This window comes from Arachis stenosperma, chromosome 4, assembly GCF_014773155.1.
Source record: "Arachis stenosperma cultivar V10309 chromosome 4, arast.V10309.gnm1.PFL2, whole genome shotgun sequence".
NCBI lineage: Eukaryota > Viridiplantae > Streptophyta > Magnoliopsida > Fabales > Fabaceae > Arachis > Arachis stenosperma.
The window spans coordinates 12,896,962-13,007,956 of record NC_080380.1 but is presented as its reverse complement, the minus strand read 5'-3'; the positions used below and the strand labels follow the sequence as shown (position 1 = coordinate 13,007,956).

At 31.4% G+C, this 110,995-nt stretch overlaps 10 protein-coding genes and 2 long non-coding RNA genes across 17 annotated transcripts; 3 read left to right on the top strand and 9 right to left on the bottom strand.

Annotated features, from left to right (window-relative positions):
• Window positions 1-22,213: 22,213 nt before the first annotated feature.
• On the bottom strand, window positions 22,214-24,084 carry LOC130976563 (berberine bridge enzyme-like 8). The gene has a single exon (XM_057901451.1). The coding sequence runs from the start codon at window positions 23,991-23,993 to the stop codon at window positions 22,305-22,307; it is 1,689 nt and encodes a 562-aa protein (XP_057757434.1). The 5' UTR covers window positions 23,994-24,084; the 3' UTR covers window positions 22,214-22,304.
• Window positions 24,085-32,093: 8,009 nt separating this feature from the next.
• Window positions 32,094-38,663, top strand: LOC130973584 (uncharacterized). 3 transcript variants are annotated; one of them, XR_009084194.1, is made up of 6 exons: window positions 32,094-32,982; window positions 36,753-36,829; window positions 37,514-37,551; window positions 37,707-37,746; window positions 37,843-37,952; window positions 38,314-38,663. It is a non-coding gene; the product is annotated as an uncharacterized LOC130973584 (long non-coding RNA). The 3 variants fall into 3 exon arrangements; XR_009084192.1 differs by lacking the exon at window positions 37,514-37,551; XR_009084193.1 differs by having other exon boundaries at window positions 37,514-37,746.
• Window positions 38,664-43,413: 4,750 nt separating this feature from the next.
• Window positions 43,414-44,826, bottom strand: LOC130974637 (uncharacterized). Its single transcript, XM_057899498.1, has one exon. It carries the CDS (start codon window positions 44,824-44,826, stop codon window positions 43,414-43,416), a length of 1,413 nt encoding a protein of 470 aa, XP_057755481.1.
• Window positions 44,827-44,895: 69 nt separating this feature from the next.
• Window positions 44,896-48,795, bottom strand: LOC130974635 (uncharacterized). Its single transcript, XM_057899497.1, has 5 exons — window positions 48,668-48,795; window positions 46,679-47,172; window positions 46,023-46,571; window positions 45,410-45,566; window positions 44,896-44,932 (listed from the first exon to the last, which is right to left on the bottom strand). Exons 1-5 carry the CDS (start codon window positions 48,793-48,795, stop codon window positions 44,896-44,898), a joined length of 1,365 nt encoding a protein of 454 aa, XP_057755480.1.
• Window positions 48,796-59,239: 10,444 nt separating this feature from the next.
• On the bottom strand, window positions 59,240-65,209 carry LOC130974634 (uncharacterized). Its single transcript, XM_057899496.1, has 9 exons — window positions 65,048-65,209; window positions 64,664-64,813; window positions 64,304-64,495; window positions 64,140-64,220; window positions 62,375-62,431; window positions 61,029-61,109; window positions 60,315-60,374; window positions 59,769-60,207; window positions 59,240-59,648 (listed from the first exon to the last, which is right to left on the bottom strand). Exons 1-9 carry the CDS (start codon window positions 65,163-65,165, stop codon window positions 59,240-59,242), a joined length of 1,587 nt encoding a protein of 528 aa, XP_057755479.1. The 5' UTR covers window positions 65,166-65,209.
• Window positions 65,210-66,313: 1,104 nt separating this feature from the next.
• LOC130976606 (metal tolerance protein 11-like) lies at window positions 66,314-70,442 on the bottom strand. 2 transcript variants are annotated; one of them, XM_057901514.1, is made up of 6 exons: window positions 69,945-70,442; window positions 68,675-68,784; window positions 68,258-68,503; window positions 67,875-67,955; window positions 67,548-67,781; window positions 66,314-66,979 (listed from the first exon to the last, which is right to left on the bottom strand). In XM_057901514.1, exons 1-6 carry the CDS (start codon window positions 70,117-70,119, stop codon window positions 66,635-66,637), a joined length of 1,191 nt encoding a protein of 396 aa, XP_057757497.1. In that variant the 5' UTR covers window positions 70,120-70,442; the 3' UTR covers window positions 66,314-66,634. The 2 variants fall into 2 exon arrangements, with proteins under 2 accessions (XP_057757497.1, XP_057757498.1); XM_057901515.1 differs by lacking the exon at window positions 69,945-70,442 and adding an exon at window positions 69,421-69,545.
• Window positions 70,443-71,725: 1,283 nt separating this feature from the next.
• On the top strand, window positions 71,726-73,298 carry LOC130976109 (transcription initiation factor TFIID subunit 8-like). The gene has a single exon (XM_057900879.1). It carries the CDS (start codon window positions 71,997-71,999, stop codon window positions 73,149-73,151), a length of 1,155 nt encoding a protein of 384 aa, XP_057756862.1. The 5' UTR covers window positions 71,726-71,996; the 3' UTR covers window positions 73,152-73,298.
• Window positions 73,299-73,999: 701 nt separating this feature from the next.
• LOC130976110 (uncharacterized) lies at window positions 74,000-77,161 on the top strand. The gene is made up of 3 exons (XR_009084591.1): window positions 74,000-74,376; window positions 74,559-74,609; window positions 74,725-77,161. It is a non-coding gene; the product is annotated as an uncharacterized LOC130976110 (long non-coding RNA).
• A 3,924-nt stretch (window positions 77,162-81,085) lies between these two features.
• LOC130973263 (berberine bridge enzyme-like 8) lies at window positions 81,086-84,649 on the bottom strand. Its single transcript, XM_057897713.1, has 2 exons — window positions 83,893-84,649; window positions 81,086-82,221 (listed from the first exon to the last, which is right to left on the bottom strand). Exons 1-2 carry the CDS (start codon window positions 84,566-84,568, stop codon window positions 81,257-81,259), a joined length of 1,641 nt encoding a protein of 546 aa, XP_057753696.1. The 5' UTR covers window positions 84,569-84,649; the 3' UTR covers window positions 81,086-81,256.
• Window positions 84,650-92,808: 8,159 nt separating this feature from the next.
• LOC130976234 (patellin-4) lies at window positions 92,809-94,942 on the bottom strand. Its single transcript, XM_057901037.1, has 5 exons — window positions 94,759-94,942; window positions 93,719-94,672; window positions 93,509-93,633; window positions 93,280-93,424; window positions 92,809-93,202 (listed from the first exon to the last, which is right to left on the bottom strand). Exons 2-5 carry the CDS (start codon window positions 94,661-94,663, stop codon window positions 92,948-92,950), a joined length of 1,470 nt encoding a protein of 489 aa, XP_057757020.1. The 5' UTR covers window positions 94,664-94,672; window positions 94,759-94,942; the 3' UTR covers window positions 92,809-92,947.
• Window positions 94,943-95,780: 838 nt separating this feature from the next.
• Window positions 95,781-98,712, bottom strand: LOC130976551 (uncharacterized). 3 transcript variants are annotated; one of them, XM_057901442.1, is made up of 6 exons: window positions 98,332-98,712; window positions 98,117-98,228; window positions 97,408-97,493; window positions 96,752-97,330; window positions 96,540-96,620; window positions 95,781-96,063 (listed from the first exon to the last, which is right to left on the bottom strand). In XM_057901442.1, exons 1-6 carry the CDS (start codon window positions 98,578-98,580, stop codon window positions 96,055-96,057), a joined length of 1,116 nt encoding a protein of 371 aa, XP_057757425.1. In that variant the 5' UTR covers window positions 98,581-98,712; the 3' UTR covers window positions 95,781-96,054. The 3 variants fall into 3 exon arrangements, with proteins under 3 accessions (XP_057757425.1, XP_057757423.1, XP_057757424.1); XM_057901440.1 differs by lacking the exon at window positions 95,781-96,063 and having other exon boundaries at window positions 96,236-96,620; XM_057901441.1 differs by lacking the exon at window positions 95,781-96,063 and having other exon boundaries at window positions 96,236-96,620; window positions 97,420-97,493.
• Window positions 98,713-99,382: 670 nt separating this feature from the next.
• LOC130976540 (primase homolog protein-like) lies at window positions 99,383-103,319 on the bottom strand. The gene is made up of 14 exons (XM_057901426.1): window positions 103,279-103,319; window positions 102,972-103,180; window positions 102,637-102,776; window positions 102,462-102,517; window positions 102,315-102,366; window positions 102,142-102,222; window positions 101,864-101,944; window positions 101,318-101,398; window positions 101,063-101,128; window positions 100,854-100,967; window positions 100,592-100,639; window positions 100,420-100,505; window positions 99,849-99,909; window positions 99,383-99,671 (listed from the first exon to the last, which is right to left on the bottom strand). Exons 2-14 carry the CDS (start codon window positions 103,123-103,125, stop codon window positions 99,588-99,590), a joined length of 1,104 nt encoding a protein of 367 aa, XP_057757409.1. The 5' UTR covers window positions 103,126-103,180; window positions 103,279-103,319; the 3' UTR covers window positions 99,383-99,587.
• Between the last annotated feature and the right edge of the window lie 7,676 nt (window positions 103,320-110,995).

Genomic DNA, 110,995 nt, shown 5'->3' with positions numbered 1-110,995 from the left:
CGACCTCCTTAATTATACATATATTTACATATGAAGAGCTATTAATTTCATTGTGTAACAAAATTGAACTCACAATGAACTAAAAAAAAAATTCAAACAAAATAAATATATGTACACAAATTTAATTATGAATTAAAATTCATGCTATATCATATATTCATATTTGCAGTAACATTTATGTCACGAACAACCATTTAAACAAAAGGAGAAACTACTCGTAATTATACACACACGGTACATAAGCTTATTGATTGATTCATATTTATTATGAGGATTCATACTAAAAAAAAGTATTAATAGACTAATATAAAAAAAAATATTGATAAATTTTAATAAATACAGAATATTATAATACATAAATAATATTTTAAATAATAATAAAATTTTTATTTTTAAATAATTAAATATAAAATATATAAATACAAAAAATATAAGCATTTTTTATTCATTAAGATTTATTATTATGTAAGATTTTTTTTATTAAAATAATATTTTAAACTATAATATAAAAATATAAAATAATTAAAATTTTATTTTATATTATTTGACAAAAAAATTAGATTATTATATTCAAAATTTATTAATTAACTATTTTTGTTAAAGATATTACTATATAATATAATTTTTCATCAAAATATTTTAAAAATATAATTTTTTTAAAATATTATATATAATACATAAAAATATTAATTTTTTCATTTTTTATTTTTTTAAAAAATATAATAAATAATATAATTCTAAATATATGCCTATCATATTATATATTTACTTATATTAGTAAGAACTAAACTACTCAAATTTACAGAATAAAAATATTAAAATTGTATACAAAATCAGATTATTACAGAAATATAATCACATAAATATACTATTTTTTTATACCTTCTCCCAAAATAATATATACACTAATACCATCTGAATTTTAATTCAGATCAATTATTATATGTAACTACATCCGTATATATGAATTTGTCTAAAAAAATTAGAAAAATAAATTATATTATTTATTTAATTTTTCCAAAAAAATTTTGAACAAACAAAAAAGTTAATATTTTTATGTATTATATATAATTTTTTAAATAAATTATATTTTTATAAATATTTTGATAAAAAATTATATTATATAATAATATATTTAACAAAGTAATTAGTTAATATATTTTAAATATAATAATCTAATTATTTGTCAAATAATATAAAATATAATATAATTATTTTATATTTTTATATTATAGTTTAAAATATTATTTTAATATTATAAAAATTTTCTGGCATAATAATTGATGCTGATAGATAAAAAATACTTATATTTTTTTGTATTTATCTGTTTATAGTTTTAGAACCAAAAACTTGTACTTTTCTATAATAAAATAGATGATAATCTTATTAATATATATATTTATATAAATATATATAATTTTTTTATATATTAAATAATTATAATAATATAATAATATTAAAATCAGATAACAAATTAAATTTGTTACATTAAAACTCAAAAATCATATATTTTACTCTTAGGTTTAACAAAATATATTTTTTATAAATTATATATGATGAAAAATATTTTATAAAAGACATTTGTACACCAATTTCTCATCTATATATATATATATAATTTGGTCGAGATAGAGAATAAAAAATTTAACTAGAAAAATAAAAAAATATTTAAAAATAATAAAAAATAAAAAATGATCTTATTATAATATATATAATTATAAATATTATAAATATTATATATATGACACTATAAATGTTAAATTTAAAAAATAATTTTAAATTATTATCTACTTAATATTACCACAAAATAAATATAAATAAAAAAATTATAGGAGAGATCCATGATGTAACACCCTACCACACAAAACTTTACGCTTAAGTCGTAAAACAGAGGTGGTGTGGTATTACGACCTCTAAAATAAAATATGTACATATGATAGCAGAAAGATTATAGTATGCTAGGAGCCTTGAAAAATAGAGGTAGTAAAAAATCGCGAAATAAAAGCGCAAGGCTCAAGGAACAAGTTAACTTGCGTGTTAAGAAAGACTATAGCTGTTAAGTGTAAAGTAATCCAAAATAGGAACAAAGGGTCAAAGATACAAAATAAAAAGCTCCTGACTCAACCTGTGAAGCTAAGACTAGCCGGAGAGTATATACACATACAGATACATATATACATATCCAAAACCCCAATGTACATAAACAAAATTCTACCTCTCCATAAACCTCTAAGAGGATCAAAAGAATAAGTTATGCGGAGAGAAAGCTAAGTACATATATATACATCATAGCATAGCAAAATAACCCAGTAACCACTTCGCTTCAAGAGTCCAGACGCCTAACGAGATGCCTCTCGACCTGCATCTGAAAAACAACAACATAGTATAGATTGAGAACCGGAGGTTCTCAATATGGTAAAGGTGCCACACACATAAGATATAAGGTCGTCCTGGGAATGCCAGAGGCAATCCTAGAACGCCGACACTCAGTTTACAGAGCTTAAAGTATTAAACAGAAGTCATAGAAGGTGGTTTTCTAAGAGTATCTAAACTTAACTTAACTGAACCTTAAATCTAAGTCTCATACTGCCATTCCTCCATTCCTCCATCTCCGTCAGCATTTTATAGACAGATAAACAGATAAAGGCAAGTACAAGAAGGTTACAAATACTGCAGGTAACAGATATACTTTTAGGATGACAAGTACATTTAGGCACACTCAGTTAATGCACAGCAAGTAATTCAAGTAAAATGCATATGGTGCATGCCTGTCCTATGGCTGATGAGGCTCATCTGTCGGTTATCCAGCCAACCCGACAAGTCTGAAAATACTTAGACTGTCCCCCGACGTGCATCCCCATGAGTCTATGCATAGCTTTTTCTCAAATAATCGATATTGCTCAATGGGGGTTACATTCCCGGGAATTTATATAGTGCCCGATCACACTTATGTCGTAGGGTCAACAGAGTATCGAGTTTTCAACCTGGTACACGTGGTGGCAAGCCACGACACTTTATCCAGGGAACCTCGTATCTCAGATCATTAAATCATTTAAGCCAAATTTCATACATAATCTTTCATCAGAATATCCAGTCAAGTGTCACATACGACTTATCCATAATATCTCATAATCAATTCATCACTTGTCAACTTTACTTCACCTTCAAGCTATCCTCTTTTCCTAACTTCATCTGAGTATTAGGTTTAACACTATTATTTATGACCAATGGAATGAAAATAGAGGTTTAGAAGTATGAAACACCGTTTAAAACATTAAAAATCAAGTTTGCTGACATAGGGTCCACGCGTGCGCGTGGCTCACGCGTAAGCGTGGAAATACATAAGTGCAGCTCGCGCGCGCGGGTTTCCTTGTCACGCATACGCGTAGATGGATACCTCATGTCACGCGTACGCGTGGGCAGGCTTGCTGGTCCATCACGCGTACGCATAAAGCTACTCGCGTCGCGCAACCAAAATTTACATTCTACGCGCACACGTGGGCCACGCATACGCATGGACGTACGTCCTTTTTAAAACCAGCAGCAGATCACCAGAGAGCTGCAAACATTGAAAATTTCAGCAGCATAACCACATATTTATCATCCAAACTTCCGACGGGCATAACTCAATCCCTTCCGTTCTTCGAACGGCATAAACATCACGAACCAAATTTTCATTTTAAAACAAGTTGGGAACTAATTGAAGATCCGGAAGCCAAGTTATGCCTCGCCGAAATTCGGCTAAAAACCAACCTTTACAAAAATATTCAAACCTCAATTTTCAATCAAACTCCATTCCATTCCTTGTTAAATATGCCAAATCTAACACCATATATCAATAACACAACCCAACACAACATTACTCCATTTATCAACCACCAACCATCAATAATATATATATATATATCAACGAAACCATCAAGCCTTCAATCAATAAGCATATAACCTGTAAAATCATCAACTTAGCCATATCTCATTATTCATATCTCATTGAAAAGTCCACATAATAACCATCTCTATTATACAATCAAGCCACATCATAGATATCAAGTATACTAAGCATTATACCATTCCGTGCAATTCAGCTTATCCTATGGTCGTCTAGCCTAAGTTTTCACAGAACATTATATATTAAATGCAAGAAACCTAAACCATACTTTGGCCAATTTCCACGTAATGACCAAAGCTATTTATTCAAAACCAAGGCAGCCTCTCAAAACTCAACAAACTCTAAGCTTAACTTTCTCCAAGTTCTAATATTCACAATTCCAAGCACCAATTATTTATTTTCAACCTAATACACATTTATAACACATATATACAATTTAATATTCAAAGCTCAAATTATATGAAATTAAAATAGAATTATTGTATCCTCACCTTACCCAAGCTTCACATAAGCAAGAGTGAATGTTTTTCTCAAGTTAATTGGATCCTAAAATATCAGAAATCAAAGAAATTCAACATTCCACTCAAATTTTGAAAATTAGGGGAAGAGAAGGCTAAGAGTGATTAAACAAGTTACCTATAAAATTTTTCTAGTAGAAACGTAGAGCTCGATGCGGTGAATGCGTGGCCGCAAACAGTACGGCAATCGGAGCTCGGACGGAGAAGTTACGGGGGATTGAAGTTCACCGTAAGGGTTCGGTGTTTTCTCTCTTCCCTGGATGCATTTCACGTTGCTCCAGCTGAATGAGGAAGAGAAAGAAGCTTGGCTTCATTTAATAGGTTGGTCCGGTTGGACCGATGGCCCGGTTTTGACCCGGTTCAACTGGTTCAGCTCATTCGGTCCAATCTTGGACCGATTTTTTCGAAATTAGTGTCAAAATTTTCGTTTTGATGAGTTCTATTCTAATTTGATATAATATTCATATTTCTAATCTTTCTTATTAAAAACTAATTTATTGACTAATTATCTACTAATTTAACCGGGGTTTACATTCCTACCCACCTAATAAAGAATTTTGCCCTCAAAATTCTAATTCAGTTACCTGAAAAGAGATGTGGATAGTTCTTTCGCATATCTGATTTGAGCTCCCAAGTATGTTCCTCGATACCAGCTCGACTCCAAGCTACTTTCACCAATGATACTTCTTTCCCGCGTAATCGTTTAACACTGGTGTCATCAATTCTCACCGGAACTACTGGAAGTGTTAGATCTTCTCTTACTTGAATTGGTTCCGGTTCTAGGACATGACTCGCATCAGGAGTATACTTCCAAAGCTGTGATACATGAAACACGTTGTTCAAATTCAAAAGATACGGCGGTAAGGCAATTCTATAAGCCATTGGTCTAATTCTTTTCAGGATCTCAAACGGACCAATATAACGGGGATTCAGTTTTTTAGTCTTAATAGCTCTTCCTACTCCAGTGGTTGGTGTAACTTTCAGAAAAATATGTTCTCCTTCCTCAAACTCCAAAGGCTTTCGCCTCTGATCATCATAGCTCTTTTGACGGTTCTGGGCTATAAACATTCGACTACGAATCTTCTTTATCTGCTCAGTAGTTTCAGCTGTCATCTCAGGCCCTAATAAACTTCTTTCTCCAGTTCCATACTAACATAGCAGAGATTGACATTTCTTGCCATACAAAGCCTCATATGGAGCCGTTCCGATGCTCGCATGATAGCTATTATTATAAGCAAATTCCACTAATGGCATATACTGATCCCAGCTTGCCAGCTGGTCCAAAACACAAGCTCTTAGCATATCCTTCAAGGTCTGAATAGTTCTCTCTGACTGATCATCTATCTGGGGGTGATATGCAGTACTTAAATTCAACTAGGTCCCAAATGCGCGCTGAAAGGCTCCCCAGAACCTTGACGTGAAACGAGGATCTCTGTCAGATATAATGGTAGAAGGCACGCCGTGCAACATGACAATCTATTTGATATACATTCGAGCCAATTCTTTCATGGTGCAACTTATTCGAATAGGAAGAAAATGAGCTGATTTTGTCAGTCGATTCACAACCACCCAAATAGCATCACGACCAGACTGGGTTTTAAACAAACCTATCACAAAATCCATTGTGATACTCTCCCATTTTTACTATGGAATCTCCAAAGGCTGAAGAGTTCCTAACGGTCTCTGATGCTCAATCTTAACCTTCTAACACGTTAAACATTTTGATATATGCAATGCCACATCACTCTTCATCCTGGACACCAGAACATCGCTTTCAGATCCTGATACATTTTGGTTCTTCCCGGGTGAATTGAAAACCCGCTCTTATGAGCTTCTTTCAAATACTTGTCGCAGGTCTCCGACATCTGGCACAACAATCCGATTCTTGAACCTCCACAAACCATCCTGACCTTCTAACACTCTCCACTATTTTTCTTGTTCAACTACTAGTAATACCTTACGTAACGCTTCACTATCTCGATGTGCTTAATGTCTGCATACTGATCTCATACCAACTTCAGAGATTCAACTATTTAAACTTCAACATAACTTATCTTCACCATTCTCAACCGTAATTCATTGAACAATTCATCCGAAGGTTCTCAATTTTGTCAAACACTTTGCAAACCTTACTACTGGTCATAACTCCCACATCAACAGAACTCTTTCATGTAAGACAAGGTTTCACAACTCCCGGTGACATCGTACACTTACGAGTTTCACTTTTTGCGTTCACCAACATGTCTTAAAGGACAAATATGTCATTTACTAAGTCTAACGGTCGCACAAAAAGCCAAAATTAATCTCGAGTATACTCAAAAGGATAGTAGACCATAGAAAAGGAAGAAAAGCGACAAGAACCGCGTTCGTGAGAATTTGAAAGAATAAATGCAATTGCAGGTAAACAAGGATGCTTAAGCAATGAAGTTTGCTAGAAAGAAATCAATTGACAACTTCGAGGATAACCCTTGGATCAAAGAAATTTAATAGGATCAATAAGAAGAAGATCAACGCATTAGTTTGAAACATATCCAAGCTGAGTTGAAGAAGTATGAGATTTCATAGAAAATGATTGATTAAAGACTATAATGACACATTACTGCGGAACAACTTCAAATGATCACGGGGGTTTCATAGTTCATGGAGGAATATGGAATCAATAGCCGTGTTGCAAGAGTTTTAACATAGTCAGAAGTGTAAACAGTCAGGATATGCGTAAGGTACAAATGGCGAAGCAAGGAAATTTAAATTACATTCCAAGAAAAGAGAAGGAGGAACGACACATCAAATTGAACGACACAATTTAGAACACATAAGCCAATACAACATAATAAAAAGGGGCACTTTACATTTTCAAAGATTCAAGGGTCAGCATCGTACCCAAAACAATTCAAATGTTATGTCAAAGAGTACAAGATTTCATAAAGAGAAGTATAATGACAAGGATAGAAGTTCTTAAAGATTCAAATAGTAATTTACAAATAAGAGGCAAACATAGGGAGAGATTAAAGAACTTCAATGGAGACGATGAAAAGAAAACAATGCATTCGTTAGAATTGAATTTAAGCTGAATCAAAGTACAAGATTCACAAGAAAGTGACCAAAGTCAAGGACGTCATTTACAAAATCCAAGGAAATGTGTAGGAACGCAATCAAATGAAAGGTCCACAGGGAATAGATAAACTTAAGAGGAATATCATCTTACTTAATAAAAAGAGGAGATATGAAATAAATAATTGAGGGAACTGAACAAAGTATAGATGTTTGTATTACTTTGAAACTTCGCGACTCCTTATAACCTTGTACACTTACCAAATTCATTTTTCGTGAACACAATTCACATCACTAGGAGCTAAAATACAAGAAGTACGAAACTTGAGAAGAGAAGGACAAACGGCATAAATGGTATTTGCAAGAAATCAGAAGATTGCCCAGGTTCATAGTTAGACAAGGATGGTATTTCGCAAGGATTTTGAAAATACATGAGACTATCAACAAACAAGGATGTATATAAGCAATGAAGTGTAATGTGAAGGGAGTTAATTCGAAAGCTTAAAAAGGAATTCTAAATTCAAGAGCTTCAACATGGGCAATAATAGGAAAGAGAGTACAGCAATTTAGAACAACTTCAAATTGAACCTAAGGGAATTGGTTTATCTTTTTCTAAAAAAAGTATATAAATTCAATATTTTAAAAAAAAAACTAAACAATGGTAAATATTATGTTACACTAAATCAAATTCAAATTAAAATGATTTGTATGAAGTTTATTAAATTAAAATTAACTGGAATGAAAACAGAAATCTTGCTTTTGGAAGCTTGAAGAGTTCGTAGATACATATATATATATATGCATAAAAAATCGAATAATGTTGTAAAAAGATCAAGTTATGTTCAAATGAAAAAATCTAAGGTAAGGTACTCTTGTAAAAATAAATAAAGATTAAGTAGTACTTTTAGATAAAAGCATGTTGTGACTATATAAAGAAATTATTCATTTTTGTATGAAAGTACTTATAAAATCAAAGGTTGTCATATTCAGAATTCAAATAATGGTTACAATTAAAATCAAACAGAAAAAGGACCAAAATAGAACTATTTTTAAAAGAGATTCCAAAATAAGAGTTGTAGAAGAAAACTACTAGATTTGATACATTCTATCAAAACAAGGTTAGCTTTTATTATTTTTACGAAGAAACAAAAAACCAAAGATTGTAATTCGAACAGGATACACAATAATTGCAGAACACAAAACAGGAGAACTAAATCGCATAATCCAGTTTACTACGAATCGCGACTCTTAAGATTTCAAATGATTTAGGAATCAAGGATTATGCATTGCACCAAAACTAATTCGAGATCAAATCAATAAATTCCAAATTTATGAACAATGTTAAGGTTGAATGTTCCTTAAAGATTCAAGCAGCAATTAGGAACATAATCAAGTGAGGATATATATCAATGACAAGATATGGTAGAAAAAATATCCAAAACGCATTTTAAGAAGAAATTAAGAACTAGAGATTCCAAAACAATTAATAAAGAAAAAGATAGCGTCAAGCACGAATAAAGATTATACGTCGAAACGGAACTAAGCTTTAGAACTTTGTTTCTAACGTCCCCAAAACCTGCGTCTCGCGTTATTTGTGACTCGCATATCATCTATGATAACCCATTAATTCTTACGTATACATAACTCACTAGTGTTAAACCGGCCAAACTTAATATCAGAAATTATGCAATGCAAGACTAATGGCATTAATCAATAGACCGTCATGTGCATAAAGCTCTAATTCTTGTTATTCAAACAAGACCTACTACATGACAGACTCTCAAAGTATGCAATTGAAGCATATTCGGTCCATTCCTCAGGCTCTATAAGAAGGACCACTCTGATACCATAATGTAACACCCTATCACACAAAGCTTTAAGCTTAAGTCGTAAAACAGAGGTAGTGTGGTATTACGACCTCTAAAATAAAATATGTACATATGATAGTAGAAAGATTATAGTATACTAGGAGCCTTGAAAAATAGAGGGAGTAAAAAATCGCAAAATAAAAGCGCAACGCTCAAGGAACAAGTTAACTTGCGTGTTAAGAAAGACTATAGCTGTTAAGTGTAAAATAATCCAAAACAGGAACAGAGGGTCAAAGATACAAAATAACAAGCTCCTGACTCAGCCTGCGAAGCCAAGACTGGCCGGAGAGTATATACACATACAGATACATATATACATATCCAAAACCCCAATGTACATAAACAAAATTCTGTCTCTCCATAAACCTCTAAGAGGATCAAAAGAATAAGTTATGCAGATAGAAAGCTAAGTACATATATATACATCATAGCATAGCAAAATAACACAGTAACCACTTCGCTTCAAGAGTCCAGACGCCTAACGAGATGCCTCTCGACCTGCATCTGAAAAACAACAACATAGTATAGAATGAGAATCGGAGGTTCTCAGTATGGTAAAGGTGCCACACACATAAGATATAAGGTCTTGGGAATGTCAGAGGCAATCCTAGAACGCCGACACTCAGTTTACAGAGCTTAAAGTATGAAAAAGAAGCCATAGAAGGTGGTTTTCTAAGAGTATCTAAACCTAACTTAACTCAACCTTAAATCTAAATCCCATACTGCCATTCCTCCATTTCTCCATCTCCTTCAGCATTTCACAGACAGATAAACAGATAAAGACAAGCACAAGAAAGTTACAAATACTGCAAGTAACAGATATACATTTAGCATGACAAGTACATTTAGGCACACTCAGTTAATGCACAGCAAGTAATTCAAGTAAAATGCATATGGTGCATGCCTGTCCTATGGCTGATGAGGTTCATCTGTCGGTTATCCAGCCAACCCGACAAGTCTGAAAATACTTAGACTGTCCCCCGACGTGCATCCCCATGAGTCTATGCATAGCTTTTTCTCAAATAATCGATATTGCTCAATGGGGGTTACATTCCCGGGAATTTATATAGTGCCCGATCACACTTACGTCGTAGGGTCAACAGAGTATCGAGTTTTCAACCTGGTACACGTGGTGGCAAGCCACGACACTTTATCCAGGGAACCTCGTATCTCAGATCATTAAATCATTTAAGCCAAATTTCATACATAATCTTTCATAAGAATATCCAGTCAAGTGTCACATATGACTTATCCATAACATCTCATAATCAATTCATCACTTTTCAACTTTACTTCACCTTCAAACTATCCTCTTTTCCTAACTTCATCTGAGTACCAGGTTTGACACTATTATTTATGACCAATGGAATGAAAATAGAGGTTTAGAAGTTTGAAACACCGTTTAAAACATTAAAAATCAAGTTTGCTGACATAGGGTCCACGCGTGCGCGTGGTTCACGCGTAAGCGTGGAAATACATAAGTGCAGCTCGCGCGCGCAGGTTTCCTTGTCACGCGTACGCGTAGATGGATACCTCATGTCACGCATACGCGTGGGCAGGCTTGCTGGTCCATCACGCGTACGCATAAAGCTACTCGCGTCGCGCAACCAAAATTTACATTCTACGCGCACACGTGGGCCACGCATACGCATGGACGTACGTCCTTTTTAAAACCAGCAGCAGATCACCAGAGAGCTGCAAACATTGAAAATTTCAGCAGCATAACCACATATTTATCATCCAAACTTCCGACGGGCATAACTCAATCCCTTCCGTTCTTCGAACGGCATAAACATCACGAACCAAATTTTCATTTTAAAACAAGTTGGGAACTAATTGAAGATCCGGAAGCCAAGTTATGCCTCGCCGAAATTCGGCTAAAAACCAACCTTTACAAAAATATTCAAACCTCAATTTTCAATCAAACTCCATTCCATTCCTTGTTAAATATGCCAAATCTAACACCATATATCAATAACACAACCCAACACAACATTACTCCATTTATCAACCACCAACCATCAATATATATATATATATATATATATATATATATATATCAACGAAACCATCAAGCCTTCAATCAATAAGCATATAACCTGTAAAATCATCAACTTAGCCATATCTCATTATTCATATCTCATTGAAAAGTCCACATAATAACCATCTCTATTACACAATCAAGCCACATCATATATATCAAGTATACTAAGCATTATACCATTCCGTGCAATTTAGCTTATCCTATGGTCGTCTAGCCTAAGTTTTCACAGAACATTATATATTAAATGCAAGAAACCTAAACCATACTTTGGCCGATTTTCACGTAACGACCAAAGCTATTTATTCAAAACCAAGGCAGCCTCTCAAAACTCAACAAACTCTAAGCTTAACTTTCTCCAAGTTCCAATATTCACAATTCCAAGCTCCAATTATTTATTTTTCAACCTAATACACATTTATAACACCTATATATCCAATTTAATATTCAAAACTCAAATTCTATGAAATTAAAATAGAATTATTGTATTCTCACCTTACCCAAACTTCACATAAGCAAGAGTGAACGTTTTCCTCAAGTTAATTGGATCCTAAAACATCATAAATCAAAGAAATTCAACATTCCCACTCAAAATTCAAAAATTAGAGGAAGAGAAGGCTGAGAGTGATTAAACAAGTTACCTATGAAATTATTCCGGTAGAAACGTAGAATTCGACGCGGTGAACGCGTGGCCGCAAACAGTGCGGCGATCGGAGCTCAGACAGAAAAGTTACGGGGAATTGAAGTTCACTGTATGGGTTCGGTGTTTTCTCTCTTCCCTGGATGCATTTCACGTTGCTCCAGCTGAATGAGGAAGAGAAAGAAGCTTGGCTTCATTTAATAGGTTGGTCCCGTTGGACCGACGGCCCGATTTCGGCCCGTTCAACTGGTTCAGCCCATTCAGTCTAATTTTGGACCGATTTTTTTGAAATTAGTGTCAAAATTCTCGTTTTGATGAGTTCTATCCTAATTTGATATGATATTCGTATTTCTAATCTTCCTTATTAAAAACTAATTTATTGACTAATTATCTACTAATTTAATCGGGGTTTACACATGAAGTGGCATATATATTAAAGAATTTAAAGAATAAAAGAATATATACCAATTTTATATTAGTCACTGTTACATACACACATATGATACATATACGTAGTTGATACATATTATTTATTGAGTTTTTTTAAAAAAATTGAAAAAAATAATATTTTCATTATTATATGTAATATTTTAAATAAACTATATTTTGACAAATATTTGATAAAAAATTATATTATACAAATAATATTTTTAACAAAAGTAGTTAGTTAATAAGTATTGAATATAATAATCTAATATTAGTTAAAAATATTTCATATTTACTTCAAATCTAGGAAATGATTTATTATTATGTTTGGATTTGATATTTCGATTCTTTGCTTTTGGGATATATGTATTGAACACGATGAATCCAATAAACTATTTCAACATCCTAACTGGGTGCTGTCTTTGTCCCTTACTAGTTAAGCCTAATACTATCATATTACAAGAATCCTGGAGTACTTGGCAAGTTGGCCGTCTTATTTTTAATTTTCTAATATAGAAATAAGTAGAATTTTGTTCTTAGCAAGTTCAGTCTTATTTATTTAGCACTTCACTCGGTTATTTTTCATTCTTCTTTATATATATATATATATATATATATATATATATATATAACTTATAACTCTTTTGCATAGTCATTCTCATAAAATAGAAATGATGCTTATGCAAAAATTATAATGATATTTTGCCATTTTTTTTATAATTTTGTCATCTCCAAATTTATTATGCTTTTACATGATATAGTGTAGAAACTGGAGAAGGAAGGACAAAATGTAATTTTGAAGTCCCAACATAAGAAGCTTAAGCCAGAATGGGTGTGTTCATGTAGTCGTGTCTCAGATTTTGGTCTAATGAAGACAAACAATAAAGAAAGGGTGATTTCATTCAGTGAGAAGCCTAAAAAATAAGACCTGAAAGCAATGGTAAAAAGCACAACTCATGCTTGTTAATATCAGTTTTCAGAATTTGGTTCTTGCTAATGCTGCTACATAATTTAGCAAGTAGATACAACACTCTTGGAACTTTCACGGGAAGAGACTGAAAAGAAACCATACATTGCTTCCATGGGAGTGTCTGTGTTCAAGGACTTACTTCTTAATCTACAAAGATACTGCTAATTTTAACCTATATCTTGTAATGTGAAGTTCAATAATGACATATAACATGACAATAAATTGCTTGTTTCATAGATAGCAAGCTAATTAATTTTAACAAAATTTACTATTAGTAATAAAGTATTATGCACATGGTTCCCCTGTTTCTCCATCTATGTACCATGAACCTAATTGATTGAATTATCTCCAAATAAAATACTCGTAATCTAATCATAGAAAATAATAAATGCATATCAAAACCAACCGTGAACCTAACTTTTTAGTAATTATGATTAGACAACTCTTCATTAGATAGAACCAAAATGTGCATGTCTCTATTCTAATGTTACAAATCCTTGGTAGTATTTTATAACTAAGTATCAAAAGTCATATATATCTCTGGTTTAAGTGTGTGTTTGATTGTTTATTTAGACTAAAACATTGTTATTTATCCTTATGCAGATTATTGACTCAATAGTATCGCATGGATGAATTCCGTGGAAGAACAGAGTAAATAGAATCTTAGGATTGGACTTATTTCGGTTTAAGCAAACATTTTCTTGAATTTGACTATGTAATTCTTAACAAGAGATTTACTATGTTTATTTTCCAGTTAATTTTGTTATTTTTGCCATAAGTTTAGATTCAATAGATGAAAAATATTAAGATTTATAGTATTAAAAGGTCCAAAAGAGATATCTTTAAAATTAAACCCAGAAAAAAAAACAGCATTTTTTAAAAGGAAAATCTAATTTTTTTTAATTTGTATTGAAAATAGCGGCGGTTTTATAACCGCCACAAACAATCATAAGGAAAAAACGCAAAAACATTGTGGCGGTTCGTAACCACCGGTAAAGAAGGGACTAAATCCTAATACTTGTATATTGCGTCGGTTTAAAATCGCCGCTAAATTAATTGCCGCAAAATATTGATTCAGCGGACAAAACCTAATTCCGGCGCCCATATCCATGGCGGTCCGCTGAACCGCCGGCCTTTGATTTTGCGGCGGTTTAAAACCGCCGCTAATAGAGAAAAAAACCGCCGCTAAACAGCGCCTCTGTTGTAGTGAATTATTTATCAAGTAATATAAAATAAAATTTAATTATTTTATATTTTTATGTTGCAGTTTAAAATATCATTTTAATATAATTTTTTAATATTATAGAAAATTTTTTGCATTATAATTAATTTTAATGAATAAAAAATATTTATATTTTTTGTATTTATATATTTTATATTTTTAATTATATATGCTTGGTTAGATTAGGTCTTACTAATATAAGTAAATATATAATGTGATAGGCATGTATTTAGAATTATATTATTTATTCTATTTTTTTTAAAAATAGAAAAAAATAAAAAATTAATATTTCTATGTATTATATATAATAGTTTAAATAAATTATATTATATAATAATATCTTTAATAAAAGTAGTTAGTTAATAAATTTTAAATATAATAATCTAATTATTTATCAAATAATAAAAAATAAAATTTTAATTATTTTATATCTTTATATTACCGTTTAAAATATTATTTTAATATAATTTTTTAATATTATAAAAGTTTTTGTATAATAATTAATCTTAATGAATAAAAAATACTCATATATTTTATATTTATATATTTTATATTTAAGAATAAAAGATTATATTGCCGTTTAAAGTATTGTGTATTAAAGTATTATCATTTTAAGTATTTATTTATATACTAAAATATTCTGTATTTATTAGAGTTCATCAATATTTTTTTTATATTAACCTTTAATTTTTGTCTAATAAAATTTAATAATTTATATAAAATATAGCATATCCAATAAACACATAATTATTATATTTTTTAGACATACTTATAGTATTATATAATTCATTATCAAATTATTATCTCAATAAACACTTTTGCAAAGGCCTTTCAATCCATATCAATAATAATATTCTTTTATTATTATTATTCTTATTATAATATATCAATTCAAATTGTCCTGTACATCAAGGAATTGATTCTCGATCCATGAGCCTATAAGACAGGAAATGCCAAAAGTTTTTTTTTTTTCCAAACTCTCAACATTGAATTCAAATATAATAATAATAACCAAAATTTTGAATTCTTTATTAACGAATCAATATAAATGCTATTCTCACATTGGTTAATTTGGACAAAATATATATGAAAAGAAAAATTCTATAAATTTAATTTGAATCTAATTTCATAAACTTAATCAAGATTCAATTATAAATAAATAAATTTATAATTTCTTAATGATTCAATCATAAATATTTCTGATATCATTTGTTGGAAATTCTTAAAATTTTTTAACCCTAAAATCATTCATATTAAATTATTAAAAAAAATACTTGAATACAGAAGCGTATCTTAATTCATTAGCATGATTGAAAGAGTTTAATTTTTTTATCTTTTTCAACCAAGCCTTCTGTATCTCTAATAGGGTTGAATTATAACTCTTTGATGCAAAAAAAGCTACGGAGGCCGCTTTGGTATATTCGGGACCAAAATTCTGAAGCCACTATTTATATTTGAGTGTGACACCCATTAAACCCTAAAACCCAAATACAATAGTATCTCTAGTTTTATTCTCATTTAATTTCAAATCAAAAGTAATAATGACTTATTTTATTACATTTATAATAATAAATGAGGTCACTATTATATAAGTCATTTATAAAATAACTTAATTTGTGATTATAATTTATATATATATATATATATATATATTGTTCATAAATAAATTAGAATTTCCTACATATTGAAGTCCCAATAGAAAATGGAAAATAGTATTAAATGTGGGCAAATCACCTAAAGAAATAGAATGAGTTTTAAATTTTTAATATTACGTGAATGTCCTAAAATGAAAAGTTATTTGTGAGAGTCCTTATTTTATGTAAATCGAATTGATTAAAGTTAATTTTAAGTCTTCCCATATAAATCGAATTGAATGAATTTGATTTACCATAAACCATAGTAAACCGAATTAAGGGCTTCGAAGTAGGGCCATTTATGTAAATTTAAACCAATAACTTTGATTTAATAGTGATGTCACGTTGGGGAGTTGCATAGCTAGGTAAATCGAATGAGATTGTTTCGATTTATTGAAAATTAGTGAAACCATATAAATCGAGTATAAAGGATTTGATTTACCAGAAAACCATACTTAAATCGAATTCTATTAATTCGATTTAGTGTATTAGTCCAACCACACACACACACACATATATATATATATATATATATATATATATATATATATATATATATATATATATATATATATATATATATGAACAGAATATTAATATTAGAGTGACACTTACAATAACTAGTGAGAATAACTTTTTAGTAACGATTAAAAAAAAAACGAAAGAGAGAATAAGATTCACTGATAAAGATTTGTTGAGTGTCCTTATCAATCTTTCCACAAGTTTTGTTGAGTTTTAGAGAACTATAATCCAAAATCTAGGATGGCAAGGCATGAAACAAGTGGAGAAGTTATTTTATAGAATTTTGATTTATATTGTTCGAGATGGTGTGAAGTACGACCCCTTTGTAATAAACGGTGACGAAAATTTGCAAGTTTTGTTTTACTGTCGTCATCATTTTCCTGAGGTGATGACCTATGAGCTATTGGCCAAACGTGGAGATGTGGTTTGTAGTTTAGGAGGATCAAATTAAAATCCTCAATTTATAACAATGTCAGGAGCCTCAAGTTCAATACCTGTTGGTTCCTTGTCATTTGTGCATGTCATTGCACCTGAGCCTGGGTTAGTAGCATCTCCATCGTTCACAGCTAATCTAAACTACGTTGATGATGGAGAAATAGGTGACAATCGATCCTTCCGTCAATTTGCTATTGTGATGGTGGGTACTCCTGTCATGATCCCAGCTTCAGGGAAAAGTGGACAGCCAGATGCCGTCAAAGATATATTGCGGGATGACAATGATGTGGAATCCGTCATGATTGACGATGATAGCGATGACGATCTATGGAGGAGTATTCCAGTCCGGGATGCATGGTGGAGCATCGAGTTTGAGAAGTCAACAATACTCTCCGTACATTTCGATTTTAGACTTGGAGGCCATGACACAATAGAAATCTCCGGATGCAGAATCCAAATTTGGGACAAGAAAAACATCATACACAAGATATAGCAATATGGACAACTCCGTCCAAACGATATATACAATCCGGGTTGTTCTCTATATCTGGAGTTTTTAAGATTTTTTTAGAGAATTTGTATTTCTAGTGGAGTGGAGAATTGTAAATATAATTCGCATCTAACAAATTCGAACTCTTTTATATAGCTTGCCAACACTAAATCGAAATAAGTAGTATTAATTTACCTTAGACAACACCTTATTTAAATCGAAACAATTGGCTTTGATTTATCATGAGCTAACAAAACTATTAAATCAAAACACTCTCATTTGATTTATCTAACCATGCAACTCCCCAACGTGACATTACTACTAAATTGAAACTATTGGTTTTGATTTATTATGGGTGGTCCTAATTTGACTTAATTCGATTTACTATAATTTGTGTTTATTTGGGCGCCATTATTTTGATAAAAAAAAATATTTTTTAATAAAAAAATATATATTTTTTTTAGTGCGCTTGTTTTAGGACATTTTCGTAATATTAAAACTCATCTCATTTCTTTAGGTAATTTGTCCTGAAAAATAAATAGCATTTAGTGCCAATTAAAATCTATTAACTTTTCGCCAAGATCTTTTTACATATTTTTTATTTTGAGATTTTATTTTTAAGAAATCAATTTTTTAATAAATAATTATTTAATTAATTAGTAGATGATGAACAAAAGGTTAAAGAAATTTATAAAAAAAAGATTGTTCACTGAAAAAGTAATAATCCTTTTAAATAATAATTAATTAATATTTTTTATTATTTTTATTGACAAATAATGTTTGCTTAAATAATTTTCATTTTATTATTTTTCTTTTTAGCAAAAAGACAAGATCTAATAAAATATAAAAATACATCGAATTAGGGATACTTCAGCATCAGCATGCCTGCCAAAAGATGTGCAACTACAACCACTCGGTTGTTATCACTGCACTGTACTCTTGAAATCACTCACCAATAAAAACAGAACAATAATTGGTGTGAACCTCAACTTTTAAGTGGATATCATATTTTCTAATAATTGAGATGTTGTATTTACATGTATGGCTCAAAAATTTAATTATTAAGATATGACCAATGATTAGAGATAAGGTAATATGTAAAGGGAGAGACTCCGATAAAGATACTTAAAACGTCTTCTTTTAAAGATGTTTATTTTTAACTAAAATTTAATATATATAATTGATTAAATTATATTATTTTTATCAAAATTAGATCAGACAAATTGATTTGGTCAAAAAATCGACAAACCAAACCTTAAAACCGATTTAAATTAATATTCTTTTTTATAGAAAATGACTATAATAACCTTATTATAAAAAATGAATAAAATATTTTTATTATATATATTTTTTTTTAATTTTAAAAATCCTAAATTCTAACCCTATAACGGCACAAAGAAAAGAAAATGGTTAGAATTTAGGGTTCTTAATATATATATATAAGAATATTTTAGTTATTTTTTATAATAGAAATATTGTAATTATTTTTTATAAAAAATATTAATTTAGACCGATTCAAAGTATAGTTCATCGATTTTTTTGCCAAATCAATTTATCTAATCTAATTTTGATAAAAATAATATAATTTAATCAATTATATGTATTAAATTTTAATTACTTAAAAATATCTTTAAAAAAAGACGTTTTAAACATCTTTATCTAAATAACTTCCATATACAAAATAGTTGAACAGAGTGAACCCATTTTTCTTTAACTAAGCGATAGAAGTTTGTTCATTACCTTAGGTATAAAGTTTTAAAATTCTGAGTCAATTATTTTAATTATTTAACAATGTGTTTATAAGCAAGCAAAATATTATTCATTAATTATAATTAAAGTGAATATTCGACTTCTAACTATTTGTTTGTAGAATATGTCGCACTCTGATTATTCTAAAATTTCCTCCAAATTTTCATCTATCAATAAAAATGGACAAATCGATTCTTACAACTGGATGACCATTAATTATTCATCTAACGTATCAAGTTAAGTATAATATGTCAATTGTAAGTGTCATGTGTCAATTTTAAATAATTGTAAAAATTAAAAAATTCCTGTCTATTTTTTCTTTTTTTTTTTCTCCTTTCCTCTTCTTATTTTTTTACTTCATAGTCATTATCAATAACTACCCACAAACAATAACTTAGAACCGAAAATATAACAAATACAAATTATTATTGTAATTTAAAATATTTGTGTGTTCGATCTATATCTCTACTATACCCCAAAATAGTATGAGACATGATGCTTCGAAGACCTTCATGGTCTTAACGTGGATATCACAGTTTCCATACAAACTAAACCATTTAGCTGAGGTTTTTTAGTTATTTAATAACAAATGACTTTTAAATAATTCATCCACAAAAAATTCAATAAATTAATTCTCTTTATTTTGAGTATGGCGGTGAGACAGAAGCTCAAAAAATAAAAATGAATTTAAAGTAAAAGATCTGATTTTTCTACCATTCGTATGAGACTTTTATGATATTGTTTATGAAAGAAATATACTACCCACAAACAATAGGCGAACCTTATGCCTCTGGTGGTACTATGGGTGGTAATGGGTAGAGTAAGATAGAGTTTAGATTCAATCTTAACTTTATTTGCGGGTTGAGATTTTTATATAAATTCAATCATATCCTATTCGTGGATTAAGAATATTCCAACTCTAATTCTACCCATTTTTAACCTGCAGATTATTAAAAAGATGCAATATTATTATATAACTTGATGATAATTTAAAATAAAATTGACTTTTGTGTAAAAAAAAAAACGTATTAAATTATTAATTAACAATATTCTTTTGGTGGCTAACGATTTTTTGCGTTTAGTAAGAAGTCTTTGCTTCAACATCCACTTGAAACATATTTTTATATAAATATATAATATATACATATATAAGATGCGGGTTGGTCGGATAGGATTGAGACTACTCAACCCACACCCTATCTGTCCGCACGAGAACCCTACCTGCAACCCTATCCTACCCGATGTGGATCAGGTTGGCAACCCCACCCGACCGAGTTAGATCGAGTTGAGTACTCGTAGGTAGGGTACATATTACCATCCCTAGGTGGTACCCCTTTAGCTTCGTGATATCAACCTCACAGCCAGGAACTTGCCAACAAACCGTCAAGGGTGAGCCGAAAAAAGTGGTGCGCACGCGCTTCTTGCTAGGGAGATCGTCGTTCTCAAGCTGAGCATCGATCTCGGGGCACGCGCATAGAACCCGGCCCGCGAAGAGGAGAAGGAATATTGTGTGGATCAGGAGGAGCTGAAGGATCGAAATCCAACAGTTGAGATGATTGATGAGGGTTAAAGGGTAGACGAATTCGGTCATCGTCGAAGTTGAAATCGAGAAGGTAAGTAAAGTCCCAAATTGAAGAAGAATCGTCCATGTTGTTTAAAGGGGAAGGGAGAGAAGGGAGGGCTCCATTGACAAAGGAACTGAACCTTAATTGAATTGTTGAGAGTGAAGAAGTGATTTTGGTTTGCAGAGAAGGTAATATATGGTGGTGGCGGTTGGGTTTGGTTTGTGTTTATTTTATTCTCTGTTCTAAGTCATTGTTTGTGAGTAGCCATTGATAATGGCTTTGAAGTAGAGAAAGAAGAATAGGGGGAGGAAGAAGAAGAGATAGACAGGAGCTTTCTAGTCCTTGCAGCCATTTAGAATTGACACGCGGCACTGACAATTGACACGTCGGACTTAATCTAATATATCAGACGGGCAATCGGTTGCCATTCGATTGTAGAGGTCGATTTGTCCATTTTCATTGATGAATGGGGATCTGAATGAGATTTAAGGATGATCGTCAAAGTACGACATGTTCCACAAACAAAATGGTTAGGGACCGGAAAGGGTATTCACTCTTATAATTAATAGTAAATTATTCTTTTGGACGAGCATTCACGCGATCAAAATAAAAAAGTTATTTTTACTAACGTAATATTACGTAATAATCGTCTAATCACATACATTCTTTTAGATGAGCATTCACGCAATCAAAATAAAAAATAGTTATTTTTACTAACATAACATTACGTAATTAAATGCACGTGTAAAATTATTTTACACTGATAATGCATTAAAATTAAATTCTATTTTTATTACTATAACAAACAAATTCAAGTTCAAAGAAAAAAAAATAAAGAGGAAAAGAGGAAAAGACTTGGTGTGGTTTTTGTTTCTCAAACCAATCTAGCAACTAACATACCTATAATAAAAGTTTAATTACTCTATTGACCCCTATAGTTTTATCAAATTTTTAATTAGGTCCTTATACTTGTTTTCTTTTCAATTTAGTCCCTACACTGCTTTTAATTTTGTAATTACATCTTTTTTATGTTAAAAATGTTAAAATTAACATAATATTTTTACCAAAATACATGCAGTCGAACATTTAATTAAGTTTTTAATTATAAATACCTTCAATTTACGAAGAATATTCAGTTAACTCTAATAATTTTTACACTAAAAAGGACTTAATTACAAAATTAAAGCAGTGTAGAGATTCAATTAAAAAACAATATATAAAGAACTAATTAAAAATTTTATAAAATTATAGGACCAACAGAGTCATTAAACCTATAATAAAAAACTACAAATCAATGAATAATTTTGAGTAAGCATCATTGAATAATATCATCTCATAAGGTAGAGTAGGGATGCTCTGTTCATTCCTAAAGAAGTTGGAAGGATCAACCTTGTTCTTAATTTGAACCAACCTATTGAAGTTATCCATGAAATACTCATAACCATAAACCCTACCTTCAACATAGCTGTTCTCACCATTATGGTTAATTCCCAAATCAAGATCCTTGTAATTGAAGAAAGCCTCTCTAGGGTTCTTGGACACAAAAGGAGTCATGTACTTGTGAAGTTTCCTGGTCAAGTCTATGTAGTAATCAGCAACATCTTTCCCTTCCTCGTTCCAATTTGCTTGGTACTGAAGCTTCCATAGATTCCCTTTCCTATGAGGGAAAGCAGTTTCAAATGATGGAATCTCATCCATTCTTCCACCATAAGGATGGCCATAAAGGATTGTGTCCTCAAACTCAATCATCAACTTCCATAGCCCTTCCAAGCCCTCTTTGGGAATTGGTACCTTTATGTAATCAGATTTTCTTTTCAATGAGTGAAGTGATTGTGGCATTCTATCAAGCAAGATCTCAACAGGTGTTGAAATCTTGATATCAGTCCAGAACAGAACTGATTCAATCCATGTTGTTTCAATGCAATCTTGTTGCCTTAAACCCATTTGAGGAAATGCCTCACTCATGAGAGAAACAAGGCTTTTTGAGTCACCAAGGAACAACGAAGTAAAACTAGCCCTCACAGTTTTTCTTCCCTTTTGTGTTCCATTTACCACATCAAGAACAACCCTGATGAAAAGATTGGAATCAGTATACGGTGCAAAATGTTGCCAATCATAAACTATATCAGTTGCATTTTGCTCCAATGTTCTCTCAACTTGGAAAACAGTGACTTTCTCAGGAACTCTAACTAGCTTTAGTTTGAAAGCAAGAATCACACAAAAGCTAGCACCACCACCACCTCTAATAGCCCAAAAGAGATCTTCACCCATGGATTCTCTATCAAGAACTCTACCTTGAGCATCGACTATTTGTGCATCAATAACATGGTCAATTGAAAGACCATATTTTCTCATTAGGCTTCCATAGCCACCACCACTTATGTGTCCTCCAGCACCAACAGTGGGACATGTACCTGCAGGAAAAGCATGAATTTTGCTCTTCTGAGCAATACTATGGTAGATCTCACCAAGTGTTGCTCCAGCTTGGACCCAAGCTGTTTCAGTTTCTATGTCAATCTCAATGGCTCTGAGGTTGAACATGTCTAGGAGGAAGAATGGCTCCTCTGCCACATAAGACACCCCTTCATAATCATGGCCGCCACTGCGGATTTTCATCAGCTTGTTGTGCTTTTGTGCACAAACAATGGTTGATTGCACATGAAATACATGTGATGCGGTGATTATAAGGAATGGTTTTCTTGTTGTGGTGGTGTTGAAACGAAGGTTTCTAATGTACGATTGCAACACTGAAGAGAATAAAGCATTGTTTGGTGTGAAGATTGATGAAGTTATGGGGTGAGAAAGGTCAGAAGAATGGTTTACAAGGCAATGAAGGAAAGTGTTGTGAGCTGAATTTGCTGCTGATAATGAAGGTGAGCATATTAGGGAAAGTAACACAAGAACAAAAGGGTTTAAGAGTGATAGGTAATAATGAATTATGTTATGAGTGTAAATTATTCTCATTTTTGGCATATCTTAGTGTATTTCTTGCTCTGTGTTTCTAACCAAAGATAAGTGAGCTTATTGATCATAAACATGTCATCATATCAGAATTTATAAGATAGGCTATTCATGTTTGAAGGATTCATTTGGTAACTTGCAACTCTATCATACCACTCGATTTGTTGTCTTGTATTTGAAATTAAGTAACTAATCATTGCAATTTTTTTATTCATAATATTTGTCATTTCACATTTTGAATACATTGAAAATTTAGTACCTAGATACGTGTAATTATGTTATGCTTAAGTATATTGACTTTTCAACTTTCAATTTTTCTTCCTATTCATGATTATTATCTTCTTTTAAGATGGAAACAACAAAAAGAAGCAGATATATCGTTAGAAAAAAAAAGACTGCTTGCTCATTTTTTTCAGATAAAGCATTTTTCATTAGGATAATTAAGGTTGTTCTAGACATTATTTTGAATCATTCCAAAATTCTTTGCATTTTTTAATTGGAAAAAATATGTTTCACTTCTGTTTTAGAAAAGAAATTTATGCTATGAGAGTTAGAATTGTGCATACCAGTTGATACAGAATTACAGATACTACATTACTACTACATGCTTTTTATCATTCCATCCTAGACTTGTTTCTTTTCTTTTCTTTTCTTCTTTTTTCACTTAGAAGATTTTATATTTATGATGATTTGTAAGGCAATCTCTTCTTTAGTTTACTTCATTTTGAGGAAGAAGAAAATGGAGAAGTAAGAGAGCTTTTCTGTTTTTTTTAGTATTCTTTTTCCTAGATTTATATATATATATATATATATTTTGTATTGTGATACTAGTTTTACATTTTTTTTTTTGAACCTTTTCTCTCAGAACTAAGGATATTCATTTTTTGTTCTAATCCAATCATATTGGGGGAGCCTCATTTCTACTATTAACCCAAATTATCCTACTTGTAGTTTTCTTTTTATAAATAAATATCTATATTTGATTAAAAAACTTTTATGATTACAGGAATTTTAAAATAAAAAGAATAGTTTATAATAAGTATCTTGTTATCTAAATATTAGCTATGGGTATAACCCAATAAGAGTTTATAAATAAGTACGTATATGTATTACAGTATTAGTATTGCTATTTATAAACATTAGTCAAAGCTAGCGGTTGAAAACTCTGCTTTTGAAAAATGCGTCTTAATTTGAACATGTGCATAATTGCATATAAAATTATAGAAAAATAATGTATATGAAGTTAACATGTCTTTGCTAGTATCCATGGCTTACTTTTACTGATGAATTGAAGTATTGAACCCACATAGTCCATTGCTGAGTCACGACTTCGTGTTCTTCTTATCCATAATATGAAAAATACTCGTACCATTATAAATTTTACTTAATTTAATATACTTAGTCTTGTTAACACACTTTAAGGATATTTGACAAACGAAAAGTATAACATAGAAATTTAAATTAACTATTATACATCTTTTATATTTTTTTATGTATTAATTATGTTAAAAGAATCAAATTTTATTACTTTTTCTTTAATAAATATCTGTAATATATTCTTTAATTATTCATTTTTTTCTATAATTGGTATATATTTTACAAATATCTACAATTTTATATCTTTGATTTTTCATATGTTAGAGAATTATTAGAATCAATCTAGATCAATCAGTATCATTTATATTTATATAGTATATTTGTATATTAATTATAGGATTCTATGCCTTTATTACTCTGATTCATTTAGCATCTATAAATATCCATTGTATATTGTACCTTTCATCACACTAAATAATATACTCTTCATATTACTCTCTCAGTCTCTTGTTTCTAACATGATATCAAAAACTTAAAGTTTTTTTTTTCAATGAAATTCTGTTCATAACCCAAATTATTCTACTTGTATTTTTTTTATAAATAAATATCTATATTTGATTAAAAAACATTATGATTACAAGAATTTTAAAATAAAAAGAATAGTTTATAATAAGTATCTTGTTATCTAAATATTATTAAAATAATTTGCTCTTGAAATGGTAGGGAGTTGTTGAGTTAAGAAATTAACTAAAATAATTAGTGATGACAAACATTATTTTTGGCAAAATAAATAATTAGAGTGGTTAAATTAATAAGTTCACATTGCTAATTATTTATGCTATGTTGCAGGTCACACTTCATTTTTGGCAGCCCAAGTTGAATAAATAACAAAACAAAGCTAATGGGCTGAATGGAAAGTGTGAATAAAGGCAAGCCCAAGTCATTCATATCAAACAAAGAAGCATAGCAAGACACCGGGCCAAAAAGAGAAGAACCCGATCCAAGCTTGAAATTGTTTTCAATTTCCCACCATCTTGCTCCAACCAAGGCAACGTTCCTCTCCTCTCAAATCAGGTCATATCAAGACTTCAGAAAAGTAAGAAAGAGAAAGAGCTTCTTCCATAAGCCTTTAACCAAAGAAGCATGAGAGAGAGAATTGAAGCTTGAAGCACAGAAGCTAAAACTGAAATCCCAAGCTAAATCAAGCTTAAGAAAGGTAAATCATATCATCTTGCATGCATCAGATCTTCATCCTTTCTTCCCTACTCTCTGCTCTATCCGAAAATGGCTTTGAAGGGAAAGTTGCTATCTGCCCTATTCTGCTGTGCATCTACGGTCTTAATCAAGACTTGGGGACCAAGTTGGTATTCAAGGGTTCAGATTTTAGTTGACTATTGGAAAACAAGTTCAGTTACATATTCATGGCTTTCGGTCAAGTTGAAAAAGTCAGAAGGAAAGGTTCCAATTTGATGATTGAAAAGAAAAAGTGAATCTGTGGTTGGTGAAGCTCAAGGCTCAAGATGTTGACCTTGGAGGAAGAACCAAGGAACATGCAGGGAGATAAAAGAAGAGCTTGCTGTTCATTCAAGGAAAGGAGAGAAAACCAGAGTTTGAGAAGTTGAGTTCTGTGAAGTATTCCCTGTGAAGTTCCTCTACTTGGACAATGCTCTCTATCAAAGAAGCATTCTGCCAACACTGAAGAACAAATTCAGAGGTTTGCAAAGCTGGTTTTTCACATAGCTTAGAGGCTGTTGATGAAGTCAATCTCCTTCATGTTGTCCTGATTATAATGTACTTTTCTAAAGCTTATCTTTCTGTAATTTCTTGAGAGAAAAGGCATTGTGAGAAAGTTTGAGAAAAAAGCCATGAGTGGAAAAAGGCTGAGAGATACACTTGAGAGAAAAGCCTAGAGTTATTTTCAGATTTCTTTAGGTTGGTCAAGTGTCTTGTATCTTATTCCTGTTTGGTATCCCTTTCTTAGTTGGGTTAGCACTAAGAGAAAATAGTTAGATGTTAGCATAGCCAATGTCAAGTTAGAGTAGAACTTGAGTGTGAAATTGGTGTATGTAAAACTGTTAACTATAGTGAAATTCTTCCACATTTGTGGAGGAGACTGGATGTAGGTTGCATAGCACAAGGCAACCGAACCAGGATATATGCTGGTGTTAGCTTTTTCTTCTCTGTCATGTTCTGTTTTCTGTTTTTCATGAGACAAAAATAAATTGTCTCATAAATTTCCGCTGCTGAGTTCAAAACAGAATCAGATTTGTAACTTTGACTAAAAAGGTCAGACACAGAAACTGAAAAGGAAGGCATAGATTCAACCCCCCTTCTCTAAGCCTACCACAACCTTCAGGAGTTAATGGGTGATGGAAAATTGAACATGGTCAAAAATCTCAAGAAAAAATTTAAGTTAAATACGTCGGGTTTGTTTGAGATTAAGTGGCGGGTAATGACCAAATTTGATGTAATAAGAATTCGGGAGAATTCGGGAGAATGATGCTGCGGGATGAGAATATGTTGAGTCGAAGGGTGCCTCAAGTGGTTTACCGTTAATTTGGGATGAAATAATGTTTAAAATGAGTTGTTGTCATAAAGGGGAGTTTTGGTTGTGTGTTGAAGGGGTCTTACTAAAAATAATTTCAATTATACTTTCTATGGTGTATGGAGTTCATACAAGAGAAGTGAAATTTGTTGTGTGGGAGAAATTGAGTTATATCGCAGAGTTATGTCAGTTTTTTGGGAGACTTTAACGAAATTGTGCAGGTGGAGGGGAAAAAGAATGCTGCCAGATTAACAGAATTTTAGTAAGAATTTATAAAAGAAGATATACAACTAGTGGATTTTCGCTTATCTTATAATTGAATTGACAGAGTTTTAATAAGATTAGAATGGTTGAAGATGTTTTCACGGGTACAAAATTAGGAGTACAAAATCAAGAGTACAGTTTAAGAAGGAGGAGCACACAAAATAGTTGATAAATTTTTTTGTAATTTTTTTTAACTTTTTTATTTATTTATTGTTGTTCTTGCTACTCCACTTATTATGTTGAACTCTCTTATTCAAATAAAAAAAAGGCTATGGGTATAAGAGTTTATAAATAAGTACGTATATGTATTACAGTATTAGTATTACTATTTACTAGCGTAAAACTCAGCTATGCGCGGGCCAAATATTAATTTATTATAAAAATTTATTATTATATATTTATTAATATTAATAATTATTACTTTTAATATAAAAATTTATTATACAATATATAAAAATATTTTATTTTTTGTTTTTTAAAGACTAAATAAAAATAATTTATATTATAATTATATAAAGAACATTTACCAATTAAAGAATATTTAATTATATTATTAAATCTCTAGTATATGGTCTGTATTGTATACAAATTTTGTATTTAATCTATTTTATTATATTTATGTATAGTTTTTTAACAAAAACATTAATATATATTTATTAAAAGACTTAATTTGTTTAATATACAAAAAGATTATGTAATTAATCTCTTTTATTGTATTGATTTTTAAGTTAGTTATTACACCCTATTGGCCCACGCTTAGAACGTGTCATGTTGATTCTGTAATATATTTAAATGGTGATTTGTTATCTTTTTAATTTGTACGGGCAGCTTAATTAGTTGAAATAGAGTACGCTTTTTAATCCTTTATTCACTAATTTCAAACATTAAATGTTGCATGCAAAATTGTCATTATACATGAATTTATCTATTACTGTTGATTGTATTTTGATGGCAAAATTCTCAATGTTCCTAAAATTCGCAATATACTTCCTCTTTTTACACAGGCTATTTGATACTGAATTTATTCTATTATTTCATACACTATTTTCATTATATACAAACAAATATTATCGTTGTTTGACATTTATATTTGCATTTCTACAATTTTTTTCCACTAACTTTCCCTTTAATATGCCATAGTTTAATTACTTTTGTCTTTGGTGAATAGCTGCAAAATACAAAATATAATTCTGTGTCTAATTTTTAATCTGAATCGTTTTTATTTTAACTAAATATGTTACTAATGTTCTTAATTAATTTTTATTTTCCTGGTTTTTTTCTAAGAAGGTGAAATAGAAATTAAAAATAAAAAAAATCAATTCCAACTTGATTTGTACTTAAAACTTGACATAAATAATCTCACTTTCAAAAATAAGATTGCTATTATAGAACTATTTTTTTTATAACTTGTACTATTGAAGGAGTTTTTATAACTATTTTAAATAAAGAACATATTATTAATGTTTAAATAAAGAAAAGCGATCAATATAAATAGTAGTTATTTTTACTAATATATTAGATACACGTGTAAAATAATTTTTTATTGATAATGTATCAAAATTAAATTCTAAAGAAAATGGATTATAAATTTATCAATATTGAAAAAGTTCATATAAACTATTTTAAATTTGTGTTTATATCTTTATTACTCTTATTTATAACTTTTATCCAATAAAAGAAAAATAAATATACATGAGAGAATTTTCAACAACTTATACATGATGTTTCACAAATATAATCATGCATGATACCACTCTCAAGCCTCAATCAATTTGTATATTTTTAAAATATATAATTTTTATGAGCCAACTATCTTATAGAATTTAAATTGTATTGGAGTTGTTATTAATGAATATTTTTAACATAACTAAGTGGTAATTTTTTTTTACAATGATATAGAAGTGAACTTAAAAAAAATATATACTTTACTCAAATTCTTCACTTTTCTTATTCCTTGTTAGTTTTTTTATTTTTCTTTTCTCTTTTATTTTTTTCTCTATTTGATATTTCAATGTTTTTTATTTTTCTTCTTTTATTTTTTTGCATATACATATACCAAAAGATCAAAGGTCTTTTATGTTGAGTTTTGAGCCTTTGACCTCTTCGTAAATTCTTCCTAAATTCATAAAATTACATGCTTGAATAAATGGTATAGTAAAATTTTCTAAACCAACTATTGGTCAATTATCTTTGCGATCAATATAAAATAATAACTATTGCTTTTTTTTAATAGAATTATGATTTTGCTCCCAAAGAGGAATAACATCATATTTAAAGCCTGGATACCCATTAAAAGAAAGTATATAAACAAAGTAAAATCAAAGCCAAAACTTACTGTTACATAGATCGATAGATATCATACTTGTAAAATATGATAAACTGTACCCAGTAGGTTCAACAAAAATATGTGAAAAATAAAAACGAGAGTTGATTATGATCTAACTTAATTTGACCCTTAATAAACAAATTTGATCTAACTTAATTAAGCCTGAAGTTTACTTTAATACTATACTACATAATTATAACTAATTTGATCCTGAATAAATTTTGACTTCCTCCTCTTAACACACACAATTTTTAAACACTAATCTTTAATTAAAAAAGATTTGAGAGTCAGCTTACAATGTACTCATTATAAAAGATTGATAACTTATAACTGATAAATTTTTGGTTGATTACTTTGAAACACCTTTTGTGATGTTTCTTTTGCTTTTTTCACTTTAATAATTGCCCAGCTCAGAATATCAACATCAATAATATCTTTAACATGAGAAGAGATCTCTAATCTTTCAGAAGTTGAAGCATGATAAATCTTATCAACTACCACAAAAAGGCTGTAGAAGAGAAAGGAGGAGATGATTATCCCTAAGATATAGATGGACGTGAATAAACAAAATAATAACAAAGCAACCGTATCACCTGAACACCCTCAACCCCTCTTCTAACGAGTGGTTATATACTTTAGTTGGCAAATTAAAAAAAATAAAACAACTGCAAAATCAATGCAATTATTCACCAAGATATTTAAAGAATGAAAAAAAAAAAAGACGAAATCCAAGTAGCTTTTACAAATATCTAAAAAAAAAATTAATTGAGAAAAAATAGTAAATTGGGTGTCACTCTTTTTTTCTAATTAATTTCAATAAGCATTAATCTCTTTATTCAGATTAAGTTTTAATTTTTGTTTACAAATTTCTTACTTTCATCCTTACTAAGTGTAACTTAAAGGAAAACAATAAGAACATATATGATATACAGCATGGCATACATATATATAATACTAACTATTATAGTGGTGTTAGAAGTAGGACCAGCAGCGAGGACTTCTGTTTTATGTTTTATATTTTATTTTTCTCCCACAAAATTTTATTTGTCCACTTCTTTCCATTCTATTTTGTCCATCCCATTCATGCTTATAGAATGCTGCTCTTTATTTTGTTTTAAAACTAATGAAGATCCTCCCCTACTTTGATTTAAACTAATTTAAGTCAATAAATTAAATTCTAAGATTTGTTTTATTTAAATTTTGTGTTTTTTATTTTAAATCAAGAAAATGCACAAATTGATTGTTTTGTTAACAAAAAATCATATAGTTGTTACGTGATATTTAACAATTAATTAATTAACATGGAATAATTTAATATTTTATTTTATTATTTGTTTTTAATCTTACAAATTAAAATTGATTAGATTAGGTAAGCACAAAAAAATATACTAAAACATTACAATATAACAAATTATATAATTGGAGACCAAATTAAATTAATAAAACTAATATCCTCTCCATTAGTAATTAACATTAAATTTAAGAGAAAGACTTTTGAGGTGCACCAACCAATGAGAGAAAAAGAGTCATTTAAAGCATACCAACCAATCAGAAGGCATTTAGGTGCAATTAAAAAAATAGTATGTTTCTTTTCCAAAAAAGAGTATGAGTAATTCAAATTCTCAGCGCCAACAACCATTTTGCCCCAAAATAAGCTAAACCCGATTTATCTGAACTTGGTGTGCTGCAGCTATTGTTTGGTATCCAGTTCAACAATGAAAAGAGGGGGGCTAAAGTATTAATCAAGTATCATAATAAGTATTTCACATATCAAAAATCTCAGACCTTGGTTAAGTTTAATTGCAAGTTGCAATGTGCTCTCCTTATTCTGTTAACCAACGCTTGTTTAAATGACAATGTATTTGTTGTATGATAAGGTGAGTATTAAAGTGCTGATTAATACCTTGTTGGTGCTGAAAAATTTTCATCCTTTAGATATTACTTCTAAAGTGTCCAGCCTAAAGTTTCATCCAGCATGAACAGATCAAGAAAATGGAGCATCTATATTGAAAGCTCTTTCTGCAGTTATGCTTTCAACCCAAGGGTATTCTATTATATGCTTTGTGATTTAGTTTACACTACAAGAGGCGCGGGACTTAGCAGCCCCAAATTGCCGGCCGTTCTCCCCAACCGTTCCAAATTGCCTTATTTGTTGCGATTCCTGCTGCGTTAATACTCCCCCGCACCAAATAAACTGAACCGGGGTGTTACCTGCGGTAAAATACCAGCCCTTTTTCCAGAGCGCTGCTGTTCGAGTGAGCTGCTGCAGTTCTTCATGCGTTTTGATGGTCCGCCTCCAATAAATCCAAAATGGTTGCCCTCTTTGTCCAACCGCATCTAATAACAAGGTGGGAGAAGTGGGTTGTTTCATTAAAGAACCACAACCAATACATTAAGGCGCCAATAACTTTCCCTCTTTTTGGCGTGAACCCTAGCAGAGCATAGCGCCAATCGCGGGTCTCCTTCCACCACCGTCGTGACGTCGTCGGCAGCCTTCCCCCTTGCCCTTGCCCTGCTGTGCGCTGATCGCCCCCTCTCCCCTCTCTCAGGTTCGTTCTTGTCCCCTCCCCCAATTTAATTTGAGTGGTTGTTCATAAATTAATTTCAACATCAATTTCATCCCTGTGCCATGTGAACTTTTGGTGTCAAAAGCCTGTGAGGAACGATCCTCTCCCTCGTATGTTCCAATTTTTTCTCCCAATTTAGTGAGCAGATTTGATTTTCTTTTCCCAATTTCTGAACCCGAGTTTTGATACGTTTGTCCTTAGTGCAATTTCATATTGGAATCCAGTTTTGCACTTTTAATTTGGATTAAACTAATGTACTTCCTGTGGGACTGTGTGGTTGACTAAATTAAGTAGAATCCACTTTTAGTAAGCAAGAATATCTGCCATTTTTGTGTTTCTGTGTTCCAAGTTTGCTCCTCTATTCAAATTATGAACCTTCTGAAAATAGCTATGTTTATGATGTTTATTGATAGAAAATTAAATGAAAGAGTAACTTTGTGAAGCAGATTTATCAAAGGAGCAAGAGTAAACACACGGTGATAGTAGGATCAATTTAGTGGCACCAAGTACAAACAATGGAAAACTATAGTAAACAATTTGAAAGGTAGCATTTTTGTTAGAAGACAATGAGAGAAGGTACCATTTGATATATCTAAGTAAATACAAATAGCTTTCAAGCAGACCTTTACACCTTCAGGAAAACAAAAGGAGCATAACTCCTTCCGAGGTACTGTTAGCTTCTTTCCAAGAGGATATTTGAAAAGTATCTGCATTTTCATTAAAAGATATTATCAACAATGAACCCTATTGATCCGTAGGAATAGGCTAAGTTGAAATGATAAAGAGGGAGGACATGTTTAAGTCTGTACTATCAAATTATTTGCTTGTGACCTCACTTGAAACGTAGCAGCATATTATATGCTCAAAAATTCCATCCATCATCAAAGTGCAGACATACCTCTAATATCCCAATATCTTTCAAAACTCGTGAAATTAATAAAACTCCTAAGAGAACCAAACACCTGACACTAACCATGCCTATAAAACCCATCTTTTACAAAGCTACTGAAATTAACATTAAATATTTATCAATAGATAACTACAAACAACTTTTAAATTATCCTTTGTATTTCTGATATGCTGAGATAGGCCAGTTAATTTCTTTATTGTTTGTTTATCATCACTTTCTCTGTTTTGGGGGATATCTCATCTAGCCCTTAAACTAATTTGGATTTTTCTGAGAATTATGATGTTTATGTATTTTATTTAAAATGAAGAGATGATAAAGCATTTTGTGAATTTTTGGCTTTTCTTGTCTTCATGGTAGACCAAGTGAAAGTGACTTGTATATTACTGCAAAAGATTTTATCTTCTTTTCTATTATTAGAACAATTGATAACAAGTTAATGGAATTTGTATAACCCAAAAACTGTACCTCTGACTTAGTGATGTGCATTAAGCCGTTTTCTTAATTTATTGTATTTTATTTTCCTGTTTCAAAGGCCAATGATTAGTTTAGTATTAGCCAGACTCAAGTCTTTGCTAAATGACTTACACCTATAAAACTTGTCAAAATTAGCTGTAACAATTATTTTTTGATCAGATGTTTAATGTGTTTAGTATTAGCCATTGTTCTGCATCTGTCACAATCCAATTGCATCTTTATGGTTATTTTTGGCTGCACAAGAATAAATATATTTATAGTTACTTTCACATGTATGTGATCACATATGACACTTCCATCATATAATGTTATGGGAGGATATTAACCATATATATATATATATATATATATATAGCTAGCTAGTTACTACAAAATTAGAAGCTTTATGTGCAAATTTAAAGTTTAAAGTGGTCCTGCACACTTTATTCAAGCTTTATGTGTTACCTGCAAATTTAAACTTGAAGGGTGATTGATTGTGAGTGTTCATGATGTTTGGTGCAGGAGAATTCAATCATGCTTACCAATATTATTTCCTGTTTTGTTATTGCTAAATCTCAACGTGTTAAATAAATTTTTTGTTCCAGTAAAACCCGTAATTTGTGGTTTTAGTCTCGTTGTAATTTTTTTTTATTTTGATCCTAATATTTTTAAAGGTGAGTAACCAGTTTTACAGCTTTTTTCTCACTTTTGAAAATATTTGGAACGAAGAAATAAGAAAATCTAATAGAGACAAAACTATTAATCATTAATATTATTACATGGATAAAATTTTATTTGAAATAAGATTAAATCAACGTTTGCAACCATACGGTAGATGGGATCCTAAGGAGAAGGTGGGATGATGATATTAGATTTGCATATTTAAAACGAAGAGGAAAAGAGACATACAAACTGTCATGTTACGTTACTCAAAGTAAAATCAGGTGGTTGATCAGAGTCTTGTGTTTAATATTATTATTGAGTGGAGTGAATTAGTGTGTTTGTCCATTTCTTCCCAGTCTTTTTATTGGGTTGTTGCCATTTTTAATTTGGTATCCAAATATGCTATGACTATATTTGCTATTTATTTTTAGCATACTTGCCTTTTTTTTTTTAACTGAGTATTGCTATACATCAAAAAATTATTTTTATGCTACTTTTATGATAATAGCCAATAGGTAATTAAGTTAAATAATAATAATAACAATGTATATATGCATGAGGGCTTTACCCGTTACAATAATTTGTATGATAGTATCTTTTGTCTTGTGGTAAATTTAACCCTCTCTATATTTTTGGCTGGTTGATGTGTCCTTAGATTTTTAAGTCCATTGCGCAACTACTTCACTGCAATTGGCAGAATTTGCATTTTATCTTTGCAGGAGAAAGATTTATAAATTGAGAAGATAGATAAAGTGAAAAGTAAAAGCTTACACATTATTTAATTTGTAATTGGAGTCTTATTTTTTTTATTTTATCAACCTTGGTTTTTTTAGAAGAGCTTGATTCAGAAATAGTCTAGTAAGAAGAAGAAAAATCAAATTCTTGCTTGCTCAATCACCAAATAAATTTTCCAAATTAAAATGCTCTTGTAAATGTAGGCATGACATTGCAAACAAAAATGCACTTTTGTTCTCTGATTTCCGTGTGATTAAAGAAGACTGAAAGTAAACCCTTTGATCCTTGATTTAATTATTTTTTATCAATGTGCTAGCTACCACCCAAAAAAAAATGCACCTTCTTGATTTGGCAGACAAATACTCCTAAATAATAGTATGTAAAAAAATGTATACAAAACTTAAAACCAATTGATTGATTGCTCTGAAAGCTATTAATATTGAGACAACCACGGTGAACAGAAAATTCAATCACGTAGTACAGGGTGGGGATCAACAATAATATAATCAACATGAATGCTGGGACATGCATGTATTTAATAAACAAGTAGATAGACACATAAGTTTATGGCTGATAAATAATTAAGGGTTACTGGCACACTTATTGAATTATAATGACATAAGCAAGCTTAATGAATTAGACAGTAGTGACTCTAACAATATATTTTTAGATTGCTCTACTAGTACTTCAAATATATAATTAAGTGGTTTCTCTGTTCATAATATTTTTAAAAGTTGGAACATTTAAGATGAATGGCAACAACACTGGTGGAGAAAGTTATGAATGTTTGCATCTGTTTCTTTACTAGATCATTTACCAGCTTAGTAACATCTTTTCCAGAATCTGTTATGAATGTTTATTTTCCATGGTTTTAATCTCAAGATCTCTCATCAGCTTATCAATATCTTGGTTACCATTGTTCAGTGTTTCCTCTAATTCTCGGAGTTAAATTCTGACTTTCTCTGAACTTAATTTGTTTGCATTGAATCAGGTTCTCTGACGAGCGGGTATATCGGAGCTCTGAAATAATTTACTTGGGGTGTATTCCTGTACCTGCAGCTGTGACAGGTATTATCAATAGAGTAGAACCAAAAAGTCTTGCACAAAATCTTTTCAGGAATTTATTAAGTATTCATTTTTAATCTAAAGACTTATAAATTAATGGCAAGCATAGTTTCGTTTTCCAATATGTTTTCACAGGACTTGTGATAAAACTGAAAAATGTGTGGCCTTGTGGGGCTCATGTAACTCTTACATTTAATAAATGAATTCACTAATCCATTTGCAATTTTTTTTGAATAATTTATCTTTGGTGAACAAGAATTATTCAAGGGCCAATTCACACTTGCATTGGGAACTCCCATGGTTATTTAGCAGTTTTTATATTATTTCCAAATAAAATTATCAAGAAATAAGTTAGTTCACGAATTTGTGTTTTTGAAATCTTAACCAATTTATGAATAAAGCTACATTGTGTTTGGAAATTTTGTAATTATTAAGCATGCACCGAAACCTGTCACACCAAATGTGGTAACTTATCTTTCAAAACAATGACGACATTTGAAATTTAACAGCATGCAGAAAAATTGAAACTCTGCATTAAAGAACATCCAATTGTACAGATATTGATAATCAATTACAAGTTGTTTAGGTTCTATATCAGGCTTAAGGTTCAAGGATGGATATATGTGGCATCCTAATACTTTCTCTAATTATAATGACCATTGTTTTTGACACACGGATATGACTTAGGTGCTGTGGCTGTAGAGTTTATTATATGCCATGCAGAGGTATGTGTATCATTTGTAGAAGAAAAGAAAATACCGGATGTTCGCCTATTAAAATACCTTCTTTTTTTATATTGGTTTACTATTTTTGAAAGATTAGCTACTGTGTACAATACATTGACTCTTATCTATCTATCTTTTTCCTGAAAATGTTTTAGCTATTGAAGACATTTCCAAATACCACAAAGTATCTCAAGAGTAAGAAGTTCCTTTGATTTTATCCATTCCTTCAGATATTTGTACAGAAAAATATATTCATGAAAAAGAAGCAATCACCTCTTTTTCTTTGTGCAGCGCCTATGAGCTTTGGGAAGGTTACACCTGAACAAAAGCAAGAAGTTGAAAAGTTTGGGTTGGCAATATATTCGTGGGATGAACTTATAACTAAAAGAGCAGACAAGCAGGTCAGTTATTAGTTATCACCCTTGAATGCTAATATCCATATGTCGTTGTCAGTGTTGTAAACTCTGGATCATACTTTGACCTTTTTCCTTCCTTTATTTTCCCTATGTCATTAAACTATTAAGATAGTTGTCTGATCATTATTTTAGAGGAGCATACTAACAATTCTTTTGACTTTCTAACAATTTCCAAACAGTCTATGCTCCTGTTAGGGCTTTTAACAAAGACAGGGCATCTTTACCTCAACCTCTGCTAATTAGAATTTAGGTGAAAATAATTACAACCTCACAAGATGCACCAAATAATGAGTCAATCCTATGTATTCCATACTCAAAATAAGTCTTCATTTCTTTAATTGAAAAGGAAGGCAGTGGAGAATGAAGTAGCAGCCGAGAAGACTAAAAGACAGGCGGTGGAGGATGAAGTAGCATCTGAGAAGACCAAAAGACAGGCAGTGGAGGATGAAGTAGCAGTTGGAAAGGTCAGGATGCAGACAATGGAGAGTGCTTTGTTATGTCTACTTCAAGGGCAAGATAGGAAGCTGCCATCAGACGTTGCCACATGGATGAGTGCGTTGGAGGGATAGAATAGAAAGTAGATCTTAGGATTGTGGAACCTTTTCTTCTTTCAGATATACACTTTTATTTTGTTGATTATGCAACTCTTAGTAAGGAGTACACTTTGTTGATATTCGGATAATTATATTAATTAAATTAATGGTTTTGCTATTGTCGTTTACCCTGCAATTTATTTTTCGGGATTTTAAATAATTTAACTTACTAATATTAAGAACGATTTTAAAAAAACGAAAAAAAATGTACATTGAAATAAAAAACAGCGTGGATTGCCAGTGTACAAAATAGTATTTTTGCGGCCATTTGACCGGAAAATAGTGGCGGTTGCGTACTAGCCGTTAGAAATTTGAAAAATCAGGTTAGGAGATAGCGGCGGTTTAAAACCGCCGCTAGTTACATTTCAAAAATCATTGGCCGTTAAACCGCGACGTTTTCAAACCGCCGGTAAATACATTAGTCTTTAAACCGTGGCCATTAAACGGCGGCGGTTTCAAACCGCCGAACATTTCGTGTCGATCACAGATTTTCAGATTGCGGCGGTTTCAAACCGCCGCTAAACATTGCGACGCTAATCTTGGGTTTTGCGGCGGTTGTGCCAGCGGTTCCTGAGAAGCGCCGCAAAATCATATAACCACCCCCTAATAGGCGACGCTTAACAAACCGCTGGAATCCCGTTTCGCGGCGGTCGAAAACCGCCACAAATCACTCCAGGAACCGCCGCTATTTCCCGGTTCCCTTGTAGTGTTATTGTAGTAGACAATGTTGTACCATATGGTTATCTATTCTTCATTTTGATATTAGAAAAACTTTTTTGTTTGTTAATTGATGCCTTTGCCTGAGATATTTCTCTCAAACAATTTCGAACTTTAGTTTCAAAAGAACCATACTTTGCAATGAATGGTTACTTCTTTCGTAACTGCAAAATGCTTTGTGGTGTGTAAATGATGTGTGATATATTTATATGCTTATGTTGTTTTATATTCTGTCTATAAGAAACAAAGAATATTATGGCATGTATTTATTCTAGAAATGTGTTTCTTCATCTGATTTCAGATATAAATTTAAAACCAATCATGATGATTGGGTCAAATCCATCAAATCCAAATTAGGCCATGATGTTTTTGAGCGTATTATTGGTGTTATTGTTGCTATTAATAGTTTAATGCTACTCATGATAATATAAAAACCTTGTATAAAGTCTGGACTGAGATGCGAGCTGCATTTCAAAGTCTACTAAAGGTACTATAAAATGTGTATTTATTCTTTATTTATATCCATTGTGCTCTGTATTTAGTGTTATCAATATTGAAGGTTTTAGTGATGTTAATGTTGATTCTATCATAGGAGAAAATAAGATAATGTAGTAAGCTGTTCTTATTATTTAATTTTTTGAATAAGTGGCATTCCTTGTCATGAAATTTCATTATTTATGCCAAAATTACTTAGATCTCTGATTTTTACAACGAAATAACCAAAAAATTTTGGCAAGTCTACTTTCCATCCCATCCAATTAAACACATCCTGATTTTGGTTAGTTGTCCCTCAGGATGATGGAATACTTGTTATTCCTTCTATAGCTAATGGTCCATTAAAGCTTAATACAAAGTAAGAGTTGTCTTCTGAGTTTCATGTTAGAACTTCTGCATTGTCGAGCATTGCTAGCGTGTCTGGATGTTGTCAAGTAATTTACTATCTTTAGGTGCTAGAGGTGATCTTGTTCCTTTTCTTAGTTTCATTTGTTCTGAAATGTTGCTTGAGCTGCTTGCTTACTTTTATATTGTTTGTTACAGGTTACAGTTCCATTAGGTTCTCATAATGGTGGCTGTGTTTCTGTTTCATTCATCTCATTCCATGGGGCTGATAAATTTCTGCTTGATACGGTGTTGGATATGTATTGCACTCTTCAAGAGCAAGTTAGTGTTGCCTCCTATTCTTTGCCATTACCAGATACCAATGGCAAGATTGAAACTTATGAGCTTCTAGACGAGAAGGTTTGTTCTATCTTGCTACTTTAAGAGCAGCAGCTTGCATTATATGTGCAAGGTGGATAATATGATATAAGCTGATAAAAGGCGTATTCTTCAGAGAAATGCAGCCTTTAAAGGAAGCTAGAGGAATAAGGCACTATCTTAATACACTGAGGCTATCAAACTGAATGGCATGAATGCGACTTACTATTGTAGCCGAGCGGCTGCTTACTTAAAGTTAGCCTGGTATGAGATTTCTCCTATTTGCCAATTGGTATGTTGTCCATTTCTTTATTTAAACGGTTTCACATGAAATTATGCAGTTTTCAGCAAGCATAAGAAAACTGCAATAATGCAATTTTGATTGATAAGACTGTGAGAAGATAAGCATGTTACAGTAGCATTTTTTACAACACTTATTTTAAGTGATCACCCCAAAACATAAGTAAAGAAATATAATAAAAAGCAAAAAATTAGATTAGAAAAAATAGAGTGCAAAAAAATATAATAAAACCAAGAAAAAAGATATTCTTGGCACATTGCAAAAACCATATTTTTAAATGACCATATGGTTCTTCTTTGGCTTTCTTAGTTTCAAGTTCAACTTGGTGGAATTTTCTGAAAGAAAAGAGACTGTTTGAATTTAGAAGGTGAGCATTTTATATCTCATGTTATGCCAGTATTTTTAGGTTTAATTAGCGTATTCTCTTTTTGAATTTAGCTGAGAATTCATAAGTCTTTTGGTGTAGCTGAATTTCATCTTAATGTGCGAAACACTTCATCAATCTTGCAAAACCTGAATTATTATTTTTTTTAATTCTTTTTGGGAGCTTAATCTATTCATATGTAACCGGGTTTCCTGTAAAATCCCTTTTGGTTTCTTACATAGATAGGCTGAAATATTTAAACTTTGGTAACTGCCAGTTGTTTTTTATTCTCATATGAATAGGAATTTCCTAATTTCTATGTATGATTTTTGGTTCAATTTCCAACTCTTTTTATTTTTTAATCAGTGCAAATGAATGGTCCAATTAGATTAGGTCGTTGGTAATGGGTTTTCTTCTTTTATCCAAGTTCCTCTATTTTCAAGTGGTGTTTAGTTGAAGATGTAACTATTTTTAACTTAATTTTTGTACCATTCCCTTTGAATTTAGCATTTAGGTAACGTTTGTTTTAAGAGACAGGACACAAAAACATGGACACTGAAAGTTTAAAATATGTTTGGAGGCAGAGACATGTACACATAACACATTGTCTCCATGACACTATTTTATATTTTTATGTCTACTCTTTTACGAAGGACAACGATGGACACGGGATTTAAAAAAATGGACACGACTTTTTAATCAAAATTTTTTTCCTATTTTATGTTACTTTATTTATTCTTAATTTTGTTACTTTAATACCATTTTTATCTTATTGGTTCATAGACCAATTTTTCTTGTAATTTTTTGTACTCTTACGTACTCTTATTTTTTATTAAATTAATTTGTACTTAATGTAAAAAATTTGGAATTACATGGTTATTTTAGTCATTTTGCATACTATTTTAATTTTGTCCATGTCTATCCAAACATAATACAGGACATTACATTAGTGTCTTGTCCATCATATTCAAATACAATACACAAAAAATAATTTTTGGTGTCTCCTTTCTATTGTCTTTGTCTTAGTGTCATGTCCTGTCCTGTCTCCAAAAACAAACGTAGCCTTAGAGTCTTAGGTGGAACAGTTCAAAGCTTGTATGTATTTTAGTAAGCCTCGCTTATTTGCCAGGCATCTCAATCATAGATTTATTGATGTTTTCGTTGTGGTAACTGATGATCTAGGTATCAACTATGTGTACTACCTATAAGAGCTAACTCTAACGAATTTCCCAAATTTCACTTGTAAACTTTATTGCTAAAGAACCAGATAAACAAATCTCAAAAGGACTGAAAATATGAGTATTTTGATTGATTCAACAGTGCTGTGATTTATTTTAGGTTATATATATGGAGCCTAGTATGAATTAGTAAATAGTAATTCTAATTCAGTTTTTTTGGTAATCGATTTGTGACAATTGTAGTACAACAAACAATGAATAAGGGTTTGTCCGCCGTTTATTCATGCTTACCTTTTTTGTTTTTAAAGACTTTTATAAACCTAGACTTGGCTGGTATTGTTAGAATAATTCATGTGCACATATCCTATTTGTGTATCACCTACTTGGTTATCTATCATAATTTTTAATTATATTACTTTGGTAAAGGGGTATCGGGTTCATGCTCATGGATTCTGATCCACTGTATATCAAAAGTTCTGCATCACTTCATTATGCATAAAATAAGTAAATATAGTATTAATGATATTACTGAATAAATTTATATATGTATGCAACATGTTAAGTACAAATGTTTTGAAAAAATCTACACTACAACTCTCTCTACACTTTTGTCAAACAGGACAGTCTTCTAATCACAAAAATATATTTTCTGGCATACACTAATAACTCAAAATATTATACGAACATGTTTGTGATGCTTGATAAGATAATGTGTATGTGCTTCTCACCTTATAATTTCTCTGTTCCATCACGCACTGCAGGTTTTGTGATCGTCATAACTTATGTAATATGGTTATGGTAGTAGATTTATGGGTTCCAGATTATGTTGCTAGTGGGTGCATTGGTAAGAATTTTTAAATTAATTTATGCCAATTAACTGAATAACAATGATTTTCTTAACTAAAGGTGCTTTAATGACCAATTCTTGTTGCATTAGATTGTGTATTTTCAAATTTTTAAATATGCAAAAAGGACTATTAAATGAAATTGTCAAATTTATGCCAATAGCCGTACCTGAATGAAGCTAATCCTTTTGCATCCAAGGTCTCCTATATATGCTGCATGTTAGACTTCTATTAGGCTTAAGTACACCTGTTTAAGCCACATTTCTAAAAACTTCTTTAAAAACAATATTATCCGTTTCGGTACAGTTATCCTCATCATGACATAAAAGTATCTTAAGACCTCCCCTGTGTGTCACCCTAGATGCTGCAACATAAAGCTGACCGTAGGTGAAAACAGGTTTTTTGAGAAGTAATCCAACATTCGCTAATGATTGCCCTTGGCTCTTGTTTATAGTCATCGCGTATGATACCATTATAGGAAACTGTCTTCGTTGGAACTTAAATGGTATTCGATGATCGGAAGGACTTAGAGTCATCCTAGGAATAAAGACTTTCTGAGCTTTGTTCTTTTCGGCACTATCATGTGCTTCTATTATGTGTTTTCCAAGCTTAGTGAGAACCAAACGTGTTCCATTGCACAATCCTGCCGAGTGGTCAATGTTCTTTAAAAGCATGATAGGAGTTCCGACCTTTAATGTCAGCTCATGATTGGGTACTCCTGAGCATCTAATTGTATTCAGGAATTCAGGTGTGTGAATGGACGCCAATAAGTCATTGTTAGACTCAGTTGGGCATGCCTTGTCTGAGCTATAGTATATCTGAGGTTCAGTAGGGTTTAAGCTCATCATGAATTGGTTTATCTCATCAACTATTTGCAATGTTGGTGCAAGTATTGCTCGGTCTTCAATGTTTTCATCAGCATTGGTGCCATAAAAAAGTTTTGGATAAGTAACCTTGCAAATTGCCTCAATAGGATCATCCCAGTCTTTAACCAGTATGTTATCTGGGATTAGAATCTTCTGACATTGTTCCGTTGGAGTTCCATGACTACCATCACCAATACCAAGTATCCAATCGACAAACTCTTTTAACTCAAACGACCTTGTGTTGGAATCACCTGATCTCAATCTCATATTTTTTGTCAATGTCAAGAGCTTGCAATCATTCCAGATGTAAGATGAGTTTATAGTGGCGTTAACAATCTTTTGCCGAGTCCCTTTAGGGATCACCGACAATATCTGTCGAAAGTCTCCCCCAAAAACAACTGTCTTCCCACCGAATGGCTGGTGAAGACTATTTGGATTCTTGAATCTTAAGATGTCACGCATTGTCCTATCAAGAGCTTTAATACAGAATCTATTTACCATAGAAGCCTCGTCCCAAATGATAAGCTTTGTCTTTATCAACAGTTCGGCCAATGCACTTCCTTGTCTTATATTGCATGTTGAGAATTCATTTAGATTGAGTGGGATTGAAAAACGTGAATGTGCTGTCCTATCCCCGGGTAATAAAAGAGATGCAATACCACTCGATGCAACAGTAAGTACAACCTGTGATTTAGATCTCAATGCAGCTGCTAAAGTCTTCCAAACAAATGTTTTGCCAGTTTCACCATACCCATACAAAAAGAATACTCCACCCTTCCCATTTTTGGCAACATCCATGACTATCTTATAAACAAAATATTGCTCGTCAGTTAGTTGTTGCAAATAGGTGGCATGGTCTAGAGCTAGCTATCTTTTATCATAGTGGAGCTCATCAGAAATTAACCTGTGCATTCCATCAGCATGTAATTGACTATATAAAACATTTCATTTCGAATATGTGTTTTACAAAAAAGGCTATTAGAAATTATACTCTATTTTCTAACTATTGCAAATGAAGAGGAAAAAATAAATAGACTAAACTAACTATTTAAAAGCTAATATTCTAATATTTAATGGATTGTTATTAAATTATGAGATGGCCGTGTAAAAATTCATTGAAAATTTCAAATTCGTTATAATAGAAGTTAGATTGACAAATTTACTTATGAAGATAATGTATATGTATTTTATATAATTAGTTTTGAAAACCATGCTAATAAGTTCTTCATTAGAAAAAAATAATATCAGAGACTTGCAATTTATATTTATTATATAATCCAAATAAGTAACTACTTTTGTATCTTCATATGTAGAATGCTATTTTCAAAAAAAAATTAATTAAATATTATTTAAATAAATTTTTTTGGTCATGTATTTTAACCTGTTCATTCCATCAGCATATAGTTGACTATTCAGTTGGCTTATATCTGGGACTGGCATCGGAGAGAAATCCGACAGACTCTTATTGTATAAGTTAAGTGTTCTCTCAATTTCTATCAACGTCAACTCCTTCAGTTCATCATCGTAAAGGAATAAATCTATCAATAGAAAGACCAAATTTGTATGAATGAATCTTGAAGAATAACTTCAGTTATGTAACCAGAAAAAAATAAAACCAAATAATATTAAATTTTATCCTATTTGCTTAGATAAAGATAACTTATTGAATACACTAATAACTATCTCTCTTATAAGATAAGATTGCATGTCCATTATGGAATCTTGGTTCTATTCATTGAATTGCTAATTATATTCTATAATACACCTAAGTCTAATTATGATTAGCATGGCTACTAAAAAACTTCTCATTTCTTAAATTTTTTATTATACACAATATACTTACATAGACTAACAAAATTTCTTGAAAAATCCTACAAACACATATGGCACTGTTAACAATGAATTTCCATTTAACATAAATATCAATATGTTACTGATATTGACATTCCATTCAGTTTAAAAATACAAAACCTTAGATTGCGACAATAAATTACCTGGATTGTCAAGCAGCCTCCACTGCCTATGAAGTATATCATCGGATAACAGATGCCATGTCTTCTGCCATACGTATTCTGGTGTATCCATTGAATTTGAAAACAACACCATTGCAAACAGCTTCCTCAAGTATGTACCCGATCCCCAGTGGCTTACTTCCATTATTGCATCAATATATTCCTTATCGTCATCTAAGAGGCCACATGCGTAACATGCATCTTTGAAAGTAGAATATAAAACACCATCTATAGTACGAATGTCCTCATAAGAAGTTAGCCCTCTTACGAAATTGAGCAATAGCTGCATATAATAACTTTCACCGAATCCTGGAGGTACATAGAAAATCCTTCCGATAACAAAGTGTGATTTTCTAGGCAACCAAACCCTCTCATCTGGCTTCCATATGAATTTAGTTGGTAGTTCAGCATAGGTCAGTGCCCTTGCTTCTGCATAATCCTTGTTTGCTTGAAACCATCCTAAAAACATAGATTCCTTCACTAATGCTTTTCTAACAACATCCTCCAGATTTTTGTGGTCTTTGAATATCACTGTTCATCGGGTAAGTGAAAACCCAATCTCACAACAGATGGATCTCTGTAATGGATGTTAAAACCAAAAATCCTCCATGCCGCTTCACATGGTGATATGTATCTACAATCGTAATACATACTCACCTCATCATATTCATCTAACTCAGCATCCGCTGTGACACTTCTATAGAAGGAAGCAGTTACGCGATCATGACCTTTGTTCACGTATTTGAACAAATACTTTATTGATCCTGATTGATTGCACCACTCCACATTTATATGTGCACCATATCTCATAAGTAGTAGTCTGTTGTGTGGAACCACATAACGGCTATCAAAGTCAACCCCATACTTGTTGATAGTTCTTCCATCTTCCTTATGCCTATATACTGGATACCCATCATCATCAATAGTTGTACAATCGACAAAACACTTAGGGAAATGACGTACACATTTTCCATTCTCCATACACGGTGAATCTTTTCTCGCTAAACCACATGGACCATGCATCATGTGCTTTTCCACTGCTTTAAAGTATTCAGGGTCTAGTTCCTTATCTAGAATCTCAGCAGATATGATCTTGTCAATGTCTTCAGCTGTCGGAAACTTGTGTATACAACTGTGTCAACAAAAGGACATAGATAAGCTAAATCCAATACAATATTTAAACGCATGGATACTGAAATTTTAGACACAATATTTATAATAACAATTAATCGAATGTAATTTAATTTCGTCTCTAGACATACCTGCACAAACTCTGCCAAAAATTTTGTTTGCTCTAATATCTTTAATCATCAAATCCAGCTTTGCCTTGAATGTCCTGCATATTATGTCAGGTCTATCTTATGCATTTAATTCTCTCTTCTTAAGAAAGTCTTCTACCTCGGGCCACTTAGGATTGCATGTGAATGTAATGAATAGGTCTGGACAACCGACAGCCTTACATATTGCCATTGCATCCTGATAATTATGAATCATATATCTTGGGCCACCTGTGAATGACGATGGTAATATAATATGTTTGCCACGCGATGAAGGTGTTGTTTCCCCGAACAAAACTGCTTCCTTTATACCCTTGTACATCTCACATCTGAGTCTCTCCTGATCAAGTCGTATATAATTTAAGTGAGATGATTCAATCATGGAGAACCCATCAACCAAGAATTGCTGGAATAGTCGTCTAGAATATAACTGATGGTTTTCAGTGGCTAAGAGAAGGGGGTTGAATCTTAGCCCCCTTTTCGCTTGGTTACACTTGCTGTTCTTTTGAGGAGACTTTTTTATTTTGTCTCGTCCCTAGCCACGAGACTTTTATTTTTGTCTCGTCACTTGGCACGAGATATTTTTCAGTTTTAGCTCCTGTACAGTAGAAACAGAAATGGAGTAGAAGAGAGAGAAAATTACACCCAGATATATCCTGGTTCAGCTGCTAAGTGCAGTGCAGCCTACATCCAATCTCCATCACAACAATGATAAAATTTCACTATAATCTTCTTGATTACAGACTGTAAAGTGCTAACTCAACTTAAAAAGAGATTCCCACAGAATCATGAAACACAACACAGATGTACAAAGGAACTCTAAGGACATCTATGGCTTTTTCTTTTAATTTTGCACTCTCTGCCTTTTTTCACTCTATGACTTTTTCATACAAACCTCACTGTTTGCCTTTTTCCATGAAACTCAAAACATGACAAAATTAAACAGAAAATTACAAAACAGAATACATTGAAGGAGAAGAATATATGTTAACTCAGGTAGCTCTGAGAACCCTGTACCTTGCACTCTCATACTGTCTCCTTACTTCAACCCGTGGTTGTTCTCTCTTTTTATAGAAGAGGGAAGCCTCCACCTTTGAAGCCAAAAACCAAGCTAACTTCTTCTTCTCCAAGAACAAAACCGGTTCAGCCAGAGAGAGAGAAGAGATAACCCATGCAAAACCCAACATGCAATTACCTCTAGTCTTTCCTTGGTCATCACTCTTCATCAATCCGAGCGCTTCATCCTTGGCTTTCTCTCCAAGATGAATTTCTGGCCCTTGATGCTTCATGATGATGATAGCTTCATCTGCTCCACTTTTGCTTCCTCCCTCACGTAGCCACCCTAGCTACCTTCTGTGATGAGTGAATCCAAAAGCAGAGACAAGCCATCTCTCCAAGAATCTTTTCCTTGCTGGCCGAATCTCCTTCAACCATTTTTGGTATGGAGAAGCCAAGATCTCATCACCATATCTTATCATAAGTGATAAGAACCTCAGCCACTATATTTTTTATGTTTTCTTGCCATCATTGTGATGGTCTTTAGACGTGCATTTCCTTCTTTTCGGTAGCTCAATGTAGCTTCCATGGTTTCCTTATGAAAATGACCAAAGGAAGAAAGAGATGAGAGAGAAGAAACAATTTGGAAGGAAAGCAATTAAATGAATTAAACAAATTAATTGAAAAAGTTACTTTTACTTCCCTGAGTATCGTGTAGCTTTCAATACCATCAATCATATCAATGACAATCTCTCTCATGTTTCCAATGCTAGCAAATTAAATTTTGAAATCCATCTTAAGAGAAGGAATGGGATCCGTTGGAGGCAAGAAGCAATTTTGCTTCCTTTCACAATAGGTTTCGGATCAAGCATTGGATCATGCAACAACAATTATTAACTTGGGCTTGTAGCAGTAATAATTCAATTTTGGCCCAAGTAATGTAACATTTCAGCTAACATTCATATGACAAAAATTATATAAGGCTGAATTTTTTATTTTATTGGGCTTGGGATCTCTTCATTTCATTTCGGCCCAAATAATCACAAATTGCTTCAGCCACATAATATAAGAAACTTTAAACAAGGCTGAATGGTTTTAATCATATTGGGCTTGCAATTTTTTTTATTTTATGTTCGGCCCAATAAAAACCTGTATCATAAAATTATTTATTAACATATGTTAAATGAAAATCAAATTAATAATTTTGTAATTAATTATTTCAATAATGTTTGTTCATCATCAAAATTTAAAATTAGAGTTTTCCAAACTCATCAATCTCCCCCTTGATGACAAACATTATTAAAATTGAAATGAAAAGAAATTTAGAGTATAGAGTACTCCCTTTGAATATTTGAATTTTTTCCCTTTTTAAATTGTCACATGGCTCCCCCTTAATATATGCTATTTTACCAAGGGAAGTTCCAACCTGTAACAATTTTATCAAGCCTAAGGCAACAATGTTATTCAACATATAAAATTTTGTAATGTTGAATGGCTTGATTTATGAGCAGAATTGAATGATAATCAAAACTCATTTATTATCAATAATTTGATTTTCTACTCAAACTCACAACATAGTCAATCAAACAATATTTTTGAAAATAAATTGCTGTTTTAAAATATTTTCCAATCAAATCAGAGCAACATACTTATGGTAAGAAAATATTTTTAATCATGACATGATCACAACAATTTTCAACATTTATTTTCATACCCAATGCTTAAAGAAACTGCCAAAAATAAAGTATTCAGCAAGCATGTTTACCAAGATGAATCAGAATATTCCTATTTTAATAGAAGCAAGCATACTCATCAAGATAAATCAACAACTAGGCAGCCACATTATCAAAACAAATGCATCACAATTATGATCAACCAAGCATCAAGTGAATCATTCTATCAAGGCTGATCATAAACTCTCAAAAGAGAATTTCATCCCCTGTTTTCTAGTTTCAATTTTCAGCCCTTTCTCCTCCTTTTGTCATCAAAGGGGCACCTGCAAAAAGATTTTGTCATGGGTAACAGAGTATGCAAAATATAACCCAAAAGTATCCAGAGATTATCATAGAGTTATAGTACTAATAGTATCCAACCTAACAAAACAGATTATCAAATTGAGCCTAAGTATGCCAATATCAAACAAAGAAAGAAAGAACAGTCATCAATCATCTGAGAGGTTGAACTCCGAGTCAGTGTCTTCTTCCTTGTCCTCTGTCCCAATCTCTTCTTCAAAGCTTTGAATCATCAAACCCACCCGTTCTTTACATTTCTGCCAAGCTTTTTCATTTTCATATGCTAACTTCCGTGCGGCCTTGTGTAACTGGAACATTAGCTTGGACATATTAAGGAACTTATTAAGAACTTCCCTGATGGATTCAGTCACTTTGGATGGTTCGGCAGGGCGACTTTCAAGGTCGCTGAGTGACGGCTCTGAAGGCATTGAGCGCTTGCTTTTCTTACAAGAAGCTCCTCCTCCTTTGATCTGTGAAACCTTGTTTTCAATAGCCTCATTAGTCAAATCAATTTTAAAATACTCAAAGATACTAGTGAGAAACATTCCATAAGGAAGATTAGCCTTTTTAGTACTTTTAACTGATTCCCACATGTGACGAATCATAAGATAAGCAAAGGAAATTGGAGAAAGAGGTAACAAGAGCAAAGAGAATAATAGAGTCAGAAACCGTTACTCTATGGTGAGAACCACTTTGTGGTGTCAGGATGTGAGTGATAATCTGGTGTAGTAGTGAGTTCTCAGGGCCGAGAGCTTTATGAGTGGGAATCAACCCATCTAAGCCAGACAAGTTTGCACAAATGTGCTGCAGAACAGTTTGATGAGTGACTCCAACCTGGTCATCCCATTTGTCAGTCATGTATACTTTTGACCAATCATCTGTGTACCCTAGAGCAGCGCTTATGGTTTGTGGATTGAGAGTCATGTAAACACGTTTTACATAGGAATGGATTGAGCCATCTATCTGGCGCATGTTCGCGTAGAATTTTTGGACCAGCCCCGGGTAAACCATTTTCTTAATGTGGAACAGAGGTGTCCACTTCAGGGCATCAAACAGAGGAGTAAAATTGATTCTTTTACCAGCCAGAGATTCAAGATTCACCAAATATGTGGAGTAGAGATGACGTTTTTGTTACACCTCATTGTGGAATTCGTAGAAGGCACAAGAATAGAATCGAGAGGGATCATAATGTGAGTGGGGTTTATGAAATTTGTTCTTGAAGTCCAGTGATTCCAAGTTTGCAGGTTCTCTGGTATCATGTAACATGAAACTTTTAGTCTTCTGAGAGCTTTTTCCAGATGCATGTGGAGTGGACTTCTTTGGCGGTGATGGAGGGAGTGATGTATGAGATTCCTCTTCCTCTTCTTCAACGCTTGGTTGTTTGTTTTTTCCTAATTTTCTTCTCCCTGAAGATTTCTGGGCGATGACTTTCCGGCGCATTGTCTCGGTTTGTTTGGAGGGAGGTTTATGAGTAGAAGAAGACGTGGAGTGGAGGTGTATATGAGTCTGAGTTTGGGGTGACGAGAATGGTTGACTTTTTGGAAGAGTGGTTCGGCTACTTCTTCTTGGAGCCATTTTCTTTTTCATGGTATGAAGATGAATGTAGATGGAGTTTGAAGAGAAGGCCGAAGGGTGAGGTGAGTGGAGGGAGGTTAGAGAGACATTAAATGTTGATTGGAAAGAGATAGTGGAGGAAGTTAATGACCATCATGGAGCGCGGTTATTAACCAAGGTGGTTTCTATTTATTTGAAATAAGTTAAAAGGTGGTTTCCTAGAATCAAGGGATTAGATAGAGGGAAAGATTTGATTTGACACTATGCTTCTTTCAACAAGATTTGATAAGACCACAAAAAGATTGTGATTTTCAAAAAATGAGGAGCTAACAAAACGGTCATGGTGGGGTCAAAGAGATTTGGTATGGCCCACGAAAATTAAATTCTGTGCAACCTCCCCCTTGATCACAGTCCTTCCATTACTCTTATTTTTATCTCGTCCATTTCTATGAGACAAAACTGAACAGAATCAAAATTTCACAAATTATCAACAGAAACAAGATCAATCATTCCCAAGATTTTTCTTAATGAATAGAATCTGTCTTCACAGAGGGGTTTTGTAAAAATGTCAGCAAGTTGGTCTTCAGATTTTACAAATTGAATATCAATGGTACCCTTTTGCACATGTTCTCTAATAAAATGATATTTGATCTCAAATGTGCTTTGTTCTTGAGTGCAAAACATGATTTTTTGAAATATTTATAGCACTCAAGTTATCACAAAACAAGGGTATACTATTGATCTTTAATTTGTAATCTTTCAAATGTGTTTTTAACCAAATTAATTGTGAACAACATGCAGATGCGGATATATATTCAGCTTCAGCTGTGGATAGAGCCATTATGACTTGTTTTTTTCTTGACCACATGTTGAGTGAGCTTCCAAGGAAGCAACACATGCCGGATGTACTTCGTCTATCCACTCTATCTCCTGCATAATCTGCATCACAAAACCCTACAGCACAAAAATCATCAGATTTTGGATACCACAAACCATAATCACATGTTCCCTTAATATATCTAATGATGCGCTTAACGGCCAAAAGGTGGGATTCCTTTGGGTGAGATTGAAACCTTGAACATACACCCACACTTTGAACAATATCCGGTTTAGAGGAGGTAAGATACATTAGTGAACCAATTATTCCTCTATACCGTGTTTCATCCACATCTTTGCCATCATCATCCTTTTCAAGTTTTGTGTTAGGATGCATTGGTGTTCCCATTAGTTTGGAACTTTCTAAGCCAAATTTTTTGATAAGTTCTTTTGCATACTTTCCTTGGTGAATAAAGGTACCACTAGGAGTTTGTTTAATTTGGAGGCCAAGAAAGAAAGTTAGCTCTCCCATTAAACTCATCTCAAACTCACTAGTTATGAGTTTTCCAAAATCTTCACACAAGGACTCATTGGCCGATCCAAACACAATGTCATCAACATAGACTTAAACTAGGAGGGTATCATCATTAGATGCTTTAATAAATAAAGTAATGTCGGTGGTACCTCTTTGAAATTAATTTTCCAACAAGAAGGCACTAAGCCTTTCATACCAAGCTCTTGGAGCTTGTCTAAGACCATAAAGAGCCTTAGAGAGTTTGAAAACATGATTTCGAAAATCCTTATATTCAAAATTGGGGGGTTAAGCCACAGACACTTCTCTATCAATAAAGCCATTAAGGAAAGCACATTTAACATCCATTTGAAATATTTTAAAACCCTTACGGGCAGCATAGGCAAGAAGCAACCTAATTGCTTCCATTCTAGCTACCGGAGCAAAAGATTCATCAAAATCTATACCTTCTTCTTGATCGTAACCTTGGGCCACTAACCTAGCCTTGTTACGAATAACTTGTCCATCCTCACCAAGTTTATTTTTAAAAACCCACTTAGTACCCGTTATCTTCTTACCATCCGGATGAGGTACTAGTGTCCAAACCTCATTCTTGTTGAATTGAGCAAGCTCTTCTTGCATGGCTTTCACCCATGATGGATCTTCAAGAGCTTGTTTGACATTGTTGGGCTCCAATTGTGACAAAAGTGCAAAATTGCTTAGTTCGGATTGTCTTTTGGTTGAGGATCTTGTTGTCACACCTTGAGAGGGATCTCCAATAATAAAGTCATGAGGGTAGCCCCTCATAGACTTCCATTCTCTAGGCTTCCTTTGTGGTGTTGAGCTTTGATGAACTTCTGTGGGTCTCACTGTTTCAGTTTCTCTTGCTGGCTCAGGAGACAAAATGGAAATGTCTCCTCCATTCTGACGAGACAAAACTGGACTGGCAGATTTTTCATTTTGGGCAGACTTGGGATTTTCTTTGCTTGTTCCAGCTTTTTCACAATCTGAATTATTATCTATCACAGTATTGAGAATTAAATTAGAATCACAAAAAGTAACATGTATGGATTCCTCTATAGTTCTATGATCTTTGAGGTAAATTCTATAGGCTTTGCTAGTAGTGGAGTATCCAACAAATATGCCCTCATATGATTTTGGATCAAATTTGCCAAGATTTTCTTTGTTATTGAGTACAAAACACTTGCATCCAAAAACATGGAAATACTTAAGATTTGGAGGGGTTCCTTTCCATAGCTCATAAGGAGTTTTCTTTAATCCTTTTCTAATAATGGTCCTATTCAAAATATAACATGCTGTATTTACAGCTTCAGCCCATAGAAACTTTGGAACCTCATTCTCACATAATATAGCCCTAGTCATCTCTTGAAGGCTTCTATTCCTTCTTTCAACAACCCCATTTTGTTGAGGTGTTCTAGGACATGAAAAATTATGAGCAATTCCAAAGTTATCACAGAATTTTTCAAAATCTTGGTTTTCAAATTCTTTTTCGTGATCACTTCTCAAATTGACCACTTTTAAATCCTTTTCATTTTGAATTTTCTTGCAAAGGGTTGAGAAAGCATGAAAAGCATCATTTTTATGAGCAAGAAAAAGTACCCAACCAAATCTAGAGTAATCATCCACCACTACTAGACCATAGTGTTTACCTCCTAAACTTTGGATTCTTGTTGGACCAAAAAGATCAATGTGTAACATTTCTAATGGCCTTTTGGTTGAAATTCCATGTTTTGGTTTAAAAGAAAATTTTACTTGTTTGCCTAGTTGACAAGCATCACAAGTAAGATCCTTATCAAATTTGATACTTGGAATTTCTCTCACCAAATTTTTCTTGACTAGCTTAGAAATTTGGTACATACTAGCATGACCCAGCTTTCTATGCCATAGCCATTTTTCAGATTCAAGAGAAATAAAACATGTTATATTTTGTTCTTTCAAGTTCTCAAGAGTTAATCCATACACATTGTTGCATCTTTTAGCTTCAAAAAGAATATCCTCCAGTTTTTTTACAAACAACCAAACACACAAACTTTCTAAAAATAACTTCAAAACCTAAATCACACAATTGGCTTACACTAAGTAAATTATGTTTCAAACCATTTACAAGAAAAACATCATTTATACAAGATGAAAAGCTTTTACCAACTTTTCCAACGGCCATTATCTTTCCTTTACCATCATCACCGAAAGTAACAAGTCCTTCATCATATTCATCAAGCTTTATGAAAAAGGTTGTCTTTCCGGTCATGTGCCTAGAGCATCCGCTGTCCATGTACCACATATTTTTCTTCCGTTTGGATGCTAGGCATACCTACAAAATAAGCTCAAGTGACCTTAGGTATCCAAATTTTCTTGGATCCTTTCACGTTAAACCATCTCCTATGACCTAAACCATTGTAATAAAAAACAACTTTGTAAACTTTATCACCAATCATTCTTTCAGCAAAAAAACATTGAATGGGAAAGTGTCCATTTTGGTTGCATAGTCTACAAAATCTTGGAGTTGCTGATTTGTTAAAGTAGGTGGAATCTTGAAACCTTGTGCCATTAGAAGATGAAGCTCTATTTTCAAAAGAAGGTTTTTCATCAGATTCGTAAAACCCCAAACCAGCTTTATCAAAGAGTGGTTTTTGACTAGCCAATATTTGATTCAAATTTTCAGAATTTTGAGTAAACTTGGCTAGATCATTTTCCAGATTTTTAATCTTTTTCAGCAACTCTTCATTCTCCTTAAAATAATTTACATATGCAACAATAGAATGGTTACTTTTACAACTTATAAGTTGGGCTTTTAATTGCTTATTTTCCTCAACAGGATCACAAGCAGTTTCGGCCTCCCTTAGCTTTTTCTTGAGAAAACCATTTTCTGTTTTAAGAATGATAATTTGTTGTTCAAGATCATGATTATCAAGTAGAAAACATTTTATTTTTCCAGAAAGGTGGTTTATCATAAGATGAAGATATTCAGTGTTAGGGTTGTGAAAGACTACCTGATCTATGTGATCTGCCATGAGACATGGTTGTGACTTGGTCTCGGATTCCTCATCATCATCATCTGAGTCATTTTTCAAATCTTCCCATGAAGCCATCAATCCCTTCTTCTTTCCCTTTCTTAGCTTCTCCTCCTTCTTTAACTTGGGACAATCAGATTTGAAGTGCCCCATTTCCTTGCAGTTGTAACAAGTTACTTTGCTAAGGTCTTTCTTCATTTTCCTTGAGCTACTGTCTTTGCCTTTGAACTTTACCATTTTCCTGAATTTTTTGGCAAACAACACAAATTTATTTTCAGAGGAGTTATCATTGGATTCATCATCCAGGGGGTTAGTTACAGAAGAAAAAGCAATTCCTTTCTTTTTTGAATCTTTTTTCAAATAAGTGTTTTCAAAAGCAAGAAGATTTCCTCTCAAATCATCACATGTCATGGAATCAAGGCTACTGCTCTCAGAAATAATTAAAGCTTTTGTTTCCCACTCTTTAGTGAGATATCTCAACACTCTTCTCACAAGCACAGAATCAGAATGTGTTATTTCCATAGCATCCAAGCCAACAATGATGGAATTAAACCGTTTGAACAGTTCATCAATAGATTCTCCTTCCTTCATTGCAAACATTTCATACTCTCTGTTTAACATTCTATCCGAGTCTTTTTCACAATGGTGGTTCCTTCATGAGTGATTTGCAGTTTATCCCAGATTTTCTTTGCCGTTGTGCATCGTGATACCCGTCGGTATTCCTCAAAGCTGATAGCACAATTGAGTAGATTTACAGCCTTGGCATTTAGCTCCACCTTCTTTCTATCTTCTTCGGTCCAGCTTGCTTCTGGTTTAAGAGTGACTACTCCTTCAGCACTTGTGTTAGTTGGAAATTGAGGACCCTCTAGGATAATCTTCCAAAGCCTGTAGTCTACTGCTTGCACAAAGATTTTCATTCTCTCCTTCCAATAGGTATAGTTTTTTCCATTAAAAAGAGGCGGTCTATTGCTTGACTGTCCTTCTGTAAGGTTGTAGGACACCATATTTGAGCCACTGCTTTCTGCCATATGGATCTTTTCTCCAAGCTGCAAAGCTTAATCTCTTTGAGACCAAGATCTGATACCAATTGATGGTTTTCAGTGGCTAAGAGAAGGGGGGTTGAATCTTAGCCCCATTTTCGCTTGGTTACACTTGCTATTCTTTTGAGGAGACTTTTTTATTTTTGTCTCATCCCTAGCCACGAGACTTTTATTTTTGTCTCGTAACTTGGCATGAGATATTTTTCAGTTTTAGCTCCTGTGCAGTAGAAACAGAAATGGAGTAGAAGAGAGAGAAAATTACACTCAGATATATCCTGGTTCAGCTACTAAGTGCAGTGCAGCCTACATCCAGTCTCCATCACAACAATGATGGAATTTCACTATAATCTTCTTGATTACAGATTGTAAAGTGCTAACCCAACTTACAAGGAGATTCCCACAGAATCATGAAACACAACACAGGTGTACAAAGGAACTCTAAGGACATCTATGGCTTTTTCTTTTAATTTTGCAATCTCTGCCTTTTTCTGCTCTAAGGCTTTTTCATACAAGTCTCACTGTTTGCCTTTTTCCATGAGACTCAAGACATGACAAAATTAAACAGAAAATTATAAAACAGAATACATTGAAGGAGAAGAAGATATGTTAGCTCAGGTAGCTCTGAGAACTCTGTGTCTTGCACTCTCACACTGTCTCCTTGCTTCAACCCGTGGTTGTTCTCTCTTTTTATAGAAGAGGGAAGCCTCCACCTTTGAAGCCAAAAACCAAGCCAACTTCTTCTTCTTCAAGAACAAAACCGGTTCGGCTAGAGAGAGAGAAGAGATAACCCATGCAAAATCCAACATGTAATTACCTCTAGTACTTCCTTAGTCATCACTCTTCATCAATCCGAGCGCTTCATCCTTGGCTTGCTCTCCAAGATGAATTTCTGGCCCTTGATGCTTCATGATGATGATAGTTTCATCTGCTCCACTTTTGCTTCCTCCCTCACATAGCCACCCTAGCTACCTTCTGTGATGAGTGAACCCAAAAGAAGAGACAAGCCATCCCTCCAAGGATCTTCTCCTTGCTGGCCGAATCTCCTTCAACCATTTTTGGTATGGAGAAGCCAAGATCTCATCACCATATCTTATCATAAGTGATAAGAATCTCAGCCACTATATTTTTTATGTTTTCTTGCCATCATTGTGATGGTCTTTAGACGTGCCTTTCCTTCTTTTCGGTAGCTCAATGTAGCTTCCATGGTTTCCTTATGAAAATGACCAAAGGAAGAAAGAGATGAGAGAGAAGAAACAATTTGGAAGGAAAGCAATTAAATGAATTAAACAAATTAATTGAAAAAGTTACTTTTACTTCCCTGAGTATCGTGTAGCTTTCAATACCATCAATCATATCAATGACAATCTCTCTCATGTTTCCAATGCTAGCAAATTAAATTTTGAAATCCATCTTAAGAGAAGGAATGGGATCCGTTGGAGGCAAGAAGCAATTTTGCTTCCTTTCACAATAGGTTTCGGATCAAGCATTGGATCACGCAACAACAATTATTAACTTGGACTTGTAGCAGTAATAATTCAATTTTGGCCCAAGTAATGTAACATTTCAACCAACATTCATATGACAAAAATTACATAAGGCTGAATTTTTTTTTTATTGGGCTTGGGATCTCTTCATTTCATTTCGGCCCAAATAATCACAAATTGCTTCAACCACATAATATAAGAAACTTTAAATAAGGCTGAATGGTTTTAATCATATTGGGCTTGCAATTTTTTTTATTTTCTGTTCGGCCCAATAAAAACTTGTATCACAAAATTATTAATTAACATATGTTAAATGAAAATCAAATTAATAATTTTGTAATTAATTATTTCAATAATGTTTGTTCATGATCAAAATTTAAAATTAGAGTTTTCCATACTCATCAATAACAAAGGAGATCCATTAGCTAACCTTTCTTGTATCCTGAATGTAAAAAATTCTCTTAATGAAATCTTTTGTCACCCTTTGCTACCACTTTGATTACCCTTGTTGAAAGGTATGTCTTCCTTGTAACCATCCTCTCCAAATGGAAATAACAATGGGTATTGTAATCCCAAATAAGTAGGATTGAGTTGATTAATCCTTTGTAACCTTTCACTTTGTGTCTCTACCACAATGTCCCTATCAGTTTTATCTATGTCAAAGTCACCCACAATCAATGCAGCTACCTCATTCGTGTTGGGCAGGTTGTATCGCCTACCATCCTTCTCCCTTTTACCCAAAAGCCTGAGCTTTATTGTATTATTAGACTCTCGTGCGAGTGAGTCTCTAACCATGCGAAATGCCTTCACCAGTACATTGTTATCATTAAGGATTTGTTTCAATTCTCTAACAATATCTTCATGTATCTCTTTGTGATGTTCACCCCTATTTACGACAACAGAATTTGTACAACCAGATTTTAATAGGATCATTGTTATTCAAAAACTCCCAACAGTAACTTCAAATCCTAAATCTATTCTATAAAGAAATAACCCTAAAACTTACCGAATAGCTGCCATGCGATTTTCAATCTCATTCTGAGTATCAAATACATACAATTGGAAAAATTTTGCAATGTTTTCCTCTGGAGGAATCAGACTACCCATTAGATGATAATTCTCTCCACAAAGAATAAATGTTGGTGGCCCTCTTGCTTGACTTCTGCCACGGTCTATCTTTGCATCCATTAATGTGAACTGAAACATGCTATTGTAAGCTCTGATGTTATCCCAAAAATGCTTGCTCTTAGGGGTATTGTTGTACAATAAATCATACAACACTCTCGGAGCCTCTTGCAATTGTGGAAGTTGAACTTTTCCTCCTTTACAACATAATGTGAATTTCAATTCTGTTGTATTGTAACTTTTGTTTGACCTTTCAGCATACCAATATAGAGCATTGCAATGTTCACATTCATACATTGCATATCCGATGTTCACATACTCTGCATATTGACCAACAAAATATAAAAATAGGATTGAGATATTTTTTTCTTCCTAAAACTTTCATTAAATAAGACTTTATGTTGAATTCAATTAAGTAAGCTCATACCCTTATTTGACCGTTCAGTAGACTTAATGTGTGTGTTAGATCTATGTGACGCCTTATTGCCTGCATTGTGAAGTTAACTCTTGATAATCAACGGTGTAAAAAGTAACCTAATTAGTCGTAAATTGATTGACTTAACAACTAAGAAACTGAATGGTAAGAACCTAAGGTTCCAATAGTGGAAATAAAAAATTATGCAGTTTGTTTAGCAGATTTGTTACGGTTATAAACCCGTAACTCCCAATAATGCTCCCCTCCACCAAATCATAACATACCACAATTTTGCTTGCAATAGTCTTTATCAGTTTTCATAGGTCTTTGTCTTGGAATCCTTACCGAGCCTAACATACAAAGTACCCAACGTGATTTTTAATAAATTCATATATTTTGATTTGATTCTGTAAATAAGAGCCCACTTTAAGTAGTAATCTCTAACAATAAAAATTATTTAAACTCTATCTTATAATTTTCTTTTGTAGCTCATGTTGCTCCACCTTTAGCAATCACTTTATTTTTTTCCAACCATTTTGTAATTAATGGTAAACAATAAAGTAGGCCAAACTTTTATTAAAGAATTTTGTCACTTCCTAACGCAGTTGCCAGATATCTTAGCTGAATAATCTTAAATTCTTAATTAATGGATGTAAGGGTGAATATAAATTCTTAATAATGTTCTAAACTAAAAATACTACACTACATACAAAGAGCTCAACACACCTTGCATGCGTTTGGAGATACCAGGACTCTTTTTTGCGTCCATTAGTTGCCTTCTATACCTTCTAGTATATGTTGGTTGACCTATTCCAAGGGTGATTGATAAGTACACATACACCATACTTAAATTAAAAAAAAGAAACCATCTTTACATTTGATTTTAGGAAGAATCATCAAGTGTAATATAATACACTTATCAAGTTGAATATAGTTGTTGTTCAGAGTATTAGCAACTACATTAATCGCTTGGAATAGATTAAAATTGTAAATTTATTTCACCAATAATTAAGAAATACGGAATAAATAAATAACGTACTTAAAAAGCCAAAAAGAAGTAAGTTATAAATTTCTATAATTCTCAAATTATGACTCCGAAAAATATATATCTTTTTAATTTTAATTATTGATATAAAATAAAAAGGATTTTTTTATTTATTTTTATTAAGAAAATATATATTATTACTTATTTAAAAAAATATTTAAATATGACATATTTCATTTTTTGATGATCTAATTACGTTCACTGAGTTTTATCTATTAAAATTAATGGGATGATTTTATAGTTAAATTATTGAGAGGGAAGGAGAAAAAGGGTTTAGGTTTTAGCACAAAATTACTAACTACTATATCCTACTAAACAACACTTATTTCTTTATACTTTCTATGAACAGTTTAAATTAGTTTCATAGGATTTATTTTTACTCTTTATTCATATATTTTAATAGTTTATACACAAAAAAATTAAAGTAGGTAACTATGTATACACCTTTTTTTTTCCAATTAGAAGCACGTTAGATATAATTGACAATTTTTCTTTTCTTTTGGGGTTATAATAATTGGTGTGTTGATGCATTTGTAACTTTTTGATAAATAGATACTCACTAATTCCTATACACATATTATTTCTCTATTACAATTTGATATTTTCCTAATGTAATGTTAAGAAAGCAAAAAAATAACATTATTTTATTCTGCTTTAATATTTATATATGTATTATGTATAACATTGAAAATTAAGTATTTGTTATAGCTAAAATTATCTAATTAGTGAAGCACTAATTTTGAAAGTTAAAATACACAATTTTAATAAAAACTAAAATAAGTTTAAACTACTCCAAACTAATTATATATTTTTTATCAAATAATTTTTTAATAAAAAATTAAATATTCTAGAGTATTAGCAACTCTATTAATCGCTTCAACTGTGAATAAATTAGTGATATGGATATGTCTCATTGTGAATCCTAAGTGAAGGGATGTTGATGCAACATTTTTTCAATTACTGTGCATATAACATATAACAATTGTCTTTCAATTTATTATATAATAATTCAAAAAGATTGTGATACCTTCCATCGAACACACTTCTATGATTTGTGTGGTGAATGTGCTTGCAGGCATAGTTCCTGCGAGCAAAAAATTAGAGTTATGTAAAAATTTAGACACTTTCACTTCACCCGCATAGTAGACAGTATGATCTAAAGTTGTGTAGGGACATGGCTGAGTTGGTAGTTGTATTTATTATTCGTGATTGTTACCTTTTTGGGTGCGTGAGATTATGGTTTGCTTTTTTTAGCTAATATGAATGCTCTCTCAATCCTCGCGTTTCGTGCTACCCCTGTAGAGTTTATTTTGTGTTTAATATCAGAATATACGTCTAGCTATTTACTTCAATCTACATTAGTTTTGTTATTACTCGTTTACCTTTTAATGGTGGATTTAGTGGCTATTGGCTGACTGATAAAATCGGTATAAAAACATTTCTCTTAATCTGATTTTTACTTCTTCCATCACATTGATCTTGATCTATAATACATCCATCAACTGCATACTCCATTAGATTTTTCTTGTCCTCTACATTGAAAGTGGTTTGTATGACTCCTAAATTGTTTACCATACTTTTAACAACCAAACATGTGCACTTTTAAAAGAAAAAAAACTACCTCTTAAGTTTATGTATGCATAGTTTCTTTTGCTGATAATTTCATCATATTGTGTGGACCCATATAAATTTGAGTGTATCAATTCATGTTTAATTTTGGTATTAAACATGATGATCCATGTCCACAACTATAAGAATAAGCTGAGTCATTATTAATTAGATCACATGATAACACCTTATTTAATTACTCATATAATCATAAGATACTAATGACTTTGTAAATCTAATCATTCTTAGTTTCTAATAATTGGTTTTTGAAATTTTATACTTTATTTTTTTATACATATAAAATTTCACCATGCATTGGCTACACAATTTTATTAATTTTTTATAGCATCAATAATCATTCTGCATCCAATCTATCACATCATTTTATCTTTGTTCTTTTAAACCTTTGTTCTAATTAAATTGATCTCATTATTTCTTTACATTACAATATTGCTCCAAGCTAAAATTAAATAAAATACCATTATATTTAATGATGAGAAGTTTCAATTCCTTAAACCAATTGGTTACCTGTGTATAAGTATTTACTTTATATTTGTGTTTTTCTAAATAGCATAACAACTCACCTTATTATATACCTATTTCTGTATATCTTTTAAAATTTCACCATATGATATAATCACCCGTATTCTCCACTAATTTTTCTATGTACTAACTAACCTCTCCTATAATCGAAGCTATCTTACTATTCTATTACATATAACAAGAAGCTCACTATTTATATTGTTATGCAGAATCCAAGAATATGTTTTCTTTTTAACACATTGCATAATTTTTCTATGACCATCACAAAACCAAAACATCTAATGGTTTCCAATGAGTAATAGATGTATCAGCAACCAATAGTTGCTTTTATATATATAAAGATCCTTTAACCTAATAGGCTGGATACCTTTGTAGTCCGAATTCATTGTTATCATAAATTGTATTATCTCTACTACAAGCTGAAAAATTAGTTATGAATTAGGATATCAATTAATGAAATGGTAACTTCTGTACGAAAAATTTCTTGTGAGTCACATGGGTAACCTATGATATCAATCATTTTTTTGTTCATTAACCAACTATAATCATGGCTATCAGTCGTATGCAATATATTTTGATGCTCTTGCTTAGAAAGAAGGAAATTTCTTTGGATACTCTACTATAGAGTATGGTATGTTTACCTTGTTGAGAAGCAACGCCCACACACTTTCTTTTCTTAGCTATCTTGGCTGCTCTTTCCATCCTAGCATGCTTTGAGTCATCTAATATCAAAATAACACTTCACAGTCTAACATACATAATCACAAAACTCTTCTGGTTCGAATTCTTTGTTTATGATAATTACCTCTTGATAAAGTCACTTGTAACAGCACATTAGACCCCAAAAATGGTGTGTCCTCTGTTGTCTGAATGCTGGGTTTTCCATTTATGTCTATAGTTTTTGCAACATTAGTTATTCTAAAACCACTGGTGAAGCTGTTATCCAAAAATCTGCGTGGTTGCTCTTCAGCAATTCTTTGAATAGGTAGTACCAATCCTGTATTTTTTGTATTAGGTAGCTATAATTAGACCTATATTAACCAAAAACCATTGACCCCAACAACTTGCTAATATGCAAAATGTTCTTGAAACCTTCTATGATGGAAAGATTTATTTGGTTGATAAAAAGTATTTCTACACTTATATGAATTTATACTGTTCTTACCTAAGCGTGGAATGTCACTTGCTTCTTTCTGTTGAGTTATTTCATTAGCTAAAGAATCGAAACATTTTCTGTTTGTGAAGCTTAACCATTCGTTGCTACATAGTTCATTCACCTTCCTCTTATTCTTGAAGCTACAACACCTTTCGTCACCTGCGTAATTAATAAGTGGAAGTTAAGAGTGGATAGTATAAACCGTTTTGACAATGTGAAGATCCCTTTTTACTCCAATTATAAACCAAAGCCATAAAATCCTTATCCTTTTATTGTAATTTAACCATACATCTATAGACGACTCATTTAGGGAAGATACAAAATGAGTGTGAAAACTGAATAGCAAGCTGTCTGGTTTCAATAAGTTGTTTGTAAATTTATCTGGAATATTACTTCTTGTATTGGACTGGACATCTGAAAGTGGGGTTCTTAGTGAGTTCGTAACTGGACCCTTTTCTTTTGAGGACAGGACATGGTTCTCTTTCTCGTCCAGCTTCGTTGCACCGTCCATTCTATCAACATTGAAAAGTAATAACTAAAATTTCTTCTGTTGTATTTTAAGTTTCTCCAGACCATGAAGTTACCTTTCGATGCCTAAATAGAGCTTTCTATGGCTCACAATTCTCGTGTGGTGAGCAATGCAGGCGAGAACAGAGGAGATTTGGCTGAAATTATCATGAGATCCCCTTGCTTATGAATTTACTTATGTCTTGTAGCCAAGCTCCAATTTTTGTTGCGGGTTCCTCTTTGTCTTTCTTCTTTTCGATTTCAACTTGTTTGAATTTTTTGGAAGAAAAGAGACTGTTTCAATTTAGAATCTGCTGATTTTATATCTTATGTTATGCCAGTATTTTTGGGTTTAATTAGCGTATTCACTTTTTGCATTCAGCTGAAAATTCCAAAGTCTTTTGGTTAAATTAACATTTTAGCGTAATGTGCAAAACGCTTCATCAATCCCGGAATACCTGGATTCTTGTTTTTTAATTTTTATTTAGTTTTTTTTGGGAGGTTGATCTATTCATATATTATGGGGTTTTACATAAAATTCCGTTGGTTGCTTATATAGATAGGCTGGAATATTTAAACTTTCGTAGCTGCCAGGTGTTTTTTATTCTCATATGAATAGAAATTTCCTATTTTCTATGGTTGATTTTTGGTTCAAATTTCAACTCTTTTTATTTTTGAATTCAGTACAAACGAATGGTCCAATTGGATTAGGTCGTTGGTAGGTAAGTAACGGGTTTCCTTCTTTTATCCAATTTCATCTATTTTCAAATGGTGTTTAGTTGAAGATGTAACTATTTCTAGCTTAATTTTTGTACCAATCCCTTTAAATTTAACAATTAGAGTCTTGGGTAGAACAATTCAACGATTGTGTGTATTTTAGTTAGTCTCGATTATTTTCCAGGAATCTGAACTATGGATTTATTAATGTTTTCGTTGCGGTAACTGATATGTCCTAGCTGTGAAATAAATATGGAGCCTGGTATGAATTAGTAAACAGTAATTCTAATTCACGTTTGAAGTTGATTATTATATTTTTTGGTATGAATTAGTAAACAGTAATTCTAATTCACGTTTGAAGTTGATTATTATATTTTTTGGTAAACGATTTGTGACAATTGGAAAATAGCACATCCTATAGTTTAATCATGAAACTGGTCCAAGGAAAACATTATATTTGCACATTTTAACCAGCACCCTATATTGAGATACAAAACAAGGGTGATACTGTACCTGAATAGAGGTAGAAGCAAGGATTCTATTTCAGCTACTATAGTACTCTGGGATGTTCAAGGATCTCTGCATGATTTTCCTATCATGACATACACTTGGGGCATATATTACCAAGTTGAGATTTAAGAACTTATGTGCATGACAGGGTTATGTGGAAAGATTAGCAACTTTAGAGTTGAATCCAAGTGAAATGGTTCACATTTACAATTGATGGCAAGGCATTGCATTTCCTAATTGCTGCTATCAATGGGATTGGGCATGCTCAGGTTTGTGACTGTACTCATAATCAAGATGAACAAAGGCGCGTTCAATCTCAGGCAAAAGCTCAAGCTTTTCTTGCAGCGATTCCCCAATGTCATGAGCCTCTTGCAAGGGCATATCAGAAGGCAGGACAATATCAACCTCAACAAAGTAGTGAGACCCAAAAGTGTAAGCACGCACAGTGTCAATGTGCCGCACGGCCTTGTGGTGGTTCCAGCAGAGGTATGTTAGTTTCTGAAGATACTCTGGAGCAGCTGATCTTCCAACCAGGGAATTCACGTTTTCCAGCACTGTCAATGACCATGTGCGGATAGTGTACAAAGCCAGCTGTAGTAGAAGAGTCAGCCATAACCATAAGTAAGGCAATTGAAAGTTATATGTTACAAGCTATTATATAGGCTGGCAAGTAAACGTAAATAGTGATAATATGACATCGCTTCCATCACAATATGGTACTGCTCAAAAGGACTAATGATTGTTCTTTAAATCTTAGAAGTCAGAGTATGATATAAAAGGTATGCTTTATGCATCAAACCATCATAACATGCAATAATTCATGGAAGAGAGACTACAGAAATTACGAGGCTAATTTGACAGTTGCAGTCGTCTAACCAGGTCCCTTTTGCACAGGATATTGATTTCCGTAAAAAGGAATAAATTGCAAAAATACAGGAGGACAGCAGAAGCTAATGCAGAGATGGTCACTGTTGTCAATGAATGTGAGGAATAAAAATATCATTTTTGTATATTTTTGGTTCATTAGCTTTTACTCCTAGGTATGAATCAGAACTTAACATAAATTCATGGAGAGTTTGGCAGAAGACTTGTGTGTCCTTTTCTATGGCTAACAAAATAACAGTTCAAACCAATAAACAAAGGGGGAATATTCACTTACAATGATAGCACCAACAGGATCCATCCAATCATCGACATAATTTGCCAAAAGTGCAGCAATGAGACCAATGACATTTGTGATCACATCAAAAAAGTGATCTTGGGCATAGGCTTTGACAATCTCATTAGTAAAGGAGCGGCAATAGATCATTAGGAGGAATTTGACCAACGTCACTGAAAGCATAATACCAACAATCCACTGCTCTTGTTCTCTGGTCAAGCTGAATGCATTTTCCTGGAGTTGTTATTATGCAATGGATTAGATTAGAGAAACACGATATATTGTTATCCGTTTGCATGTCAACTTCATAACCAATAATCAACTTACATCTGATAATAGTGTCCGCATTGACTCCAAAATAATTTGCAATCCTAGTGTTGCCATAACAGAGGCAAAAACAAGAATCCCCTGCAACCAGTTTTCAATTCAATATTTAGTGACAAGATGAAAACATGATTATCCGTTAGAGAATTATCGATGAAATTTTCTTTTATGCTTTATCCATGGAACATATGTACGCATTACACAATTACACAACAGAACCAAACTATACTGTAGTAATCTTTCTCAATATCTGATTTAATTATAAAGTAAATCCCAAGAGCCAAGAAGATAGGGAAACAGAAAAATACCAACTCTTTGTATGACAGGAAAGAACATAAGTTGATATTCAGACATTCTCAAAAAGAATATAAATTAGGAGAACTAACCAAAGGTTGCATTCTCTTTTTTCCTATAGGGTACTGATATGGGTTCGGTGTTTGCATGGAAAATGCAGTAAACCAGAGTATGAATCCAGACAGGAGATCAAGAAGCGAGTCCAAAGTGGATGCAATGATGGCCAAGGAACCACTTCTGATTGATGCATAGACTTTAGCAATAAAGAGAACCATGTTTGCTACATTTGATAGTCTGATGGCAAACGTCTCGCTTCTTGCTAGCTTTTCCTGCTCCTCCTGTACACAAAATTGGATATTCAGCCAAAGGCACTGATGTATTTGGAACGTTAAAATATATTTCAATAGTGGCTTATTTATATAACCACTTTTTACTCTAGTCGATTATATGGACATCAATTTGTTTGGAAAACTCAGCTGGAAACATAGAAAGCAGAATGAAATATAGACCTTTGACATCCCAGGAATAAAACCACGTTCTGCCAAGGCATCCATTTCATTAAAGCCCTCTAGCACTTCAACCTGTTGCTGATAGTACTCAGCAATGTCATCTTCTTGCCCTGAGGAATGAATACTTTTAGAAATATCATTTCAAATTTCAGTAGGTAAGAGTACGATACAGATACCATCATTCAAAATAAACTTTGTTAGAAATATAATTAACCTCCTCTCAGAAAGAAATCCTCACATAAGAATTCATGGATGAAGAAAATTCAGTAGCACACTCAAAGCTCAAGTACAAATAAACTTAATTTAAAGGACCACAAAAATAATAAGAAAAAAGTCTCCATAAACCAGACAACACAGTAAGCAAGTCATATGAAAACAAGCAGACAGATTGTAAACTTGAAAAGCAAAGCCTTCCATAAATCTGCAGGAATCACAGAAGCAACAAAACTCCATTTAAAGACACAAGGCAAAGATCCAAAATCCAAATGCAAAACCTAATACACCAGTTTCATTTCATGCAACTTCTTCAAGTTAAAAACATGGAGCATGAAAGTGTACAATCCAATCACCGAAAGCTACTAACTTATTGTGCAAACGGAAAGAACCCCAAAACACCCAAATCTTCACAAGGACCTTCACTTTATACCCAGAGTCCCAGACCCTTAAGCCAAAACACAAAATTCCAATAAATACTATCAAACCAGGCCAGACAAACATAAATGCAACGACAAACTCTGAAATTTCACCTTGAACGAAATCCACCATCTGGAAAGAGAAAAACTAACCCTAAATAGTATCAGTATACTCTTATAGCAAAAGAGAATACAAAAGAATATAAAACAGGGAGCTTAAATCCTTCTCGTACACACAGAAACAGCAAAAACTCTAGAAGCACAAGCTCGCAATTAACTACAACCATTCGTAGAAAGCAAATTCCAGATTCCCACTCACAATAAATAAATTAACCACACCATATCATAACAAAAAGCAGATTCCAAAAAAATATACTACAAAACCAATACCGAAAGAAAATCCAAAAAGGTTATAGCAAAATTTTTATATTTGTCAGTAAATCCTCAAATTCGCCCTCAAACTAGTGAAGTTCCGATCAAATTAGGATCTGACAAGTAGCGATGTGAGGTACTAATTTGAATCACTTACAAATTAAGGTACTAATTAGAATCATTACTCAATTTATCTTCATCTTATGTCTTCATTTGTTCCTTCTCTTTTTTTTTTTTTCATTTCGATTTTATAATTTGTGTTGTACCTAGAACACCGTAGCAGTCATGGATTCCACGTGAGGGTTTCACTTGCTTGTCGGCGTGCGGCGACGACATCTGAAACCCTTCGAAGTTCAACCGCCATGAACGGTCGCCATTGTTCGAATCCGGCGACAGCAGCGACCTCTGCTCGTCGCTTTGCACCTCCAACGTCTCCACCATTGTCTCCGTTCACCACAAACCCCTAAAACGCCGTCGTTTATAACGTTCTCGCCGTCGTCGTTGTTGACTGAAAAAGTAGATCAAGATTTTGAAAGAAGAAGAATCAACGGTTGTGATTGCATTGATGCATTTTAGAGAACGTTGTGGTTGTGGTTGTGGTTGGTGTTGATGGCTTGATGCTATGATATACTTTCTTCTTTCTTCTCTCTTCTTTCTTCTTTGCTAGTAGTAAAGATGCAGACACAATTGAAATAGTTTCGTTCGAAACGTGAGAGGGGGAATTGAAGGGCATGAAAAAGAAATGAGCTGAAGGAGTGAGTAGTAAGAAACACGCGCGATACGTATAGGTTTGGTTTATTTGGATTATGTTTCTACTTTCTATGATAAAAATAACAAATTAAATAATATATTAAAGTAAATGTAGTTACCAAAAAAATATCAAAGTAAATGTAAATCACATTCACTGAATCTCAACGTTTTTTTTAAAAAAAAAAATAGAATTCCCAATTTGTAAAGACTCTTATGATTGCTGTAAATAGAGTTGACAAAATATAGATTCTTTTAGCTGAAATAATGGAGCATGCAATACTTTTAATATAAAAATTATATATCTAGTATCTATCATTATTGGTAACTAATTATGTATACTTCCGTATTGATACTTTTTTTTAAAGTGCATGAGTGTTGGTAAATATACTGACTCTCAAAAATGTTTATATACACTAAAAATTAATTATTATGAAAAAAATAATTATGTATTATATATACTAATTTGTATTTTTAAATTAAATAATAATTATTAAAATAATTAAATTTATTATATTAAAATAACTAATTATGTAATAGACAAATAATCAAATATATTTATAATAATATTGAAAGATTTTTATAGCTTAAATTCTTTACTCGACAATATTGAAGATTTTTTTTTAAGAATTGGTGAAAGAATATTATGTTAAATTAAAAAAAAAAGGAACTTTCATTTTTAGTTTGATATGATGCATGTATGATGCACCTCCCTTTTTATTGGATATGACAAGGAATTTATTCATTTCTTAACCTAACAACATTTATGATGTAATATTTTATTTGACATGAATAAAATATTTGATAATCTTTTTTGTATTTTATTCTCTACAGCATGGCTTTGAGACAACTAGATAGTATCTTAAAAAAGTGGATAGATTATATGGATAAAATGTTTTCAAATCTTGGACCCAATCTCTAAATATTGCAAATAAGGGAAGCTCTAATAATATGTTTGAATTTTCTTTAGTCAAAATGTACAATTTGCCCATTTTTCTGAGCATTATATTTTAGAATCAACATCAAATTGTTAACAGAGATGGAGAACCAACTGGGTGGTAGAGAATATAATAAAAGAATATACCATTATCGAATGATATAATAAATAATAATTGTTTAATTTATTATGCAATGCATAATAAGGAAAGGTGCTGTATGGTGAGTGGGATTCTGGGGCAGACTATATATCTATTTATCAATAAACTAAAGTCATATAATATAAATAATTCTCTTTGACAATTATACAAGAAAATTATTTAAAAAATATAATATATATTGTATATTTATTAAAAGTAGAAATGTAACAGAAATATAAATGAAGCTGGGTTGCGAAGTCGAAGATTTTGAGTTCATCTGTTCTCTGTATCGCAGTGAAAGCCAGCACGCGCTCCAAACCATCTTCTTCCCCTGAAATTCCTCACTTCTCCACTCGGTCCCAGACCCCTTTATTACAAACCCGAAACCCAAACTCTATGGTTTCACCACTCATCTAACTTTTTATTTATTTATTTTATTATTATTATTTCCAGTTTCACTATGAGAATGTTCTTTTAACCAAATTATCCGTGATCATGGGGTTCACTTATCCCACGAATGGAAACCCTAATCGACGGACTATCGACCATGGAGGAGTTGGAGGAAGAGCTTCATCTGACGAGTTTGGGCGTGCGGTTTCTCGAATAGCCGTGGCACAGATTTGCGAATCTGCAGGGTTTAATGGCGTCAAGAATTCCGCCATCGAAGCACTTTCCGATGTCACAATTAGGTACCTTATTGACTTGGGAAGAATTGCTGAATTTTATGCTAACCTTGCTGGTAGATCGCAATGTAGTGTCTTTGATTTGATTCTAGGGTTAGAGGATTTAGAACAGGTCAAGGGTTTCATAGGTTCTGGTCAAAGTCAATGCCTTTTAGGTTCAGGAACTGTTAGGGATCTTATGAGGTTTGTGAATTGCGGTGATGAGGTTCCTTTTGCTCAGCCAATACCGAATTTTCCAGTGATTCGACAGCGGAAAGTTATCCCTAGTTTCTTGCAAATGGGGGAGGCACCACCTTCTAAGCATATACCGCCTTGGTTGCCGGCATTGCCGGACCCTCACACTTATATTCACACGCCTATGTGGGATGAGAGGACTAGTGATCCCCGGGAAGACAAGGTTGAACAGGCCAGGCAACGTAGAAAGGCTGAGAGGTCGTTATTGAGCTTGCAGAAGAGGTTGTTGTTGTGTAGTGGTTCAGTAGAAACACGCAATACGACTTCTAATGTGGTTGTGCCGAGTGGTGGTGGTGCTTCACTTAGACAAGGAGAAGGTGAAGGGGGTGATAAGAACCCTTACCTTAAGGCTCCTGTGGATAACAAAGATGTTTCTCCAGTTCCCTTGCCGGGGAAGCTTTCTGATGATGTTGATATGATTGCAAATCATGTTTCTGTGTTGGAGGCATTTGCTCCTGCAATTGAGATGATGAGGAGTAGTGGTGTTTTGTGCGAAGATGACGGGATGCAAGGGAGAACAGTTCTTCCAGCTGTGAGACCTACTGTTTATTTCAAGTTCAGGGCTGGAAAAAAGCTTATCCACGAGTCCTTGGATATGAGGAATCAAAAGAAGGATGCTTCACGAACAGCGGCCTTGGCTGGTAGAGAAGACGAGAGGGATGATAAGAAGAGGAGAGCTGAGCTTATTCTCAAACAATCTATGGAAAACCCACAAGAACTCACTTTGTTGTAGATTAGTTTATTGACTGGATTTGTTGGATGATGTAGGAATTGAGTTTGTAAAAATGAAGACCTTCAAGGGTTAACCCTTTTTTGTCTTAATTAAAACCTTTTTTTCTGTAGCTGTGACTTGTGTTCGAATTTTTATTTTTATTCTTTTATCTTTATTGATTTTTTTATCTATCTTTTATTAATATTATTTCATCTTTTATAAAAAATATCAATGTAATGGGATTGCATGGCTTCCCTCATTTTGAGGGAAAGGTTTCGGAAGTCTCTGCATTTCATCGAAAAGGTAAGACTACATTACTCTGTTTTATCTAAGATTTAGGGTATTGAACTGGTGTGATAGATTATTCCTGTAAATTTAGGTTTTCTGTATTCAGATATTCCCTCCGCTCCAAAATATCTATCACTTTGGAATTTTGGTTCATTGATTACTCAATGCATTTAGACATGAATTGTATCCAATACATTAAATATTAAATGTACCAAAAATTCCAAAGTATTAGATATTTTGGAATGGTTGGAGTATCAATTTTCCTGATTTTCATAATACTGGTTGATATCCTTATTATTGTAATATCTGAATACTGATGTTCAACAGTTAAGTGGTCTCACAGTCTGCTGCCTGAATACCAATAATTTGTCATTGAAAAATCTTTTTTCGTTGAGATTGTAGTTTGATTTACTGAGAATTCAACTTGAACCTTCTTTTAATGTTATCATCATCTGTTTTGATTGTACTGTTTTGCTGAAGTTTCAGAACAGCAATCCTCCTTTATTATCTGCTTAGCTTTGTTCTGTTAATTTGTTCAGCATCCAAGCCTGAGCTCATCCTATAAGTATGGAATTCCATGATATTCATTTGTTGATTTCTTTGGCATCAATTATTTCAGTTTATGCATATATATGCTTTAATGTTCTGACTGTTATATTGGTTTAACATATTATAATCACAATTTTTTAAGGTTTTGCTATTGTGTGTCCTAAGGGAACCCATTAAGATCTTTGTTAGTGGAATCCTTTGAAACTCAATACATTGATAACTTTAAAACCTTAATGATTGTCCTTTGGGCACGCATTGGGAAAATCTTCATTCTTTTTTCAAATGTTTATATAAGTTGATAGCTGAATTCATTATGGTGATGGTTTCTAGTGTTCCCAATCTGAAAGTGAGTGTCCTGTGCTAACTCTTGCAAAATGGTTGTCAGATGAGTTTGAAGAGAATATTCGGGGTAATGTGCCTTCTACTTTATTGCATTTAACATAGTTTGTAGCTTTGAATTGATTGAATTCACTTCTTGTTGTTTTCTAAATCTCTCAATGCTTTAAATGATTTATTTATCGTAAATTTTTGTTAAAAAGTGTTCTCCTGTTTTCTACTAATAATGAATGTTGTCTCTGTTTTCTTTTATAGATTTCATCCCGTGTTTGGTGTTGCTATGAGCTGCTGCTTCTAAATTAAATGGTTGTTTACGCTGACCCTTGTTGTGCTTGTACTATTTAACGATGTTTTTGGTCATAATTTGTTTCCTTTTGGACCACCATGTATGCCGCATGTGTGTTTGATGATTGTTGTACAGAAAGTCGACAAGGGGAATTTTTGGCAAAGTGTGGAAACTGGACAGAGATAAGGGAAAGAAGAGGGTGGGAATGCCACGAAAAAACCAACAGCTGTAATTTTGCAGGACTCTGATATTCTGTTGATACATGGCCGTTTTATCGGCGATGTTGCACCATTGTATGGAGAAAGGTCATATTTTTAATCCTTCTTGTGAGACTGATCTCTAATTATGAATAAATGAGTGAATGGTTCAAAACTGCTGCCTTTTAATAAGAGATTTTTGTCTTTATAGGACAAGTTAATTTATTTATTCATAGAAAAATGAAATTTTATTAGATTAGAAAAGAGGTAAGCCATCCATTCCTTGCTTATATACAAAAAGTATTGGTAAGAAATATGACATATAAGGCTTAGCTATTAAGAATGCTTGCCAATCCCTTTCATTATAAGATGGGTTTTGATAAATGAAATACTACACAGTTAACATTTAGAGCATTTCCCCCTGCATTTGATATTTGAGATAATTCTGTATATTATTGTCTCAGCTGAGTTCCCTTTTGATTGTGTTGTTATTATATTTACTGCTAGGTGTTTAGATTATATCATTATATTTTTTAGTTTCAAGTTATTAGCAGTTGAAGTATCTTTTTTCATTTTATTCTGGATACATTGTTTATTCTATTTAGTTTTTACTGCTAAGTGTGTGCTTATCTAGGGTAAAAATGGAAAATTCCTCCCCATCCTGAACCGAAAGTGTTAGATTTGCTACTGTTAGATTTGCTACTGTATTGGACAGTACAAATTAATTGATCTTATATTAAGTGTTTCTTATATTCGCAATAAGAACTTACTATTTAACAGTTAAAATTGATGTGTGTGTTGTAACTATTACCTTTGCATTAGCCACTATTATTTTTATTAATATGCCCTTCTGAGTGTAAGGAGTTTCTACTTAATCCTTTGGTCCTCATTTTTAAGATTGAAGTGAAACCAGATTTAAGTTGTCACTTTCTTCTTAAGACTGAACCATCTATGACATTAAATAGGGTCGTTTGTTGAACTATTTGTGTTTTTCCAATATTTATCATATGGGTCATTTGCTCATCTTTCATAAGTTTGATTTTTAGTGAAAATCATATAAGTTATGCTTTTCACTTGCTATATTGTGTAGGGAGGTTATTGAGTGGGCTGAGGCTCTCTTGAATTTGAATACATTAAAAGAAATAAATAAATGAATCTCATTAATAAAAAGAACCAAATGTTTAGTTTCTGACAGAATTAGATATATCACAAGCTTAAGGCATTGCTGTGGGAAAGTCTATGTGGTTATAAACTTTGACACTTTTGTGCAGGAATTATCATCAAGTAGTGCAAACTATATCCAAGGGATTGCCATAGGAGTAAAATAAAGTAATTCAAAAAGATTTTAGTGCCAATTGAAGGGTAATTCTTGAACATCACACACTCATAACAGAAGACTCATGCTGATTGCTTATATAAGAAAGGGGCCAAAGCAAAAGGAACTAAGCTATGAAATTGGACTCGAGAAATTTAACTATAAAAGTTGAAAAATGAAATAAAGCAGTTGAAATCCTTACTTGATGTCATATTGATGTGTTCATATAATAATAAAAAACATACATCTCTGTTATATATTATATATATAGATAGATGTCTAGACAACAAGAACAATAATCTATATCTAGAACTCTACCTTGAGCATCGACTATTTGTGCATCAATAACATGGTCAATTGAAAGACCATATTTTTTCATTAGGCTTCCATAGCCACCACCACTTATGTGTCCTCCAGCACCAACAGTGGGACATGTACCTGCAGGGAAAGCATGAATTTTGCTCTTCTGAGCAATACTATGGTAGATCTCACCAAGTGTTGCACCAGCTTGGACCCAAGCTGTTTCAGTTTCTATGTCAATCTCAATGGCTCTGAGGTTGAACATGTCTAGGAGGAAGAATGGCTCCTCTGCCACATAAGACACCCCTTCATAATCATGGCCGCCCACTGCGGATTTTCATCAGCTTATTGTGCTTTTGTGCACAAACAATGGTTGATTGCACATGAGATACATGTGATGCGGTGATTATATGGAATGGTTTTCTTGTTGTGGTGGTGTTGAAACGAAGGTTTCTAATGTAGGATTGCAACACTGAAGAGAATAAGGCATTGTTTGGTGTGAAGATTGATGAAGTTATGGGGTGAGAAAGGTCAGAAGAATGGTTTACAAGGCAATGAAGGAAAGTGTTGTGAGCTGAATTTGCTGCTGATAATGAAGGTGAGCATAGTAGAGAAAGTAACACAAGAACAAAAGGGTTTAAGAGTGATAGGTAATAATGAATTATGTTATGAGTGTAAATTATTCTCATTTTTGGCATATCTTAGTGTATTTCTTGCTCTCTGTTTCTAACCAAAGATAAGTGAGCCTATTGATCATAAACATGTCATCATATCAGTACAATAATAATTTTACATCAATGTCTCAAAACAAAAAACTTTACATACATGTCTTCATACACATATCAGAAAACATTAGTCAAAGCTAGCGGTTGAAAACTCTGCTTTTGAAAAATGCGTCTTAATTTGAACATGTGCATAATTACATATAAAATTATAGAAACATGTATACGAAGTTAACATGTCTTTGCAAGTAGGGCTGCACACGGATCGGATCGGATATGTCCTAAAATTCTATTCGATCCGCACTGCATTCATCGGATCGGATCGGATACGATATCCGCAATTTTTTAGGCCGGATCCGATCCGATCCGATCCGCATAATTGCGGATCGGATCGGATCGGATATCGGGTATATCCGCATAATTAAAAAAATTTATTTTAAGATTTTGTTTGGCCTTTTTACAAAAAAATATCCAGAAAATTTATTTTTTATCTGTTTAAGCCTATTTACTCCTAGAATATTATCAATAATAGTTCTTTTGAATAACAAAAACAAAATAATAACACAAGATTTAAATTTAATTATTCTAAGTTGAAGTACAACATAAAAAATTAAAAACAAAATATCATAAAATTCATAAAATAACATACTAAAATTCATATCACATTAGGGTTTACTGTCTTAAACTATGTTATTTATATGTCATGTGCGGATATGCGGATTTGCGGATCGGATCCGCGGATATCACTGCCGAATCCGCAATCCGATCCGACCATAGTGCGGATCGGATCCAATCCGATCCGATGACTCTGCGGATCGGATAATATCCGCAAAATTCGGATCGGATGCGGATAATTACCGCGGATATGCGGATATTATCCGATCCATGTGCAGCCCTATTTGCAAGTACCCATGGCTTACTTTTACTGATGATTTGAACCCACATAGTCCACTGCTGAGTCACGACTTCGTGTTCTTCTTTTCCATAATATGAAAAATACTCGTACTATTATAAATTTTACTTAATTTAATATACTTAGTCTTGTTAACACACTTTAAGGATATTTGACAAACGAAAAGTATAAAATTTTAAATTAACTATTATACATCTTTTATATTTTTTATGTATTAATTATGTTAAAAGAATCAAATTTTATTACTTTTTTCTTTAATAAATATATGTAATATATTCTTTAATTATTTATTTTTTTTTGTATAATTGGTATATGTTTTACAAATATCTACAACTTTATATCTTTGGCTTTCAATATATCTGCTAATTTTTATAAACAGTATACAAGTAGAAAATAAGAGATTAGTTATTATCAATGGAGAGCATTTACTAGAAATGTATGTGTTGTCATGCATGATGATCCTTTGAAAAAAGTTGCTGATAAGAAAACAAACATACAGTAAAAGAAAAACTGACATCTTTTGCTATTTTATAAAAAAATATAAATAAATAAGAGTAATGATTAAAAATCTTGCTAATGAGTTATAGTTTAAATGGCATAGTCTTCCCATACTCAATTAAGAGGTCGCAGATTCGAGTATCTTATCTTTAGTAAAAGAAAAATAATTAAAAATCTTAATTTATTTTAAATTATTTTTAATATTTAAATGAGTAAAATTTTAAAATATACATTATTTTTGAAAATATTAAAACATAAACTTTTAATTTTTTATTTAAAATTTAGGTATTTATAGTTTTATACTTTAAGGCTACGTATAAGTAGCTTCTTTTGTTAGATGTTTCTTCTGATCATAGACATGTATCGTTTTATGGATATTGCCCATTTATTTGATGGTGAAAACTCAGGTGAAGTCGACTTCACGTGAACGTGATATTTGAGAGTTGTTAGATGAAAATTTAATTAAATTAGTCAAATCATCTAACAACTTTCAGATATCAACTTCACGGTGAAGTCGATTGGACCTGAGTTTCCCCCTTATTTGATACATACTCGTGCGAATATAATTCAGCCGAAAGGTTTGGTGTATAATTGGAGGGGTGATTCGGATGACCCTGTCAATTTTATTAAGAATGGTAGATAACGTGAGATCCGTGGGATAATTTCTTTCTGAAATTTTGGGCCAACAATAATTTATCTGAAAAAAACCATTTAATTTGTGGTAGGTTGAATATTGGAATAGCTATTCAATTATTCACTACTAAAAAAAATTATTTTAGCATTTATTTATTTTATTTTTAACAACAATAAAAATAATTGCTAATATATTTATTAGGAATTAGATTTTAGTCATCTTATACTAGAGAAATGCTCCCATAAAGACACTTAAAATATCTTTTTATAAACACGCTTACATTTCGCATTATTGGACGTATTAATGAATCAGTTATTTTAAATTTCTTAACAAATTAGAATAAAATCAATTTTTTATAATAATAACAATAAACCCATGTTTTTAGAGATTTAATTGTATTTTTAAATTTTTAGGGATTTAAATATCCACAAAACAAAAAATCAGGAATATATTTGTCTTTTTATAAAAAAATTTAAAGATATTCGCTTTAGATTGTGTAATTTGATCGGATCAAATCGAGTCTAATAATTATAATGCAAACAATTAGATTTATTATTATTGCTATAATAAACCGATTTTGTTCTGGTTTATTAAAAAATAAATTATTAATCTGTTTAATAAAAATGTTCAATAATAACATAACACATTTTTAGTATCTTTATTAAAATGGTCCCTATTTTATTACTAAAAAAGTTTAGCAATAATTATATAATTACTGATAATTTTTTTAATTATTACAAAAAATATATAATTACTATTATAATATACAGTAATAATGACAAATATATAATTATTATAAAAATATAAATTAAATAATATATATATATATATATATATATATATATATATATATATAGTGACTATTATTTTACTATTATTAAAAATTTGTCAATAAAAATAATTTTTTGTTGTGGCGATTTTAGAATCTGATTGCAAGGGAATTAGAAAAAGGTAGGATAATTATTTGACAATTGATAATAATTAATCTCTTAAAAATTAAAATTGACATTATATTTTAATTTTAATTATTATTAAATCTAATGTGTTGCAAATAGCAAAGTTTACTGCCACGGTACTGGCCAACAGTGCTAAATATACAGTATCATTTAAAGTGGGAATCAGCCGCCATTAGCAGGTGTCCGTGGAATTGACCCGTTCTTTTTGTTTACAAATTGCATCAAAGAATTTTTTTTTTTTCAAGGAAATACATGCATGATATCACGAAATATTCTTTATTCACAAGAGTAAAGACATAAAAACCTCGCCACTTAATTAAGAGATATAATATAGTAGTTAATAATAACTAGGTTACACCTTTAAGTTTGCATCAACGAGCTAAATTTAAACTTACTATTACTATATATATATAATCTAAATAACTATGATAGGTGTATATTAAAATCAGATATTAATATAAAATAAATATTAAAAATAAATTAAATTAAATATATTTATACATAAATTATATATATAATTTAACTTATTTTTAATATATATTTTATGTTAATGTCTAATTTTAATGACTGATTTTAATATGTCTCTCGCTATCACTTGATCACTCTTGTTATAATTGTTGATGTCAATCATTCCAATGAAAACCACAGAATTAAAACATATATATAATTTGTTGCTGATGTGGTTTGGGATTTGATCAATTTGAGTATTCAAATAGATTTTAATTTTTTTTTAATAAAAAGAGTAACTTATATTGATAAAACACGTTATATATGTAATGAAATTAAACATGTTATTATTATGCATATAAGGTTTTGACGATTGAATTGGATAGGTTTAGAAATGAGATATCCAATAACCTCTTTCAAGTTATTTCAATTTTTGGTGGTTTTCAGTTTTGATGAATATAGTTAGCGGCTTTGATATATGGAACTATTGAAAAAAAAAACCTATAAACACCCATAGTTTATATTTTATTGATATAAATTCTTTACAGTATTATTTAACTTGTGTATAACTTCCCATGGACCTTAAGGTAATGACTTAAATTTTCAAATCTAAACATAATATGTAGCTAGCATGAAATAGCCAGTTTTATTCCCTATAATAATATAATTTTGAATGATGATTACCCTAATTTGGCAGGGTAGGGATGCTTTGTTCATTCCTAAAGAAGTTGGAAGGATCAACCTTGGTCTTAATTTGAACCAACCTATTGAAGTTTTGATTGAAATAGTCAACCCCATAAACCCTACCTTGCACATAGCTGTTCTTACCATTATGGTTAATTCCCAAATCAAGATCCTTGTAATTGAAGAAAGCCTCTCTAGGGTTGTTGGACACAAAAGGAGTCATGTACTTATGAAGTTTCCTAGTCAAGTCAATGTAGTAATCAGCAACATCTTTCCCTGGAGTTTTCCAATTTGCTTGGTACTGAACCTTCCATAATCTTCCAGCCCTATGAGGAAAAGGAGTTTCTGTTGATGGAATCTCAGCCATTCTTCCACCATAAGGATTGAAATACAGTATAGTATCTACCAACTCAATCATCTTGTTGAAAATTCCTTCCAAACCCTCTTTTGAAATTGGTTTCTTCACATAATCAGATTTCCTTTTCAAGAAGTTGACTGGTGATTGTGGTTGCCTATCAAGCAAGACCTCAAGAGGAGTTGAAATGTTGATGTTAGTCCAAAAGAGCACCGATTGAAGCCAAGTTGTTTCAATGCAATCTTGTTGCTTCAAACCCAATTGAGGAAACTTGTCATGCAAGAGAGAAATTAGGGTTTTGGAGTCACCAAGGTACAAGGCTATGAAGTTAGCCCTAAGAGTCTTAGTTCCATTTTGTGTTGCATTCACCACATCCATGATAAGCCTAATGAAGAGGTCATTGTCAATGGTAGGTGCAACATGTTGCCAATTATAAACTATGTCTGTGGCATTTTCTTCTAAGGTTCTATAAACACTGAACACAGTAACTTTCTCTGGGACTTTAACAAGGTTGATTTTGTAGGCAATCACAACACCAAAGCTACCACCACCGCCACCTCTAATGGCCCAAAACAGATCTTCTCCCATTGATTCTCTATCAAGTAGTCTACCTGTTAATTAAGTTCAATCACTGTTACATAAATTTAAGACATTTAGATCTTGAAAAAAAAAATATTTGAATCATTTTTTAATTACGGACACTCTACTTTACAGATTGAAGTCATATAGAGAGAGTATAATTTTTTTTATAGTTATTTTTATTATTTTATTATTATTCAAAATGTGGGTCCTACTTTTATTAATCTCTTTCATTTCATTAAAGGAAAAATCTGTAAACTTACATCTTTATCATATAATTCACCTTCAATTATTTAATATATTTTTTCTACCATAATAGCTCAAATTTTTAACCTTTGTTTATTTACTATTTTGTTGATGGATTCTTGATTTAAAAAAGTTTTTCTAGCAAAATCGATTTATTTAATTAGGTAAAAATTTTTTTATACATATATAGAGTAAGAAAAATTTTAGCAAAATAATGTTCTTAGATCACTAGATTTTAAATTAAACTAAATTATTAACGCTTCAGCTTTAAATAATAATGAATAAATATAAAAAATCAACTTTTAATTAGTTAACGTTAGTTAATTTTTTATTATAAAATTATTTCTTACTCTGATTTTTTTATAGAATTTTGAATGCAAGGTTTAAAATTTAATATTTAAAAAATTAGTTAATATTGAACGAAAAATCTTGACTTTCTAATTTAATTCTTAATTAAATAATATAATATACCGTAAACATCAACTATTTGTGCATCAAGAACAATATTAGCTAATTTTTTATTATAATTTTTTTTAACTTTTATTTTTTAAAAAACTTAGAGTTAGAATTTAAAAATAAATAAAAATTTATATGCAGATAGATGTCTTTATGTAAGGTTGATAGTTAAAAATTATTAAATAATCTGATATATTTGACTAAATTATCATCTAATGATTTTCAACTATATCAATTTTATATGAAAACAACTATACATAAATTCCTATCTTAAAATTAAGACTATAATTTAAAATTTAAGACTTAAAATTTATAACAAAAAAATCTTAAAAAGTTAACGGAAATTAACCGAAAAAAAGAGTCTTTTTAAACTATTAAATAATATAGTTAAAAGAGTTACTCACATAAAGATATCAAAAACGTCTTTTTTTAAAGATATTTTTTAACAATTAAAATTTAACACATATAATCAATTAAAATCTAAATCGTATTAATTTTTGTCAAAATTAGATTAGACAAATTAATTTGATCGAAAAAATAGTGAACCAAATTTTGAATTAGTCTAAATTAATATTATTTTTTATAAAAAAAAAGGACTACAATACCCATATTATATAGAAAATAACCAAAATACTCTTATTATATATATTAATTTTGAAAATTCTAAATTCTAGTCTTTTTTGTCTGTCGTCATAAGGTTAAGATTTAGAATTTTTAAAATTTATATATATATATATATATAATAGAGGTATTTTATTTATTTTTATAATAGGAATATTGTAGTCATTTTTATAAAAAACTATTATTTTAGACCGATTCAAAATTAAATTTATTAGTTTTTCGACAAAACTGATTTATTCTATCTAATTTTAATAAAAATAACACAATTTAATCAATTATATGTATTAAATTTTAATTATTAAAAAATATTTTTAAAAAAAAAAATTTTTAACATCTTGATGTGAGTGACTCCTATAGTTAATACTTAATATATAGTATACCTTGAACATCAACTATTTGTGCATCAACAACGTTGTCGACTGAAAGACCATATTTTCTCATCATATTGCCATAGCCACCACCACTTATGTGCCCTCCAACACCAACTGTGGGACAAACCCCTGCTGGGAATCCATGACCTTTACTCTTCTTAGCAATATTATAGTACACCTCACCTAACTGTGCACCTGCCTGTACCCAAGCTGTTTCACTCTCTATGTCAACCTCAATGGATCTCAGGTTGAACATGTCTAGGATGAAGAACGGCACTTCAGCCACATATGACACTCCTTCGTAGTCATGCCCGCCGCTTCGGATTTTCATTTGCAGGTTGTGCCTTTGACCACACACAACGGCTGCTTGCACGTGAGATACATGCAAAGCAGTGATTATGAGGTATGGTTTTCTTGTTGTCGACGTGTTGAAACGAAGGTTTCTAACGTAGGAATCCAGCACCGAAGTGAATGAGGCATTCCTTGGTGTGAAAATTGCTGAAGTTATTGGGTGAGAAGAATCTGAACGGTTTACTAGGCAATGAATGAATGTATTGTGAGCTGAGGGATTTGAATTTGAAGCTGAAGTTGAACATGGTGCTATGGAAACTAATAACACAACAATAATGGGAAGAACTAGTAATAATGATGGTAATGCTCTAATATTATTAGAACGAACTACCATTTTTTTTTCTCTTTATCTTAGCTTAATAATAATGTTTCTGTATATTAATTTTTAACAAAGATGAGAGTATTTTTTTAATGATGAGTGTATATTTTTTGGCATGGTTTGTGTTGGAATTTATAAGGCGCCCTTGAACATGCAAAAAAACAAATATTACAGAATGGAATAATGAGAACATACAAGCCGGCTTGGGTTACCTCCCAATTTGACCCATGAATTTTTAAGAAGAACAAATCCATAACGTAACTCAATTATCCTTTGACCTCACAACACATATATATATTGATTTATATTACGTTACGTTTGTCAATATTGTTATTTCTTTTTTTTTTTTGGGTGAAAGTCAATATATTGTTATTTCTAACATAGTGAACTATTGCTTACAAGATGAAATAATATTTAAAAAGACTCAAGAAATAATAATTAAAATTAATTTTAAATGCGTAGTAATTTTGAGATTTTGGACGTTCGAATTTTTTTTCCCAATTAACGAGAGACGAATCTAAAAATATTATCATGTGAGCCAATAACATATATAATATTAAAAAATTATGTAAAAAATTATATAATATAAGATTTATTACAAAAATATATCAATAGAGAATATATTTTAAAGTTAAAAAAATATGTGTACATTTTACTAACGAAATGGTCATTTTTTTGTATCATAAAATTCATCAATAATAGAATTTGTCAAAATTTTTAGCAATTTTCTTTTCAGTGTAATTAAAAGATAATTAATATAAAAAATTTATCTTTCATTTTATTTCTGAGTTATTCTTCACAATATTCGTAATTAAAAAAAATCTCTTAGTTATAATAATTGAAACAGAGAGAATTAATATATACTAAATGAATCAAAAAGAACAGTCACAAAAAAAAATCTACTTCATGAAATTTGAAAAATTTTATTTAATTAAAAAATATTAGTAATAAAATATTTTTAAATTTTTTTAATATTACTACTTACTTTTAGATATTAGAAATTATTAATATTTAAATTAAACTTAATTTTTATTTATACTAGACTAAATAATAAATAAATTTTTAAAAAAATTAAATCATACTTAATAGTTTATTACTATTAACTTTTTTTTAAAAAGAGTGGAGTCTTTCGCTTAATTAAGGGGGAAAAGCAAGGGGATTATTTTATTTTAGATTTGTGAATGAATATAAACTCATCATCAATGACTATGATAATATTAGAAAGATAATATATAACACAAATTAAAGTTGTCTTATGTAATTTAACATTTATAATTATTATTGTATTATCTTATAATAGATAGTATTTTGACGTTAATACACCAGTATATATATCTCTTTCTTATCAAAATATCTTAAAAATATATATTCTTTTAAATTATATAAAAATTGACATTCGAGAACTAAAATTCTACATATTATTAATTATTCTAATAAATCTAATTATGTCTTTCTTTTATTATGTATCAACCTTAATTAATATAATTTACAAATAAAATCTATATATCTCATTGTTTGATGAACTAATTGGTCAAATATCCAATAAAAAATAAAACCTACGACATTGTTACGTCAAATATATGAATCATAATTATGTTGATTTTCATCATTGATAGGGCTAGCTAAAGTAATATGTAATATAAATTTATATATCTTTAGTAATTATTGAAAAATATTTATACAAAAATATAATTTTAGAATAATAAAATATGAGTAATGATTAAGAGATTTAATTTATCCTCCTAATATTTAAATAAATAAAAATTTAAATATATTTTTTAAAATATTAAAAAATAAAAAATACAAAATTTTTTATTTATAAATTAAAAGAATAGTTAAAAAGATGAGTTAGAACTCTTAATAATTTTTATATAAATTAAACAAATTAATAAAAAATAAAGTTAAAAAATACAAATAAAAACATAAATTAAATAAATATTTTTCATGCATCACATGGTACATACACTAACATTTACAATTCTATATTTATTACATTTAAAATTATTTATTTTATTTTAACAATAATTAATGAATACAAAATTAAAAAAAATTAACTACTTTAAATTATTTTTTATTGTCTTTCAAATATTTTTAAAATTAATAAACCACTTAACAAATTAACTCATCTCACATTATTGAGAACTATTTTTTTTTTATCAAAGATAAGAAAACTTAAACCCGTCATCCCTTAAATAAGTATAAAGAAATTATGTCATTTGAGTTATAGCTCGTTGAAACTATTTCATATATTTATTAATAATAACATAAATTAAAAAATAGACGTTTGATAGTCACGTTAATAGTCCATTATAATTACATAATACAATTCCATACAAAATATAACATAACACAATTGGCCTATAATTTATGATTAAAGTTGCCTTCTGGACCAATGGCTTCCAGCGATGAATCCAAGGAGGATACATGGTATATTTTATCCAGTCTCGTTAGTTGAAGTTTCCAGATTTTCTGAATTGACTTTTTTTCCCCTCTCTTTTTTATTTAATTTTTTCAGTATAAGTTGAAGACCGTTATATTTCTTGAAGGATATATGTTATCAGTATAAAATTTGATTTAGGACATACTGAACAAATTAAATGGAATGTTATAAATTGAAGGCTTAGCAAGTCAACATTTTAATTTGATTTAGTCTAAGGGTACGTGAGTACATATATTCTTTCTTTTAATTAGGTATATGGTAATAATTGGTATATATATGACCTCAACATATAATAACTTCAATTCTAATTCAACTGCATGCCTAAAGAACTTAAACCCTCACACATGCATGCATATAATGGTTTGAATAAAAATTGAACCTTTAACTCAAGTCTAATATTCACACAACCAGTTATTATATAACCATTGATATGCTTCGGTGTCTCCTCTTATTAGCATATAACTGTATTATTCATATATCTTTTTTATCAATTTATATTAAAAAAAAATAGTATCGTGACATTAATGATATATTTATTTTTGGATATATGAAATATTAAAATTTAGAGTTATGATTTAGAATTTAAATTTAAAATTTAAAATAAAAAATAATTTATAAAAATTAATTCATATATTAGCTGAAAAAATATTATTTTTTTAAAAATAATTCTAATTGAGTGTTTTTAAATACTTATAAAAAATTATCTGATTTAAAATTAAAATTTATATTAGAATTAATAGATAAAATAAAACAGTTATTATTTTATCACTTATATAATTATCTTAATAGAATAATTAAAAATTATAAAATATTTAAATTTAATTGAGACTAAATAGTAGAGTAATTAATTTTATATTTAATCTCAAATTATTATTATGATATATAATCTTATAAATATTAATATAATATTTTATGAAATCCGAGAAATCAAATTGAAATGATATGTGGCATTGGAGTTGATATAATTAAACTCAAGTACTAAACCTAACACTACCGGAGCACATTCTTAATTAACGCTAATTAAGAGGCATCACTGCATATCACGACCGTTTACCTTCATTCCATTAAAATTCGTACCGTTCATTAAAGTAAACAATAAGTCAATAGAAAATTATTATTTTTATTTAAAAAAATTTAATATTTGACAAAAATAATTGTTAAAAAATTAGGATGCATTTAGTTTAAATTTTTATTTTTAGTGTTTTTTTTCTGAATTTTGTGAAAGAAAAAATAAAATTTTATTGATTTTATTTTTTTTTCTTTACAAAATAAAAAAACTGAAAACACTGAAAATAAAAATAAAAAATAAAAACACAAACCAAATACCCTTAATATTTTTACCCTTAAAAGAAGAAACATATTAAAAGAAGAAATAGAAGTTGACAATTAAATATAAAAGAATAAAAATAAAACTACTCCTAAAAGAAACATATTAATTATAATTATTCTTTATTTCAATATGATTGAGATAAAAAAAACCATATATTAAAGAAATTATATCCTTTTAGAGCTGATGTAACCCCCAAGAATTAAGATAAGGTATTTTATATGTAAGGTCAATGTCCAATTACATACTAAAGAAAAAAAAATCATTTCATCTAAAAATGATTTTTCAAAAAAAAAAAACTTCGAAATAGTAAGCAATAATAGGGAAATGACTACGATATATATATATGGTGACATTCTGCATATATATGCTTGGATAGATTATAGATATGGCATCCATATGAATTCTTTAAAGCTCCATTGTCATTTGTGAATACTTGTTGTTGTTTTCACAGTCCCTCTTGAGTATGTAGAATAGATCATCAATTATTTGGGGCAACATTCTATCTTTGACGATGTTGTTCTCATCTCAACTTCTTTTGTTCTTTCTTTCTTTCTTTAATTTCATGTTTCCTTTTTTGGTTTTTAATAATAATAATAATAATAATAATAATAATAATAATAATAATAATAATATTTGACGAATATAAGCCAATGAAGCTTTTTAAGTGAAAGGATTGGTTTATTTTATTTTGGGAGGAGGAACCTTTTTTATTTTTACTTTTTTTTTCTATCAACTGTTTTTTATTACTTTTTTTCAGACTTGATCAAGGGTTTAGTTTGATTCAAAATATAAAAAAAATTGGTGTGTATATATGCAAAATAAAGTAATTTTAATAAAATGAAAAAGTTGACATTATAGTAAGTACATTAATCTTTTAAAAGTGTTTAAAAGATAATAAAAAATTAGTCTAAAATAACTTAAAATTATTTTATATTTTTTAATCATTGACTATCCTATTTTATATTTTTTAACTATTATTAAAATAATTGAATAATATTAGATGTAATAAATATATAATTATAAATGCTATTACATACATAAAATGATGAATATTAGGTTACATAAAACAATTGAGTTATTATATATTTATCGTTACCATCATTCTTTTAACTACCAATAATGATCTTGGGTTTGATTTGTGATTAAAAAAAATCATATTAAGATTTAGAAATGACGATGGATGCATCTAGATGCGGGTACGCCTTCCCTGCCCCCTATTTTCATTTAGAAAGAGAAAGTTTACAAAATCAGTATTTTTATTAAAATTTAGTTAGTATTTAATCTGTACAAAAAATAAATAATTTTATGTTATGAAAAGTATTATTGATAATTAATTAATAATTACAAATCATAAAATTTATTAATTTTTTAATACTCTTTTAAAAAAATGTTTCTCACTTCTATTCTATTCTTGACACGAATTTTTATTATATCTGCAAATATTCATAAATATTATATTTAAAAATAAAAAAATAACATAATTTAATATAATTCAATAAAATTAAATATAATTTGACACAATATAATATAATTTAACATAATCTAACATAATAATATAACATAATTAAAATTCAACGTAATAGAATTAACTGACACATATATAAATAAGAGTAATTAGATAATTTATAATAATGGAAATCAAACAGATTTCATGAGATGAGTATTTATGCTCCCGTCTTCGTCTCCATAGATATTTCACAGATCCTCATTTATTCTCCTGAGTCATGGATAATTCTCACAATTATTTGATTCGCAGTTTTATTTGTTCTTTTCGATCCCTATTAGGATCTATGAATTTCAGTCTAATTAAACTCGATTAGTCAAGCTTTTAATAATAAAATTCGGATGTGAAGTAATTTCAATTCATAGTAAAAAATTTAATAAAAGAAAACGAAAAGTAGAAAAGAGAACTTTCTAACCCATTTGTTATTAGTTACTTGCTAATACAAGACAGTACAGTTAGGCCAAAATTAATTACTTCAATTTGAACACTAAGTGGAAAATCACAAGTTTCATTTTTATACTAAAATGGTTACTAGGAGAAAGAGGGACTCATGCATGCATGATCAAGATTACGATTTACGTGGAATAAAACAAATTAAAATAGAAAATAGTTTTATCTATACTCAACAATTTTATTTTCTCATTTTTCCGGTATAAGTCGCAATCAAAGGCAGCCACTAATATTTATGTGTTTTATTTAAATTAAACCAGCTGGGATTGCTGAAAAAAATACTCCACGTTTCGTGTTTCAATTATCATTTGTGTCAGCTATAGATTATCCAATATTGATTATTTCACGTCCATGATGAATAAGTTTGAATGATATTAGATAGATCTTTAGATTAGATACGTAATTATGTTGAAATCCTTGAATTTGAATATGCAGACCTATGCTAGCATTATAGTACTCTCCCTGTAGCTATTTCAAAATAATTTCCTTTTCATATTTTAATATTTTAAAAATATTTGTCATATATTTAGATATTATTCATTTTTATCTTTATTTTTAATAATAACATGTTTTTTTTGTCTATTAACATAATTTTTATAATTGTCAATACTTTTTTCTTTTGATATTTGTATTTAATTTTATTTAGAATATATAGTTACGAATCGTGCAGAATTTTTATATATTATGATAAAGCTAACGTACAGGTGCGGGAGTATTCAAATTGAGTAAACTTAACTAATAAATACAAATAAAAGATAACTTACGAGGTTAATGAAAGCCCCGAGCTTATTTATTTATTTTAATCAAGCCATATATAATTCATCATAACGTCACACTAAAACACGCTTAATTGGACAACTAATTCAGCATTCCACCAAACTTAGTTCTTGGTCCATATAAAATAAAAATTAAAATTAGCAATAGATTCAAATGAGCCCGTTAATCCTTAATGAGCCCGTTAACTCTTCTTGGGCTATAGATAGTTTCATTAGTTCTCATTTAAGTTTAGGTTTAATTATTTTGTTTATTCCTATAATTTAGAAAATTTTTTAATTAGATTTCTATATTTTTTTTTAATTAGATTTTTACACTAATTTTTTTTTCAATTAAGTCCTTCTTCACAGTAATTAGCTTAATTGTATATGGACTCAATTAAAAAAAAAATGGTGCAAGGACTCAAATAAAAAGAAAAAAAGTATAGAGATTTAATTAAAAAAAGATTTGATGCAAGGACTCGATTAAAAATAAATAAATATAAGGACCTAATTAAAAATTTTGCGAAACTATAACGACTAATAGAATAATTAAACCTTAAGTTTAAAGGAAGATATTGGAATAATATTTAAGTATTAGTTAGATTAAAACTTATATTTGAATCTAAATTAGATCATTATATTCGTGATTTATTTTTTATTTGTTTGACGCCTATAAATAAGTAGTACCTTTTATTAGGTGCGACAACTAATAAATACTCATAGTAAATGTAGATTTTTTTCTAAGCTTTTTTTTTTTTAATTTCTAACCTTCCAAAGTTACAGTGTTATTAGATCAGTTACTTGGATGAACTGAGTAAAAACTTTTAAATTTTGAAAGAGCTTCTTTTTTTTTGAAAAAATGTTCAGAAACCAAAAAAAGAAACAATATTAAAAAATAAAATAAAAAATCATTTTTTTATTGAGAGATGATTTTACGAAAAATAGTCAAAAACTTATTTGTTCTTGAATGTAAAAGTTATATGAACCTAAAAAAGCAAAAAATGGTGGTCAGGAAGGTTATAGTAGCAAAAGCCATTGAAATTCTTACTTATACTTAGAAATGGAGGGAAAATTGAAGAAATGACTTTAAATCTTTGTGTACTGACCCCAATTGAATTGTTTGGGATTCAAAAGTGAAGGAAATTATTTTGTCCACTACAACATCTATAGTAGATGCTATCACACATACAATCATACTCGGATGTACTAGTATTAGCAATAGCAAGTGTATCTTTGATGCAGTCATCAATTCTCCCGAAAGGTTACAGTTGCCGCGAGCAAACATATTAATGACGAGGAAGGCATTTTTGTTTTTGCTACTTAATTATAAATGTAGCGAAAAGTGGTCTTTGCATTATTATTATGACAACATCTCCAAAGATCAGCACTCAGCAGCAACTTGGAATGGAAGGAATGAGTGAAGCATGATTTTCGGACAATTACTATTCTTGAGACCATTTGACTATTTGAGTCAAGAAACTATGTCTAAGTGTTTGGTGTTGTTGGTTGTGAGTCAAGAAACTCCATAACAAGTCGTTAATTGATTTCTTTTCAGGTGAAGAGTGGTGTAACAATTCACTCTATTAGTTGTTGATGATAATGTGGAAGATAACAACGGAGTTTACAGCTTTATTTTGTGCTGTTTTTTTTTTTAGTTTATTTATGCATGTTGACTTATTTTTTCATTAGATAAAAAAAAGTGTTAGGTGGAGTCTTCCTCAATCTATTCTAGTTAGCAAAAAATTAATTTACACTGTAAAATTTGACTCTAAAAAAGAATGAATAATGATTCTGATTCTCTTATTAGCCAACACTAATGAATAATGATAAAAGAATAAAGCCCTGTTGTTTCTGTCCACACACACACACACAAAAAAAAGGAACTCAGGAAAATCTGAAGTGAATGTATGAATCCTCAAAAAGTGTTCTTGATGGTCTTGTATCGGTACCAAACCCTCTTCTTCTTGTTTGATGTGTTGTCTATGGTGAGCACAACTTTCCCTGCTTCATTGTTCCTAAAAGTGTTCCTAACAGGCCCTTCTTGTGAACCCATTTTCTTCCCTTTCTGCACAATGATTGTGTATGAACCCTCATCTGAAGGAATAAATTCTTCCTTGTAACTCACTTCCCAACCCAGCACTGTCACATCCCAACACAATGTGTTCCCAACCTGTTCATTCACAAAACACATTATATATCAATTCAGTCAAATTAGTACATTGAAAAATCAATGCATGCAATAGGTACCTCCAATGTAGGAATCTCAATAGTTGCAGTTGATGCAGCCTTGAGAGTGAGTTCTGAAACAGCACCATCTTCGGAACAGAACTCTGTGTCATCTTCCCTCTTGAAACCACCATATTGAACTGGAATCTCCTCAATTGGAATGTATCTATTTGACATAAAAAGTAAGTAATGGATTAAGATTATTGAAAATTAACAATATAAAAAGGTGTCAATGGATGAAGTAACATACTTGATAAGTGTTTCAGTGACCTTAGCAGGGCGAGCAACCACAAATTTTCTCTTTGTTCTTTGGGTCAAGAAAGGAGATAAAAGTGCACTTACAGCATAGTACCAAAAAGGAACATTGATGAAAATCTGCAATTCAACATAATTGCACATTAATCAATTACCTAACACAACAATGTGTCCATGTAACAGAATATTGATGTAAGAAACTTACATGTTTGGCCACCAATTCAGGGTAATTATCCTGCAAAAGTGAAACAACTTGCTTTACTGCAATTCTGAGCTCTTTCTTGGAGGGTCCAGGGGAGTTCTTAAGGTCATTGACTTGAAGCAAGGAAGTGACACCACCTGGCTTGAAATTGAGCTTCTGAATACCCTTCTCCATCATCTGGCACCTCCACCTCAAGAACTCAATGCGCTTCTCCTCCGATCCAAAGCTCTTCTGGTAAAGCTCCTCATTATCAAACACACCATAGATGTTGTAGCACACTGGGTGCCCTTCACGATCAACACCACTCATGCATGCTGCAGAACCCAACCCAGGTCCAAAATCCTCATCCACAACAGAATCAATGCTGGATTCCTTCCTCCATTTCAGGGTCTTCTTCAGCATCTCAAATGCATCACTGACCTTGAACTCCCTAGCCCTCAGGAACTTGAGAAGAACTACATCAGTCCCTTCATCTCCTTTGCTTGGCAAAATGGGTACCCCCCAAAGAGACACATCCTTCTCCACTTCAACACTTTTCTCCTCTTCTTCACTTTTCTTCTCCTCTTGTTCCTTCACTGGTTCCTCACCCTCCTCCTCAGCACCTTGATTTTTAACTTCTTCTTCCTTCTTATTATCCTCTTCAGTAGCTTCATTCATCTTCTTTGACTCTTCTGTCTTTTCATCAAAGAGGTCGTGTCCCAAGATAGCTTCCTCAAGCTTAGCCTTGAGCTCATTCAAGGCTTTTCTCTCAAACTCTTTGAGATCAGAGAGGAAGTTGCTCTCTTCCCTGTAGGAAGAGCTCTTCCCCATTGTTTCTGCCTTGGATTCTTCCACTTCAAGAACCTTCTCTTCTTCTTTTGCAGCAGCAACATTCTTCTGTGGCTCTTCAGCAGGAACCTCAGAAGCTCTTTGTTGGGTCTCTTCTTGAGCAGTAACCTCAGCAGTCATGGCTACACACTGAAAAACAAAAGAGAAAAACTTGAGACAAACCCAAGATTCTAGAAGTGATCAAAGATGTAAAAAACCAAGGAAAGATAACAAACCTAAGTGATAAGCAGAGAGTAGAAGTGTTGTGTTGAGTTGTGTTATGGTGAAAGTGTGAGAGTTATATATATAAATATTGGAAGTAAAGAAGGGTTGTTAGGGGCAGCAACGGTCACATAATTGGATCCATGACAGAGAGAAGAGCCGTTGGAGGATTCTTGTTCCCGAGAGTTTTGCTTGGCGTGAAAAAGCATTAATGTGGATTGTGGCCCCACTCTCCACTAAGACATGCTTCTTCCTTGGAACAACATCACAACCTTATTTTCCTCAAATCTGTTATTATTAGTACTCACTCTTTTGTCACCTTCAACTTCATATACACCTATCTCTCTGTTAATCGATGTTAGATCAGTGAAAATAGTTAGCATTTTAATTTTCTAATAAAAAATTTTGGAAAGCACTACACTATTATCTTGTGACATGGCAGGCCTTCATTTGTTAAAAAAGATTGCTTCTTTGTTTGACTTGGTCTTCCAAGCACCTTGCTTTGCTTAGTTGGCTGGAGAGTAGGGACAAATTACACGTGGTAGACTTGGTCTAAAGCATCTCTAAAGAGTAATTTTGCATTTTTGGAATTGATTTCTTGAAGAGAATGATTGCACTTAGTAATGTTTCTCTTAGTTATAACAGCACACCATTAATCAAATTCCATTGTGATATGATATCTCGCATAAAAAAATAAAATAAAAATCCAGTATGGCATATCTGTAGTGATTTATATATCAGATTATATGTGACTTTGCTGAAGACTAACTTCGCAAGAAGTCTTTAGGACCATGCTATAGGCCGTGAAAAAATTAGTGCATTATGCAGTACAATAATTTAATAATATAGATCTTAGCAAAACAGTATATGAATATTTCTATTTTATCTACACTGAGTTCAACTTTATATATTTGCAGATCTTTTCAACAATTTGTTGTTTAGCACTGATATCTGTGTGTATGATTATAATTATCTCCGCAATTTGTGCACAAATTAAACAACTGGAAGTCATGTACCAATAAGATTTGTCCTTTCCTTTATTTTTCAATGAGCATAAATATTGACATCTGACAGGCATATCTATACAAATGTTTTTGAAGTCAGTTAAGGGACATTCATATAATGAATGATCCTCATTTAATGGCTCTCATGATGCTTCTGAAAATGTGTAATTGTTCCTTTCTTTCTTGATGTCAATAACCAGAACACCTCCATCAACTAAAGAAGCCACCAAATCTTCCTTGATCCGCATGAACAAGTCCATACTCCTTAAGCCACTAATCTATTATTTCTTCTGGTTACTTTTTTGCTTACATTTTCTACAAACATTAAGGAAAAAAAAAAACAAATCTTAGGATTCAAATTAGAGTTCAAACTTTATTTTCTCATCCAAAGACCTTATGTAAGGTGCAAGTAAGCAAACCAAATGCAAAACAGTAAACAGATGATTTTAAGATTAACAAATCTAACATTTCACCAGAAGAACTTCTGTCAAACTAAAGAGATACATGAATTATGTAAATAATGAATTCCTCACATCACAAGCTAAGTGAATACAAGATTAACCCAAAAAGTGGAACCCCTTAGATTACAAACCAAGCAGATGATACATGATGTTGAAACCTTACATTACACAAACTACCTCCAAATATGTTCATTAGAAGAACTATGAACGAACAGCTTACACATACATTTACATAAAAGTTGCTACATAGTCTACTGTTTCTAATGGGGTAATAATTTAATTAAAATATCTCATCTGTCATACGTTTACAGAGGACTTCAATTTTGGTACCTTGAAGCTGGAAGAGAACAGTTTCGGAGTCACAGAGGTGAGAATAACTGGACCTTCTTTCCTCTTCAGGCTAGTATTTCCCTGGAACATAAAAAATTCAAGGAGAGGGAAAACAAAGAGAATAACAATAAGCAGCACAATCATTACTAGTTATAAAAATGAAATCAGATATGAGCAGACCAAAATTAGTGAAACATTTGAACAGGCTATACCTTTCCAGATAATTTTGAAGGAGGAGGGGCATCAGGAGTAGATACTTCTTTTTTCACAGAGACATTTCTGTGCCTGCCACTCTTGCTGGTTCCTGAGTTACAAGTTTTAGTCCCTTCTGTGCATCGGTTTAAAACAGGCGTAACTTGGTCTTTCCTGGACTTTCTAACAGATTCCATCTCCGAAGACAATCGTGATATTTCTTGGTTTAATCTTTCTGTCTCAGCCTCCATACTAGCCACTTTACTAACTAACTGTGAAATAGTACTATCCTTTTTGTTATTTTCTGACTCCAGTTGTTCCACAAGTGCTCTTACCTTCTCATTTGCTTTGTCTACTTCAGCTTGTTTAGCACTTAATTTATTGTGATATTCTTTTTCCATGATATTGTATTGATTCCACACAAATTTCTTTTCAGAAACAAGCTTCTCACGTTCTTCTTTTAATATTCTCAATTCATCTTTGATTTTCAAAGAACTCATCTCTTCTACGGAATTCATCCCAGGTGACTTGTTCTCTTTCTCACTATCAGTGTTTCTTTTCTTCCTCTTGTCAGTATCCTTCAATACTGTTCCTTGATCCTGTTATAGAAGAAACTATTCATCATAATGAAATGCCTAAAAATATTGGAAAACTCAAAAACGTATGCAATGCTGACCAGTGAACATACTTCTCCGTTAGCGGATTTGCAAGAATGGTTTTCAAACAAAGCCTTAAAATCGGCCAAATCATCCTCCATATGCTCTGCAGTTAAACAATGCCAAGTCAACAAATGTGGTTACAATGGGCAATCAGATATTTCACCATCTAATCTAAGCCAACCATCACATTCATGATGTAAATTCGGTGCAACACATTTAAATTCCAGGACCCCTCCTCAAGAAGGATTGGAAATCTATCGCCTAAATGTCAGTGATCACAAAATTACATTAGATAATTATTATAAGTTTAACACTTTAACTATGCTCCCGTACACGAAATTGCAAATAATCCCAACTGGGTTCAATGGCATGGTCAAAACTCAAAAGTCAAAACTAATCTGCAGTGTCCCCCCTCCCCCCCCCCCCCCCCCCCTCTTTTCTTTCCGCCCCCCAAACAACTCAATGAAGCAAGTTCTACAATCAACTTAAAGAATTAAAAACAATAAGAACCCAATTTTTTAAGTTGCTTGAGCTCAAAATTGAAGGGGAAAAAAAAATCAAATTTAGGATCTGAGATCAAGAACAGGAAGAGGGAAAAAAGATGAACCTTTATCGTTCAAAGAAAAGAACAACGCAACTTTCTTCTAATTTCCCACAAATAGAAAGGGAAAAGTTATCATAAGAATTTAATCAACCAAATCACGAAAGAGGGAAAGAGGAACGTACCCAAAATCCATTTGTAAACAGAAGCCTCCCTATTCTTGTAACCCAGCATCAAATCCTCTCGAGCCGCCTCCAATAACCGTTTCTTCTCCTCAATTTTCAAAACTCCCTTCATCTACCCAAAAATTGATCTTTTAGTATAGAGAAATAAAAAAGAAATTTTGCAATTGCTTTAAGAGTCGGAAACCCAAAAAGGTGAAACTTTTGGTTAAGAATACCTGCGAGATGTGATCGTTGTGAATGCGGTTGTCGGATTGCCAGGCTTCGTTCTGGATTCGCCAACGGTCTTGGAGGAACTTGTTCTGCGTTGAGATCGACTGAAGCTGATTCTGCTGGTTGCGCACCATCTTAACCATCAAGTTGAAGACGGTGCCCCAGTTTCGACGCTCCGATGCAGAAGGAGGAGGAGGAAGAGGAAGTGGTGGAGCGGCCTTTGAAGATTTCTTCTTTGATCTTGTCTCGGGCATGGCATACAAATTGAAGAAGAAGAAGAAGAAGAAGGTGGTTTGCGGCAGCGAATTTGAAAACGGGATTTGCAACGGTCGAATATTTTGTTGTCAGTGAAAGAGTGGGCGTGTGTGAAAGAGGGAACCCTAACTTCAAACTTTAAAAGCAAAATGCGTAATTTCGATTCTACAACGGACGGAAATACATGTTGTATGATGTTTAATATGTATTTACTATCTATTTAGTTATATAATTCTCAATAGTACTTATGAATTACTGCAACTATTTTTTTTTTTTTTTTTACTAAAGATAGAAGACTCGAATTCGCAACCTCTTAATTGAATATGAGAAAATTATGCCATTTGAGTTATAATTCATTGGCTACTGCAACTATTATTAATAAGGTCTATTTTGTTTTGAATATTCTAGTGATATCTTTTGAATTAATAAAATAATGTTTCTCAATTGAAAAAATTATTCTTTGTGATGATTTATGTAGCTATAATTTCTATTTAATACTTTAAATATGAATATAATATTTGTCTTTTTTTCATATTAATTTATTAATCTTATATGCATTTTATTTGTTTACATTCATACATTATTTTCATTTAAATAACATTTTATAAATATTAAGTTGTTTTATTTTTTAAAAAAATGCTATATATATACCAAAATTAATTACCAAATCAATTATTATGTATCCGTGTATAAATACATATATTATTTAACTCATTTTTCTATGAATAACTGATTTTTTCATACATATAATATATTTTTCATACAAAAAATCAAAGTGTATAACTAAATTTGCAAGTCCAAACTTCAAAGAATATGATATACAGAAATCTTCATCACTGTTGCACTAGAAAACCTATATGGAATAATCCCCTTCTAATTCTACTCTAAATCCCTCAAAGAAGCTCAAAATCCCCTCACATTGCTTCCCCACGAAACTTGGTAAAAACCAGCAAATATTTTCTTCATTTCACATTTTTAATTATACAATCTTTGATCATGTGTGTTCCTAATTCCTATAGTGTGCAATTGTATATGGCTCTGCATTTTCAACTATTCTCTTCAAAGTATCAGCTCCCATGTACTTGAGAACCTGTTCCAGTAAACCACAATCGAATAATTACACCGCAAAGAAGAATATTTTCCGAAGAAAATTAATGTCTTACACAAGAAGAAATCAAGAAAATACCAATCTACGCATAGATATGAAATTGTCAACTAACATTTTATAATTTTTTAAAGGATAAGGTACGAAAATCCAGGGTTATACCTCATTTGCATCTTTGAAACAGTTGGTATCATCTTTCTTTGGCCAATGTACTTGGCAACACCTGATATCCACAAACAAAAAAGAAAACAATTAGTAGTATGCAAAAAGTACATGGAGCAATTAGTAATAAAAGCAAATGTAAGTGTTGTGCTCATAATAAAACAGAATACATAACTTATCATTGAATCCAATAAAATCAATTTAAGTATAAGTTAAGAATTAAAAAAAAAAAAAATACACATGTTGGATTAGAAGCTCATGTGCTATAGATTATTTCAAGAAAATTTCTTGTTAATTCAAAATCACTTGCTATACTTTTTTATATACTTGAAATTTTGAGAATCAATGTACTATATTTATTCAAATATACATAAACAACAACTAGGCAGGCATGAAATCAAAATTACACCTACTGTGTTGAGTTTTTCAATGTCTCTTAATAATGGTGTGTCGTGATCACCAAGATGATAGGCGCAACTACGTGTGCAACATACTACATGCATATCTAACTCTAAAGTTCTACTTTGATATTCATAATTCCTCACTATAACAAAATAATGACCGTCCTGACCTTTCTTGTCCAAGGCGTTTTGCCAGCTCATCTGCTAAAGCTCGACCTGGTGGATCATTGTCAGTTGCCAGGATGATGCGAACTACCTACAAGCAGAGAAAAAGCCAAGCTACTAAATCGTTCACTTCTGCTTTAGAAAGATTGAACTCAAAGATGACAGCAAATATGTTACCTTGTCAAAGTACTCTTTGCAGTTCCACAGGTACTGATATGCAGTATCCTGACTTCATAAAGACATGCATGCACAAATCCAAAGATTAGAGAAAATATGACTTTCATGTAAGTTTTTCACTTTGTCAATATACCTCAAATGGGTTATTTAGAATGACAAATAAGTTTTTCAAGTATCAACAGGAAAAGAATTAATGATGCAATTTCATTTCATGCTCTTGTGCATAATCAAATGAACTTTATGAGTAATGAATTTCAAGAACCTTTTCTATTGGTGGTAAATCTTTTGAAACTTTTCCAGGTGCACCCCCTGGAACACTGACACAATTCTGGAAGCCAGCCTCCTCAAGTGAAAGCTTATCAATTTCCCCCTCAACCTGTTCGCATACTCAATGTTAGCATGTCTTCAATTCACCTTTTTTAAGTTTTCATTTGAAGATAAGGATAGGAAACATAAGTGAACAGAATTTACAATGATGACTTCAGAGGCATGATTAATGTCATCAATTCCGTACAGCATCTTCTCAGTGCCTTTTACCTGAGCAACCAATTTAGCATCAACATTATATTTTATATCAAGTACACAAAACTTATTGGATCAATTATTTTATTAGATGAACTTGCATATCTATGTTGTATTATTGGTTTAGTTACAATTATACAAGCTATCTCAAGTTTAAAGCACAACATTAACACCCCAACGAAGTTCAACAATGGAAAACTTAACCTGCCAAAATCTTTTCTCCATTGTTCTAAACTTGCAACCAACAAGCAATCCATTCTGTTTATAAGTAAAAGCAATGATTTCCTGCATAAATTTCAGATGCACAATGAATAACTATTTTCAATAACAGTACTACTAGTTATGAAATTTGATCCACTTCATGATAACGGACCCAATAAGACTAAATTTAGAAGTTTGAATTCTATGAATAAAGAAAAAAATATCCACAGTGCCACTTTTTTATTCAAATAGAAAGATTCATAATCTCTTCCAGTATGGCAATGCATCAAGATTTTATCCATCATCAGTTTATCGTTGTTGTTTTTAAACATCACAAGGGTCATAAAATATCATTATGCCACCCCAAATGCTACATAGCCACCAAAAACATAGCCGTAAGAAAATATAAGAATATAGTATAACACACACCAATCAGATATCTTGGTTCTATTTTTCTAGCAAGTAGCAATCAATAAGAACAAAAGTTTATAATCATAAGAAAAATAAACTGGAGACCTTATAAAGTTATAATTGCACTGTTTGAAATACCTTACTCTCAGACATTTGCCTGACAGCATTTCTGCTTAGCGTTTTTTCGGATATTTGTCTCTCCTTAAAGTATGCAATCAGCTAAAAATTGGAAAAGCGAAGTCAGTACATAAGCAAATAGTGTGAGTAGCACTTTGCAATATATCAACACCATATGGAAATCGACATTGAGAAATTGGCTTTAACAAAGGCATACAATTTTTCCAATTCAAGACAATAGTTTCACCTTCTTGCCTCTGCATTTAAGTACTAATTAAGAAGAAGAAATTTTCGAATACCTTGGGACCAAGTGGTTCCAATCCTAAGCTCTTTTCAGTCATTTGTCCATAACCGTGCAAGTTGCTGTCCTTTGCAAAAACCTACAACCAAATAACCATGAAGTAGCATGTCACCCTATTAGAATTTTTATGTTTGACATGACACAAAAATTCATATAGCCATGTCATGTTACCCGACCAGCCCAGCCGCATTTAGCTCGAAAACACCTCCACATTGCAAATTCACTACACCATCAAAAAAAGTTTCTATCATAACATGTTACTAAAATCACATACGATTACAATCACATAAGAAAGCAAGTAGAAGCAAATTTTTTTACCAATCAGGGATGATGTGAAAAGACAAACTCCTCTCCTTTAGTTTCCCACCTTTGCACTATAGCACAGATATCCAAAACAAACAAGATTAAGAAACCCCATCGACAAATCAACACATACAAAAATACTTGGTGAGTTGGTGCTGAAATTGGATTGCAGTGATAGTAAAAGTGATACCTTTGGACAAAAGAGGTTATGGTACTGCCCGGGCAAACAAGAGTTGTCCAAGTTGATACCAAGAAGCTCCATTTTCTGCTTCAATATCTCCACTTTTGGAACACCAAGGGCATTATTGTCCACAACTTGCTCCACACCATCTTCAAAAAATTCAATGCAAACATTCATAGCACAGAAACCAAACATATCAAACAAAATTGTCATATCTTGGGAGAAGAATAAAACATAATAAAAGTATTTGCCTGCCCAGAAAATTAAAACGAATAACACTAGAAGCAAATGGAGAGGAAGGGGGAAAAAGGATATTCAGGGAAAGTTAGAAGAATAAGAGGTACCTGGAAAAGAGGAAACTTTGGTGGCCTGAGACATTGAATGGCACCAAATAGTGCTTCCTCTTGGTGACAATGCTACATAGATTCTTGGGAGTATCTTGAATAAAAAGGGTTGGGTGCGAGGACAACAAAGCCACAGATTCTGAATCACTGACATGTTTGGTTTTTCTGAGTTTTAAGTTTGATTTATCTTCTATCTTATGTTATTTCATCTGCACGTTATCTATCAAATTAAATTCCCATTCATAACAGCACACACTACTACTACTACTCCTACATGAGTTCTATATTCTACGCTTAAAACTCGAACCTGATGCAGCTCTCTAGGGGGCAGGTAAATCTGATTCTGACCGAAAAAGAAGAAATCATAGAAATAGAAAGGTTTAATTCTTTCCTAAATATTTATGCTATTTTTTATTTTATAATTAAGTTATTTTTAGATTAAAAATATTAAAATTAATAAAATATTTTTTACAAAATATTTATTGATTAAATTTTAATTATATTTTTAATTATAAATATTTATAATTTATAAAAAATATTTAATTTATTTTAATATTTTTATATTAAAAAAATTAAATTATAAAATTAAAAATAATATAAAAATTTAATTTAAAAGGTAAATATAAAAACTTAATTAAAAACTTTTTTTTTTGTCGAGCGGATTGGACAATCTCCAATCCTAGGCATTACACCCATGTTTCGCACACCCACACAACACACTCACACACACTATCATGGGTACTAGGTGTGTTATCGGTTCGGTTTGATTTGGTTTTGGACCAAAAACCAACCGAACCGATATGTTCGGTTCTTACAGACACACAAACGTTCGGTTTGCTGTTTTTACAACAACCGAACCGAGCCGAACCAACAACGATTTAGTTCGGTTGATTTTTTCGGTTTTTAATTTCTAATGAGCAAAATATGAATCACAATAATTAAAGGTTTAAAATAGGCAATAAACTAAAATAATAAGAGTAAAACATTGAAATGGTTAGGGGTTGGAGATTTTTGTTGTTAAGTTAAAGATTAAAATGGTTAAAATATTGAAATAGATGCATATGTTCGGTTCGGTTTAATTTCTATCGAGCCAATCGAAAATCGAACCGAACCGATCGGTTTTGTAAAAAAAACCAATTTTTTGGTTTTTAAATCAGTTGTTATAATTTTCGGTTCGCTTTACAATAATTTTCGGTCCGGTTCGATAACTTACACCCCTAGTGAGTACTATGAGTTCTTAAACAACAACCAGCCTCAGCTTGAAATTTGAATCCAGTGCACCTTAGAATAAGACAAACATAATTGCCACTCAACCAAACCTTGCTATAAGAATAAACGGAATCATTAAACCAAATAAAAGTCATTTGTGGGCTTCGGCCTTTTTACACCTCCAAAAACCGATGCCAATATAAGATAGGAAGCGTTTCACATATATTATTAAATTTTAGTGGTACATACTATATAATGTTCTATTCTTTTTAATCATTGAGATTCATAATAAAATAAATTAAAGAATGAGATTGAGCGAAAATTTTATACGTGAGAGAGAGATAAAATTTCAATACTGTTCGATCTATGACTAGTTTGTGTTGCCCTATTGGATGAGTTGAGACTGCAATTGGGTTTGGGACTAGTGTAATTGACCTCTTTTTCAACAAGCATTGAAAATTTTATTTAAAAAAAACTTATTAATTATTCATTTTCTTCTAAAAATTGTGATTTGTTTTTCTAAAAAAATTTGATTGTCCATTTATAAACTCTTTTTTATAAAAAAAAAAAACATATTATTTAGGCATTTAAAAATAACGATAAACATTTTTAATTTATGGTGAAAATTCAGGTGAAGTCGACGTCACGTGAAATTGATATCTAAAAGTTGTTGGATAAAAATTTAGTCAAATCAATCAAATCATCTAACGATTCTTACGTGAAGTCGACTTTCCACCTTAATTTATAGTTATCATTTTTATGAATTATAATTATTGTAATAATAGTATAAACAACATTAACAATAATAATAATATTTTTTTTACAAAAAATTGAATATAACACGCAAGCCAAACCTTTTTTTTATTTCTATAAACTTCTTTTATAAATTACACATAATTACATTTTAATAATAAATGTCACAATTTGTTTAAGCATCACATTTATATAATTATGTTTTAGAATAAATTATAAAATAGGATTTTTAAAATTTACATGGCCGACAAAAATAATCTTAAAAGATATGAATGATAAATAAGACTCTAAAAAATTTAAATGATAAATTGATCATTTTGTTGTTTTTAATATGTTTATTGAATAAATAAATCTTTAATAAATTTTATTACAAAATAGTTAAGTTCCTAAACTATAAGCTTTAAGACAAATTAAATTCTTTTAAAATAAAAGAGGGAGAGACCAATCTATATCATGGGAATAATAAATAAGGATTTCTAAAAGGTTTTGAATACTTATAAAATAGTAAATATTTATATATAATTATTTTCGTATGAAATTGATAATTAAAAATTATTAAATAATAATTTAATTAAATTTATCAAATAATTTTTAATATCAACTTCACATAAAGATAAAATTGTATATAAGATTTTGTCTTATACGATATTCAATTATTCATACATGGTACGGTGATATTATATATACATATATGAATACCTTGATAATTAATACTATACGTTGTTTATTTTATGAAATAAAACACAAATATTTTTTAAAAAAATATAAACTTTAATTTTTTTAAATATCAATAACATAAAAATAGAATATTTTATTTAAAGATTGAAAAGATAATTATATATAGTGATTGATTTTAATGTTAATTTTAGTATACACATAGTATAATTAAATTAATTACAAAAATATTTTACGTATATTAAAATATACTTTACCAAATTAACCATTAGGTAATTAGGTATTTATGTGTATATTATATAATCAGTTATTGAAATAATTAATTTTGTTATAAAAAAATAATTACATTTATAATAGACCAATAATTAAATATATTTATAATAATAATATAAAAATTTTCAAAAAGTGAAATATTATTTTCTATAAACAATAAGTCAATAATTAGTTGATGTTTAATTGTTTTTACTTTATATGAATTAAATTAATTAATTATAATTCCTCTACAATTTAATTTGCAATTGCTTTAATATAAGATGATGTTTGTGGTGGCATAAAAAAGATGATTAAGAATAAAAAGAGATTGACTGATCCATACCTATTAAATACTTGGCATTTGGTAAGAGGATTAAGAAAAAAGGATATGGTAATTTACTAGAGTGTTACTGTGAGGGTATAAATAGAATCTGAATACTAAAAAGTCAGGCCTATGTTATGGGCTCTGGATTTGGGTGAAATAATTGAATAAGGCAATATCAATAGGCTCAAAAAATTTATAGAGTCCATGAATTTTGATTATGAGTTTTTTTTTTGTTATCCTAAATATTAAATAAGTAATATTAGTCAGTAAAAAAAGGAAATCAAGCTTATAATTCATGAGTGGGAAGAATAAAAGAAAATTGGAAAACAAATTCATTTGAATAAACGATAAAAAAAATATTGTTAAATAGATGTTTGACATTATTTTTTTTAAATGAAGTACTTTATATTGAGATACAAATTTTGAATAACTTTTTTATCAATTATATATTAATATTGGAGTTTAGGTTTTGGGTTTTACTGGTATAATTTTTTTGTTTATTCTAAAAATTGAAAAAATAAAAAGAGAATAAAAAAATTTATTTATTATCTTATTTTTGGTTTTTATAATTTTTAAATAAACAAAAATAAGACAATAAATTATTATATTTTACAATTTTAATTTTTACATTGAAAAAAATTTGGATATCGTTCTAATTACCCACGGTCTGAATGATTTTATTTCTCCAACTTATTAAGGAATTACAAACTAATGCAAATTATTTAAATTAAATTCATGTCATTTAATAATAAAAAGTGGTAGGCAACATTTACAAAAAAGTTATTTTAAGTAAATAAATCTATGATAATTTTATTGTGAATTCATGTTATATTATTTAATTTTCAATAACTCAATTTTAATATATTAGAAAAAATTTTCAATTGACACTATCGAAAGAACAATTTTAATCAAAACTGAAATTAAATTCAAATAATTAGAGTATACTATGTCAAGGACGAATTTGTCAATCATAATAATAGAGCATGAAAATCAAAAGTGCGAGAATAGTTGTCAATGATAGCAATACAAACGTCAAGCCCAAAAGTACGAAAACAATTGTTAATCGAATTTTTAGAATTGATGAACACACCGTAGAATTCACTGTCAATTAACATTAGATTATTCTGTAAATAGAATTTTGGACAAAAATTGTGAATAATCAGTTCATTCTTCTTAAAAAATACTTTGAGATCCAAAATCATTCTTACTCTCCTTGGCATCACTAAGTAAACAGGAGATCTTAAATAATTTTTAGGAAGGCTGAATTGAAACCTGTATTCTATTATCTATTTTTAATTAAAGTTCTTTTTTTTTTTTTCAATCATGCTACACATCCATGTATCTATGTATCTAAGTTGGCCCAAGCCCAAATTTATTTACGGGCATTAATGAAGCGTGATTACATGCGTCCGAAACTCTTTGTTACTCATTCGCGCTCATTATGAAAAAATGTTACTTCTTCCTAGGGATGGCAACGGATCCCCATGGGGGCAGGGACCCCCCACCCCACCCCCGCCACCATAATCCTCCCTCGCCCCTGCCCCGTCCCCTCCACGGGTAACGGGGACCCCGAATCTGCCGGGGACCTAGATAACCACGGAGACCCGCAAATTTTAAAAATTAATAATTGAACAAAGATGACAAACAAAAAGGAAAAGGAAAATCAGGAAATCAAGGGTTTTCTAGTGATGAAAAATAAGTACATTGATACAAGACGATGAAACATTTTTAACATCACATGCCAAATCTCTAAAAGAAATTAAACACTAAATCTGTAATTGATTAAACATTTTTAACATCACATGCCAAATATATAAAAGGAAGTTCAAATCAGATCCAAAAAAAAATAATAAGAACTTTGAAAATAAATAAATATATAAAAGATTTTGTGCTTAAGTTGCAACACCATAGCAAGCGGTTCAAATCACATAGTCGTTGCTAGTGAAGGCGGCTGGGAGTCAGCGGTGCTTTCGCTGGAGTTGTGCAGAGCAGAGATGACACGGGTGGAGGCGGAGGCGCAGGGCAGCGACACTATTTCTAGAGATGAGTATTAGTGACTGGAGTGTTAGAGGTGGAGCAGCAGATTGTCACGCGAGGAACTAGAGCAGCGGTGCAGGTGGAGGCAGAGGGATCGGTGAGGACAGCGACATGAGTGGAAGCTCGACGGCGATAGTGACAGGTTTGTGAGAGGTAGAATAGGGGAGGCACTGAAGAACTGGGTGAGGGAGCGAATGTTGAGGGAGTGTGGCTGAGAATATGATTTAGGGAATTAGGGTTAACTTAACATTTATATACAGGGCTATTTATGTAATTTAATATTGGTGGGTATTATATGGGTACCCACGGGGCGGGTACCTCTCCCCCTGTCCCTGCCCCGCCCTGTTTATTAAACGGATACCCGTATCCGCCACCCATGGGAAAAAAACGCTCCCCATATCTGCTCCCCGGCGGGTAAATCCCCGCAGATACCCGTCCTGCCAAGAAAAATTGCCATCCCTACTTCTTCCTTAATACGAAATTACTACACGAAACCGCTCCTTCTCTTCGAATCTCTCTCAAAATTACTCAAACTTCACTCACGTTCTCTATGGAAACTACTACTGGAAAAGAATTGCGAGAAGATTTCGCAAGGAACAAGCAAAAACAGACGAAAAAAGCAACAGAGACTGACAAAGGTATGAGAAAAACTACTATTCATTTGAAATCTTGCAATGTAGCATTTCTCCTAGTTGCATTTTAGGTGTACTAGATTGATTTGCTTCGTTTAGTAGATCGACGTATTCTTATTGCATTTTTACAGTATAAATAAGACTTTGAATGAAATTTTTCTTATTTATATTCAGTTCAGTGGATAGTGTAATTAGGACTTGAACTTGGTTGTTACTCTGTTCAGCTGACTTCTATTGCATGGACAAATACTATTCTTGATGATTGAAAGTTTATAACGATTTATTCACTAGATGAATGATGTTCGGTTCGGTGGGCTTGGTGATTCTCATTCACTTGATATTTAGTGAGTTTAGGGTTTAGGGTTATTCTAATTGCATTTTTATAGTGTAACTAGAGTTTTGAATGAAATTTGTTCTTATTTTTATTCAGTTCAGTGGATAGTGTATGTGAGTAGATAGTGTATGTTAATTTCAACTTGATTGTTACTCTGTTGAGTTGACTTGTTTTGCATAGAGAAATACTATTCTTGATGATTGAAAGTTTATAACGATTTATTCACCACATGAATGTTGTTCGATTCGGTGGTTTTGGTGATTCTCATTCACTTGATATTTAGTGTGTTCAGGGTTTAGGGTTATTCTGATTGCATTTTTACAATGTAACTAAGATTTTGAATGAAATTTGTTCTTATTTTTATTCACTTCAGTGGATAGTGTATGTGAGTAGATAGTGTATGTTAATTTGAACTTGGTTGTTACTCTGTTGAGTTGATTTTTTTGTATGGAGAAATACTATTCTTGATTATTGAAAGTTTATAATGATTTATCACCACATGAATGTTGTTCGATTCGGTGGGTTTGGTGATTTTTATTCACTTGATATTTAGTGTGTTCAGGATTTAGGGTTATTCTGATTGCATGCAGCATAACTGTTTCATTATTTATCATGTTTTATTCATTGTATCAAGCGAGTTCGGTTCAGTGGGCTGGGACATTTATCATTTCAGTTCTTTCATTATTCATTGGGTTCATTTCTTATGTAACTAATTCCTTTCAATTGAAATGTAGGAAGAGATTGATGGCTTCAGGCACGAATATGGTCCAAATATTCTGTTGCACGAAATGAACAGAATCAGAGACCAAGTGATTCGGGAATCTAAAGCAATAAGACTCCAAAGTTATCTGCTGCCCTCTCTAGCCCTTATTGTAAATTCACATATGGGAATTTATATAGTAAAAAGGATATACTATGATTGACTAGTTGTAATTAACAATATTTTGTTTATCTTGTTTAAAAAAGCAAACAATGCTTCTTTCAATGTATTCACGTAAATATTAATATAAATGTTAATCTATATATCTAATCTTAATATCAATGTATATATCTAATGTTAGTATTTTTATCTGATTCAAGATGGATTATTCCTTATCCCGTCAGTCTAAGATGTTAATTTATATATCTGTTGGAACTGTCTGGCTACTGTTTTGTTCCAGGTTCACAGTGAATTGAATCAAGGTATTTATCAAGACATTAAGAACCTCAAAAAACACAGTGAACCAAAATTAATATACTAGATGAACCGAAAGAATTGCATATATCAATATAGCAGAGAGCTAATTATAAAAAAAAATATTTCTATCAGTATTCAGTTTCAAAAACACTTGAACTCTTTGACATAGCACAATAAATTGACTATTCAATAAAAAAAAAAAGTAACTTTGAATAAAGAATTCACAAAAGCTAATATCAAAAACAAAAAAATCAGCAAGTTTGGAATAATGTTTGTAGTACTTTCTAACTTCTTCTAGTGTCTTAAAAATCATCCTCACCTTTGGGACAAATGTTTCATCCACAACACACCTAGTCTACAGAATAAATCAAAAACGTCATTATGATGAAACAATTATATAATACTCAGTGAATGAAACATAATCCATTATATATATATTCAAATCCAAACTCCTTTCTGCATAACGAACCAAATACGTAATTATGGTGAAACAATGCTATAGTACTGAGTGAACGAAACATAATTCAGTATATAAAATCAAATTCAAACAGCTTTCTGCACAGCGAACCGAAACACATACTCGTAGTGAAACAGTTGTATAGTACTAAGTGAATGAAACATAATCCATTA

Bases quoted from the DNA above. Each gene is read 5' to 3' on its own strand.
- LOC130976551 (XM_057901440.1), bottom strand. From the start codon at position 98,580: ATGCCCGAGACAAGATCAAAGAAGAAATCTTCAAAGGCCGCTCCACCA. The intron at 98,229-98,331 runs GTATTCTTAACC...ATTTTTGGGTAG, and splicing joins ACAACGATCACATCTCGCAG to ATGAAGGGAGTTTTGAAAAT. The intron at 96,621-96,751 runs GTATAGCCTGTT...TTTATGTTCCAG, and splicing joins CTTCAAAATTATCTGGAAAG to GGAAATACTAGCCTGAAGAG.
- LOC130973263 (XM_057897713.1), bottom strand. From the start codon at position 84,568: ATGGTAGTTCGTTCTAATAATATTAGAGCATTACCATCATTATTACTA. The intron at 82,222-83,892 runs GTATACTATATA...CTTAATTAACAG, and splicing joins ACAAATAGTTGATGTTCAAG to GTAGACTACTTGATAGAGAA.
- LOC130976563 (XM_057901451.1), bottom strand. From the start codon at position 23,993: ATGCCAAAAATGAGAATAATTTACACTCATAACATAATTCATTATTAC.
- LOC130974635 (XM_057899497.1), bottom strand. From the start codon at position 48,795: ATGATAAGATATGGTGATGAGATCTTGGCTTCTCCATACCAAAAATGG. The intron at 46,572-46,678 runs GTAGATACATAT...CCCGATGAACAG, and splicing joins GGTGAGTATGTATTACGATT to TGATATTCAAAGACCACAAA. The intron at 44,933-45,409 runs GTTAAAATACAT...TGGAATGCACAG, and splicing joins TATGCTGATGGAATGAACAG to GTTAATTTCTGATGAGCTCC.
- LOC130976606 (XM_057901514.1), bottom strand. From the start codon at position 70,119: ATGGTGGAGACGTTGGAGGTGCAAAGCGACGAGCAGAGGTCGCTGCTG. The intron at 68,785-69,944 runs GTACAACACAAA...TTCATTCCTCAG, and splicing joins TGACTGCTACGGTGTTCTAG to GGCAAGAAGATGACATTGCT. The intron at 68,504-68,674 runs GTCTATATTTCA...TTTTGTGTACAG, and splicing joins TTATTCCTGGGATGTCAAAG to GAGGAGCAGGAAAAGCTAGC.
- LOC130974637 (XM_057899498.1), bottom strand. From the start codon at position 44,826: ATGGATGTTGCCAAAAATGGGAAGGGTGGAGTATTCTTTTTGTATGGG.
- LOC130976109 (XM_057900879.1), top strand. From the start codon at position 71,997: ATGGGGTTCACTTATCCCACGAATGGAAACCCTAATCGACGGACTATC.
- LOC130976234 (XM_057901037.1), bottom strand. From the start codon at position 94,663: ATGACTGCTGAGGTTACTGCTCAAGAAGAGACCCAACAAAGAGCTTCT. The intron at 93,634-93,718 runs GTAAGTTTCTTA...GTTGAATTGCAG, and splicing joins CTGAATTGGTGGCCAAACAT to ATTTTCATCAATGTTCCTTT. The intron at 93,203-93,279 runs GTACCTATTGCA...GTGAATGAACAG, and splicing joins TTGAGATTCCTACATTGGAG to GTTGGGAACACATTGTGTTG.
- LOC130976540 (XM_057901426.1), bottom strand. From the start codon at position 103,125: ATGTCAGTGATTCAGAATCTGTGGCTTTGTTGTCCTCGCACCCAACCC. The intron at 102,777-102,971 runs GTACCTCTTATT...AATTTTTTGAAG, and splicing joins CAAAGTTTCCTCTTTTCCAG to ATGGTGTGGAGCAAGTTGTG. The intron at 100,506-100,591 runs GTAACATATTTG...CTCTGCTTGTAG, and splicing joins GCAAAGAGTACTTTGACAAG to GTAGTTCGCATCATCCTGGC.
- LOC130974634 (XM_057899496.1), bottom strand. From the start codon at position 65,165: ATGGACGGTGCAACGAAGCTGGACGAGAAAGAGAACCATGTCCTGTCC. The intron at 64,221-64,303 runs GTAATTATCATA...TTTTGATATTAG, and splicing joins ACAAGTGACTTTATCAAGAG to ATGACTCAAAGCATGCTAGG. The intron at 61,110-62,374 runs GTATCACAATCT...CCCTTGGAATAG, and splicing joins AGAAGTGTGTTCGATGGAAG to GTCAACCAACATATACTAGA.